At 39.9% G+C, this 144,179-nt stretch overlaps 3 protein-coding genes and 3 long non-coding RNA genes across 7 annotated transcripts; 3 read left to right on the plus strand and 3 right to left on the minus strand.

Moving 5' to 3' along the window:
- The first annotated feature begins 20,229 nt into the window (after nucleotides 1–20,229).
- Nucleotides 20,230–78,747, plus strand: LOC145444494 (microfibril-associated glycoprotein 4-like). The gene is made up of 10 exons (XM_080322487.1): nucleotides 20,230–20,494; nucleotides 22,311–22,439; nucleotides 32,536–32,601; nucleotides 36,076–36,141; nucleotides 64,677–64,730; nucleotides 67,111–67,185; nucleotides 67,273–67,421; nucleotides 67,600–67,696; nucleotides 67,814–67,913; nucleotides 78,064–78,747. Exons 1-10 carry the CDS (start codon nucleotides 20,353–20,355, stop codon nucleotides 78,386–78,388), a joined length of 1,203 nt encoding a protein of 400 aa, XP_080178613.1. The 5' UTR covers nucleotides 20,230–20,352; the 3' UTR covers nucleotides 78,389–78,747.
- Nucleotides 38,100–44,139, minus strand: LOC145444508 (uncharacterized). Its single transcript, XR_013916701.1, has 4 exons — nucleotides 43,797–44,139; nucleotides 43,243–43,343; nucleotides 42,951–43,050; nucleotides 38,100–38,524 (listed from the first exon to the last, which is right to left on the minus strand). It is a non-coding gene; the product is annotated as an uncharacterized LOC145444508 (long non-coding RNA).
- On the minus strand, nucleotides 52,929–60,661 carry LOC145444492 (uncharacterized). 2 transcript variants are annotated; one of them, XM_080322484.1, is made up of 4 exons: nucleotides 58,634–60,661; nucleotides 58,525–58,560; nucleotides 57,484–57,518; nucleotides 52,929–57,420 (listed from the first exon to the last, which is right to left on the minus strand). In XM_080322484.1, the coding sequence occupies exon 4, from the start codon at nucleotides 56,786–56,788 to the stop codon at nucleotides 55,313–55,315; it is 1,476 nt and encodes a 491-aa protein (XP_080178610.1). In that variant the 5' UTR covers nucleotides 56,789–57,420; nucleotides 57,484–57,518; nucleotides 58,525–58,560; nucleotides 58,634–60,661; the 3' UTR covers nucleotides 52,929–55,312. The 2 variants fall into 2 exon arrangements, with proteins under 2 accessions (XP_080178610.1, XP_080178611.1); XM_080322485.1 differs by having other exon boundaries at nucleotides 57,480–57,518.
- Nucleotides 78,748–97,181: 18,434 nt separating the features above from the next.
- On the plus strand, nucleotides 97,182–99,574 carry LOC145445176 (uncharacterized). The gene is made up of 2 exons (XR_013916911.1): nucleotides 97,182–97,868; nucleotides 98,702–99,574. It is a non-coding gene; the product is annotated as an uncharacterized LOC145445176 (long non-coding RNA).
- Nucleotides 99,575–113,502: 13,928 nt separating this feature from the next.
- On the minus strand, nucleotides 113,503–118,811 carry LOC145444499 (uncharacterized). Its single transcript, XM_080322492.1, has 6 exons — nucleotides 118,262–118,811; nucleotides 116,426–116,562; nucleotides 114,544–114,617; nucleotides 114,415–114,483; nucleotides 114,207–114,287; nucleotides 113,503–113,711 (listed from the first exon to the last, which is right to left on the minus strand). The coding sequence occupies exons 1-6, from the start codon at nucleotides 118,406–118,408 to the stop codon at nucleotides 113,584–113,586; spliced, it is 636 nt and encodes a 211-aa protein (XP_080178618.1). The 5' UTR covers nucleotides 118,409–118,811; the 3' UTR covers nucleotides 113,503–113,583.
- Nucleotides 118,812–135,269: 16,458 nt separating this feature from the next.
- Nucleotides 135,270–136,636, plus strand: LOC145445132 (uncharacterized). Its single transcript, XR_013916895.1, has 2 exons — nucleotides 135,270–135,443; nucleotides 136,337–136,636. It is a non-coding gene; the product is annotated as an uncharacterized LOC145445132 (long non-coding RNA).
- The last annotated feature ends 7,543 nt before the right edge of the window (nucleotides 136,637–144,179 follow it).

Below are 144,179 nucleotides of genomic sequence, written 5' to 3' on the forward strand. Positions count from 1 at the left end.
CATTGCAGTACAGACTGTGGCCCGATACGGTGAACTTACCGCTATAGGAAACATATTCACACACGATCACTGATGTGTGGGCAATTAGGCATCGACAAGATGGAAATTTATGGATAAACCGCATGTACCAGGCAGACTTGGACAACTAGAAAACGTTCCCTTTTTCCAGATTAGATTTTTTTTTTCGAATTAAAGAAGAATTAAAATTATAGCTACAGTTTGAAATTAGATTAAAATTATAATTCTAGCTAACAAATTAGATTAGAATTAGCATTACTGAATCGCGAAAAGTTAAATCAAACTCCGTTAATATCAAATCATAGTTCATCTTATGAGCATGAGAATAGCAAATGTCTGTACACTGTACAGTAGGGTTGTTCAATAAAAACTTTTTTTTCCAAATCTCACTCGCTTAGTGTTTATATTATCAGGTTGTCTAAGAAGACGATGCTCACCAAATTTGACTCAATTCCAACCAGTAAAGGCCGTGCAATCTTGAATTGAAATTTTTAATTTATTAGGAAAAAAATGAAAAATATTTCAAATTTTCCTGTCAACCTCATGAAATTGTTGGGTTGTCTTCAAAGACGATGCAAAACAAATTTGACTATATTCCAACTAGTAGAAGCAGAGCTATTTGAGTTTTTCGTTGATAATTCCCATTGAATTGGGGATTATCAACGAAAAACTCAAATGGCTCTGCTTCTTCTAGTTGGAATCCCCATTGGATTGGGGATTATCAAAGAAAAACTCAAATAGCTCTGCTTCTACTTTCAATTCAAGATTGCACTGCCTTTACTGGTCGGAATTGAGTCAAATTTGGTGTGCAACGTTTTCGTAGACAACCTGATAATTTAGTCACTAAGCGAGTGAGATTTGGAAAAAAGTTTTTTCTTGAACAACCCTACTGTAGAATAGGTGTGGACAAAAATTACTTTTTCAAATTCTACCGGCTACATGATAAAATTGTTAGGTTACCTAATTGACGCCTGCACACCAAATTTGGTTCGATTCCAACCAGTAGCCTCATTGCTACAGGAGAAGAAAGTTTTTTGTTTATTGTATGAAAATGAATAAAAAAAGACTTGAAATTTTCTGTTCACCCCATTAAATTGTTAGGTTGTCTATAGAAACAATGCTCAACCGATTTGGCTCAATTCCAACCAGTGGAAGCGGTTGGATTTGAATAAAATAGCATGTACGGGGACCGATTCTTTAATCATTTATTACAATTGTGGCCACCCTAAATACTATTTTATTCAATTCCAAATTTTTCGACATCAATAACTCCGCTTCGGCTGGTTTGAATTGAACCAAATTTGGTGGGCATCGTTTCTATAGACAACCTAACAATTTCCTGGGTAAACAGAAAATTTTGAATTTTTTTCACTCATTTTTAAATAATAAATAAAAAACTTCCTTCTGCAGCAATGCGGCTTCTGGTTGGAATTGAACCATATTTGGTGTGTAGCCTTCGATTCGCTAATCTAATAATTTTATCAAGTAGCCAGTAGAATTTGAGAATAAAATCATTTTAACACCCTTATTGTACAGCAAGCTTGGCTGTTTCGCACTATACAGTTCTGCTGTAGCATTGCCAGGAAAACCAGACATTAAATTAGAAATGAAACTACGCTATAGAAAGATTTCATACATTCGATTAGAATTAGAATTAGAGCATAGAAACATTTCACAACTTACAATGGCCTCAATTAGTATATTTAGAGAGAGAGATATGGTATTCTTTTTCGCCTGCACCATCGAGATGCTTTTTGACGACGGACATGCGATACGGCCTTTGTAGTAAGGTCACTAATCTGCACCCCCGTTTATTTTCTCCTCCATGCTATCCGTGATTGCTGAGCGCCCAGCAGGATAGCCGCGAATACCAGTTTTTGAGTCTTTGGTCTGACCCGGCCGGGGATTGAACACGCGACCTACCGATCGAGAAGCCGGACGCACAACCATTACACTATCTCGCTAGAATATCTAGTTGTCCAAGTCTGGCAACACCGCCTATATCAGGATAACTGAATATATTTTTGAAGATTCTTTCTGTTAGTAGTGTCATATGCTATTAGTAACTTTACAATAATCGCGAACATTCATATCGCAATTTTAAAAACAGAAACTTCCGAAAAACTGCTTTCCATACTTGACTATTCTTCCGAGATTTTGTATTCTACTTCCACTTGACGTAGTTTTGACTTGTATTGGTTACTGTTGCATCTACTTGTAATCGAGTATAAATTGACGGCAGCATTTCTACATCGACTTGAGTAGCAACGCTAGTAACTTTGACCATCTCTGCTTTGGTTTACTTCATATATGCGACTACGAAAGTTGACATCAGGTGTCGTTAACAAAGTTGTAATACCTGCTGGCTTGATAACAATTCTTTCAGTTTTCCCAGCATAGTCCCAAGATTGGTTAATTCCTCTAATGTAATTTTGCTCTTGCTGCATGCGGTCTCTAAAATTTAGAGAAAATCAGATGTAGGACTTTGATATGAATTTAATATTGATTCAAAACACGTTTGAAACGTTTCCTCCTCAGGCAATATTGACTTTCAGAATGGATTCAAAGGGACCACAGATCAGGATTGTACTGACTCGAGTCATGAATTGACTCGAGTCACGATTTTCTGATGACTCGACTTGACTCGAGTCATTTTCTCATAATATGGAAATGACTCGACTTGAGTCAATCAGTGTATTGACTCGACTTGGACTTGAGTCATTGCGCATGACTCGAACCTAGTCATATGACTCAAGATTCAGACGGCCAAGACCTACATTTCTTTGGAATTTTGGAGAATAGTAAAGTAACCTCACTATTTAGATTACGCCTATTGGTACTGGTACTTAAAATTTCGACCAGTGAGGGAAATTAGTATATTTATAAATGCGCACCATTCGATATCACCAAACAGAGTTATAAAAAGTGGATTGAACAAGATTTCAACTGGAAGCTGATCAGTCAACACAATGACTTGGACTCGGATTCGAGTCATAATACCATGACTCAGTGGTCAAAGAAAAATGACTCGACCTGACTCGAGTCAAAACTATATTAGTGAGATTGACTTCTGACTCGGAGCCTCGTGACTTGGTTACAACCCCGCCACAGATACATGTCTAACTGTGTCTTGATTTGAAAACGTTGACTTGTCTTATACTTCGAAATTAGCAAATTATCTGGATGATAATAATTACCTTGTAATATAAGCTGTTTGATAACGATCCTTTACTGTTTCGCATCATACGCTTCTACCGTTAAATGCGACGTCGATTTGGTTGAAATTCCCCGATATTTTGCTTGTATAGCAGCATCCTAAAATTGAAAAAATAACCACGAGGCATACGGTAAACATTCAGTTGATAATTTGGGTTGGATTCGAAACGCCCAAGACATCCAAAATGTGTACTGATGTTGTAGCCTTGACTTGCTTTAATGCTTGTTAATAAGCAAGTTAAAATACAATTTTGCAACTCTCCTACGCAGTGGTGGCTTTTGGGGTGGGCGAGGTGGGCGGTCGCCCGGGGCCCCCCTGGTCGAAGGGCCCCCCTTTTTGGAATATGCACTTTTTTTCAAGGATAATAGCGAATAAACATGAAAATCCGTGTACCAAGCAAAAATATGATTCCGTACAGATGTGTCAATCATCATAAAATCTCTGCATTTGTTAGAAAAGTCCCGTATCCCGATAATCATCACGTCTCTACATGCGGTACAGCGGTAAATTTACTTCGTTTTGATGTAGTCTATCCTTGCACGCATGCAATAATAGACATGGCCGAATGTAGCACCTGGGCAAACCTTGCCAGGGTGAGAGATAGATAATATTAACAAAGCGAAAGGGGGGTCTGGGCGGCGGAGCCCCCCAGAAGTTACGGTTGGATACTTGAAGGGGCCCTCCCGGTAAGTCTCGCCAAGCCCCCCCCCCCCCGTTCGTAGGGCCACCACTGCTCCTACGCATAGTATATTACTCACCAACAACATATTTGATTTCACATTCACAGAGTAAGAGTCTGCTACTAATAGCAATCAGTCCTTGAATCTAACAAAAAGCAGATTTGTGCATGTCATGTCATTTGTGTATGTCATATCATGAGTCAAGAAGTGCATATATTATGATTTGTTTATATTGATCAAAAGGACAGTTTGATCAACTTTGGCAAGGCTATGTTTGCCTCTTCATATTGGTCAAAACATTGAAGACCCAGCTAATCCGTGCATTGTTGCACACCCAGTTGACCGCAGTAGTGCGCATTGCTACTCAAGCAATAGATGTAAATTTCTACTCAATGACAAGCATATTAAGTGACTATGTCAAATCCATGTCAAGCTGCTTCAAATTAAAATAAATATATGAACAGAACTCAAAGAAGTAGTTTCAAAAGAAGTAGTCTAGTTGATGGGCCACATACTCTTAGCAGATAGTCTGAGGGGGGCACTGCAAAATATTTTCAATACTAAGGCAAGCCTGTTCCTAGTCAAGTCTCTCATATTCATAGTGATAGCAATATAGCATCGTCATATTTTCACCCATGTCATAATATCATTAACATTTACTGGCCCCAATTTACGGGGATCGAAAGCTTTCATCATCAAATGTCGATTGCTCACCTCAGATACCATTGCTTCATATTCTTCAGCCCTTTGCTGTTTGTATGTTACACTTGTTTTCTCATAAGCAGAAATCGATAATTTCATTCTTCAAGAGCCCCAAATTTGCGATCCATGCCCATGCAAGTCTGAAGTAGAATAGATAATATGTTTACCTTCCTGCCATAACATAAAATAACATATAATGTGTATATAGCTCAGTGATAATGACAGGGTGATAGGCTGATAACATAACTCTGCATAGTCAGTGGTAGGCTACCTTTACACTTAAACAGGTCGTGATGTGCTTTGGTAATCATAATACTTACCTATATAACGACAGTCGATTTTTTTTCAATGCACTTACAAACGATGTTGATCAAGCCCAAATTACCGTAGTTTATAATCAAAGCTGATGCTGCACCTGTCAACAGTATCTCCATTAGAGCCATTGAGCTACTGTGTCTTGGATATTGGTATCGGTACTGGTGATACAACAATGTATGTGAATTCAATGTATCGTCACTACCGGTACGTTTAAAATTCCAGCTTGCTACATATAATTCTGTTCAGTACAGCTGCAACACTGAGTAACAGGAATCGGATCTGTACCGGAAACGCAACGGATCAAATGTTCTCTACTACTATAGTACCGATACGAAATGTAACTCACCATTCAGATATTTTCAATCTCGAATGAGGCTTTCTTCACAGATTCACGACAACTAATACGGTCAGTCGATAGCCAGTCTGGTCTCGTAAGCGCGGAAATACGGCATATAACGAAACATTTTACATAGCTGTAGCGAAACATAGCAGCAGCTGTTCTGGTGACGACGGTTTGTATGTTCCATTATGATGTCACAATTGACTAACTGATGCAATAACTATATTGAAGTTAAGGATCTCCGGAATATTTGTATGTATACTAGGGCTCTTCAAAAATGACTTTTTTTCTCAAATCGTACTGGCTACTTTGATAAAATTGTTAGGTTACCTAATTTAAGCCTACACACAAAATTTGGTTCAATTCCAGCCATTAACCGCTTTGCTACAGGAGAAGAAAGTTTCTATTTCTTATATAAAAATAAATAATAAAAAATTTCAAAATTTTCTGTTTACCCCATGAAAGTGTGAGGCTGTCTATAGAAACGATGCTCACCAAATTTGGTTCAATTCCAACCAGTGGAAGGGGAGTTATTGCTGTCGAAAAATTTGGATGTGAATAAAATAGTATTTACGGTGAGCACAACTATAATAAATAAACAAAGAATCGGTCACCGTAAATACTATTTTATTCAAATCCAAATTTCTGGACGGCAATAACTCCGCTTTTATTGGTTGGAATTGAAGCAAATTTGGTGAGCATCGTTTCTATAGACAGCCTAACACTTTCATGGGGTAAACAGAAAATTTTCAAATTTTTTATTATCTATTTTTATATAATAAATAGAAACTTTCTTCTCCTGTAGAAAAGCGGTTACTGGCTGGAATTGAACCAAATTTTGTGTGTAGGCTTAAATTAGGTAACTAAACAATTTTATCAAGTAGCCAGTACGATTTGAGAAAAAAAGTCATTTTTGAAGAGCCCTAATGTATACTATAATTGATTTATCAGAAATGTGGATTTGATAGCTGTGAAGCTGCAGATTACATCATAATAAGCTTAAAAAAGTCTTGCAGTACTAGATTCATCTTCATAGATCGAATCATTGATACGATCCGAAAGCTGTATGCGAATTGTCGTTGTCGGTTAGGCTTAGTGTGCAATTCATAAAGCTACCAAATAGTGAATAACACAACAATATAGATATGAAAATAACCAGGAAACTTTGCCCCAATTTAGTCCCTCTTTCGCCCACTTCAATGATTGTTCCGTGACGTAACCTCGTGTCCCATTTTAATTTGAATTCTTGCTACGCCCATATTGCGTACTGCTCACGTAAGTTAGTGGCTAAAATTTGACTCCTTCTAGTATTCCCAGCTTTAAATACCCGTAACCTGCATTATACTGTGGTTATACACTAATGCCGTGCGGCATAGGCCCGATATATTTTGTACATAGATATAGCCTACGTACATTCGTACAACTGTGCATTAGACGTGGCATGGAAGAAATTATAAACCAATATCGTGGCAACTTCATAATGTGTCGTATTTTTGCCACACACTTGAGATATATCGGTCATACTATAGTAGCCAGGGTGAAATTTCAGCCAAAGTACGAATACCGCAGTGCACGATAAATGTGAATTACAATATGATATTGTGGACTTAGTAATTATTCATTCATGTCGATGTAGCACACCACGAACTAATACAACGAATGCTTATTTGTCACTGAAGCTGAAGCTATATGCGTAGGCGAAGTAAGTAGATAAGTAGATAAGTAGTCAGGTCAAGTGCGAACATGAATCGTGTTGAATCTTTGCTCCGTACGCCGTTTAGCCAGCTGCCTTTAGAGCAAAAATTAGAGGTAAATGCAATGTCGCAGCTCAATGAAAGTTATCGCGTATCAGTCGGCAAGCACAATGAGCCTGTAGATAAGAATAGGCATGTTCTCTCTCGGGTGATTGATGCCATTAAATTTATTCGAGTTCATGAATTGCCCCTTCGAGGCCACGATGAGAAGGAATGCTCTCTCAATAGGGGGGTATTTTTGGATCTAATTAAATACACGGCTTCCATTGATAGCATTTTGCGCGAACATCTCGACACCGCGACAGTAGCTAAGGGTACCTCAAAGACTATTCAAAATGATGTGCTTGATTCGATATATCACATCTATCTACAGCATTTGTTTACCGAGATTGTTGACGCTGAATTTCTATCTATTCAGTCTGACGAAACAACTGACATTACGTGTTTGTCACAACTAGTCGTGATTTTTCGGTTCACGAAATTTGGTATGCCAGTCGAACGATTCCACAGCTTTGTGGCTGTTGACGATCGCACTGCTGTCGGAATTTCTTACGTATTAAAAAAACATTACAGCCCTATTCAGTTGAGTCGAAACTTATTGCGCAAACCTACGACGGCGCAGCAGTCATGAGCGGATCGCGACATAGCGTACAAGTTTTAATGAAAGAAGTTTACCCGCATGCGCATTTTTTGCATTGCTACGCGCATCAGCTCAATCTTCCATGGATAACAGCTGGCTTTTTATAATGTTTTACGTTTATGGGCGCCACCGCTTTGATTGCCTATCCCCTGGTCGTAACGCATCAGGATCGTGTACCAAACACTTTCGGACGAGGGCAAATCGATTTGACTCGCTTTCGGGACGAGAATCCATATATAAATCGGGTCGGAGGCGCTGCAGCACTTTACAGAATTGCTGAGCATGGAACGATTAAAACACCACAAGGTGTCATGCGAATGCTCTTTGTAGGTAGTTGGTCTGTGTATTTTTGGTATAGTCTTACTCGGCGCTTGCGTAATCTCTACCACGAAATCATAACGCATGCTACTAAGGATAACCTGATGATTGATTCGTGGCATGGGAACGATTCTTAGTTCGCGTACATTTTGTAAAATAATCATTTGAATAAAAAACAATGAATAAAACATTTGTTACCGCACTTCAAGTCACGCCACCGGCAAACCTCTCGCGGCACCTACGTTAAAAATCATTGTTTACGGGAAATTCATGTGGCCATCATGAACGTTGAAAAACGCTACTGTGACGTCATATTGATAACAAGTCGCTTGCGGCCCTTGCCCCACCACCCGATATTGTCACGAGCCGCCACTGGTATAGGGTGTGAATTACGAAAACACACCATTTTCGTTTACAGTGCACAGAAGCTATTACACGATCTGCATGGAAACGCGTTTGGCTTCCAAGTATAGACACCTCTATACGCGTCTGTATTTGTTAGTGACGATCGCGATTGGACTCTTCCATGCGACGGTTTATCACATCGACAACGAGGTAGTGGGCAGACTTTGTTGTCAAGCCAATCTTATGAAATTAACATCAGCCTGAAGTTTGAACGAGATCTCAGCAGGCAAGTTATGTGGCAACAGAGGTAATGGTTGATAATTCAAAATCTCACACGGATTCAGAGAAAGTCCTTGTTCCTGCCTGCAATAAAATTGTAAAAAAAGAAGAATTGAAAACTAACCCCATGTCAAATTATAGCATTCGTAGACGTATTTGTGAAATGTCCGCAGAGATAAAAGAAAACTTAATTTCTTCTTTGAAGCAGCGAAAAGCCTACTTGAGTACACCGAAAAGGCAGAAGTATACTTCGTCAGTGACTAGTGACCACCTATATAAGACTGTGGTTGCTGCTATACGCATTCTGGTAGTTTGCTTTTGCCGTAAGCAAAAAGAGTTCAGAACCACTGTGCTAGTGTGCCGCGAACTCTTTTTCATTTTCAAAGTGTGCCGCGAGGTCAAAAAGGTTGGGAACCACTGTATTAGTCTATTGGTACGCCATAAAACTGGTGCGAAGGCGGTCGACTAGTAGCCTACCTCGTACTAAAAGTAGGAGATGGAGAATGTCTGTAAAGTAGAATAGGCCAGTGCTTATCAAGCGGATGTATCGCGCAAGCGAAAGTATACCATACTTTTTTAATGGTTTACCACTCAGACAGGGTGCGATAATAAAGGTGCTGTTCCTCTGCCCAGACGCAATGACAAAATCTTAAACTTTCCCTGTTTCATTATAGATAACTAGCCTTCGTAACTAGGCTACGTAGACAACAAACCTGAATAGTGTTTTGGACACAATGATGAAAGCTGATTTTTTTCTCACAAACTGAATCACCGACAGTTAGCCTACCCCAGATATTTCTAACAGAGCATCAATATGGCGATGTCTTGTGTATTTGCCATGTTTGCGCATTAACCCTTATCAGCAGAGGGATTTTAGGTAAAATAATCGGCACACACGCTGACAAATTGTCAACCTGGCATTTTCTAGTGTTTCTCACTGCAAAGACGCTACTCTCATAGTGAATCTGTTATTTTAAGGAATTTTATATGGATAAAACCTTAAGACACGATCATTGATACTAATTCGGAGGACTGTTTTAGCTTGAGCAAGTCAAAAATCTACGAAAAATGCCAAAATTATTCATGTTTTCTTCCACTTACGGATGATGATTCCGGAACATGTAATTGACGCACCTACGGGGGTCGTTCACTTTCGGACCAAACTCAGTACAGCCTTAGGGAGAAAAAGGGTTTTTGGTCCGAAAGTGAACGAGCCCCGTCCTGGTCCGGGTTCGTCATATTCCGATTTTAGAATCAGGTTGCGTGAGTCGCAGAATACCACTTTTCAAATGTTAATCACCTTAATAGCTCTCAGAGACATGGAGAGATACCTCAAATATGTTACTGGCGGTACTCAGCCTGAATATTGCTCTCAGAACCACATTCACCGCAGCAGAATCCATCACCTCAAAGATTCTCCGTGTGCCCTCATCAAAGAGTTACCGGCACAATAACAAGCACAAAGAGTATGTATCTATGCAATCCTAACATATTACATAAAATACCGCTAATTGCCTGTGTTTTGTATGATTTGATTTTCTCTTGTCACTTTGTTATCACTACCGGAGTACCTTGAGGTAGCGGGTTGTGTGGTTCCGTTCACACCGCATTGTCGCCTATATGAAATATCTCATCAAAGAGAATATGGCCTATACATTTGAAACTACCGTTTCGCAATCTAGCAATTACCTATCAAATCCTAATCTAGCAGACCAAGGCGTCTGTCCTAGGGTTGCCATACGTCCGGAATTTCCCGGACATGTCCGGAATTTCACTGAAAAATCTGCGTCCGGGAGGAATTTCTACAATAGGCCTAAATGTCCGGAATTTTGAAGGCTTGAAGCACGCTCAAAAGTTTTTCGTAAATCAATATAAGCAATACTACTTTCAAGCAGATTTATGCTATTCAAAATTGTTCTTCGCGCCGCGCGTGAGTTAATGCAACGTTTAATGATATTAGCAGTGGCGGCTCGTGACAATATCGGGTGGTGGGGCAGGGGCTGCAAACGACTTTTTATCAAGATGACGTCACAATGGCGTTTTCCAACGTAAACAAGTAACTTAATGATGGTACGGTAACATGAATTTCCAGGCAACAGTGATTTTAACGTATGTGCCACGAGAGGTCCGCTGGTGAGCTGTGACTTGAAGTGTGGTAACTGCGTAAACGGCGTACGGAACAAAGATTCAACACGGTTCATGTTCGCATTAGACCTGACTAATTATCTGCAGAAATGGAAATGACTATAACTCGAGAGATAGGGTAAGCCTAATTGGAAATGTCAACGAATTCGGACAGATACGCAATTGTTATCTCATAGATTGGGCCTGTCCTATTGAATCCAAAACATCATTGTAAAGGACTAAGAATAGCAGCCTCGGAAATTTGGTCTCGGTACAGCATAAGAGATTTTGGCCTTGAAACTGGAGACTGTAACACGACACATACGTTTTTATTATTGTCTTATAGGTCTGCTGCGAAATCGCCTTTGAAAAATATATTACCGAATAAATACGTGGATGAAAGCCTTAAACTTGGTACACTGTTACATGACATTATCGAGAAGTGGCCTCATGGCCCTTTTCGGTATGGTACACTGTCAAAATTAATGCGAACAGACCAACACCGAATTTTGCGTAAAATTTACTGAGGAATAGGCTGATCAAGTGACGAGGGGTTGTACGCAAATGGCTTGAAGACCACAATTTCACGGTGAAATTGACATTGGAGAATATACGATCAAAGTAAATATTTGAATGCAAACTGAGAATGATATCATCATCTCACTTAACGTTACCGCAGATACACCGGCTTTTGCGTGAAATCCGCAATGTGTTGTAGGCTAAAGTGTCAGATCGGAGCACATCTTTACCATACTCGACCTTGATAACGAAATTACTGCCCTAATCATTGAGTGTCAACCTTGAGACTTGGCACAGCGTTCGATACTAAAATCAAGACATACCGTGCAAAAGCTTATGACGGATCTAGGTAAGGAGCATCGTTAAAATCAATAGAGACCAATACCGGCTTTGCGTGTAATCTGTTAGCGATAAATGACGAGTCAGCTCTCACTCGAATTAGGAAACGAAATTACCACTAACACAGTTCAGTGACAAACTTAAAACTTGGTACAGCGTTAGATACTAACATTAAGACTTACCGTGCCAAATGTCATAACCGATCTCAGTATTGAACACCGTCAAAACCAATGGATACCAATACCGGCTTTTGAGTAAAATCTGTTTGCGATACATGACGGATCAGCACACACTCAACTTCGGAAACGGAATTACTACCCTAAACTTTAAGTAGAAACCCTGAAACTTGGGGCAGTGTTAAATACCACCATCACGACATGACATAACAAGTTTCAAGAGTTTTCATGGTGTGAAACCCCATTAAAATCGACCTATACCAACAAAGGTTGACTAAACGCATATGACGGTAACAGAGTTCAGCTATAGATACGATTGTTACATCACACCTTAAGGGCACAGAGCTATCGTGCCCCGGTTGCTCGGTAATTTTATGAATAGGAGAGAGTAAATCACCGTTTCTTTATTATGCGCGGTTTTGAGAGAATAGAAAGTGAAAGCTTGTTATGAGCGCTACCGGGGCATGCCCCGGCTAGGCATTCGCAAAGCGAAAACACAGAAGAGAATTTGATTTTCGCATAGACTTCGCTATATATGGGCATTTACAAGCGAAAGGACAAGAAGTATACGATTTTCGCTGTGATTTCGGTTTATATAGATAGGTGTGCGTCTATAAATGGTAAAGAATTGTTATTGAACAGAATTTTAGGTGGGGCAATGCCCCAGTTGCCCTATAGGACGAGCCGCCACTGGATATTAGTATGGGCATCACGCACCACCCTCACCAAATATGCAATCAAAATAAATATAAATAACCATCATTTACTGAAATAAGTCGGATTGTAATCGCAATTATAAGCTAGCGGTATATTCCTAGAGTTGTTTAAGGCCGATTGGATGCTTCAATCACAGACAGTGGTTCCAAATCTTGGGGTCGCGATGATGTTGGATGTAATCAGCTTCCTAGGACCTGAGTAAGTTTTGGCAAGCTGGTTTTTTTAGTATCAGCTTATGGGGTTTTGAGCTTTGCCACGGTACATTTTCAAGTAGGGAATGAGATCGCGACCATAAAAGGTTGGAAATCACCGGATGTGCCACCTGCTGGTGCATTTTATAGTAGCCTAATATATGGAAGAATCAATATTATTGACAGAATTCATAAATAAAATTTTACCGCCAAATGCATATAGTAAGGGCCAAACAAGTTACATCGACTACCCTATGATGGGCCCAAGATCAGTGCTTTTTCGGGCGGAATGGGGAGGGGAAAATGTTGTTTCGGGCCTGATTAAACACATAAACAGATAGCCGTACCGACCTCACAAGCAGGGCTGCCAAACACAATCCTGACAGGCCAGACACGGCCCGCCAGATGATTTCAACCGGCCCGTGGAGGAATCTATTGCAGACACTACTAAGTAGCAATCACCGGAGCTCACTTTACAGATGGCCCAATTCATGACCAATGTTCCACTCCATTCCTGTATAGTGTATACAGTCGATGGGCAATGCTTTGCTAGTGTGACGTCATATTGACGGTCAATGTTTTATACCTCATTTTAAAATCCGCTAGTGCGCGCTAAAGAGTGTCCGGAATTTGCTTCACAAAAATATGGTAACCCTAGTCTGTCCTAATCTGGACTCTGACTTTTTTGTGGGTTGGACCTGTTTTAGCAGACAACCGTTCGAACTTTCTGGACAAAAGACATCAAATATATTTTTCGCTTCTTGGAAGTAGTATTGGTATATTTCTCCTTCAATTCCCAGTATAGTATCGTTCTAATTAGTTTCAGTTCTTTTTTTTTCTGGAGATCATGCATGATGAAGTATAAAAGCATGTGTTGTAATGCCTCCCTTTTTCGAAAATATTGCTGCGCTCTATGTAATTTTTACGATCTGATATATGTTCTATTAACGTATACTAATCGCCGGAAGTGTTAACACAGTATCAGTACAACATCTCCGTATTGCTCTTCGACTAAACTACGAGCCTTATAATATGGGAGAGGGTGCCAGGCCATGGTTTGTTCTAAGACGGCATGTTCGAGTATACAAAGGATTAGTGTCGCATTTCGATATCAACACTATCATTCGCATCACATGATGCGGACGAATGGTTATGCTGTCGAAAACTGATACCTCCTGGGATGCATCAATATGAATTTGGCTCTCTGCACCTTTCTGCTCAATTTGCATCTTTTGAAAGTCCACGCGAACGAATTACGACAGTTTTCAAACTACTTACTCACTTGAGTCGATTTAAAGTCAGTCAATTCTACTCCTACTTCAAGTAGTATTAGGTTGCCTTGAAAATAAGTACTTCTACTCGTACTTGAGTAGATTTTTGCGTCGCTACTTCTCCTTCTACGTGAGTAGCTTTTTTGACTATCTTGACCACCTCTGCCACTGTCCTATCCGGTAGGGTGAAAATCGGAGATATTTTCGTTTACATCAATGGTTTTAAACCTGTGATACAATCAGGCTACCACCAGTGGTGCACGACAACATTTATTTTGGTGCGCAGTAAATGTATTTCTTCTGAAGTAAAATTACACTTCTCACAAATTGTTGAAGTTTTGTTTTTTAATGAAAGGAATCGAATACATATAGTGTATTAATTTATGCGACAATCAACACAGTTTCACCCCCCCCCCCCTAGCATGGGCACATTCGTGACGAAATTTCTGTTATCTGTTTCATTTGAAGCTCTTCTACATTAAGATCATAAAGCTGCAAAAGCCTATTCTTTGTTGCCTTTACATTCTTGTAATATTTCATTGATGTTATTTCGTTCTTGGTTATTGATAACCGAATTTAGGGATGGTGTGAACCTCTGAAAGGCTCAGGTTCGTGTGAACGCGAACCTTTTAGAAATGTTCCAAGTGAGCTCGAACGTGAACCTCGTGACGTCACGTGAAGTCATACTGCTGACTCCAACCCTACATTTCAGTGAATGGATAGCCTAAATTAATGTACAGCGACGACTGGGGCAGCATAATGCCACAATGCTGATTGCTCAAGTACATATTGATGTTTAAGACGTCGCCAAATGTATCAACTGGCGCAATCAAATGATTTAATATTCCCATAAAATCAATAATATTTGTCGCTTTGCAAACAATTTCGACGAGGACTTGCAAGGGAATATAAGCTTACGCCATAACGGTCTAGGTCAGACCGGACAATGTATTTAATGTCTGAGTATGACTTAGATATTGAGCAGAGGGTAAAACGGGTTTCTATACTTGTTATCGATATTACCCCATTATCAAGTTATACAGCAGTAGCCAACACCCTAATCTCACAGATTTTGTTTTAATGATACAATAAACTTGTAAAATCAAGATTGACTCCATAAGCCTGCTAGATTTTTTACATCAGACAACGATATGAACTTCATTGATTGGTTGAAGAAGCATGTTTCGCTTACTACCTACTTGTAGTGTATTTCGCGTTCCGTGATTGCGGGTCAAGCTAACATCAGAGAATCACTAAATAATCGAGCAAACTTTTGTAACAAAGCAAGTCAAATTGTAGAGATTCTCAAATTGCATGCTCGTTTAGTGTTGTTTTTATATGCTACCATCAGCCAGGGTTGTAATGACTCAAGTCACGATTTTTTGATGACTCGACATGACTCGAGTCATTTCATAAAAATACGAAGATGACATGACTCGACTCGAATCAATTTGTGTATTGACCCGACATGAACTCGAGTCATTGCGCATGACTGGGACCAAGTCATAAGACTCGAGACGAAGACGGCCAAGACTGACGTTTCATTGTAATTTCGAACAATAGTAAAGTAACCGCACCAATATTGGGATTTCTGCTATTGGTACTGGTACTTCAAAATGCCACCAGAAACTGCTAAAAGTGAGGAAAGTTAACATAATATAAATGCGAACCATTCGATATCACCAAGTGGAATATAATAAAAAGTGGGTTCAACAAGACTTTAACCGGGAACTGAGCAGTCAACACAATGAGTTGGACTCGGACTCGGAGCCGACCCTTTGCTAGCTGACATGGACTCGGACTTGACTCGGTGGTGAATTGAAAATGACTCGACTTGACACGAGTCAAAAAGTGAGATGGACTTGTGTCTTCGAGTCTTGTGACTTGGTTACAACTAGGGCTGGGCACAGTGATTCGAGTACTCGAATCTGAATCGAGTATTAATTTTAATGATTCGAGCGAAATACGATTTTTTGAGTACTGGAAATATAGGCTCCTTGCCACAGAAAGTTAATTTATCGACGTGAATTATAGTTTCGATACTAATTTTCACTGTTGAAGCCTTGAAACCTTGATTAGCCGTATCGTATCATACGAAACATATAGTACTAAGTACAAACGTTACTGGAGGTAGCGCATTTCCGAAGTCATGGCCTTGCCACAACATTGTCACCAAGTGCAATGAAATCGTGATGGTCGAAAAAATACCAAATTATTTTTAATGTGATGGATAACAGGCATTATACACTTAGTGGTCGCATCAAAGGTACATGTTTGAACTTTGACATATCCATTCTTTTGTGACGTCATAATGAGTAACACTCGATTACTCGACTCGACTCGAAGCATATTTCGTGATGCAGAATCGAATCACTCAGGTACTCGATTTTGCCCAGCCCTAGTTACAACCCTACTGCCAGAGCCATTGACATAGTGTCCCGCAGTTGAATCCAAATCTGTTATAATGAAGTAAAAATTGTAATATATGAAAAAGGTTCACATGGCAGAACCTATCAAGGTTCGTTTGTGAACGTGAAACTCTAAATTTCTGAGGTTCACTTACAAAACTCGAACGGGAACTTAACGTTCACATCATCCCTACCGAATATGTACTCGTTAACGTTTGTTATGTATCGTTACTAGGACTGGGCAAAATCGAGTAGCTGAGTGATTCGATTCTGAATCACGTATTATGCTTCGAGTCGAGTCGAGCATTCGAGTATCACTCATTATGACGTCACAACAAAATGTAGCAAAGTGGAAATGTTGTGGGAGGATCATGAATTCGGAAATGTTTTTCCAGTGACGGTCGTAGCTTTGTACTATATGGTTCGTATGCTGCGATACGGCCAATCAAGATTTCAAGGCTTCCATAGTGGAAAATAGTATCGAAACCATAATTTTCGTCGATAAAATAACTTTCAATAGCGAGGAGCGTGCAATTTCAGTACTCGAAAAAATCGTATTTTGCTACTCGACTCGAATCATTAAAATAATTACTCGATTCAGATTCGAGTAGTCGAATCATTGTGCCCAAGCCTAATCGTTACCGTCGTATCTTGCCTGTCTACCAACTGTTTGTTTTTGTTATTTTTGTGTCACACAGAAAACAAAAACAGTTTCTACATTTCGAATTACATTCACCGTATTACTAACGCGTTCGCTACTGATGAAGTCACTCGAAAATTCATTTGCGTATAAATTACCAATACGAAGTTATTGTTTTGTGTAGTACATAGTTGAGTTTTCCGTTAGTTTGATCGTAAGCAACAAAATCATTGAATCTCAAGGTTGAAACAAAAACGTTGAACACTGGATTAGAGTTTACGGTGGTTTGAGATATCACCATGATTGCTCGTAAATCCCGCAAGGTCGCACGTGATACAACCCTTGTCAGACATGGCAACAAGGAAGTACAAGATATCTTTGTAGTAGTAAATTTACAATTAATCATATGATGACTGGTTAGCTCCTTACATATGGACGTATAGGTACCTGTTGGCTCAAGGAAACGTGACTCTTGAGACATTTGATGAAACGAGCCGTTGGTATACCGTGTCATATACGCAATTTCGTGTACCAGATTCGTGGGAGTAAATAGACTTAACGTATGATGTTGTTGTTATCATACATTATATTATACCTTTGTGACGCATTCAAATAAGCATGTTTTATGTGTTCGTATTGTAGCTCAATTATAGTCGTGGGTTTGGAGTTCGTTATATATGACGGTGTGAAATCCAAATAAGATCAGTTTTCAGGGGAATGTTTGCTGCTCATTGGTGGCGTGATCTATTGAGGGTAGAGTAACATCGCTGGAATCTCGTACAAAATGTATAATCTTTTTCGGCAACGAATTCAACAATTATGGCAGGAATTGCCTTCATTTACGCATCATTTTCATGAAACAGAGCATAGCTTACGTTTTTTGCGCCAGAGATAAGTATCGCATTTAGAAAGTGACCGTTCACATGTTTTCTTTTAGAAGCAAGAATTAGCAACAATGAGTATGAAACTTATCAATAAAGTTCGAGAGCAGGTTACACATTATAATAGTGAGTAACTGAACGAGCACATCATTAACTGGCCGGAAAAATAATTTCAGCTCCTTTAAAACTTCGTCTAAAACCTCCGATGACAAATAGAGCATATGTATATTTCGTGCTTTAGTAATTTCGGCGCCATTCACTTGAACGTATAACTTACTTAAATGATCAAGCCTGAGCTAAGTCGTAAAATGTAGACATGGAATGGCATTTCAACTAATTCAAATATTTTTGAATAATTTTTGAAGCCCCATCATCTTTGCGTTTTGAGCGCATTCTTAATTCTGTAGCGGCAGAAAATGTCATATTTTCTCACATGGTATGATTACAAACTCTACGAATCATTTGATATTTATGAAAACCTCTATCTCAGGAAGGGGCAGTATACGGCCCGCAGAGAGATTTACCTTGTTAGTATAATTCTACTCTGTTTTGGTTCTCCACGCTTTAAACTTAAAGCTAACATTAAATACGATATATTCCTTGTATAGGTGGATAAATACGCTACCAGTGTATATATTGACTAATCAGGCCCTTCATTTCCTATATACGGCCCTCTGATCGGAGGAGTTGCCCGCCCCTGCTCCATATGTATGTGCTTATTTACTGTAATGTAACTATCATCTCATACAACACGAAATATTTATCGGTGAATATCGATGGTTTCCATAGGATCGTGAGCATTGCGCGATTCACATTCGCTGTCAGATTAAAAGTAGTTGAGGATTCATCGGGTAAAGCCGCGCGATAACTCAGAACGCAATTTTACGTAGAGGGAATTTTGTGCGGCGGTGGACGCGTAATTAGTAGGGGTTGGCGGCCGTCGAAATGAAAATTGAATTTACGAATTCCTCCCGAATTTTTGAGTCAACGTTGATATTTTCTTAGCGCTGCGCGCGATTCAATGCAACTTTCTAATAACCGCAGTACAGATGTGAACAGCAGAGAAAACTATACGCTCCATGTAGAAATTCCAACTTGGAATCGAGTCTTTTTTACGAAATAAATTTGTTTCTGGTGCGTTTGGGCGATTTCAATATCCTTCCACCATACCGACTATCCTGATGATCCTGACAAAGTGACTACTTACAATTGGCCCACCCGAAAATATCATCATTTTTAACTTGCCCTAAATGTTCGAAAATACACCCTTGATCTACACTACCGGGAAATCTGATCCCATGGGCCAAGAAGAGAGAAAAATTGATAGGAATATGCGTCTGACTATTGCTACATTAATATCGAGCAGGGTGTAAAACTCGTTTCTATTTCTACCGAATTATCCCATAAACAAGTTGTACAATCGCCAACACCCCAATCGCACGGAGTTGGATTTTATGATCAATCATCAATCAAGTTTGATCCCGTAAGGCTACTAGTTCACTTACATTAGACAACGATGTAGCCTATTCTTTACATCGATTTCATTGGTTGGTTGAAATAACATCATTCGTTGACTACCTTTCATGTAGTGTATTTCGTTCTTGATGTTGCATGATTGCGGGTCAAGCTCACAGCAGAATATCATTGAATATTTACAAACGGAAAGCTGAATATTTCGAGCAGAATTTTGTTAAACGCATGTGAAAAGATCGGCTAGGTGCACGCTCGTGTAGTGTAGATTTTGATGCTGCCAGCGCGATGCATAGAGTGGTCCGATGTTGAAATGGAAATAATTTAAACCAAATATGTTATTATGACGTGAAAACTGTAATATATGAGAGAGGTTCCCAGTGCAGAACTTACCAAGGTTGGTTTGTTAACGCGAACCTCTAAATTTCTGAGGTCCACACACAGAATGCAAACGTGATCCTCACGTTCACAACATCCCTAGAAACTACTAATAATAAACACGAAATTCCTTCGTGAATCTGAAAAATTTTCGCGCCGTGCGCGACCATCAAGAATTCGATATTTCAGTCATAACATGACCATACTCGCGATTTCGGTGCGTATAGTAAGCCGATATGTATAAATAGATTAGCCAGGATCCCACCTAAACAGGACATGGACAATTTAAAATGAGTAGTTGGCGTCCAGTTTGTTCATTACGAACTAGGACCTGGAATGCAGCCGTAGGCTACATGATGAATCGAAATGCGGCCCTGAATAGTTTGCCAACCCCTGGTTTAGGTATACTACACCCAGCTTTGGCCACATCTGTAGATATTTGGAAAGAGGGGATAGACGGGACTATGATTTTGCAACAAACATTTACAGCAAGCGCATGATAACTTCGTTTGATCAAATTGCCAAAATTCTTCCAGAGAATAATTGGAAATCATCCGTACTTTTTATTCGTGCTTATAATACCACCTAGCAATCCTTCGCGAGCCTTAAACTTACTGCGGTGCCGAAATGCAATCTCGGCAAGAAAGTGAAGGCGTATACATGAACGAGAAGGATGATGTAGTGTTCCAATCCAAACCCATGCCGCCGGAGACGCAATCATCGAATTCGGGAAAACACCAGCTGACGACTTCAACACAGAATGACCGAGGTATATTCACTAGGGAACTATACTCTAGCTACATAGATCATAACCAACACGACTAGGATTGCTTTTAAAACAGAAGTAAGTTTGAGACAAACAAGATTAAATTATGGCTCTTATTCAAAATGTGTTTCTATTGTTTTTTTTGTGTGTATTTTCTTAATCCTGACGTCGCAAATCTTTGATTGTAGTGACAGTGCGGATTGGCATTGACAATTGAAAATATAAGGCAAATGTGGCTCCTTCGACCAAAATATCTTTAACCAGGACTAGATCGTCATTCAGCATTTTTACGGTCGGCGGTCTTCTTCATCAGAACACCCGTCCGTAGCAATGATCTATATCTGCATGTGATAACTGTTGAACCAACGACGATTTCGAGGGTTACATCTACCCCACATCGACCGTACACGCCGACTATATTGGGTGCAAATCGTCTGTATGCTCATACTAGATGTTTCCTCGAAGTTAATCATGCAATTATGGCACAAATAGACAGCGTTTGAGGAAAAAATGTAAAAGGCATTTGTTCAAAACACTGTTTAAACATGTTTTAAACAAAGTGACTGAAGACACCGTTCATTTTAAATACAACCCCAAATACGACCGACACCCAATAAAATACATGTCACCGACAAACGAGGCAGCAGGTGTCATGGCCGCAAAAGATACTTCGATACAGAACCTAAATAGCACTTTATCCGGACACGTAAACAGTACAGTGAGAGACGTCTGTTTCAACGTTGGGAGTCTTTAAACCTAGATTTATCGTGTCGCAGCATACAAGGTACGAGTACAAAGCTACTGTTAGTGGAGCATTATCACATGGCCGAACACCAGTTTGAATTATCTTTATTGCGATACAGAACTAGCCTTCTATAGTAGGCCTATTTATGGTATTGCAAAGAAAGGTACACGCGCAAACTTCCACACCGTTATCGATACTCGAACACTCGATTCGAAGCCAAATACACTATTCAGAATCGATGACTCAGGAACTCGATTTTGCCCAGTCCTATACAGGACAGCGCGACATCATAAATTATAGGTATGTTTCATACAATATTAATTGTTTACTTCGCAGGACAAGTTACGATTATATTCAGAAAATGCTGCTGATTAATTGGATGGAACACCTATATCACAGGGGTCGGGAACCGTTTTCATCGAAAGAGCGAAGTTTGCCCTATATTTACATTGTATTTTTTTAGATCTTACTCCCACGTAAGCAGTCGTGGTATTTTGTCGAAGAGCCATAACTTAACTCCAAAAGGGCCTTATATGACTCGCGAGCCATGGGTTCCCGACCTCTGCTGTATATCGTCGGCAGGGATGAGCATATTGGTCATGCCATTGAAACCATGTCGAATATCTATTGCAACAAGAATAGGCCGACAGCGTATTAAGTTTTGCGACGATCAATTTCTGCGAGTGTTTTGAATAATCTGCCGTCTATTACTGTACCATAGTGATGATTAACAGATGACACGGCGATTTCAGTTCTAGTTTTCGAGCCTAACGAACAATGCGATTGCGCATTTTTTTAATGTTCTAAGAAAATATATCGTTAGAAATAAACAAATTATGTTGATGCGGTGTAATTGACTTTAATAGCGTTTCGAATAAAATGTACCTATTTTAATTTCATCCATATTTTCATGACGTCAATAGGGTAGCCTATATATTATAGTACTCGATACTGGATCGAATCATTCGGTCTTACTCGAGAGTATTTCCAGTACCTATACTGATGATACAAAAATCAAAATAATTACTAAAGTTCTTCAATGAGAAAAGCATAGGGAATATCTTTTTGTTGCAGATGTCGCCAGGAAAAAATACAAATTCAATGTGATAATCTCAATGGTGGTCGCTTTCGTCTTTATCGCAACGTTGGCTTTGTTTGGGGTGCAAGCAAACTGGGCCTCCGTGAACAACAATCAGAATATCGGTATGTTGTCGTCCAGAAATTAAAATATATGAATGGAAATGTTGGTACTGATTATATTGCTTCGTTTCGGAATAGCGCTGGCCTGCCTGGATGCAAAAGCTTCATCACATGCAAGACTACTGCATCCGATTGTTGCGTATAATCAACTAAGTGTGCTTATGGGAAAAAGGGTTCTATAATAGATAAGTTCCAGGCAATCCTCGAATTGGTGAATCGAAGAAAATTCCAATTCCCTACATTACACTGTAAAAAATCTGGTAGATTTACTGGGAAATCTCTGTAAATTTTACAACGAATTACCAGTCGCAGCCAATAACTGAACGTAGCTTGTAATTATACATTTTGATATGTAATATTACCTTAATTTAGCTGTGAAGTCAAGTTACCAGAATTTCATCGCAAAATTACTGACAGTTACTTGTTACTGCAGTTTACCAGGCTATTGGCAAAATTGATTAGCTTCAAAATCGCTGCGGCCAATGTATATGGGGAACTGAATGTTACTGATATATCATTCTCGTGGTGATTTGACCTGATTCAACCTCGTTTGCGAAACTGGGGTCTGTCATACGGAAATTGGTGGCCCTAGTACCAATTTCAGTATAGTACATAGTAGGGTACAAGAAACAACTGGCAATCGTAGCTAATGTGGTTTTACACCATGGCCACTATATTATATTATAAGGCTATGGCTATACGGCCGGTCTCGCTGGTTACATTCGTTGTCACGGATAGAACTGATAAGTTAGAAAATCAGTTTAGGATGTATAATATTGTTTGGGAAACTAGAAATATCAGCACCGCATGCGCAGTTGATCATTTGTTAATGGTGGACAAGGCGACCTGTATGGGTTACATTAGGTTACCGTTACGCGTTACTGGGTTTCTGAGATTCGTTGTAAACAACCAACGCACAACTGTGACATCACAAGCAGCGTCTGGTTAAGTAAGTACAGTAAGTAGTGAACAACACTTGGAATAAATATCAATTTATACGAGATTAGATGAAAAAGAAAGGGAATATATGTAATAATAAATGTTTCTGTATGGAAAACACGACCTAGATCAAACATTATAACGTGGCCAGTAAATATTATTGGTGGCATATGTGAGCGGATGAATATATCACTTATTTCGAAATCGCCTGAGTGTCGTCTGGCCAGCAGAGATGAGCATGGATTAGGATTAGGTTTTGAAAAAACAGGATTTGTGATATTTTGTCGGATTTGGATTGGATTTGGATTAGACATTTTTTTCGGAACGGATTAGGATTTGGATTGGATTTTCCTATTTTCTGGGAGATTGAAATGTCGTGTGGCGAATGGCGACAAACTTTATTCAGATCAGTTATTAATGTACTTATGGTTACTAAGTTATCTGGAATCAAGTGAATCGTTGGTTGTGAAAGAAAATTTTCGAATCCCTCCATTGCATAAATTAGTATTTTTTCTGAATTTCCAGTTAGAATCGGATTAGGATTGGACATGGACTTGAATATGAAAAAGTTATGGATCATGATTTGGATTTGAAGGTTCGGATTTGGATTGGATTAGGACATAGAAATTTCAAATCCGCTCATCTCTGCTGGCCAGTGGCCGTTATTGAGATTTGAGCGAAGGGTGGAGCGAAGCTTATTGTGCTTGAAGAAAGTGGACACGATCGTTGAAGATTGCTAGGAATGCTGAATGGGGTACGCATCGTTAAAGGTACAGTACTACATAGCATTTGTTACCGTGAATATCTATGACTGTGCACACCACCGGGATGACTTTGATTTCATGATTGAAATATTTCATTCGCCGCATTTTCTGTTCTATTTTGGGATATTAGTCGACTTATATAGTGACCTGTGCCACCACATACTCCGCCGCGGAGGAGTTGAAACTGTTGGTTTCTTACTGTCATTTTCGGGCCATACCATAGAGATGTTTTCATTCACTGCTGGATTTGTTTGGCACACACGCCACCTCAAATGAGGAACCTTTTGCTTCAATACATTAGATAAAGTATGTCTTGAATCTCTGCTATATCATGTAAAATGCGGAGCCGTCATCACACAAGGTACCAGTACCGGTACTTCGAAACATGTTATATATATTTTTGTTTGCCCATTTGTCTTAGTATATTTAATGTCATGTCTAGGTTAGCAACTTTGCTTAATATAGCGACTTATGCATGAATTCTTTTCAGTGGAACTGCTTGTTACACAGAAGGAATGAGGACGAGAAAAAGAAATAACTGGAAGTCTGGCCGGTGGTGGAATTAATTCACCTTTTCTTGAGACCACTCGTGTTACTGCATGTCTCCTAAAGAAGAATTAGACCTCCAGCAGCAATACTTTTCCATCGATAACCATTTCATCGTGAATCATGAATGAATATACAGTTTGTACCAATGTCGTTTTGGGAGTGTGAAGAAACTTTTCCGATGTTTCAGCATCGCGTTGCTTTGCGATAGGTATGGATGTACGCGAATTTACAAGCTGGTATGTAGTCCTGATTTACACGGACAGCATGTAGGTAGGTAGGCGGTAAAATTACAGTCTCGGTCGTAAATGTACAGGAGAACATGTAGCTTGGATATACCGCGGGAGACTGTAACATTACAGTCTGGTGTGTTAAGTCAGATTACCTGACGAATGTAAGTAAAATTTACGTTGACTAACGGTAATGTTATAATACCACGAAATGTCTGGCTACAGTGCTTCCAAACATTTCGCGGTAAATCGAGGTTTTTATTTTTAACAGTGTAGCTGATCGTCCCTTGGGGCCACCCGGGCATTGGCTGATATATAATTCCTCTCTACAACAATATTACCAATAATTTATCATTTATACATGCAGATCAATGAGCATAATGAAATGACGGCTACAATTGCGATATTTCTACACTGTAAAAAAATAACCTCGATTTACCGCGAAATGTTTGGAAGCCCGGTTGCCAGACATTTCGTGATAATGTAGCAAAGCCGTTAGTCAAATGTAAATTTAACTTACACTCGTCCGGTAATCTCACTTTACACGCCAGCCTGTAGCGTTACAGTCACCTCCGGTATATCCAATCTACATGTTCTCATGTACATTTGCAACCGAGACTGTAATGTTGCCGCCTACCTATATACATTATACATGCTGTCCGTGTAAATCAGGATTACATACCAAACCTATCACAAAGCAACGCGATGCTAAAATATCGCAAAACTTTCTTCACACTTCCAAAACGACATTGGAACAAATTGTATATTCATTCATGATTCACGATGAAATGGTTATCGATGGAATGGCATTGCTGCGGGAGGTCTAATTCTTCTTTAGGAGACTTGCAGTAACACGAGTGGCCTCAAGAAAACGTGAGTTAATGCCACTGCCGGCCGAACTTCCAATTGTTTCTTTTTCTCGTCCTCATTCCTTCTGTGTAGCTAGTATCTTGCAGTTCCAATAAAAAGAATCCATGCGTTAGTCGCTATATTAAGCAAAGTTCCTCTCCTGGACAATAGTGGACATGACATTATAAAGACCAAGACAAATAGGCTAACAAAATATAACATGTTTTCAAGTACCGGTACTGGCACATTTTGTGATGACGGCTCCGCCTTTTACATGATATAGGAGACATTCATGAATTACTTTATTTATATATTGAAGCAAAAGGTTTTTCATTTGAGGTGGCATGTGTAGCAAACAAATCCAGCAGTGGATGAAAACATCTCTATGCTATGGCCCGAAAATGACATTAAAAAGCAGACAGTTTCAACTCCTCCGCGGCGGAGTATGTGGTCGGACTGGTCACTATACAAGTCGACTAATATCCCAACACACAACAGAGAATGCGGCGAATGAAATATTTCAATCATGAAATCAAAGTCATCAAAGGCTGGTATGCAGAGTCGGATATTCACGGTAACAAATACTATGTAGTACTGTACCTTTGACGATGCGTATCCCATTCAGCATTCCTAGGAATCTTCAACGACCATGTCCACTTTCTCCAAGCACAACAAGCTTCGCTCCACCCTTTGCTTAAATCTCACGACTGACCAGACGACACTCGAACGATTTCGAAATAAGTGATATCCATCCGCTGACATATGCCACCAATAAGATTTACTGGTTACGTTATGATGTTTGAACTAGGTCGTTTTTCCATACAGAAACATTTATCATCACATGTAGTCCCTTTTTTCATCTAATTTAGGGTTGCCATACGTCCGGAATTTCCCGGACATGTCCGGAATTTCACTGAAAAATCTGCGTCCGGGAGGAATTTCTAAAATATGCCTAAATGTCCGGAATTTTGAAGGCTTCAAACAGGCTCAATTTTTTTTTCGTAAATCAACATAAACAGTATTATTTTCAAGCAGATTTACGCTATTCAAAATTGTTCTTCGCGCTGCGCGCGAGTTAATGCAACGTATGATGATATTAATATGGGCACCTGGTGCTGGTACTACTCTCGTCGAAAATGCAATCAAAATAAAAACCATCACTTACTGAAACAAGTCTGATTGTAACCGTAATTATAAGATATAACGGTATATTCCTAAACTTGGTTAGGTCGACTGGATGCTTCGGTCAGAGACAGGGGTTCCAAATCTTGCGGTCGTTCGCCTTAATCTGGGGATCGCGATGATGTTGGACGTAATTGACTTCCTAGGCCGTTAGATAAGTTTGGGCAAGCTGGATTTTTTTAGTAATCCGCTTATCAAGTCTTGAGCTTTGTCACGGAACATTTTCAAATGGGAAATGAGGTCGCGACCATAAAATCCTGGAAATCACCAGATGTGCAACCTGTTGGTGCATTTTACAATGGCCTAATATATGGAAGAATCAATATTATTGACAGAATTCATTCATAAAATTGAACAGCCAAATGCATATAGTAAGTGCCCAACAAGTAACATCGACTACCCTATGGTGGCCCCAAGATCAGTGGCTTTTTTTGGGTGGAAGGGGGGAGGGGAGAAAAAATGTTCTTTCGGACCTGATTAAAACACTTAGACAGATAACCGCACCAACCGCAGGGCTCTCAAACACAATCCTGACAGGCCAGACACGGCCCGCCAGATGATATCATTCTGCCCGTAGAGGAATGTATTTTAGACCCTAGCAAGTAGCAATCACCAGATCTCACATTACAGATGGCCCAATTCATGACCTATGTTCCACTCCATTCCTGTATAGTGTATACCGTCGATGGGCAATGGTTTGCTATTGTGACGTCATATTGACGGTCAATGTAATACACCTCATTTTAAAATCCGCTAGTGGGCGCTTAAGAGCGTCCGGAATTTGCTTCACAAAAATATGGTAACCCTAATTGGTTTAATTGATATTTATTCCATATGTGGTTCACTACTTACTGTACTTACTTAACCAGACGCTGCTTGTGATGTCACAGTTGTGCGTTGGTTGTTTACTACGAATCTCAGAAAAAGCAGTAACCTAATGTAACCTATTCAGGTCGCCTTGTCCGCCATCAACAAATGGTCAGCTGAGCATGCGGTGCTGATATTTCTAGTTTCCAGAACAATATTATACATCCTACACTAATCTTTTAACTTATCAGACTTATCCGCGACAACGAATGTAACCAGCGAGACCGGCCTTATGATAAAATATAATGGCTATGATGAACCACACTATACTTAAATTGTTACTAGGGCCAACAATTTACGTATGACAGACCCCAGTCTCGCGAACGAGGTTGAATCAGGTCAAATCACCTCTATAATGATATATCAGTAGGGCCATTTAAAGTCATATTTTTTCTATGCATGAATAAGTCGTGAAATCAATTTTAACGCGAAAACCATGTCCCTTATATGGTAGGCTTACCATATTTTTGAAATCTAAAAAGAGGACACTTTTTCAGAAATTTGCAACTTGCAAAACCGGAGTAGAATTCTCAAAAAACGGTGAATTTTTTCCACTTTGTGATCGGTTGACTGAAAAAAAAATCATCTCTCCTGCTCAGAACTCAAAATACCGTTTTTCTCTCCACTTTGCCAGGTGGATGACTAAAAAAAGGTCATCTTTTCGACCAAGATAAAATCACCGTTTTTCACTCCGAAACACCCGCCGGAGCGTCATTTCTGTGCTAATTTGCGGCATATCACTCGCAATTTGCTCTAAATCTGACCTAAATTTTCAAAAAAGAGGACAAAATCTCAAAAAAGAGAACAAAAGGGCGTCCTCCGAGGACATTTTCAAAAAAGTCAGAAAAGAGGACAAATCCTCTAAGAGGACGTATGGTAAGCCTGTTATATGGGGTATATTAAGAAAGTTATAAAGTCATATAAAGTCCTATTTTCCTGGTTAAGTCATATTTGAGTTATAAAGTCATATTGTTGTATACTTTAAATGAAAAGTGTCAATTTAAGCGGTGAAGCAATTAAGCACCAAGAAAGTAAGGCAATTTTTGATTGAACGAAGGCAAGCTGTAAAGTTAGCCTACATAACATTGCAGTCACAGACCTATGAGGTTACACATTGCATTATGAGGTCATACAATGCACTGTGTTGCTGCACTATCTGTTTTACTTCTGTGCAGTTCAGTCAGTATCAGTAGACAGGCAGGCTAAACAGCTCATTCTTGGTCAACTAATATACTAATACATTTGGATTTGAATAAAATAGTATAATAAATAATTGAAGAATTGGTCACCGAAATATGCCTCCACTACAACAATATTTCAAACTTGATACTGAAAATGGAAAGTTTTACGTACACCATCAGAGAGGTTAATGCCATTGATTTCAGAAAAGATCCGCTTGAGCTCAAACATTACATTAAGAAGCGTTTGGACAAAAACGATGTGAAATAAATTATGGATTTAAAAAGGCAAGACATTTCACCAGCGCTGTATGCAAAAATGCAGAAGTGTCAACCCACATCAGCGTCTGTGGCGGGCTCATTTTCCTTACTAAAGTCATTTTTACGCCCAAATTGTCACTTTAAAGACTCCAACATTCCACACTACATGAAACTGTACTACACTACAACAGTGGTTTAAAATAAACATGGATGCATATTACTGTTATGTTGTGTATGTTTTACTCGTCAGTTCCATGAGTGACCTTGGTTACTTGAAAAAATACACTATTTTCACATAAAGTCATATAAAGTCATGTTTTCCATAAAATAAAGTCATATAATTGATTTTTTAAGGTCATATAAGAATGGCCCTATACATCAGTAACATTCAGTTCCACGTACACATTGGCTGCAGCGATTTTGAAGCTAAGCAATTTTGTCAATAGCCTGGTAAAATGCAGTAACGAGTAACTCTGAGTGATTTTGCAAAGAAATTCTGGTAACTTACTTTACAGCTAAATTAAGGTGATATTACATATCAAAATGTAAAATTACAAGCTACGCACAGTAATTGGCTGCGACCAGTCATTCGTTGCAAGATTTACAGAGATTTCTCAGTAAATCCATCAGATTTTCTACGGTGTATGTTTTCGCCTGTAAATGCATAGCTGCTAGCGTTTATACCTCGTTTTTTTCCTAGTAGCTTCACTAGCCATTCACTATAGCATCCTAACAAAGTCGTTCACAAAAAAGGAAGCAGCAAGCTGGTTCGTTTTTTCTATTTGTCTTACACGTTGAGATTATAAAGTAAGCACATGTTGCCAGTTTGTATTTGACCTAGTTCGTTTTTTTTTTGTTATACCTCTGATATAGCAGTTTTATCTGTATCTGAACTCCGTAATGTAATAATCAGCGATCTCCTACAATGTTCAGATCCAGAATCGAGCATTATTCGGGATGGTTAGAGCTGAGTAGTGGGAGAAGATTTTTCCACTGTTAACGGGAAGCGTAGTTCGTAGTTACAGGTGGCGACTGTGTACTAAGGCCTTGCGGCCCCTCGTCGTCATCCTGGTCCGTACCGGATTTTCACTGGTGTGACAAATAAATGATTCATTGATTGATTGAGCTCCGATACTATTTTCAATCGTGGAATCCACGAAGCCGCGATTGGTCATATCTAGTGTTGCATTAAAAACAAAAATTAATTTGAAACAAATATGGTCCTTTTTAAGATATTGTTATTTATTGTTTTGTTTTTGTTAACTATTACGTCACCGATCTTTAATTGCGACGTCATAGTGGACCGACAATTGCAATTGAAAATACAGGGCAAATACGGCTCCTTTGACGGCAAAATCCTTGCTATCCCTGTCTTGAACGGATCAAAAATACCCTTAACCAGGACTATCACTATGCAGTGTTCTGTAGTGAGCGGTCATCATCATCAATACATCCATTTTGTACTAATAATTTATAGCTACATGCAATGACTACTGAACCAGTGACGTGCGGTGACGTTCATGGCTGGTGAGGCACGCCCCCCCCCCCACACACACAGAGAAGAACAACACGCACGTAAAGAGACTTGAAATGTGAATAACAAAAGCAGCAGGTATAGAGAGCATTTTCTTTGCACACTGGTAGCCATTGCAATTTCACATTCTATAATACATGTAGGACCGGTCGCTATTGTGCCAAATGGACATGTTTAGACAATAATTACTATCTTTTCAAGTAGGCCTTCCGGTATAAATTATTCGAAGATCACGAAAAAAGCATCCTCAGGTACAAATTTTATTCAGTAAAAAACACTAGGTTTGCTGAATTTCGAAAGAAAATACACTAGGTCAAGTCAAAACACACTAGGACTAGATCTAGTGTCTAGGAGTGGCACCACTACCACAAACAACAACGCAGGCTTTGTAAGTATGGCTATCACAATCAAAATCACATACCACAATTAACGGTTAAAGGGATTGCAGTCGAACACAGCATAAAGGACATAGACAACGACAATAGATCCTATATGCAAATAGCTATCACATATCAAAATTTAGCGTAGCTATGGGTGCAAAATACATAACAGCTACATAATAAGTAAGGGAATGTATTGGCTTCGCATTACGCATTGGCCGTCGCTTCAATCTTATAATTCCTACAAGACTGTTTGATTTCGAAATCTGTAGCGCGTTTCACTCGGTTTCGATTGTCCAATTGTTAGCGAATAGTGCATGAACCAAATTCGTTTGTGCCTCACCTAGCCATTGTTTCTCTACGATGGCATTGTCTGTAATAAAGGCGAAGGTCACCTTTCTTGTCGATTTTTGGAGGTTCTGATGCTCTGACAGTGTTAATATTTATATTTTCAAAATCAGTGTGACTATAGCATTTCATTGATTCCAGTTATTAAGAATTCCGAGCTATTTATGATGAATTGCATTTTTGCAGGCGAGGCACGACCCGCCCGTGCCTCACCTGTGCCTCACCTCTCCTTTCGCCCTGTATTTTCGAATAATAATGATGCAAATTGATGATGTTTGGTGAAAAATTGTTCCAATTTAGTTATTTATGAACATCGATGTGTAACATCAATATAATCATCGACTCATGGAGGGGTTTCATAATTTTCACTTACTCATCCAGACGACAGGTGAGGCAGTGCCTCACCTGCTTCATTGGACCGCACGTCACTGTACTGAACTGACGACGAGTTCGAGGGTTCCAACCACTCCATATCGTAAACGTCGTGTATATTGGGTGCGAATCGTCCGTAGACTAATACTACATGTTTTTTCGAACGTATTTGCACACATATGTCAAAACTATACTACTTTTGCAAAAAAATAATCTTGTATTTTATACAATGGCATTTTCTAAAAACTGTTCAGAACAATAAAAAAAACATTTGTTTGAAATTCAATCCTATTCATATCCCAGTCATACCATACGAAACGGGTAGTACGAAGCTATGCACATAAGTTGTTCGGAGTCTAGATCAGCTACAGTTAGAAGAATCCGACTATTGTACACAGAGAACCATGTAGAAATGGAAAAAACTCATGATTCTTAGTTCTAAAGATAAACGTATCAGTTTTAAGTTATTTTTATTATGAACAAGTAATTTCAGTGGTGCTTCGATTTTTTTTGTAGCCATTGTGCATTCTGAAATCGATATTTCGAGTAACTCAGTATCCTTTTATACTTCGTATTATTCTTTATTGGATGCTTAAATTTAACAACCTGCAAATCTTTTTCCCTTGTCTTCGCAATTTCGTACCTCTAGAGTTGAAGGAAAATACCGAAAGTGCAATGAGGACATCGGAGAAAACTCACCTGGATATGATTCAAGGTATTATTGGGTAAATTGGTACCGTTTTCTAAAGAGAGCCGTGCTCTGTTGGCTTCACAGCTGCATGAAAAAAAATCATCGACAATGACATACGCACGCATATATAAATTGTACATATTTAACAATTATGTACCCAAAGAAAACTAATCCACTTCATATAGAGCAGGGGTGGGCAATTGTTTTTCCAAACGGGCCAAATGAGAAGCAAAAAATAGTTTTGCGCGCCGAGCGAAACGTTTAAACCAGTATTTCGCAAGCTTTTTGAGCTAACGCCCCCAGGAAAACGAATAAAGTGCCAGCGCCCTTTCACGGTCACCAATGACCCCAGGGAGGCGATGGCGCCCACTTTGGGAACCATGGACTGGTTTAAACTAATTTGAGGCGTCATTTTATAATAACCTCTCAATTCGTCATAATCTCTAAATTGAGAGAAACAAATTACAATGTTAACACCAGCTGCTGAGTGGATGTGTTGCTATCAGGTAAGGAGAACATTTGGCCCGCGACTGCGGGTTGGCCACCACTGATATCGGCACAGCCATTCGATGGTTTTCAGAGCCGGAGCCGGAACTGGAGCCGGAGCAGTGGTAATAATGCGGCCCCGGAGCTTGAACCGGAGCAGTAGTGATAATACGGCTCCAGAGCTGGAGCCGGAGCTAATGTATGATAGAAGAAAGCTCCGGAACCGGAGATGAAGTAATTCAACATATACGGCTGCTCCAAAGCCCTGCTGGCAAGATTTTTTTATTGAGAAACCACAATGTATTTGGGATATCAGAAAGCTTGGTCGCTCATCCCGAGAAGATTGTAGCTTAGTAAAGTAGCCTTGTTATTTTGCCAGCGAAGCCTTACGATATTCGCCTTATCTCAGTCACTGCGGCCCGTTTGCGTGTTTTTCTGTCGCATTGCCGACAGAAATGCACTCTTAAACAGTGGCGGTCCAGTATACTGGACAGCCGGTCGCAAAGGGTTAAACGCTGATTCCTTTGTTACCACAAACTAGATACACAGATTCACACCCGCAAGTAACTATTTAATGCTCCAATTGACATTGTCGGCCTTCAGTCCCGATCTTTTTTGACATACCTGTTCATCATTCAAGGGTGATGATGACTGCTATTCGCGTGTACTAATTGCTTTGTCTCACAAATTAGGAATTTTGGAACATATCTTGGTGCATCGAGTTTGTAATTCGTCATTTACATTCAACACAATGGGTTTGTGTCACTAAGTAGCTCAAATCGCTTGTATATTGTTTACATATTATAAAGGTATCAAGGGCTGCATTGCCGCAATTCCGGAAAACGTTGACAAAGCCTTATTTGAGTAAGAATTGCGCTCAACAATGAATTCCAATTCTCAGGCAACAGGGATGTAACCAAGTCAAAAGGTTCAGAGTCACAAGTCACTCTCATTTTATTAGTCTTCACCCGAGTCATATCGAATCATTTTCTAGTAACCACCGAGTCACGTCCTAGTCAAAGTCCTAGAGCAGAGAGTCTAGTCCCATGGTGTAATGACTCGAGTCTGAGTCCAAGTCACGGTTTTGACTGTCTAGTTACGGTTTTGTTTGCTTGTTTATTTGTTAGTGGTATTCATGGCGTTTGTCGACTCCTATGGTCATTTACACCAGGCCGATATTCCTTACTTTTATTCCGCAGCTGCCGACTTGTAGCACATCCCACTTCTAGGCTTTTATAAGACACCGCCGACGTGGATGTGATGACGAGGAGGAGCCTAGATAAACCTCAACCACTTGGGTTGGAATTGTGGAGTCGACCTCGGGCGGAATCGAACCCGCAACCCATTGGCGCTGCATTTGTGGATTATACCACTACACTATCTAGCCACCAGTTTCTAGTTGAAGTCTAGTTGCAGACCCACTTATCACAACTCTGCTTGTTGATACCGAATTCTTCGCATTCCTAATGTGCTAATTTTCCTCACTTTTAACAATTTCCGTCGCATTTTAAAGTACCAGTACTAATAGACGGAATACCAATAGTGTGATAACTTTACTGATCTTCGAGATTACAATGAAATGTCGGTATCGGCTGTTTCAGTCTCAAGACATATGACTTGGTCCGAGTCGAACGCAATGACTGGAGTACAGGTTGAGTCATTTAAAAAAAAAAACTCAGTCTGAGTCATTTTCCGTAATTCGAGAAAATGACTCGAGTTAAGTCGAGTCACCAAAAATCGTAACTTGACGTATTACAACATTGTCAGGCATACACAATACCACACTGTCCAATTCCACTCTCCGATCAGCTATCTGTGGGTTTCTTGTGATGGTACGCAAAAACAGAATTCGATACACACATGGCGTCTATGTTCACAAGGATTGCTGTATTTGACTGATTGTCACCGATTCAAATGAGTGTGAAACCACAAATAGGTACCCGAAAGTTCCGTATTCGTGATATACCTAATCTGCTGAACACACTTATTTTCCTCCAATGGATTTAAACTGTTAATCTGCAGTACCCCTTTGGAGTTGTCAGTAAGCTCTTATGGGCATAAGTACATTTTTTCGAAAGGCACAAGTGATTCTTTATTCATTCATGGCGTCATGTTGCTAATCCAAACCCCATATTTCCGTGAAGTAATATACTAGCATACACAATATCTAGCGACGACTCAGGCCACAAAAGATGTTATATTGACTGTAATATATGAAGAGGCTCACAGTTCAGAACCTACCAAACCTCGTTTGCGAACGCGAACCACCAAACTTCTGAGGTTCATACACAAAACGCGAACCTGACGTTCACGCCATCCTTCGTGCCGGGCATACATAGCATACCGTAGTTCGACCCCCCAATAATTACATCAATATTTCCGTTAACCGATGATCCAAAGGTATTCCAAATGTGAACAGCTATCTCTTACGGTTTAAGCGCACTATTTAATTTTAACTCATACTGCCTATTCGTTACACATTAATAATAGTAAGACCTTGATAGCTTTCACACTCTATTTAACGTCCACTTGCGAGTGTAACTAATTAAGTTATATTCACTCGCAAGTGGACGTTAAATAGAGTGTGAAAGCTATCAAGGTCTTACGTTTATATATATCGTCTGCTATCGGCGCAACAAAGTATTATTAATAGTGAAATTAACTTTCATTCGAATAACTGTGACTAACGGTGTTGTTTCGTTATTAATAAACCTCCAAGTGATATTGCTATTGAAAACCTGCGTTAGTGACCAGTATGATGTTTTTTACTTATAGGCCCACTTCAGGCTGTACGCGGCTATACAGGATAAGGATGACCTTATATGTCGTTTAAAGTAATATTACTATTGACGCTGTCCATTTCAGTGTCTCTTCAGATAGCTCTAATTCCCTCTGAACTCGATATTTTGTACAATTCAGTATTTTTGTAGTCTTTGTGTTCTAATTCATCGGAAGCTGGAATCCAAATACCAGAAAAGCTATACCCTTGACTTCGATAATTCGTACCTTTAGAGTTGAAGGAAAAGATCGAAAGTGCAATGAGGACATCGGAGAACAATCATCTGGATATGATACAAGGTATCCATGAGTAACTTGGTACCGCTATTTAAAGAAAGCCATATATATGTTCCGTTTGCTTCGCCGATTACTGTAAGACGATAAAAATTTATGACGTACATTAACACATTATTACATTTTATACATACACTCTAAATTCGAATGCGTGCAGAGGAACGCAAATTTACACGCCAAATCCAGTTTTTTTTAACTACCACACAACGTGCTGGAGCCGATGTGTGCCTGGCTATCCTGTGTTTAGTGGTGGAGTGTTCATGCTGACTTGCGCAGAGCTCGAAATTAATACCAGCCATCCATGAACTTTTACTCAGCTTAGGCTCAAAAAAGATTTATTGCAACGAAAGATGAATACAGAACATTCATTTGCAGACGAAAATGTGTGAATTTCTAGCTTGCACAATTGAAAAATTTAAGCTTTTCCAAATAGAAATAAGAACTACAGCTACAAAGTTGTCATAAATTAGATTCTAATTAGAGCAAAGAAACGTTTCACTAATTGGTGTAGAATTAGAATTATTAGAATTATAGCAACACAGTTGTTTTCGTAAATTAGATTCTAATTAGAGAAAAGAAGCATTTCACAAATTGGTGTAGCAATAGAATTATAGCGACACAGTTGCAACCACAAACCACATTTGAATCAGAGCAAAGAAACAATTACAATCCTAGCGACACGGTTGTTTTCACAAATTAGTTTCTAATTAGAGCAAAGAAACATTTCACAAATTGGTATGGAATTAGAATTATAGCGACACAGTTGCAACCACAGATTACATCTGAATCAAAGCAAAGAAACATTTCACAAATTGGGATAGAATTAGAATCATAGCGACAGAGTTGTCATCACAGATTAGATTCTAATTGGAGCAAAAACATTTCAAAAATTGGAGTAGAATTACAATCATAGCAACACAGTTGTTTTCATAAATTAAATTCTAAGTAGTGCAAAAAACATTTCCCAAATTGGAGTATAAGTAAAGTCATAGCGAGACAGTTGTTTTCACAAATTAGATTCAAATTAGAGCAAAGAAACATTTCACAAATTGGGGTAGAATTACAATCATAGCAACACAGTTGTTTTCATAAATTAAATTCTAAGTAGTGCAAAAAACATTTCCCAAATTGGAGTATAAGTAAAGTCATAGCGAGACAGTTGTTATCACAAATTAGATTCTAATTAGTGCAAAAAACATTTCATAAATTGGAGTAGAGTTAGAATCATAGCGACACAATTGTTATCACAAATTAGATTCTAATTAGAGCAAATAACATTTCAAAAATAAGAGTAGATTTGCAATCATAGCAACACAGTTGTTTTCACAAATTAGACTCTAATTAACGCAAAAATATTTCCCAAATTGGAGTAGAATTAGAATCATAGCGACACAGTTGTTTTCACAAATTAGATTCTAATTAGATCAAAAAAACATTTCCCAAATTGGAGTAGAATTATAATTACGGTATAGCGACACAGTTTTTATCACAAATTAGATTCGAATCAGAGCAAAGTAACATTTGAAAAATTGAAGTAGAATCAGAATAATTACTGCAGTATATTTTCTGAATTAGACTAGAATCCAATTAGAGGTAGTTTTTATTTCAAATTAGAGTAGAATTAGAAATATAGCTATACGGTAGTTGTTTTCTAAATTAGATTCGATTGAGAGCAAAGAAACATTCCACAAATTAGCGTAGCATCAGAATTTATAGCTACACAGCTTTTTCCAAATTAGAGTAGAAACAGATTTGTAGCTTTTTTTTCGAAATTAGAGTGGAATCAGAATTATAGTAACAGTTTTTTTCAAAATATAGAGTAGAATTAGAACTATAGCTACACTGTTTTTTCCAAATTAGAGTACAATTAGAATTATAGGTTCGGTTGTTTCCACAAATTAGATTCGAATGAGAGAGACGAAGCACTTCACGAATTAAAGTAGAATTGTAATTATAGCTAGTTTTTTTTCCAAAATTAGAGTATCATCAGAATTTTAGCTACACATTTTTTTCACTCTAATTAGACAACTAGACTAGTACTAGAATTGTATAGTTGTCCAAGTCAGCAAATGAAATCAAAATCATTACTGGGATTTCTGAAATCTGCTCATAAAACAGAAAAGCTTGTTTGATTGAAACCCAAATTTTTGTCTTCAATCAGGACATACTGTAAAATTGAGAGTATCTGGAAAACTTTTGGATATGTGGGGTCACAAACATAATAGAGAAGATCCAGCACCATCTCAAATGGTGTCGCTTTATTGTGAGACGATCCCTTTATGCGGAAGCCATTCGCCACGATCCATGACTGCAGGTCACCATTTTAATGGTGCGCTAGTACGAGATGTCGAGGACTCAGCTTTGTGGCCGTTAATTGGACTGAATGGGCCTGGAATTGAAAGAAATATGTTAAGTAAAATTATATTGCCAATAATCCATGTGTGAATTGAAAGCACAAGACTTAGATTATGTAGAAATGCCTTTATGGGACTTCTGCATAATGAATAAAAATAGAGCTGAATAGGTCAATATAGGTTTTTGTCAATATGGCTTAACATTAGGGTTGTTCAAAATTTGGAAAATGTTTGGAATTCTGCGTGTCCATCGCTTATTCTTCAGATTTTTGTTAAAAAACAATAATGGGCTTGAAAGAAGCTCCCAGGAAAGCCGCTAACATTTGTCTAAATGCGTTTGAAAGTCGTTGTTGAAGAGTGGGCAATCACGAAACCACGGTTCTTGATTGGGTAATCGGCTGAGCTTCACTGATTACTGCAACAGTTGACTCGGATTCGGGAGCTTCGCTTTACTAAATTGAAAGTCTGTTTTGCTGAGGTAGAGTCTGTTAGTAGCGGTTGTGGTTCTGTACAAGCGCGTTGTTTGTTGATGAGTCATTAGTAGTACTGTAACACGTGTTCTTTGAATGCTTCACAGTCGATAGCAGTAGTTTATGCTTTGGAGCAACAATAGTGCAGTCATGGTAGAGGCAAAACGGCGAAAGATTGCACACATGCCGCAGCGAAGAACAAGATCCAAATCTGAGCAGTACTTGGTCGGATATACTTGCGATTACATCTGTGGCTCGAGATTACCTACTATACGAGAAGAAATGCGTTACTTGCTGCATCTGAAAGAGCATTGTCCTCAGTCAACCCCTACTCATGAACTATGTACTGTGGTGGTGGATGATGTAATGACAGTGTGGAAAATGGCGAGAATTGCGACAATGCAGAAATCACATGTGGTGCGATCACTTCAAAACCTGCACGAAAGATGGCGTGATCTGAAGAAGAATCCGAAACAGGAAAGTGATCCCAAGGGTAAGAGGAGAAAATTCACTGATGATTTGGACAAGCTGTGGGATATTGGAAGTAGAGATGCCATAACAACAATAAAAAATGACATTTATCTATCACATGAAAGAAAGCTTGAAGACATTGCATTTTATGAAGATCAACGGCAATCTCGCCAGTCAATAATGTTGGGAAGAGACAAAATTCTGGCTAAAGACCTCAAAAAGAAAACAGCAGCCATTGCAGATCAAACTGTTGAAAACGTTTCACACGACTCAAGTTGTGACTATGTTGTTTTAGCATCATCGTCATCTTTAAAAGAGGGTGACAGTTTCAGTTCAAGTTCTGACTATGATGCTGATGTTGGACTTGGCACCTCGACCCAATCCATTAAACTGATGGCACCTAAAAATATTATGAAAAATACGCATGTTTCCCAAGCTCTGGATCGATTGCAAGTAACTGACAACGATGCAACGATGCTGATGGGAGCATTTATTAAGGCTTGTGGAGGAGATATAGCCATGTTCTCCCTGTCAAGATCTTCAACGAAGAGAGCCAGGGAAACAAATCGCCTGGAAATATCTCAGGACATTTTGGAAAAATTTGCCGAAAATAGACCACAGCATGTTGCCATTCATTGGGATGGAAAGCTCATGAGGATAGATTAGGAAATCGATATGAAGCTTTGTCAATTGTTCTATCTTGTCAACCTCAATACTCGGAAGGAAAACTACTTGGAATTCAGAAGATACAAAATGCGGCAGGTCAGACACAAGCTGAAACTACTTTCGACATAATTAAAAAGTGGGATATACAAGATGCTGTAACAGCTTTGGTTTTTGACACCACAGCAAGCAACAGCGGCTGGAAGAAGGGTGCAGCGAAGATCCTTGAGGACCTTCAAGGAAAGAAGGTTTTTTACCATGCGTGTCGGCACCATGTGTATGAGCTAGTAGTCAAAGACGTCTGGAAATGTTTATTTGGAAAAGCAACAACCGGACCAGAGAACACATGGTTTGCCCACCTTAAGAAGAGCTGGAGCAGTCTTGACAGAAAACAGCAATTCAAGACTCTGACTATTCCTATATGCTTTAAAGAACGAGCAGCAATGACAGTTGAGAACTTCAAGCTACTACACGCCAGAAAAGATTTCTTCACACGGGATGACTACAAACAATGTGCGACTAATGCTCTTGCTCTTCTCGGTGCAGATGGAGATACACATCATCACAAACCTGGTGCAACACACCATGCAAGGTGGATGGGCACAATTCTGTATGCTCAGAAGATGTTCATGTGGGCTGATCAGTTACATTACAAATCTGAAGAAGTGGAACTGCTGCATCGCTTCAAATTATTTTTAGTTCTCTTCTATATCCCTGCCTGGGTTGCTTCCAGCATCAGTCGTGATGCAGCCGGTAATGACTTGAGATTCATCCAGGACATGTTGAGTTACAAGGAACATGATGAACAAGTTTCCAAAGCTGCTTCACAAAAGCTTTTAAAGCATGACTGGTATGTCGTGGAGGAAACCGCTGTATATGCCTTGTTTTCGCCGAGTGAAAGCAATGAAACCCGGGAAAATATGGCAAAGACGCTCCTACAGGTAGAGCGAACTTCAAGTTTCAGGAGAGGCCCGCCCTCGTTGAATGCAACTGTACGCATCAACAAGGACACTACTTTGTCTGATTTTATTGGGCCACAGTCGTGGTACATATTTGATGTTTTTGAATGCTCTGGGGCGTGGCTAGCTCAACCGGTTGATGTTTGGCACTTATCAGATTCCTACACCAGAATGAGCTCCTACATCAGTTCTGTCAAAGTCGTTAATGATGCCGCAGAACGAGGTGTAAAGCTAAGCACAGACTATGCTGCAATCTTGACTGACAATGAACAACAAAGAGACAGTCTGCTTCAAGCTGTGGAACAGCATAGGAAGACAGTTGGAGACAGCAGGAAGTCAACTCTAATCAAAAGCCTGTAATCTGCAACTTGTGCCTGACAATGCAACACTGATCTGCAACGTAATTTTTTATTGTCTTTTGTAAATAGTGCTTTTCGCCTTCATTCAATTGTGAATAAAAAGTGTAATATGCGTTTGTTTATGGGTGAGACGTCGACCAGTCATAACAAGTACTACTGAGATGTTGACTCCTGGTGGTAAATTTTTGAGTTTCACTCACTGTCAGTAACTTTTGGAAAGGTAGCAATATGCATGCATCTAGTTTATTCGTATCTCAACTAGCGAGAGCCCCTGTGCAATACATAACACTTTCTGCAGGTAGATATTAACTTAGGCGGTTGCGATGTTGTACTATGGACTCTTGGTGACAACATTAACAAAGGCAATATATCATGTCTGTAATGCCACCAACAGAAACGACTGCACAACAGCACGCAAAAATCGTTACCAGCAGTGTTCACAAAGTCGGTCTTTCAGCCAATCATTAGCTTATTATTACCGGCTTCAACCAATCAGGATTAATGGCTTCTCTTTGCCCGCCCACTTCATCGATTCCCCGCCCACTCGCCGACGGCTACTTTCAAACGCATTTAGACAAATGTTAGCGGCTCTCCTGCGAGCTTCTTTCAAGCCCATTATTGTTTTTTAACAATAATCTACAGAATAAGCGATGGACACGCAGAATTCCAAACATTTTCCAAATTTTGAACAACCCTAAGCTTAACTCATGGAAACAAGTGATAGCAAATTCTGTCGTCACGATATGCTGTCTAGTCGTTGACATGTATGGGTTTTTTCCACATAATCATAAGTTTACTAACCTTTAATGATCCATTCAGATTTGATCAGTATACCATCATGCAGGTTCCTTTTGGAACGGCACAAGTATTATGTTCACATTCACTGATTCTATGCACTATATCCATGGTAGCCATCCTCATGGTCTCGAAGTCAGGAAAACCAAAAATTACATTAGCAGCAGAAATGATTTTCCATTGTTTGGGACAAAAACGAATTTGCACCAGCTCATTCTAACTTAGATTTAGCCTTATCAAAAAGAATGATGTAATTGAAAAGCATTTAATAAACATTTATTTTTGGAGGCCTTTTTCAGTTCGAGTGTTTATTGCACCGTCATAACGTAAACAGCGTCAATCAAAACATAGGCCTACCATATTTTCAGCACCCAAAAACAATTGTGCCACATTTTGGCGGCACACATCTGAGCTCAACAGACCCTGAATTGGAACATATGTTTGTGGCGCAACTTGGAAATTAACAGACCCCCGAATTAGAACCAACTCAACATGCGCGCATGTTAAGCCATAAACTTTTCAAACTAGCTGTACTTTTGTGACGGTCTGTTAAGTTCGAACTTGTGCCAGATAGTGGCATGCAAAACGTCCAAGGTGTTACGGAAGACGACGAACAATGTTTGCCGAAAAATCAGGACAAGAGTCGAAATCAGTACAAATCTGACAAATCAGGACGTTATGGTACTTCTATGTTCATTGTTCACACAGTTCCAGATTAAGCAAGCAGCAAATCCTACAACTCACCTGATAAAGCGTTATCGCCCTCAAATCCTGTTGTGATTCTCTTTTCAGTTACTGCATTTCATAACTCCATCAGGAGTATAACCGCAGCGGGTTCTTTTCCCTACAAATAAATATTATAATAAATATAAATAATGTAGAAGATTTGGTTGAAGGACATTCCACTTATTGCATTCCGGTTGATATGAAGGCAAGAGTTCTGACACAGCAATATTTAATATATAAAATTGCAACAAAAATAAACAGGATTATCCCAATTAATAAATTCATTCTAGAATAGTTAAATAATACTAACCTCTTCATCTGTCTCTAGCTCTACTCCAAATATTTCGTCATGAGTAGTAAGTATTTCGCTTCGACACTCCTCGGAATGAACATTTGAAACCCCGCTCTGATCTATTACAAAGGCAAAGTGTTACTATAAAAGCAGCTATGTAGTGAGCTAAGCATGCACATTGCACACACACTTCTATGTGTTATATAGAGGGAACTTGATATGAATATAATAAGATTTATTTCACTGGATAATATTAACAATAATTATTATAATAGGTTCATGAATGAAATGTCATGTTTTCAACCAATGAAAATATCATGTAATTGGAAAAACAAGTGAGTCAACTGCAAAGCAAGATCTATATAACTTGGTCAAGAATTCTAGTTGTAAACCCATATTGCATCAAGTTAGAGGATTAACAGACATTCTGAAACTCAGTTTCGATGCTACTGCAAGTTGATCTAAAAGGCAATCTACCAATATTTCTCACACTGCTGCTTGCTGTAAGAACCCTCTTGACAACATACCGGTAATCATAACATATCGCATGTTGATATTCTTGAACGAATTACCTTCAATTATTAAAGCAATGTGTTCTCTCGTAATGCCGTACGCAATCAACATCTTCTTCGTTCCTTCCGCTATGATGAGATTAGCGACACGTTCATCCACATTTACAAAGTCACTGTACTGCGACCTGTCGCTCCATTTAAATTTGACCCTTTGATCCTGACTGAGTTCCCGCCGTTACCGAGAGATGTGAAGCGTGAATGAGAGAGAGAGAGAGAGAGAGAGAGATAGCAATAGAGAAATATAGAGATGTTTATTCAGTCAACAGTCAAAAGCAGAATGCACTGATAATAGCCAGGTAACACTAACGATTACTAAACAACGTACTTTAAAATTACATGGTGATGACAATGATTGATTGATAGATTTCTTCATTGCTATACTGCTGATCTATCAATGATCAATAATGGGGAAACGCAATATAATGGAAGTCATTGTCAAGTCAGACAATCATGTGGTTGTAACAATGATATAGATAATTGGGTTGAAATTATCAATTTCTTCTGCCAGTTTGGTAGGTAAATAAAATGAGAAGAGAAACGTTCACAAAACCTAGTAAATGCAAGAAAGCGACAAACTAAAATAATGGAGCGACATTGATGAAACAGCAGTCCACTTCATGGCTCCTGAGCAATGTGCCTTTTTAGGTACGCATGTGTGCAATTGATTTGAGCTGACACGGTCTCTGCTCACATAAATTATAAGTTGCGCACAAAAAATCCGAAGAGATGACCTTTTTTTAGTGGTTACGCACTGTTGTCCAAGGGACCGCGCAGTGAATAGGTGAGCGCTTGCTGCAGACTCGTCAAAATTAGAGGTAACATTGCTTCTGAGCTATATGTAAACGGGGCTAAAAGCACGCATTACTTACACGAGAGTCGTTATTACCGTTCAACATCTATTATAGAAATCCTGCATCATTTGAGAATCTATATCTTGCAGTTTAATTCCTCCCCTGCAAATAACCCAGCGGGAGCAAACGGACCCCAGGGTCATTGGATTTACCGATGACGTCATGATCGGCACAAGAGTGTACCGTACCTTACCCTGGATGATCTAGTCATTTACCAGTGACATTACGATAAGTTTCTGCAACGTTTCCAGCGTCAACCTCACAATCCCTCTCAATCTTACTGATCTCACAACTCGTGCGGCGACTTACCGGACTATTAAAATGTATACGTAAACTCTTTCATAGTGATCAAAGCCGGCGACAGATGATAAGATGAGAGCAGAAGCACATATTTCGTAACTTTATCTGATGAAGTGTGGACTTGCACATATTATGACACCACTTCGGCGAAAGATTGGGGTCGACTTTATGTGTTTGTCCCATATTGCATCTTTGAATGCACAATTTTGTGTCTAAATCGATGCTTTCGATTTAGAGTGTACTTCACATATATGTATCCTAAGAAGACTAATCTACTCCAGTTAGAGACACGACAGCATAAGCTTATTGCATAAATTCGACATTCCTAAATATCCTTATTAAGTTGAACACTGATTCGAAATAGGACATAATATCGGCTATGGAAATAATATCATGTGCTAATTGAACTACTACTGCAACAGCAAGAAATCAAGAACTTGGCAATTACTAGAAGGGAGGTACTAAATATCATTGAAATTCCTTCGTGATTAACATGCCAATTCCCTCCTATCAATCGGAATCATCAGAATTGATGACGTCAAATGATCTATCACCATAGCTATCAACATATAAAGTAGGTATCTGATTCTCACAGACAGCCTGAGTGTATACTATCCGTTATTGCCAATTTGCAGTCACGGCAATCGCAGAACGTTCTATTTTAATGTGGCCGCTGGCTCGATTACGCGATTCGGAAAGGCGTCATCGTTGCCCTGGCCTGGGTACCGGGACACGCTGATATCGGTGATAATGAGTTGGCCTATAAATTGGCTTGTCGAGTTGCCAGGACCGCATCCGGACCGTCAGAAGATTTCATCCGGATTGCGAAGCCATTCTAAGTAGATTGAAAAAGACTAATATTATCCAGCATATTTGTCACAAATGTTGATTTGTTTTGAAGAAAATATCGTTAAATCTTCCCTCAAGACAGCAAATGTCGAGTATGTTCATAGGCCACATTATAATCACCTGACTACGGTGTTGTGGTATCACACTTGCTCCCACTATAAGAACAAATCGTTGATACTGACACTCAATTTCGAAAAGGCAAAAAAGTACACAATGAGTTGAGTTTTGTTGAAAATATGCCAAGAGTAGTTATTCACAGAAGCGAAAACGATAATACCGGACCTAGTATAGTAGATCGCTCGTGATTCGTAATGGGCTCTTATGGGTGCACCCGACCGGTGCCGCGAAAACTCGTCCTCAACCGGTGACCCTTTCAGACCCCCCTTCCACCCGACCGGTGCCTTATGAGTATAGGGATCTCTCGACCGGTGCCTCGAAACTCGTCTTGAACCGGTGACCCTTTTCGGTATAGGGATAACTCAACCGGTGTTAGTATAGCCATCTCTCGATCGGTAACCCGTTTCGGTATAGGAATCACTCCACCGGTGCCTCGAAACTCGTCTTGAACCGGTGACCCTTTTCGGTATATGCATCTCTCGACCGGTGTTGAATATGTATCAAGTAAATAGTCATGTGAATGAATCTTTGTTAATGTGTATATCGTGAAAACTCGTGGTCGTGACTCGCCTTTTTTACTATAGGTGGTGACGGTGATTCGCCTGCCGTGTATTCTTACGGGCTCTGTGGTGACTCGCCATGTGTTCTTATGGGTGCGGTCGCATGCGGCTATTGCGTCTTATGGCGGGGGTGGCGAGCGGCTATTGCGTCTTATGGGTGCGGTCGCATGCGGCTATTGTGTCTTATGGGTGCGGTCGTGAATCGCCCTTTCGGTATAGGCATCTCTCGCACGTCGTACTTTCGCATGTCGTGCTTTCGCGTATAGGTTGTGTTGGTGATTCGCCATGTGTTCTTATGGGCGTGGCGGTGATTCGTACTTTCGAGTATATGCATCTCTCGCGTGGTGTTGAATATGTACGAGTCACCAACAATAACCGCACAAACGGAAACGTGGTTTGTTGTGAGGATTACGCAGCGTGCGTGCGACCTATATTTCGAATCACCTGCGCGCTGAATTGTTTCCCATGCAGCTGTGTGCTACTATCGATTATTACACTATTCCATTCAGTGCGAAATAGTTTGATCGTAAATTATTATATATGATGTCGTAGTTTAGTCGTGTCAAATGACCGATCGTGTTCTAAGTCTTTCCTCGCTATTGATTGCTAGTTGAATAATACTTTCAGATCGGATTATTCACACCTTCCGCTGTTTCGCGCCTACAGAATAGTCTGCTGTTCACAACCACAACAAGAATCACAAGTATACACATTTATACTTTCATTTATTACTCTGAAATCAAACTCTTCACAAAAGCACGCACAATCGTATCATTCACTTTTTTATCATCGCCAAAATTATCCAAGTATTCCTTGGCTGAAAATCCTTGAGCTCTTTTTATCAAGAATGCTATAGCATGATCTCCACACACATCTGGAGTTTTACTCTGTAACTGTTTCCCAGTCACGGAAAATTCATCCGGCTCCAGGAATTGGAATATCTGAGGTTTTAGTGGTCCGAAACCTTGTGAATCATGAAAATGAGTTTCCTCATCTCTGTATATAGACACCCAGTGAGATCCAGGCAAACTCGATTCGTCGTAATTAATGGTGATAGCGAATTTCCCGTTAGTTGGTTTTTTTGGTAACTGGTCTACTGGATAAGTTCCTAGATATAGACTTTGTGTGTCAGGGTGGTTGTAGAGAATATCATTGATCTCAGACGTATTCATATTTCGACGACTTGTCTTTTTTGATTCAACTGTAGAAGATGTTGAAACTCCTTCAAACATAACAAGGTTACGGAGGTTGGTAAAGGCTTCGATGAAGTCAAAACCAGATGCACAGTTCCTGTCTTATGAAGTTGATAACATCCCAAACTATTATCAGGCGTCAAATCAAACACAAAAAGAGTGTACCCATTGACATAATCTTTGCGAGAAATATTTAAAGGTGCCTCGGATTCCCAGCGACCCGTTTGAGAGAATAGTGTCATATAACCTTCGAGTCCGCCATGTTTATCAAAATCGAAATGAAATTCGCGTTCGTTAATTTGACGTCCATCCACACTTAAAAAAAGATTTTGAACATCAAAGTGTTTAAAGTTGAATGGGTTTTTGGTCCGAACACCGTTAAATGTCGTGGTCTCGACTAAACCAATTACGATCTTCTTTGGCATGGTGCCGCTAACTAACTCTCTATCAATTTTCGACAAGCCCGCCGCGAATGTATGAGTTGACATTTGCAAACGTATCCAGGGATACTTGGCAGTATTCTTCTGTAGTACAGACTTGTGTGCTAAGCTTACACTTTCAGCGATCTTCATCTGTTTGACATACACTTCCATTTCGAGTAAAACAATTTGCACATCCTCCACATCACCAAGCAGACAGAAATTATCTTCGTTACGTGTAAATTTCAATTTCATGTCGACATTATTCAACATACATCTACACAGTACAAAAAGACCCATTCGAATTTTTCCGATCAACTCTAGCGGGGTGCTGTTTTTGGTAAGGTCTTTTCGTTTAACATATCCAGTATTCGCTGCACCGAGAACATCCATAGAACCAGCGACATCTTTATAAAAACCTTGTCCTTGCACAAAACTCTCCGATGCACCGTGAGTATCATTCAACAACCGAGAGATATAAGCTTTATAGGCATGACAATTATCCGAATTTGTGATAACCTCATTTGAAATAGTTACATCGATTTGTTTGAAAAGAGAATCCATCATGTTATTGACAAGACCCACTTGCGTATCGTTTGCTAAATCAGCTCCATTGCGTTTAGTGAGCTTCAAACGTAATCTCAAGAATGTGTTTTGTAGATCCATATATCGATCCGTCCTTGGTAATTGTACTTCCATGACATTACCTAAACTATGGGGTTTGACGACGACATAGTGCGACTCCTCAATACTGGTTTGTGTGTGGGGTATACTAAACATGTTTAATCCGGAGTTGTGACATTCTATGGAACCCACATGCATCAACATAGTTCTTAGTCGAATATATCCTGTTGTTTACGACGACGTTTGGATGAAGTGTTCTTTGACTTTGTTTTTTTTTCCTTTTTATAGCCTTGGGGGTTAAAATTTTATCAATCACTCGACCGCCCGCTTGTTTACTTCTCTTGACAACACTAGACTTGATCGAGTTACCCCGTAATAGATCTCTCGCTATTTCACCTCCAGTCCGTAACAATTGAGCGCCGGCGTATTTCGCAATAGGTGTCACTAAACGACCAAGTGATTTAAACAAACTCCCGATGCCGGACCCGGCTTGAACCCCACCACTGAAATATCCATAAGCATCACCTGTCTGGTTATAATGACGATGGACAGAATGATGGTCACACGTGAAAACAACTTTCATAATCGCTTCCTAATGTTAAATGTAGCTTGCAATGAACGACTTATTATATTTATAGGTTCCCCAAACTCATCCCTGAGGTAAAGACATACAGAATCTACAACATATTTTGAAACAGGGAAATAATACGGATTTGTCGCTATCCAATTATGCGTGACATCGCCATGTGTCCGCGGTATAACTCGTATTAAATGCGCAAACGTATCTCCAAGTAAGTGAGAGTGAATAATATCGCAATACACAAACAAATATTGCCCAATCGCCGGTTCGGTTAAAGTGAAATCGATCTCCATAAGGGCTAATTCACAATATCTCGTCGGGATGTTGTTGATGGTGAGTAGTCTGTGTTCAAAATCAACACCAAGCATAGAGGTGGTTAACGTCACTATTTTCATCGTGCGTGGAGTGTCAATGTGGTCTCTATATCATGTACTAACTGACCGTATTGGTCCCTGATGGTGATTTTTATATCGCGGATGTGGTTTATCGATACTGGGAAGTAAAACGGTTTTTCATATACAACTTCTTGTCTCATACACGTCTCGTTATTTATTTGGATCACACGAAGCAATTGACTCATGTAATCACCCACCGGATGATGTCGTAGTACATTGATATACACAAAAAGATATCTGAGGTGGGGTTGAGTTGGTTTAGGTTTGATCGACGTGACATTACATACTGGTGTCGACACTTCATCAACTACACTGAAATAATTTGTGAATATATCCGTAAGGTGGAGGTAAGGTGAGTGTGATATGTTTCGGGTAACGAATTCGGAAAAGTTCATCGTTGATTCTTTCGGTGAAACAGTGTTTGAAACTGTCAGATAATATTCTTCGCATCAACTCGAGGTTGTTTGCATAATTCCCAAGTGGTGTTAGGTACGCTTCTACTATTCGATCTTTTTCATTATGTAACTCCCAGAGTGCTTGATCACGATTGATTATAACTCGATCAAGAGATTCACTGACAAAACTCATATCCATCAACGCGAGCTCATTACAAATAATTTCATTCGGTAACACCTTGGGTGCCAGACAACGTGATGTAACTCATATTGAATCAACAGCTCTACGACGGAAGCGCAGGGTCACTGTCACTGGTGCTTTTCGAAATTTAATAGGGTTGCCAGCTGCATCACGTAGATAAATTCGTATCGTTCTAAAATTGTTTCTCGCTAAAGCGAAGAAGTATGGTTTTGGGAATATGTTGATTTGGTTTTCATTCGGTTTAGCGGTTACAGTAACCACCCGTAAAAGTTGTTGCAGCTTGTTACCGTGTGGTCTTGGTTGTGTCAGATCGCAATACACATAAACCTTATCAATCCGTTCCAACTTTATCGCAGGTGTAAATATAAATTCTACCACTCCGCGGCGACGAGATACAACGCGTCTAAATGTTATTGTGTCCAACACAGAACCAAGCGGTATCAGTCCGTAACGCTCGGGTGAATCATGCGTGGTATGGGGTATATGTTTGGCGCTAGAGTCTGCGGTATCGGTATTTATGGATGCAGCTCGCTTGTGTCTTTTTTTACTCGTGACTAATCTTCTGAATGTGATTCTAAAGTCACCGAATCCTTGTAAAATGAAAATGTCCCCCATGTAATATTTCTCGTACGATTCTAACATTTCACCGATGCTGTAATACGAGCCTTCGGGAATATAATACCGTTCGGTGTATCCATTCGCATCGATAAATCCAAAACCGATACTTTTCGCTGCCACTTCAATTCGCGGCTGAAAATCATGGGGGAAGGTCAGCTCACATAATCCTAGCTCATGGCGATTCATTTCTAATTCTTTGTAAAGTTCCGTTTGAAAATCTGTGCTAGTATTCGGAAATTTATCCAAACTCGCATTCGAAGGTAGAGTCAACAACATTTTATTGTTTCTTTCAACATATACGGTGAGGTGATGGATTCGGTAATAAATACCCAAATGAAAAAGACAGTAGCGTTAAATATATTTCACGATCCACCCCAACAGAAATTTGATATAATGAAAACACGATTACACACACTAACATACAAATCTGTACAATAAACACAATCTGGTTTTTCAGACTGTTCGAGACTTGACCCATGCGAGATGAGACGGAATCAGAATCCATAGTTTGGTTGAACAACATTTTCGGTGTCTATTTATACAAATCCGAAACCCAGGAATTAAATTTAGATGGATAACCCAGCCATTGAACAAGACATTGTGTTTTCTTTCCTTTCTTGCGATACCTACCCAGGTAAAATTACCATTTTCCCCGGAGGTCAGCCGGTACCTGAGTAAAAATACCATTGACCTTTGGGGATTTATCGTTTACTCGGAGTAACAAACCTTTTTAACTTGGAAATATATTTTTTCTCTGGGTAACAAACCTTTTTCACTTGGAAATATATTTTTTCTCTAGGTAACAAACCTTTTTCGCTTGGAAATATCTTTTTTTCTCTGGGTAACAAACCTTTTTCACTTGGAAATATCTTTTTTCCTCGGGTAACAAACCTTTTTCGCTTGGAAATATATTTTTTCGCTGAGTAACAAACCCTTTTCGTTTAGAAATATATTTTTCTCTGAGCAACGATACCGTTTCACTTGGAAATCTATTTTTTCCCTGAGTAACAATACCATTTTCGTTTTGAAAACTAACCGCCACCCCGGGTCAATTTGATATTTTTGTATATTGTTACAACGAACAGTGACAAAATATACACCAACAACGACTCCGATACATTTGTGTAATCACATATTCACTTGTTCTGGTGCATCCCATCAAAATCGGCAGTTAGGCACACACACACACAATAACAATGCGCTATTTCGATATGACTGCGATGTCTCGGTTCGTGCTTTAGATTTTCCAGAATCAATCCGTCTAAAGTTGTAATCCTGCGACTTTGTTAACTGATTGATACACGGATAACAATCTTCGGAAAATGTAGGAACGCATGCTACCCATCGTGCGCGCGATTCTCGGTTACTTGTGATTAGTTTCCTTGCTCACACTATACAGATTATACATACACGCGAATGGTTGGATCAATTCCATCATTTGTTGTTTCTTGAAAACTCGATAAAGTGCACGTGTTGATATATCAACAAGGTTGGGAATATCCACTGTTGTAGTCATCTTGTTCTAGTGGAATATATAATCCCAGTAGAGTTCGATTTAACAATTTTCCGCGGGTCATGAAATCTTCATCTGTTCCTCGTAATTTCGTCAGTGGGAGTTGTAGTGTTACGAACGCTTTATTCAAGTCGTCAAGCAGCTGATCCCAATCTGTAAAATAATAAATCACATAAGAGGATTCATAACACGAGAGGATTCATAGCGCTTTAAAATCTAACAGTGTTACTATAACAACTATAGACCTCACCCTTGGAACACTCTTTTAAAACTTTATGTTGTCTCGAAACGCGTTGTTCGTATAATTCACGCGATATCTCACGATTCAAATACAGCTCCACGAAGTGTACATGATCGCGGCGTTGTACAAGTGTCTTTTCGTGTAACCGAGTCAGGCCTGCTTGTTCCGGAACAGATATTATGTAATCACTAGCCATCTGTAAAAACAAGACACAGATATCAAGAAATATTGTTACTAAAGTGTTTTAGTTACAAGTTGACATTGCGAAAACACCCACAGATTGTAAACAAAGTTTCATCTAAAACTATCAGTGTTCACCGCAGATTATGTTCACAATGACCAAGGGAATCATGTTTGCAAAAATCATCGGATAGAGCATCGCTACTTTCAGAGTCAGAACGAGGTCGTTTCAAACTGTTTGCGATTCGATGTTGATCAAGGAAAAATCGGAATTTTCGATGTCGCTTGCGGGTTCTCAAGTAGGCTTGTCTCTCTTCGTGACCGAAAAGCGGTATCCAAGAACAATTTTTTCCCAAGACCACATAATTTGTAAGCTTTGCTCTGTTGAATAGGGTGTGGTTATCACTCGGCGTCTTTCGATCAGGAAATTGAAGTTGAAGTAGTGCTTCTATGCAGACACTTCGGACACGGATCCATTTCTCGTCTAGTTCCTGCCGGCGCGCCTTGGATCGATCGGGTATCGTGCGGTCTTGTGAGTTGTCGTCGGTACCGTGAATCGAGAGCTGTGTTAATTCCTGCTCCAGTTCAAGCGTCTCTTTGTGCAAACTATTTAAATCCAATTCTGACATTACTGACTCAATATATGAAATAGCGTTATCCATCTGGAAAACAAATGACACATCAACACATAAAAAATACAAATAAATCAAAATCAAGCACACAGAATACAATAACACACAATTACACATTCAGCGGTAGGGTCGACACACCATCCTCGAGCACTCGCCGTTTGGCGTAGAAATAGGATAATGTTTTACGCTGTTGTTTGTACGTATAGACACCCCTATCTCTGCACCGAAACCCCTCGTTCACTCCCCCCCCCGTAGCTTCCTTAGATGTCAAGACACCCAGAAAAGTTTCGAAATCGACTTGGTTGGATTTCTGGAGGCCTTTGGAAGCTAATTTTTTCTTTGGTCCATCACAAAAGGAATTTTTTGATTGGAGACCGCAGAAAGATGTACCAACTTCATACTCCACTTTCATCAAACCCGGTTGACGAAGGTAATACGCATACGTGTCTTTGCAACACTGTCTTGAGCGATCAAAAGAAACCGGGTCAGTCAAAAACTCACTTCGGTGCTCGTCACAAAAATAGCGTGGAAACCAGTTCTCGTATTCCACATAAAATTCATCTCTTTTCTCGGGGATAAGGATATCGTCGAATGAGGCTGAATGCGAAAGATAGAGGGAGTCTGTGTCAATCATTAATAGCATGAAGCACTCGTCACGGAAATATTTACACAAGCAATCATAACAAAACGACAGCATCTTGAGCTTAGCGTTGTTATAAACCCAGAACCCCACCTGAATACAGTTACCCCACTTGATCGTTTTAGGTCTCTTCGTTATTTCAAATAGATCAGCGTGCAATTCGTCATATTTCACAAAGAAACGATCCTTCACGTTGGCGTCCAATTCGCTTTTATCGCAGAAGGAGGTTCGTTTGAATTTACGAGGGTTCATCAAGACCCGGCCATAGCTGATATTTCCGGCTAATTTTTGTGTCAGGGCAATAATCTCCAGGTTAGGGTCGCGGTCCCCAGCGCGTCGACAGTCTGAGACATTTTTCGCGAAGGTGTCAAAACATGTCTTTTTCGTGAATTCGACCGCCTCATGAATTTTTGATATAATCAACCCGTGCTCTACATACCACTTGATCAAGTCAGAGGTCAACAAGATTTTCTTACCCCAGTATGAAGCAACTAACATGCGCGTGGGTTTGGTGAGTAATTTACGATCAATGGCGAACTGTTTCATGTGACCTGCCAAATGCTCGCGAGACACCATCGTATTTTGAATATCGGACATAGTTCAACAAACTTCCTTTGTAAATGTTTTGGCGTAAAAATATCGACTGATAAACATCCAAAGAATGTACCAGTCATCACCATCTCCATCAATTTATGTGTGGTGACAGACTTGGTTCGAGTCAATTGTGGTTGAATACCATTAAGATATCGCACAATATCAGGATTTTCCTGTTTCTCTGTGCGCCAGTCGCATTCCCATTTACATATGACTTGATAATTGAGGCTTTTGTAATAATCATGAACACGTTTAGTTCGTTCTCGACGCTCCAAGTCATCACAGCTAAATCTGCACTGATGTGCATGAAAATGACATCCAAGAAAAGACAAGATTACCCCTTGACCAGCTGAATTACGATAGAACCCATCAGCAGGATAATTACGAGCTCCTACGCGGATTTCAGGTCCATTAAAAGCATGGTGGACATGTACATTGGGAATGTGCGAATACCAGTTTAACCATTGAGCTGCTGTCTCCCCCCATTTCGGTGCGGTATTTACAGGTTTGAATTTAGTACACTCAGCATCGAGTGGTTGCCAATGTACCGGGAAACCGGTTGGACTAGGTTCACTCAAAGCAAAAAGGTATAACGAATTTCTGTCCAGCCCTGTTACATGTTGGGTAATCTGAGCGTTTTCCTTATAAAAAATTCTTTGATTCGAGTTTCACCCTGTTTTTGGTATCGATGGAAAATGACCGACGGTCCGCCCACTAAATTGTCTCTGAATAGCGAAACCAGATCTTGGTGTTTATAATTGAACAAGGTGAAATCACGCTGAATGCTATTGAAAAGATGCCTCGATACAACCCCGGGTAGGGAGACAGCTTCTTTGAATATATCCACACTGAATTGACTTTTGAAAGATTGAAATTGTTTTTCTAACCCCTCGATCAAGTAATGAGTGTCGATTGCGTTGTACCATTTGAGATAATCACGTAAAGTGGTCATTTTGTTATCGTTCCAAACCTTCAAACAGTTTTCATATTCAGCTGTGGATATATTACGACCTTTTAGCGAGCTGTAAAAGTCGCTGTGGCTAGGTAGACTCGTATAATCGAGCTTTTCCAAACTAGTCAGAAACTCATACGGAAAATGGCCTTTAGCGGCGCTACATTTGAAGGCTTTCAAATAAGCATCATACGAGAACCCAGGTGCCAAGTAATTCACAATATCCAAAAATTTGAGTTTGTTGGTTGTCAAAGAGAGGAAGTTGTTACCGCGCTTCAATACACTCAGATTTTCATCAACGAGTAAACCCATCAAGTACTCTTTGAGACAGTTCAAGTCATACCGACCGCCATTGAACGATAAAACAGGGATTTGTTTTAAATATCGCATAAACTCCTCTTGCAAACGTTCAAGAGGTAATTTTCTCTCGGAGGGGTCGAGTGCTTTCATTTCGGTAATTTTAGATCCGAGCATGTCCAAGTAGTGTTGATATTCCATCTGTAACAATCTGAATGACTCACTTTGAATATCGTGAAAATGATCAATCATTTCCGCACACAAGTCGTTTGGGTCGCCGTTCGAGACAATTACATACGGTTCCAAGAACCCTTCCACATTAGAAGAGATACTAACAGAAATGGGGATATGTTTGCACTCCCATGAAGTTTTGGAGGAATCTGGGATATCAAACTTTTCAAACATGCTCTCTATATCGAACGCGATACGATATTTGAAATAACGAAGCTGGTGGGGAACGAACACCCCCTCTAGATCAAGTTTTTCAAATATGTTCAGAGGAGGTGTATACACACCAACGGGAAACACTTCAACAGGTTCTGTTGTACATTTATGTCTGGTCAATTCATACTGCAAATTGAAAAACCTGTCACAAACATCACATTGATAACTCTCCGCGTAACGGAATATATCAGTAATTAGACAGAAATGGCTGTTTTCTAAATATAAATACACAGGTTTCGCTTCAAACGTACTACGACGGAGCGCGACAGCTTTACCCTCAGTTTTTGTGTACACAAATATGGCCACATTAAACAAGACCTCGATATCGTCCAGCATATCAAGAGTCACACCAGATTCTACATTTACACGATACACCGAAGTGAACTGTTGAGCCATTGCCTTTGTATCTTTACCTAGTGAGTGACCAATACAGCGGAAAGCACACAGATTGTCTCTGTACCGATTTCGATTTTTTTTGATCGGTAAATGTCAAGATACATTTCGATTTTGTAAGCCATATCGGGAGTTTAATACCAGCGCAACCAATCAACATGCCATCAGTAGGATATACATAAAACTGGACATTAGTCAGACAGACCGGCAGTGACTTTGTGTTTGGTCGAGAATTTCGTAATAAATCTAGTGCGGTTTCCAAGCGAATAGATTAAACAAATTCATCGAATTTAGCTAGTGTTGAAATTGCCGCTAGTGTTTCTAATACACTATCAACATTCGCCGATGCATGAAAATAGCGAAATATATAGAGTCTCGACGTGGTACAAAATAAATGCATACGCGAAATTGACTTTGAAACGAGTCGACTCTGAGAAAAATATAGCTTGTATATCGCGGAAAACATCCGCTAGCTCCCGATCGATGACTCGAATATTATACACGTGGTTAGTCTTGTTCACTACATACGATTTTATCGCTTGTCAGTTCTGTGTTAAAATTTCCTGACGTTCGTCACCGATCTCTGGTGGCAATTCATCTTCTTCACGGCTACGGTGTCTTCTACGACGACTCATCTGTAACATTGTATTCGATTTTAATTTCACACTCCCGCTAATTAACGAGATAGTAATACCTACTTATCTTTTTCTTTGAAATCTTGATTACTTTTCACCTGGTAAACAAAGAAACAACCCTCCTTAACCCTTACGAGGTGGGCGTATCATATTTGATATGGCATGTCTCCGACATCGATTTCTCCATGTTGACACGCCCTAGACATCGGGTTATACGTTTTTTGAAAAGCTGAGACTTTTCCGATGTATTTGGTACCTTACTCAAAAATTTTGGTTTGTAAAAATAAACAAAAAATTAAAAATTAAATAAAATATGGTTATCACCTAAAACTTCCGGGTATTTTCCGAGTGGGAAATATTGTCGGAAAATCTGCCAGAACATCAGAAGTCAACATGTACGGTTTTCTGTGTAAATTTTCACCGTTTCAAACATCAAAACGTTTTCTGGAAAGTTTTCTGAGGGGGATTTGTAAATTTTGGTCACACTTCAGTGATTTTCAAGTTCTAGGTCAAGTTCAAGTGCAAATGCAGTCGGCATATGAGTCATACTATGCCTGCAAGGTTGGATATGACAAAAGAAAGCATATTGCGTTGTTTTATGCCATAAACCGGACTGTAGGGGCCGATTGAGTCTTGATCATTAACTTGACCTTGATGACCACTCACTGACCACGCCCATTTGTAAATTTTATACGTATTTTCCATTTTTCGATATCTGACGAACCGCGCGGTTTACAACCATGGTTGACGGCTTGTTTGAAACCAGGCAACAGTGGCTACGCACTGAAGCATCACATTCCTCTCTCTGACGCCATCCTGAGGGTCAGGCTTGAAAATTGAGAGAGGGAGAGAGATTTTTTTTGGGGAAAAGCTTGTTTATTTAAACTTATTACAAAACCTCAGACATGTCATGGGGTGTCGATCAAGGGTGGAATCGGTAGAGGGCTATACTCCGCCCACTTGTAAACCGGAACGGCCCAGATTCAAGACCTGGTGGGGTCACGGTGAGAATTTGAAAATTGAAGGTCAATTTTGCAAAATATGGCCCCACCTCGTGAGGGTTAAATTATATTCACCACATTGTGGTTGTAAAACAAAGCTTACCGATGCAGTATGATCCGTGATTGTACTTGACTGTATCTGTTTCGACGAAACAAAAAAAACATCAGGTTAGCACAAACTTTAGTTTTGAATTAGATTAGTGTATACTTACACGTGTATTGACAATATATCCACGAGCGCAGATTTCGCCTCGTCTCACCACAACGATCAGGTGGAGAAGACCGATTTGACTGCTTCAGGATTAATCTAGTGTTCACGATTTCAGATCGTTTGTAAGCCTATTATCTGTAATTTCAAACACAAACACATGAACATTTACATGCAAACAATACACTGAATCACAAATCATATTTCAAGGTATTTCTAATTGGTGAGAGTTGGTTCAGGTATTGTTCAGTTGCATCGTTCAATTGATTCTGAATCTGTTCAAAATCACTGCGTTCAATAGCCGATGCCAATAGTTTTTTTATTTCAACAAGGATTTTCCGGATGGAAGGCTTCTTCTTTTCCGTAAGGGAATCAACGAAACCTAGAATCAGCCCTAGGTGTGGTCTGATCACATCAAGAGTCTTGAGATGATCTCGAATTTTGTTGGCAGTGTACAGACATATTTTCTCTTCCTGTCGTCTCGCCCTCGATCGTTTTCTATCCCCACCGCCTTTTACGAGTTTTTGTTTCAATTTAGAGAGGTGATTCTTTTTACAAGGAGGTGGACTGGTTTGTGGCGAGGTCGCGGGTGCATCTCGCTTTCTAGAGTTTGATGGTTTCTCGGTCGGGGTCTGTGGTTTTGGTAGATCAGAAAATAGCCTTCGAGAGGTCGTCGGTTTTTCACTCGTTGCCGCAGATCGAATTCTAGATTTTGGAAAAGGCTTACGAGGAGTTGGTTGTTTCTCGATCGGTAACACAACTGAAGTTGTCGGCTCATCCTGAAGGGCTAAGTTCGAAGCCGAGGTTGTCGGTTTGTCAACTGCGACTCCTGATTCCAGCCATGCCTGTAGTGTGATGTCACGGTGAGGTGGTTGGTTTTCAACTGTGGAATCACACTCAACGACCTCTATCGTTGGAGCAAGGAGGTCTTCGGGTAGGAGACCTTTCAAAATACCCGCGTCCTCTTCAAATCACTGCTCAAAAGAATTCAATTCATACCCGAGGTTATTAAATCTGTTCAACTGAGTCTGAGCCATGATCAACACTAAATCGAGGTATACTGATTGCCGGTTGATGTTCGGAATAAGCAAGTAAGATTTACCAGCTGAATGACCACCTATTTATTCAAAAAACGACTTCCTTTTTCGCGCCATACACCACCTTCTTCCTTTTCGGCGTCGTGTTACTCTGTTTATTATAACAACCTTATTTCCAAATTCCAAAATGTATGATCACTTAATCACCGGGAATTATTTTTTACAGTTTTTGCAATAACCACCCAATATGGACTCAACTCATACCCGAATGATTATAGAAAATTACCTGCGTCACCATCACAATCTACATGTACCCGCTTTGGGAGAAATAGAACAGTTGGTTCACGACATCGTTGATGTATACATATCGGATCAAATTGCTGAGAGCATCGAAAAATGTGATTTCACGTCGCTAAACAACTCGATTCTGGGATACGGCGTGGACTAGAATGGTGTTATGTGTATTATAGCGGTCACCGCTATGAAAAGTGATGTTCATACTATCACGGCGTACACAGATTCGACATCGAAATTCTTGAATACACACTTTATCTCGCTGACAAATGATTGGGTATGGTGAATTTCAAACTACACAATCATAAACTATCACTGCGATTCCATTTTACAGAATTCCGCCAAGGATTATTTCAGACCGAGCTTGTTCAGACGATTTATCCGACTTCTAAACCGAGCAACTACCCGTTTGTGGTCACAGATTAACCAGTTAACTCGAATGCTAGAGCTACAAGAATGATATGTATATGTGTCTACTGTTTCTCAATACACAGTGTTTGATGCATATTTTGGTGTCGCCCCTGAATACTGAATACTGAATATAGACCACACTTTTCGTGTCGCTGCTGAATACTGAATACTGCTGAATGTAATAGCACTAACTGGACTAGTGTAATAATCGATACGATAGTGACACACGACTGCAAGGGAAACGATTCAGCGCACAGGTCATTCGAAATATAGGTCGCGCACGCTCGATATCCTCTTGCACAACAGACCGCGTTTCCGGCTGCACGGTTATTGTTGGTTTTCGAATCACCGTCTACTCTGGCTGTGTGGTCAATTAATTACCAAAATATTAACATGCGAGTAATTCCAAGATTTAGCAAACTATTTCGCACGCGCTTTTCGTGTCGCAGCTGAATATAATTAATGACTATAACATATTACCATGTCTAGGCGCTTGAGATAAAACCACTTTAATCCCGGATGTGGGATTTGCAATCTATTTTTTACACTTTTTGAGGTGTTAATTTACGAGTGCGGTTATTTGTTGGTCGCTTTTCGTGTCGCTGCTGAATACTGAATACTCCTGCATGTAATAGTACTGACTGGATTAGTGTAATAACGATACGATAGTGCGCGCTCGAAATCCTCTTGCACAACAGGACGCGTTTCCGAAACGGATGTATTTAGTGGGTCACAAATATCAAAACGTGGTCGCGAACACCTGTTTTTCAAAATCGCACATTGCACTGCGGTTTAGTGAATTTCCTGTTTAGCGATACTCGTGACTATTCACTTGATACATATTCAACACCGTGTGAGAGATTCCTATATCCCAAAGTACGATATGCCGTCGCACCCATAAGAAACAATGACACATCACCAGAGATCCCGTAAGAACACATGACAGACACATTATCCTCGTTAGCATGTCGCCGCACGTATACCTAAAAGCCTTAGCATGCCACCCCCGGTTTTCACGTTAGCATGCCGCCACCGCCTATACCCGAAAGTACGAATCATCGCCACACCCATAAGAACACATGGCGAATCACCAACACAACCTATACGCGAAAGCACGACATGCGAATGTACGACGTGCGAGAGATGCCTATACCGAAAGGACGATTCACAGACGCACCCATAAGACACAATAGCCGCATGCGACCGCACCCATAAGACGCAATAGCCGCTCGCCACCCCCGCCATAAGACGCAATAGCCGCATGCGACCGCACCCATAAGAACACATGGTGAGTCACCACAGATCCCGTAAGAATACATGACAGGTGAATCACCGTCACCACCTATAGTAAAAAAAGGCGAGTCACGACCACGAATTTTCACGATATACACATTAACAAAGATTCATTCACATGACTATTTACTTGATAAATATTCAACACCGATCGAGAGATGCATATACCGAAAAGGGTCACCGGTTCAAGACGAGTTTTCGCGGCACCGGTCGAGTGATCCCTATACCGAAAAGGGTTACCGGTCGAGAGATGGCTATACTAGCACCGGTTGAGTGATCCCTATACCGAAAAGGGTCACCGGTTCAAGACGAGTTTCGAGGCACCGGTCGAGTGATCCCTATACTCATAAGGCACCGGTCGGGTGGAAGGGGGGTCTGAAAGGGTCACCGGTTCAGGACGAGTTTTCGCGGCACCGGTCGGGTGCACCCATAAGAGCCCATTACGAATCACGAGCGATCTACTATACTACTTATGTGCAGTTTACATGGATAATATATTATTTGCACAAAAATATATTTCAAATATCAGTGCATGGTCGCGGTGCTGTACCATTTTTGACTCAAAAGGTCCCCGGAATCTAGTGAAACCTAAGTCAAGATTTAATAAGAATATAACAATTCCAAAGTCAGCGTATTCCTCACAACGCATACACAAGGCTAACACCAGATTACAATTAAAGCAAATGGATCAGAGAAATAAGTGAACTTATTTCGTCATTGCCGCTACTGTTTTAGCAGCGGTTCATAAGCGTATTCAATCCGCCAATTATCATCATCAATTCCATTGTTCGCGAATAAAGGTGCTGCTACTTGCAAGAATAAAACCCCTATGATTTGTGATACAATTGTAATATACTATTGTCTATATCAGAGGTGGGCATCGCGGGCCGCATTCAACAATTTGAATCCATTCGCGGGCCGCACTACATAAAATTGGGATACTAAGCCAAAATTCAATATTTTTATTCGATTATATAGTGACCGACAACATGGAAATAATATAGCCAAACATTGATTTGATGATAACGTACACGCTTCAAAAATATTGACAAGAATTTATATGCTGATCTTCCTCATTGTCGAAATTGGGGATGAAAGTCGATTGTTCCGAATTCTTAGAACTGGTTGTAAATTTGAGTCCGTCTGTGAGCAGCGAGTTGTTCATAGATTTGCTTATTGTACCTATGGTTTGAACCCAGGACACACAATGCTGACAGCATCATATGTTCATAACCATGTTTCCTTTAAATACGCTTCTAAAATGGATGAATATCATAAATATAAATACTTCTGAAACATGTAAACATGTAACAAAACATGTAAATTCTGAATGATCCTGCCAACAATAACATATGAAGAGCTTCTTGGAGGTACAGAACTTCAATATGCAATTGAATAGTATATTCATATTGAAATAAACCCTAATATTTTCGGCTGACACTCGTCAGGGGTAATCGTCAGCAACTAGTAGAGAATTGGAAAGAACATTGGATATCAACAATCGTATCACAAAATACGACGTCACCAGCATGAAATTTCAAACGAGAGAGCGTTCAATGTACTATTTTCAGGTGGTACACGAACTCCTTTTGTTGACGGAGTTTGTGTTTGTGTATTTTGATAAAAGTCGACTATAAATACTTCTACACTTACAAAGAACGAATCTATCTAACAATCTTGCGAATCGGTTTATCGAAGTACAGCACAAAAAGTATTAAACATACCCGTGTTGACAATCTATAATCACATTTGTGGTCCGAATCAAGTCATTTACGATTCACTTCTGTGATGTTAAGCAATTGGAAGCTTTCAAAATATATAAGTCGCAAGGTTGGGCCATCGCGTCATCACCTAAATTTTAAAAAAATACTATGGTAAGAATATAGATTATAATTATCACGTGGAAATATATTGAGAAAAAGTTTACTGAAGTAGTTACAGTGATTTGATTTATTTTCGCATTTTATCAATGTTTTTATAACGTTTATTGCAGCTTTGGCGGGCCGCACAAAACGTTGTTGCGGGCCGCATGCGGCCTGCGGACGGTAGTTTGCCCACCATTGGTCTGTACATATGCTTGACAATAAAATATTCGAGATAAAAGCAAAGGGTGCGGTCCGCGAGCATTCGAAAGACCTAAAAATGGCGCCTGACGTAATTTTAGTTTGACACCCCTGTTGTAGAGCGACATGGAACGCCGAATATCAACGCAATGAACGGGGAGCGAACTATCGAAATTCCATAGATCATTGACGGATGGCAACATTCCGTCGGTGTATCGACATATAGGCATTACGAATGAATAATATGTCGGAATCGTTCAGGCAATGGCCTCCTAAAAGCGTACTTATACAAAATTGGATGTAGCGAGACTGATCTATACGACGATTGCTCAATACCTGAAACAGTCGAGCATTTTTTGCTGCACTGCCAGCGATATGCTTTTCATAGAATCTTGTCATTCGACAGGACGCGTGAGCTCAAATTCGCTGGAACACTCTAAAATTTGCTGATCGTTCACGAAATGTTATCCAATGTTGCAGAGCTCGTTCTATCCTGTCTTACATATTTGTAAATCGGTTCTCCCACATACAAATCGGTTCCTGCCGACATAATGTCCAAATAGCTGCGCACCCAGAGTGATGAATGCTCGAAACTACTTTTGTCAAAAATATGGTTTACCGCCTGTACATTCTAGTCCGCGACGCACCTGGCCATACAGGCGAAAAACTGCACTCCCCTTTTCATCGATATTTATAATATTATTATTGAAATGGAGAAGTATCTGCTATAGAAAATTTGAAAGATGAATCCTAAGTTCTCTATGCAATGTGAAGAGATACTGTCATCAGCACTCTCAAAATGAGACAACGTGACGAATCACGTGAAAGTTTTGAAGCCGGAAATCGCAGTAGGCTATGGGGATGGGGGGATGGACTCTGTCCTAGCGTCGCTACGACAACATGTATTCGATTCATATTTCTTTTGTGACCGATTATCTTTTCAATTCAGACATCAGACATCAGTTACAAAACATGACAAGGTCATCAGAGAGATATCATAGCGGTAAGACGGAAATCATTATTTTCTTCAACGGGTTGCATAATCCATCGCATGAAACTTTTGAACTTTCTGTGCCGACGACGATGACAGGTCATCAGTAATCGTTGAACAGGCATCCACATGCAGAATTGATCGAAATGGTAGAAGTAATGCCGTAAACTTCTACTCAAAAAGTCAGCAGAATATCGGAAGGTGTACACGTTGGAATTGACAGGGTGCAACCTCACGACTGATGCGTAATGTCTATTAAAATGACACTATGATTTGAAACAATCTTCGATGATATTTACAGTTCAGTGACTATTTTGCTCAGTTTCTATAACAATTTCACTCATAAAAGCGATAGAGATATATCACAAAACCACTTTCAAAAGAAAAAGAAAGAAATGGCAGTTTTGTCCGGAGTATTTTACGTAAAAGTTGAAATATAGTCTAAGTCAGTAGTTCTCAACCGGGGGTCCACGGACCCCTAGAGGTCGGCGAAGCATTTTCAGGGGGTCCGCGAAAACTTTTATTTTGCAAAATTATTGATAACCTCATCATCATCATAACAACCGAATAATCACCAAATTTTTTTTATTTCTTCAAATTATGGTTATCTCGAGGCAACATATTTTCATAACTGCTAGAACTTCAGGACTCACATCGGCAGAATGGCCGTCTAAGGTGAAATATATCCCACTGTGCAAACTAATTTGAATTGTCCAATTGCCAATGGCCTACTTATATAAACATATTGCTGTTTAGAGATTGTTGGGTTTGCGGAAATTGAAAAAAAAAGTAGTAGCCTAGTAGTAAAGTCAAGCGTGGTTACTTCGAAATGTTTGCAAAATCCATTACCACCTGTGACATACATAACCACCATTCCAAAATAACTTCAAGATGAGCTGCTACATATAAAAGACTAGGCCGCTGGACGGTATACGTTCACTAAAATACTTTGGAAGCGCTCCGTGTTAATATTGCATTAGCTACCGCCTATCTTTAAGGAAATGGATTTTCGGCTCTAGTTCATATCAAATCGAAAATGCCAATTTTCAAGACACGATCACGTATTTCAAGAAATGCAGCAACAGAATTCGCTTTTGAACAGTAAAATTCCGCCATATTTCGAAATAAATAGTATGATGTTATTTTCAGTGTTGGGATGACTCGAGTCATGACTTGACTCGAGTCAGACTCGAGTCACCTTTTTCGTATGACTTGACTTGACTCGAGTCACTTTGCTAAAATGACTTGACTTGACTTGACTCGGCGTATCAGAAAAGCGGATTGACTCGTGACTCGAAGCAAAATTCACGAGTCAATTTCAAGTCATCAAGCAATCGATGTCGATAAAATCACTCAATCATGCATATGTTTGGATTGTTCGCGAAACGCAGGTGTAACCTGTCAAAGCGACCAATCATTCAATGATCGTGCGTTTTACTGAAACTCCATTGTTCTCTCACAAATAAATTGACCACAAATGAAGTGATCAAAGCATACAGCTTACGCTGTCGTAAACTAGTATGATAGAGTAATTCAATAGCAAAATGTATAATTCTGTTCTCTGTTCTTATACCTTAGCTAAACCTCTTGTTTCGTTGAAATTGAATTCGAATATAGTTAATATAGTCATCAACCATTGGCGCAGACTCGAATAGTATCATATCGATTTGTAAATTGGTAATGCATTGCATCCTATTAATTCGTTTCTATAGTCTCTATTTTGGCTGGTAACTAAATTGAGGCTATGTAATTACTTCCGTGGTTTAGCATTTCTATGTAAATGTGAACGATACAGCGCCTTCTTGCTTATATATTTAACTCTATATACGTTCAACGGTTCAGAATCAATGACCACGCAATCTGTATTTTAGACAGCTAGCAAAATGCAATAACGCAATCATGCCTCATACTTCGAAAAGGCAACCTGACTTGAATTGCGACTTGACTCGTGACTTGACTTGACTTGACTCGACTTGACTCGAGTCACCTCCAAAAATCGAGTGACTTGACTTGACTCGAGTCACCTTCGAAAATCGATTGACTTGACTTGACTCGAGTCAAAATCTGCGATGACTCGAAATGACTCATGACTCGAAGGTAGTGACTTGATCCCAACACTGGTTATTTTCAAGAAAATACATTTTGTTGCTGTTTATCACTAGCCTACAGTTAACATTTGCACCAGACGGATTACGGTTGCACGATAATTAAGCTAAATTTGAACTGAAACTTTGGAGGGTCCGCGGGGTTTCGTGGCGGTCCGAAAGGGGTCTGCTTCAAATGAAAACGCTTCCACATACTCAAAATGAACTCCACTGCATACACCGCACCTAAAGAATGTGTTACTCTCAATTATTATATTATTATCAAATTTTATTTCATATTACATCAGCGCTCATGCGAAATATCTCCGACTTAGCAAACGTTGACGACCGTCAGTCAAGAGAGATTGGAATTTTACATACAGGTACCAGAAACGCCTTATATATTTTATAAATTGAAATCCACATTAAAACTCTTAGAGTAAGCGCTTTTTCTTCATGACACGGTTCAGAACAAGAGAGAAAAAAAGTAGAATGCAGCAAAATCGATAGATACGCCTTCAAATCCGGCAACGAAAGCAGAGGGGTGTTTGAAATCTATGTTTCCAGACAAAAAGTCGATGTTTACTGTGATCACAGTATAGGTGCCGGTGGATGGACAGTGAGTACATATTGCTAGAAAGGCACCGTGCAATTAATTTCATAACTTTACAAATACACATTAACCGTGTTAATGTGACCGACCACGAATGTCCGACAAAATTGAAGTTTGTTATATAGTCACAGTGATGACTTTTATAATTTCCGACACGATATACCACACCCTCTGCTATTTTTAGGTATTTCAAAGGCGCATGGACGGGAGCGTCGACTTCTTTCGAAATCGTTCCGAATACGTCAACGGATTTGGAAGTATTACTGGAGAATTTTGGATAGGTAAAGAATAAATTTTTTTCCGGTTGCCTAATTCAAGATTTCGGTGGTTGGGATCGAAGTCTCGAAGACTCCGATTCAATATACGTTCTTGCGGTAAAGTGTTGACTACTATTTTAGGATTGATTCCTTTGTACAATATATTGCAAACTGCCGAGACATTCCAATTGCGAATAGACTTGGAGGATTGGGATGGAGGCAAGAGGTTTGCGGAGTATTCGTAAGTATTTACATGTATTTTCACTCACTGGTTATCTCTGCTCATGCGTTCGGTCAGGTCGTTTTCAAATTACATATGCTAGCTCTAGAGGTATTCATTACCTAGTTATTTCTACTTTTGGGGAGTAGTATGCTAGGTTGTGTATTTTTTTAGTCAACACTGATAATATAAGGTGAAAGCGGGTACTTCGGTTGTCAAATCGGAAAAATGAACTTTTTCTCGTCAAAACTGATATTTAGCTATGTAAATTTAAAAACAAACCATCTACTCGTCCACTATGGTAACTCTTGCAGCATGCGAAAAGTGTCCCTCTTTGCAGATCTCAAAATATGATGACCCTAAGGTTTTTTGTACTAGAACTTCTCCAGACTTGGACAAAGTGCGGCTCGCGACGCGATTCTGACTGGACCTAGAAAACAAGACTGGAATTTATAACATAAAACCTACTTTCGAATACTACTGCGTGAACTGAACCGGAAATAACACTATGTCTGCTGTTTCAGTCATGGTTTTCGGTCCGTTTCCCATGCCTTATGCCTAAAAAACATATTCTAGCTACTTTTTTCTGTAACTCATCCCTCGCATCTGTTTGCATGTTGAGATGGAAGGAAATCGGCTGAAAATGGGGGGTTCCCCTAATATTTGAGTGTCGCAATTTTACTTATCCTACTAAAATGCCATATATGTCAGGTCAGAGTTTAAGCAGGTGTTGTGGTTTGGGGTGATGCAAAATCTAACAGTAGATATTTTTTCCAACTTCAGTACACCATTTTCATTTTGCACTATGCCTTGGACATCCTCAAACTTACCGAAAACTGAGCATCATTTTGCACTCGTCAGGGGTAATCGGCAGCAACTAGTAGATAATTGGTAAGAACATTGTATATCAACAATCGTATCACAAAATATGACGTCACCAGCATGAAATCTCGAATGTGAGAGCGTTCAATGTACTATATTTAGGTGGTACACGAACTCCTTTTGTTGACAGAGTTTTGGTTGGTGTATTTTGATAAAGATCGATTCGAAGGCACACAAATGGAAGTGTTAACGGCCCCTCACAACGACGCTAAATCTGTCGTCTCGATAATTAGTCGCACAAATCGGATTATCTAGCACAGGGGTCGGCAACCTTTTGCTAGTCGCGGGCCAAACTTCGGGTGTGCAACCTTTTGGCGGGCCGGATTTTTTCTTAGTACTATATTTTACGCTCACTTCGGTATATTATCCTACATTGCTGCAATCTCAATCATACCAATCCGAAGACACATGTATTTACACTTCAACGACACATAATAATTGCGACAATTGACGCAGCTTGCTTTGTGAAAGATTTTCAACTTCTGGTAACAAGTCAGATGGAACAAGAATCAGACCCTTTTCAAAATGGACGTCCGAAATACGTGATCTTAGCTTGCTCTTCGTGAATTTCATTGTTCAAAACTATTGTTCACATGCGTACGTGCTTCCAAAAATCGATGCAATTTCATTTGCATTGCTGGTCAAGCTGGGATAAAGACCAATTTCAAGAACGTACTCTTTGTCAAAGTCATGCAGCGATATGCTCTTTGTATGAAATTTGTCATTCAATTCAACTGCATCGCATTTCAGAAAGGCCCATTTGAAATTTTCAGGCAATGGTATTGGCGACCACATTAAACAGAGTACTGAATAGTCAGAATTCATTTTGTAGAGAAGGAATGTCGGAAAAGCGGGTGAATATTCAGTAGTTAAATTTCGTATCACAGTTACAAATGTAATGTTGGTACTAGGTTTTCTCTCCTCCAGTATAGGAAAGTGAGCATAATTTTCTTTGTACTGTTGACATTTCCAGAGTCACAGATTTGTTTTGAATGCGCCTCAACATCTCATGTATGTGGTTGTTTTCCCCCTGAAGTTCAATTTGTTCAGATGTGACGTTAAATGTACCAGGAAAGCAAGATGAGATACCCATTTTCGATTACAAGATTACGAGTCGGCGATATTTGTATTTTCGAGGAAAGTTGCTATTTCATTTTTCAGTTCATACACTCGTGTAAGCATAGCTGCTCGACTCAATGAGCGAACATGACAGATATAGGCCTACATGACATCGCCATATTGATTCTCTGCTTCTAGTAATATCTGGCGTAACTGATTCAGTTGATGAGACAAAAATCATATTAACAGTTTTCACCATTGTGGCTAAAACACTATTCAGGTTTTTTGTCTTGGCACACAATGCCTTCTGGAAAATCAAACCATAGACAGGCTAACTAACATACGGAGGCTAGTTATCTATAATTGAATAGTTTGAGATTCCGTCATTGCGTCTGCGATGCTCCAAGCGTTTTTGAAGCAAAGGAAGAACACCTTTATTGTCACACCCCGTTAGAGTGATTAGCCCTTTAAAAAAGCATGGAACACCTTCGGTTGCGAGATACACCCGATTGATAAGCACTGATCCAGTCTAGTCTATCTCCATCTCCTACTTCAACCACCTTCGTTTTATGGCGTAACAATAGACTAATACGATGTAGGCTACTATTATATCATATCAATGCCGCATTTTTTTCATGCAGCGCTGCACTGCAGATTGAAACTCATTATGAAGCGGCGGGCCGTACTCTTGTGATAACTAATTATTATGTGGCGGGCCGGACGATTTCGCGTGGCGGGCCGGATTTGGCCCGCGGGCCGTAGGTTGCCGACCCTTGATCTAGCAGATGTTTGCCGATGGCAGAATTATTAGCCTTTGATCGGTGCTGATGACGTGATATTTTGTGATACGATTGTTGATATACAATGTTCTTTCCAATTCTCTACTAGTTGCTGACGATTACCCCTGACAAGTGTCAGCCGAAATTATTCGGTTTAATTTCAATATGAATATACTATTCAATTGAACATCATAGTTGCACTAGAACGCACTTTACTCCATGCCATTGCTGTATACAGCATTAAAATTCTGATGCGGGGTTTTAACACTGGTACAGTACTCGGTAACATCAAGCCATACAGCTGCATTCAATACTGTATTTAACTGTGCGATTATTATTCAACTGAAACTGCGGTAAGAGCAATATGAGCGTGGGCGCATATCTCGACCTGATCAATACAAATCCGACTTGTAACGAATAGCCAATGATTTGACTTTCGATATTGGTGCACTCGTTACCAATCCATCTGGCGTCGATCAAGTTTATCGAAACATAATATTTTCCGGTTGAAACGAATGGAATAAAATCTGAATTGGTGCCACGGAGAATCTGATGTTTCATTAATATTGCAACTTAATTAAACACTGTGCCATGCGCATTGAGCCTTTACCGTAACGAATTAAACTATGCACATATACAAGTCACATTTCGCGTTAATTCGAGAATACTAGAGTATAGGCTATCAATTAGACATCAAGAATGAATACAGGAAACAGATGATTAAAAATTGGAAATCGGGTATCAAATCAGTAATTTGTCTCCAACATAAAATACCATGGGGTTCTGACATCGCATTGAGTAGCTCGCACCGCGACAATTGTTTGCTGAGTTTAACGGCATATTGGGTTATTCTGGCATCCCCTATTTACACTCAAAAATCTTTACTGCAGTGAATGACGATGATGCGCAGTAATGAATTCCAATTCGCATGCATAGTTGCATACACAATACCACTGTCCAATTTCGCGTCGCGATTAAAAAACTATCACGAAAGAACGAGTGGGCTATTTGCTCATCCGATTCATAGCAAGGATGAGATGGAATTTCTCGGCGCGTGTTCGTCATATCGACATGTACAACGAAACCACGTTTTTGTCCTCTGTTCCATTTCGCGTAATACATAGTGGTCATTGTTTTCGAAACGTACAATTGATCAACAAAGTTGTGCTGATGATGAAATTACGGGTATGCCGAATACCCACAGTATTCACAGGCATATTCAGCATAACAAGGTTCGGCGCTCATGCATGAAAATTGAACATTGAACATATGACTGCTGTGCTGTTAAATCCGCAGGAACATGGTTAGTCGGAAAAGGTAGCACCAAAGAGGCGAAGATTCTTAATTTCGCGAAGACCTATGTGAAACCAGCAGATGTGGTTGTTGCATATATATTAGCATCTTATGAAATATAGTCTACGTCGGAGCCGGAGCTACTCCTCAAATAACGGGTTTCAGCTCCGACTCTGACTGGATTATATGTAGAGCTCCGGTTCCGGCTCTAGCTCCGGGTAAAATGCACGGGCCCGGCTCTGGCTCCAAAGCCCTGCTGAAAGCACACCAAAAATTCCAAGTGCGCATGGCTAGTGCAGTAAAATATGAATTGTTTGGTAGACTAAATGAAATGTCGCAGCTCAATGACAGTTACAGCGTATCCGTCTGTAAGCACAATGATCTTGTAGATAAGAATAGGCATGTTCTCTCTCGGGTGATTGATGCCATCAATTTATTGGAGTTTATGAATTGGCCCTTAGAGGGCACTATGAGAAGGAATGCTCTCTCAACAGGGGGGTATTTTTGGATCTCACTAAATACAAGGCTTCCATTGATAGAATTTTGCGCAAACATCTCGACATCGCGACAGTACCCATGGGTACTTCAAAGACTATTCAAAATGATGTGCTTGATTCCATATATCACATCTATTTACAGCAGTTGTATTCCGAGATTGTTGACGCTGAATTTCTATCTATTCAGTCTGACGAAACTACCGACCTTACGTGTATGTCACAGCTCGTCGCAATTTTTCGGTTCACAAAATTGGGTATGCCAGTCGAACGACTTCACAGCTTTGTGGCTGTTGACAAACGCACGGCTGTCGGAATTTCTTCAGTTTAAAAAGAAACATAACAGTACCATACAGTTGATTCAAAACTTATTGCGCGAACCTACGACGGCACAACACTGATGAGCAGATCGCGACATAGCGTACAAGTTTGAATGAAAGAAGTTCATCCGCATGCGCATTTTTTGCATTGCTCCGCGCATCAGCTCAATCTTGTAGTGAAAAAATGTGCTTAGGAATATCTTCTGTCAAGATATTCTTTGCAAATCTATCAGGATTCTCCTCATTCTTCGTTATTTCGCCAAAGCGATCTGATTTATTGCGCGACATATGCAAGCACCGGCTACCTATATGCGTATCAACTCAACACCGTGGAACTTATAATCCAGAGTTGTGCAACGTGTATCCAATAGTATTGTGAAGCTTCTGTAATTCTTCTCCGTGATTGAAAGCTCTCCTGTCTGGAATGATACTTCCAAACGTGAAGCGGGGGAAGCAGGGGGGTGACTTAAACGACTCTTGAAAGATGAACAATTTTTGTTCTTTTTAAAGCTTTTTTGTGACATCTTCATGCACGTCGATACGCTGTACAGCACGGGTGTCAAACTCAAGTTGCGTCGCGGGCCGGATTCAGACCTTCAAATCGCTCGCGGGCCGGACCAGTCATTTTATTCCAAAATGTAACCTCAAAATCCATCTCCGTGTTCTTCGTCCCTTGAATACTTATGCTCAATTATACAGCCCATGGACCATAGGGTACTATTCTATCAACATCTTTATCCGCAAACAATGGAATTGATAAAAGTACCATGATTGGTCGATTGAATAGAGTTCTATAATTTGCTAAAACAGTGACTTTAACGACGATATACGTTGGCATATTGCTATGATGACTTTGTTTCAGTCATAATCTGGTAATAAGGTGAGGAATACACGAGGTTTAACTGCAAACTCAAACGTTGAAATTTGGGTCATTATTATTGTATCACGATCCATGTTTTTTTTGGGAGGTGAGGAACTGTTAATTAACTGGCGAAAAGGGACTGCGATCGCAGATATTTTTTCTGTATTTTTCTGTAACAATTATGTGCTGGATGTAGCCTGCATATACCGGTTTCTAACTGGCGTTTTCACTTCTGTGAATAACTACCTTTAGGCTCATTTATTCCGCAAAACTCTGAGCTCAGTGTGCACTGTGCACTTTATCCTTGCTCAGAATTAGGTGTCAATTACAGAGACTTGTAGCGGACGGTCATTACAGTGAAACCGTAACACCACTATCGGATGGTTATAATGGGGCCATTGAACATAATCAAAATTTTCTGTCTTGAGGTATTATTTAAGGAAAATAATCTCAGCATTTGTCAGAAATGTGCTGGATAATGCAGCCATTTTTCAGAATCGCTTCGCGGGCCGGATGAAATCGTCTGGCGGGCCGGATGCAGCCCGCGGGCCGTATGTTTGACACCCCTGTTGTATACTATTGCACATTTTATTGAGGCAATTCCGCATATCTGGGAGAATGTGCACTTCGCCGGTGACAATGCGCTTTTTCGCCGTGGGATAAGTGTACAACACCTGCTTGCTGCCGCTTACGAATGCTGCGATATACTGATGTCCAAAATCCAACATCGTCTGAATAACGATCAGTTGCTTACTTTCGCCCTGTTAAATCCGAGAAATTTCCCCGCCTACAAAATTCATTTTCCTTCTGGACCACTGCGCAGCGTGCCTCGTTATTGCCCGATTATCCACATCACTCGGTTGGAGAGCGAGTTGACTTGTTTGTATTTCAATACATCTTTCTCAGAAGTTAAAACCACTAGTGAACTTTCAAAAGTTCCTAGTTGAAAATTCGCTTTCGATCAACTTTGCTACAGTAACTAGCTTTCTGAATATCATTTTGACCACCCCGATTTCATCCGCGGAATCCAAGCGCAGTTTCAGCACATTGAAACGCATCGAGACCTTTTTCAGAAACAGGATGGGTCAAGATAGGCTCAATGTGTTGGCTGTGCTCTAGATTCACAGCGATGTAATTCTGGGTGTTCCAGATTTCAATAAACTCGTTATTGAACATTTTGCTACTAATAAATCACGCCGCGCACAATACTTATACAAGCAATAAAGTATGTGCGGGTGGACGGACGACTGTACATCATGTTCTTTCCGAATAATTTCAATTAAGTGAGCCCACCGGGTTACTCAACCTTGTCTATGGCTAGAGAAAAGTTAGTAGTTTGCATCCTTGTTTACTCGAGGCACACTGACAGCTAATTTACCGATATATTTTGTTACCTGACTATGAAAAAAAGAAGCGAAAAATTCATCAGAATAAAATTATTTATTCATGAAATCGTTTAATGCGACAAGTGCTCGCATTTAAATTAACACAATGCTTAGATTCATGCGTGAAATGATGGTAGGCAGATTCGTAATTCATCATCAATGGATAACAACTGGCTTTTTATAATGTTTTACGTTTATGGGATCCACCGCTTTGGTTGCCTATCACCTGGTCGTAACGCACCAGAATCGTGTACCAAACACTTTTGGACGGGCTTAGAAAAACTAGTGCAATCGATTTGCCTCGCTTTCGGGACGTGAGCGTACAAATCGGCTCGGAGCCGCTACAACACTTTACAGAATTGCCGAGCATGGTACAATTAAAAAGCCACAAAGTGTCATGCGAATGCTCTTTGTGGGTAGGTACTCTGTGTATGTGTATGTAGTCTTACTCTGCACTCGAGTAATCTCTACCACGAAATCATAACGCATGCTACTAAGGATGCCCTGATAATTGATTCGTGGCATAGGGACGATTCTTAGTTCGCGTACATTTTGTAAAATAATAATTTGAATAAAAAAATTAATAAAACATTTGTTACCATACTTCAAGTCACGGCACCGGCAAAAACCTCTCGACGCAACTACATTAAAAATCACTGTTTACGGGAAATTCATATGACCATCATAAAGTTACTTTTTGACGTAGAAAAACGCCACTGTGACGTCATGTTGATAAAAAGTTGCTTGGAGCTCTTGCCCCACCATCCGATATTGTCACCAGTCGCCACTTTTATTACGAGCATTGATTGAATTGTTTTACGAATTAGGGAATTGGAAACGTAACAGGTAACAATTTGAAGCACAGACCTTGCAATTCGTGATGTGACAATGAAAACAAAGAACGTTTGGAAAGAATGCCTTCACTTTTAATTGCTAGGGCGTACTTTGCTACATTAAGTTAATTTTGAATCTGAATTAAGCATGCGAGGTAGCATACGTAAGCTGTTTATTGACAGCTTATTAATGAAGACAGAACAGGATTTAGAGTAAACGCATGTCCGGTGAAGTTTATACAGCATATGGTTTTACTCCACGCAGCAACATTCTAAAAGTAGTTTTTATGTTTTGAATTCCGAGCATATCTTCGCGGGACACTCAGAATCACTCCGAAGGCCGTAATTTGCACACGTCTGGCGTATATAGTCAGTGTCAGCCACATTTTCCATGGATTTCCGTATATTACCATAAAACAGAATATTTTGCGGCTGATTTATTTAACTGGAAACCATTCTTCGCGCCTCGCGAAATGTCATCATTATTCAAGTTGCCCGCGGAATGGTTAGAAAATTTCGTGTGGTCGAAAAGGTTAGCCACCCATGGTATAGATCAGAGGTCTCAAACACGCGGCCCACGAGAACATTTTCGTGCGGCCCGGGACGGCATTATGGAATTTCAAGTATTCGACAATATATTCAGGTATCGCATATCTTTTTTAGATATAAGAACTTGAAGCTCGCCCTAAAAGTACTATAAAACACAGAAATCTTAACAAACTACACTTTCGCGAACTTTTAAAAGCTATCCAGGGGGTAGAAGATCAGCTACTACGTCACATTTCTGGTTCAAGATGATAAAACATGACCAGTTGATGATTCGTGACTGGAAAATGGTCTCCGCGCTGCGCGCGATTTTATGTGAATGGGCTTTCTGATTTTAATATATAGGTACCATCAGAAATTGTGATGAAAATGAAAAGGGACTACGAGAGATCTTATTGAAAGCACGAGGGGTACGAGAGCTAAAGTAAAGAAACAATGCTATTACTATGGTTCAATAAAGATTATATTTAAGTTGTTATTGATATATTCCAATAATTATCGAAGACAATATTTAACGCTGATTTAATTTGACTTTGGAAATGACAGTAACAATAGCCTATACTTATCACGACTATATCAAAACCCAGATTAGACTATACCACTCAAATGCTCTGATATTAGATCAATCTTCAGAAGATTTTAAAATATTCTACATGAATTGTGGCAAGGCGAAGGTCCACTAGCTGCAATATTATAACCTGGCAGTTTGACGATGTCATGATCCATTCTGTCGTATGATATCTATAACTCGGTATTTTAACAAATTTTGCTTGGCACAAAAAAACGATTTTATTCAAATATTTGAAAATGTTATTTCGCTTCCGTGTCGAGCGTGAATAGTACAATAGTAGATTACATTTTCACGTTTGCGGAACGCCTGTCTGCAAGCTTCCGTCAAATAAGGCCTACTTGGAAATTATACATTGGATATCCCTATTATTGATGCTGCGGCCCGCGGCGTCATCAAAACTGGGAAATTGACCCGCAAGTACATTTGAGTTTGAGACCTCTGGTGTAGATAGTGTGGAGGATTGTATCTGAACCCGGTATTAGATTACACTGTTCAAATGCCCCGATATCAGATTCTATGCTATAAATTCTAAAATACTCTACCTATAAGGTAGTGACACGTCAAATTTCCGTTGTCGCTGCAAATCCTGATTTATTCGATCCATTTGTCTTATTGCACGGAGTCCTGTTTCCTAATTTTGACGAACCATGATGATTCATAATAGTGACGGTGGAAAGCAAATCGGTAAAGATTTTCCTGACTTTCCAATTGGACGAATAAATATCTTTGATCTGCACCACTATAATAAATACTATTTTATTCATAATACATATTTTTCGACGGCAATAACTTCGCTTCCACGGGATGGAATTGAACCAAATTTGGTGAATATCGTTTCTATAGACAACCCAACACTTTCATGGGGTGAACAGAAAATTTTCAAATTTTTTGTTATTCATTTTTATATAATAAATAGAAGCTTTCTTCTCCTATAACAATGCGGCTACTGGTTGGAATTGAACAAAATTTGGTGTGTAGGCTTGAATTAGCTAACCTAACAATTTTATCAAGTAGCAAGTACGATATGAGAAAAAAAGTCATTTTTGAAGACCCCTAATGCCCATTGAATGCTAACCGAAATTGGCACAGGGTTCATGCGTTTGACAGCGAACACGAACGTACCTTTACAACTCCTGTCGATTTTTAGGCGATTTGATATTGGTTCACCATCGACCGATTACACTTTAACCGCGTCCGGATACTCAGGAACGGCAGCAGATTCGTTAGCCTATCACAACGGTATGAGATTCTCTACGAAGGATCACGATGTAGACGGAGAATCTAATGTGAACTGCGCAGATCACCACAAGGGTGCATGGTGGTACAAGGCTTGCCACTGGTCAAATTTGAACGGAATCTACCACAAAGTTCAACCGCACCTCTCCAATTCTGATGGCACTAGCTGGGGGTCATGGAGGGGATCATTGTATTCTCTTAAATTCGTTGAAATGAAGATCAGACCTAATACTTGAAGTACCAGTTGCGGATGATCGTACATTTATCGCATGAAAGATACAAATTATCAACATTACTCGGAAGAGAGAACATTCGAACGTGCCTGCACCGATCGCAAATTGACCGAAACTTATCCTTTTCCTTTTTGCAGTTTGTGACAATGTTGGGACGACCTGAGTATTGACCTGACACGAGTCAATTTTTTTGGATGACTGGACTTGACTCGGGGTTTCAAAAAGATATTGACTCGTGACTCGAAGCAACATTGTCGATCAACATGTTCTTGATAATCTGACATGACTAATATGAGACTTATATGTTTACTTTGGCAAACCTCTCGTATGATTTACATCGGAATGATATAGTTATACATTTATATTACTCGTCAACAATTATTACAGGCTTAAATTGTATCATATGGATATGTAGGTGGATTCCCGCATCACATCAATTTGTTTTGGCTTTCTGAGGTGTCATAACACTAGGCAACAATTTTGAACAAAAAGTTGTACAGTACAGTGTCAGTGTTTAAACGCCGCATCAGAATTTTAATGCTGTAGCCTACACAGCAATGACATGGAGTAAAGTGCGTTCTAGTGCAGTGGTTCTCAACCTTTTTCGCCACGCGGACCGGTGAAATTTCAAAAAATGTCTGGCGGACCGGTGAACTTTCAAAATTGAAATGAGGCCCAAATGTAAAGTATGCAACCGTTTTTTGCAATTATATGGTGCTAGAGAGTGACATTCAGAGGGTTTTGATCGTAGTTAATTATATTCATGATGGCATCCATGCGATTTTATGGTAGTGAGTCTGCCGAGTCGAGGTTAAATTGCCTTGTCAGATAAACGTGCTGCCGCCGAGAGTCGTTTACAGTCTCTCGCGCCGAAGGCCGTGGGATTAAGTGACCACGCCAACTCCAATAATATTTTTCTCTGTGATAATATCGAGAGTAGAAGCGTTTCGGAGTCGAACCAAGCATCTTGTCGTGCTACCTTGCTCATGCCCATGGCCACCAGACGAAGGCTACTCTGCCAACTACGCATAAAATGCGTGCCGCAAGAAAACACATTACAGCAGCTATACCGGCCATCCAAAAATCCGGAGCGAAAAAGCACTTCTTCAGCCCACCCACAAAAACGTTGGTCTTGGGACCCCTACAGGGCGATAAGCCAAACTTCCGTGTGATTCGTCCCCAGACCCTACAGTTGGGTGGATATTTCACCTGTACTGGTGATCACATCTATTCTACTCAGTGTAAGCAGAGAGCTTACGTAAATGATCGCGCCAATGGCGAAAATTTTCGATCATTCACAACCGAAGCGGTTTTCTCGCGGTCGAATTTTTGGTCTACCTTTCGGAGTCCCATGTTAACCTAAACTTCATTATGTGTTGGTGTGTCGTGACGCGGTATTGGCTGACGCCGAAATCCCTATAAATCATGCGTATTTCTCGGAGAATGGCACCTAATAAGCAAGACATTTAGGCACACTAATTCGTGCAAAGCGCGAAAAGAAATTGAAAAACGCTGGAAAAAGTTTTAAATAAATACGCTGATTTATGTTCATTGGCGAAATGATTTCGGACCCTTTTCAAGCTCGGCCCCACTCCAATTAAGCGGTTTGGGGTGTCCCAGTTACGGTCCTGTACAAAATGACTGAATCGAAAACCAATGATCAAATTGCGCTATTTAGCGATGAGGAAGCTCGTATATGTTCTGTATTTGTCCCTCGCATGTCGTAAAATGAAACGTCTTGAACTGTTTGAATGAAATGAAATGCATGTCGTAAAATGAAACGTCTTCAACTGTCAAATCGAACATGTTTCCAGCCCTAATGTTACCTCACAAAGTTATGAATCAGTTTAGAATTTGATGTTTTATTTATTTTATCAATGGACCATCCTTCAACATTGCATCTTGAAATTAAAGTATTAAATTGTAATTTACCTGTCGGACCGGCAGGAATGTCGTCGCGGACCGGCACCGGTCCACGGACCGGCGGTTGAGAACCACTGTTCTAGTGCAACTATGATGTTATCGACGATTGACAAGTATTCATTATGACGTCACAGGCAAGCACAGCGGTACCTATGTCTTCCTTGCTGTATACGATGTTACTGACGAATGACAGACTCCAGATTACTATAGATAACTAACCTACGGGCAGATAAGTAATCTCTATAGACCAGGGGTGGCCATCCTTTTCAGTTCAAGGGTCACATGCAATTGACGAACGAGTGCGCTGTCCACTATCCGTGCCAAGCGCGTAAAATTTTCACTATTTATAAATGAACTTGGTCAATAATATTATTACTTGAGTATCTCGCGGGTCTACTGTATACCGCCCGATGGGCTCAGTTTGCAAGGACAGGACTATTCAGCATCTGGAAGTATCGATATCGAAGGTTTCCGCAAATATGTGACAATCATTTCGTGCCTACAGTTCATCTTCGACGATCTTTCCGCGAGCGCAAACGCGAAAAGACTTCCTCTCGTGATTGCGAATATAGTTAGACTCAATCGGCTAAATTGTGTGTTTTTTCATTTTCAGGAGGCGTTAGGCTACCAAGCAAGAAATCGTGTGAAAATTAAACACGCTAGGCGTGAAAAAAAAATTTACTACGATATTAGTTTATTGTAATGTACGACGATTTACTTGAAATATGACTGGACCCTGGATCTGCCAAAGCGTCCGAACTGATATATTATAGTCATCAACATCCCATGTGTCGCGGCCAGAATACCATATTTTCGGTTAGCATTGCAAGTTCACAATCTGAGCAATTCAGATTCGATAAAATAAGAGGATTTCGATAATATAATAGGAAATTATCTCGCGGGCCACTCAAAACCTTCTCATGGGCCACATATGGCCCGCAGGCTGGCCACCCCTGTTATAGACTTACGCATTCGACAGTTTTCAGAGCCGGAGCCAGAGAAGTGGTAATAATGCGGCACCGTAGCTGAAGCCGGAGCTAATGTATGATAGAAGAAAGCTCCGGAGCTGGAGCTGGAGCAATCCAACATTTAGGGCTGCTTCAAAGCCCTGGCTACAATGACACGCAACGTGCGGCTCGCTAAATGTTCTTATTCTACGATTTCACCCAGTCTGATGCATTCAAGCTACGTTCAAATGAATAGCTGAAATTACTATAATCACGAAATATGCATATTCTCTATTTACAATGGAAGGTTTTTGACCAGTGCTTCTCAACGGGTGGGTCTCTACGCACCAGTGGATCGTGAAGTTATTTCAGGTGGGTCGGGAAGACGTTTTAAGATACGATCATCCATCCGAATTTGGAGGTCTCTTTTCTACCACGGCAAGTCGAAAATTAACGAAAAATGTAAAACTTTTCTATGTTTTCTTCCACTTAAGGATGATGATTCCGGAACATGTAATTGACGGACCTCCAGGGCTCGCGCCCTTTCGGACCAAACTCACTATACAGCCTTACGGAGAAAATTGGTGTTTGGTCCGAAAGTGCATCAGCCTCGTTCTGTTCCGGTTTCGTCAAATTCCGATTTGAGAATTAGGCAGCGTGATTCGTAAAATACCACTTTTGAAATGATAGTCATCTTTATGACTCTCAGAGAAAAACAGAGATACCTCAAATATGCGACTGGCGGTTCTGAACTTGAATTGTGCTTTCAGAACTACATTAGAATTTATTACCTCAAAAACTTTTCGTGTGCCCTTATCAAAGACTTAACGGCACAATAAGTAGCAGATTGTCTTTTCATCCAGTCTTAAAATATGCAAAATACTGCTAATTGTCTGTATAACGTGTTTTGTATGATTGGATTTTCTCTCGTCACTTTGTTATGACTACCGGGGTACAGGTACAGCTGACTTGGTTTAGCGATCCTTTTTGGTATTGCATTGTTACGTCATATCATGCCAATTTGGTTTTCGTTTGGATCTCTTTCTGTATGCTTCTTACTGTGTCTACTGTCAAGGGTCGCAATCCACGTAAATCAACGAAGTAATTTCTTTCCGAACCAGCACGTTCCATGGTTACAGATCTACCTCAACTTCTTTAACTATAAAGTTTTTGTGTACAGAATTAGGCATCAGTTTAAAGGTGTGTCTGGCGTTATTTGCTTTTTTGTTCCTCTCATGTACTATCGGCAGGAAAATTTCAAGCCGGCGAAAAATTTGAAAGAATCCACTCCAAATTCAAGATTAGCATCAATTCGCGGCTGTTGCGGCAATATATTTCCTCTTCTGAGCGTGCTAGGTATAGGATTTTCATAATGAGTTCAACTGCTTAGAAAATATGATGTTCTGAGTCATATATACTGATAATACAACACCTGTTCAGACAGTGATTCAATGAATGGACATTGGACATGCAACTTTCTGTTTGGTCTTGTGATCACGGCTTTTTTACGACGTAGTGACCTTAACGTCCAAGCTACCATCGTTTCTGATTGTTGACATTTTGTCAACTGATGTAGCGATTAAGGTAAAACGCAAAAATTTGTCGTTATAACCAGTAAACAATTGCAGTAACGCAATCTACTCGTAACCTCTTTGTGTTAGACGTATTTGACTAATTACTGATTATAGATACGCGCTTTCTCGTCTGTTGTGGTTTGCAGTATTCATTTCATTGTAACGCACTGAAAACATAAAAAAAACTGTCGCCAGGAGCAAATATTTTAACGTTAGTCGCGACGGTAAACTGTAAACCAGTTCCATACGTTTTTCTTTTAACCTTGATATTCAATGATTTTTTTGCGAATAATCAATTTCACGATTATATGATCATACTCCAAGGGTCAGATGCATAGATCGCCATCAATGCTTGATCGCAGATCATATTATACAGATCGTTATCGGAGGAATTTCATCAGCTAATTTTGATCCATCTCGCGAGTTGGTCTAAGAGTTGATCAGCGGTAGAAACACAGTCCAAACTTACTCCAGACAATATGTTCGACTAAGAACATAGTCTTAGTCTGTGCATGATGTCCGAGTGTTTACACACTCCGAACATACCACGGATATCCGCCAGACAAGATATCCGAGTGGTAACGCATTCCGAACATAACCAATACATACTCCGGACATGATGTCCTAGTGCAATGGTTCCCAACCTTTTTCATCTCGTGCCTCCCTTGGCCGAAATTTAAGCCAAAATTCCCCCCTTAGGAGAAATGTGCCCGAGGAGTAAAAAAAGGTCATTTTTACCGCGCTAACACCTGTTGACTGAGAGAATAAGACGGGCGATGCCGAGTGGTTGTTTCTAGCAGGGCTGTAACAACACTTTGTAGACCTCCAAAAACAACGGTCTTGGTCCCAATCAAACAAATTCTGGAAGACTTATTGACTCGACAGACCCCCACACTTCCATTTGTGTTTTCGGCTTTCCATGCACCAATCGCTAATAGCCTATAACTGCTGTGAAAAACCAGTAGCCTATGCATAAATTTACTGGTCTCGCGATTTTTTCTCAAGTTTGCGTATGCATTTGGCCAATAATATTGGTACTTTCATATATAGCAGGGTTGACCAGACTCGAGTCTGACTCGAGTCACAATCTTTGTATTGACTCGACTTGGACTCGAGTCATTGTGGATGACTCGAACCAAGCCACATGACTCGAGACTATAAGACAGCCAATACCGACATTTCATTGTAATTTGGAAAAACAGTAAAGTGACCACCCTTGGAATTTCGTCTAATGGTCCTGGTACTTGAAAATGCTACAAGAAACTGCTCAAAGTGAGGAAAATTAGTATATTATAAATCCAAATCATTCAATATCACCAAACATAGTCATATTTTGTGATACGGTTGTTGATATACAATGTTCTTTCCAAATCTCTACTAGTTGCTGGCGATTACCGCTGACGAGTGTCAGCCTAAAATATTCGAGTTCATTTCAATATGAATATAGTATCCAAACAGAGTTAGAAAGTGGGTTTCACAAGACTTCAACTGGAAACTGAGCAGTCAACACAATGACTTTGACTCGGACTCGAGTCATAATACCACGACTCGGACTCGATCCTCTGCTCGGTGACTTGGACTTGACTCAATAGTGAAATGAAAATGACTCGACTTGACTCAAGTCAAACTATGAAAGTGAGATTGACTTGTGACTCGGAGTTTCGTGACTTGGTTACAGCCCTGATATATAACATACACGTGATTCGATTTCCTGTTGGAGCTCATTGAAATTTAGGACACCCATCCCGTTTCGGCAACATTATACCAAGTTTAACATGTCTTTTCTTCGATCGTGGTAGCTGTTCACTAAAAATAAAGCACCGCTAGCGATCTCTTTCACTTGAATCGATGACGTTGGGATATTTTGACACTGTCTAAAAATGTTGACTTGAAAATATAAGATAAATACTTTCACTAGAAGCCTTGTTGTGATAGATTCGGCACGACATTTGCTCGCTTAGGATATATTTGATTGAGAGGCCGTCGCTGACCTAAAAAATTGTCTTGCGAACTGCAGCACGTCTGAGCTAGTTAAAAAAAAACAGGGGGGGATTCGTATGTGAAAAAGAGATTTTAAATAACATTTGAAGATACTTTCAGCAAAAAACAGCCATAACGATCATACGTTTGAATATAACTAGTTGATTACATGACAGTTCGGACATGAACAATTTTGAAAATCCGTTACAATTCCAAAGTGGAATTCCTCCCTAAAAACTGCCGAATTCCCCCCAAGGGGGGAATTCCTCCCCGGTTGGGAACCACTGTCCTAGTGTCAACGCAGTCCGAGCATACTCCAAACATACCTGAGCATGATATCCGAGTGGCAACATAGTCCCAACATACCCCTGAATTACCCGTTCACGATATCCGAGTGGCCACACACATCTCGAACATATCCCGTACACGACCCCGGACATGTCCGAGTGTCAACGCCGACTGAGCATACCAAAGACATGATTTCCGTAGTCCGAACGTTCCCCAGACATACCTGGATATGATGTGCGAGTGCCAACACAGTCCCAACATACCCCAGACATACAACAACCATGATGTCCAAGTGTCTACACAGTCCGCACATACGTCAGTCAATATGTCCGAATGGCAACGCTGTCCAAAACATACCCCTGACACGATGTCCGACCTGCAGCACAGTTTCACAACTTCTCCATCCCCGCCACCCGAAGAACAGTTAACGAATTAACTGACATCCTTTGCGTCAGTTTGCGTCAACGATCTGGAATAATTCGACTCGCCAATGGATCCGCATCACTGAGGGCGATTACGCCATGGTGTCGATCGCGGATCTGAAGATCGACGTTCATGGCTATCAGCGGATCATTTGTGATAGCGATCCATGCAGCCGACCCTGAATGTAAATAAGAAAACACTGGTCAACAAAATGAAGAAAAATGGCGGGAGTCGATTCTGAGATTTCAATGGTTGCTGAATAATATTGATGCATTGCATGAGGTATCACTTTTTGAGAACATAAACATTCGTGGACACTAATCTTTGTTCACCCGAACACCCGGTTTTGGAAAACGTCATAGTAATAAAATTCATCATAGAAAATACGATGTAATGAACGAGGAGAATGTCGAGAAAACCAAGTGTGATCTCTCAACCTGCCATCTCCCCCGCCTAATGCCCGACGTAACGGTGTCTGATCTTGATATTTCTCATTTTAGGCTTCCTATCTGTTTTCATTCTCTTTTTTTAAATTCGTCCTTGATCGGTTCTTTCTCTGGGCCTTATATAACGACGATATAAGCACAATGCCGTAGGGGAGGAGTATCCCAGATAAACCCCGACTATTCGGAATTTGCTACTGCCAAGAATCGAACCGGAGGTTCCACTGTCAATGGCGTTGGAACGCCCACTCACTCACATATAGAAGGATTTGGGAAGATGATAACTACGCAATGTCGTCGTAATGTTCAGGTTTCGCTAAATGTGTTGAGTTATTTATATATAGTCACTACCATCAGAACCTCGGGCCGAGCAATTAAATAGCTGAATTTGAATACCCATTCTTTTTTCCTATCATCATCCTACCAAATCTTGCGCTCATGGTAGCCTACTCATTGCTTTTAACGGTGGAGGTATTTCAACATCTAGGTTCATTTGACACCAAACCGTATCGCTTATTATGATTCCTGAGAGGCCAATTTATATCACCACCCACTTTCGTCCTACACTTGTAGAACATGTTTAACAGGTTGAGAACCACTACATTATACCAGGGTTGTAACCCCAATCACATGGTTCCGAGTCACAAGTTAATCTCACTTTTATAGTTTTGACTCGAGCCACGTCTACTCATTTTAAATTCACCGCCGAGTTAAATCCGAGCCCAAGTCATTGATCGAGTGTGATCGATTGATCGAGTTCGAGTCATAGTGTTGTGACTCGAGTCCGAGTTCAAGTCCTTTCTGATCAATGTTCAGTTTTGAGTTCATTCCGGTTCAACCAATTTCTTCAACTGTACTCGAGTGATAAACTAGTATACACTTATTTATAATATCGTATTTTTCCTCAGTCCTAGTATTTTCTGGTCCTATATCCAAGTACAGTACTGATGGACGAAATCCCAATAATGTGGTGACTTTACTATTCTTTGAAGTTACAAAGAAATGTTTGATTCGGCCGTTCCAGGCTCGAGTCATATGACGAGGTTCGAGTCATGCACAATGACTCGAGCAAAATCCCAGTCTATACAAAAAATTACTCGATTCGAATCATTTTACGCATTAGAAAAAATGAGTCGAATCGAGTGGAGTCTCCAACAAATCCTGACTCGAGTCGGACTTGAGTTATTACAACCCCGCGGTTTACAACCATTGCAAAAATGTGGATGTGACTCGTCATGTTCATGTATGGTGACGTGGCGAGATGGGGCTATTTTTCGACAGTCAATATTGTATATGTGAATCCAAGTATTACCTGACTGGCCAAGATAACTGTGAAAACTCCTAGCCAGCAGCAGCCATATAGCATGTTGAGAAAAGAACATAGCATCTTATCCGTAACATGGGTGGCGAGATAGCGCAGTGGTATAATCCGCGACTGCAACACCAATGGGTGAGGGTTCGGGTCCGACCGAGGTCGACTTCAGAATTACGATACCGAAGTGTTGGAGGTTTACCTAGGCTCCTCCTCGCCACCTCATCCGCGTAAGCGGTGTCTTACAAAAAGCCTAGAGGTGGGCCGTGCTATAAGTCGGCAGTTACGGAAAATAATGAAGAATATCGGCCTGGTGTAAATGACCATAGTAGTCGTCAAACACCATGAATACCACAAAACAAACAAACAAACAAATGGGTACCCTAAGAGCAAAATACCACAACTAGTACTATTAGAACAGTTCAATCGTATATGGAAAGTTCAACAATCTGAAGCAAAGGGGTTTGCTCGGGCTGTGTTTGATTCCGCTTGCCATATATTGTCGAAGAGAACAAAAATATTTCAGTTGCCATTGTCGGTTTATTCTTAACCTTAGGCGCGAAAAACTGTAATCGACTCTCAGCGGTAGCAAATTAATCTGGGCAAGGTAATTTAATCATGCTTCAGCGGACTACTACCGCACGATTAAATGAATACCAACATGAACATATTAAATCACGAACAAAACCCTCTAAATGTGACTTTCTGGAAGGCTACCATACTTGCAAAACATGGCTGTATACTTAAAATTTTGTGTTGGTTTGAATTTTCGATGGTCCACGGTTTCGCGTAATATTTTTGGAAACTTTACCAGTCCGCAAGGTCCTGGTAATATTTCCGTTTCTTGTAATTACAGCTCAAGGACATGTTTTTGGCCAAACTTCGCAGTTATTGCAGGCCCTTACAATACAAATGGAGAAGTCGTTTTAACGTTGTGATTCCGGAAGTAATCGTGGCCTGTTGCCGTGTTAATTATTCAGATCATTGTTGAACACAATGACTGATCGTTGATTGACGGCCAATTGGCCATATACCACTGTTGCTGGTGAAACGTGTGTGAACTCAATTCGAGAGTCTTATTTCAAAGCTTTACCCATAGTGTCCTATATGACGTGGTCACAAGCAAATCTCACGTCTCAGTGAAATCGGTGTACGTCACACTTTCCATTTTGCTGAAGGCATTTTGAGGCGAATTTGTGACCGGCTTGCCGCGAATCAAATTTAGTAAAACGGCTATCAATCGAAAGCTGCTGCTGTACTGATTACTGATTATTTCGCTCATGGCCCTGGAACCCCCACAATACGCATGTAATTTTTCATTAGCATGGAGAGAGGCATAGTGACGAATCAACGCTGTCTGGCGAAACGAGAACGTAGGTCAGGAGCAACTGAGTGGCGGCGCGACGAAATATATGCATTTTAAACAAAAGCCAATTTAGAACATGCATATTTAAAACAAGGTCCTTGCTTGAACATGTTTATTGCCTTTTTTTGTTTTTTTAGGTCATGACGTCACAAATATTCAATTGTGACGTCATACGGGATTACAAATTGAAAATATGGGGACAATATAGCTCTTTTGACGAAATATCCATACTATGGCTGTTGAACTGACTATTTAAGGGGTTCCAACCCGCCCCGTATCATGTACGTCGACTATATCGGGTGATAATTGTCCGTAGGCTGATACAACATGTCCTTTGATATATCGGGCCTCTTTACCAATGTCCCTATCGAAGAAACCATAGAGATCTGCATCTGCGCCAATGCACTTTATGGTGGTGGGCTTCCATCTCCGCCATCCTCCAAATCTATGTTCGTGAAACCTATGCGAATGGCGACTTGCGATGTTGAATCCAGTTTTAATAACACCATTTACAAACAGACAGATGGTGTTGCGATGGGTTCGCCACTCGGTTCTATTTTGGCTAGCATCTTTGTGGAGTTTCGTGAAAAGAGATTGTTGGATAGTACCGATCGGCAATTGATGTACTATCGATATGTTGATGACACCTTTGTCATGTTTAATAATGTTTCTTGCCAAATTAAATGACCTTCACCATTCTTTGAAGTTTACTGTGGAAAAAGAGAATTATAATTCCGTGCCTTTTTGGATGTCTTTGTTGAGAAGATGAACAATAATTTCGTCTACCATAAGGCTACATTCAGTCGTCAGTATCTTTCATGGGATTCGCTTTGCCCTACGAAACGTAAAATCAATTTGATAAGGAACCTGGTACACAGTGCCCTGATGATTAGCTGTAATGACAAATTGGATTTTGAAATAAATACCATCAAATCTCTTTTCCCTGCCAATGGCTATCCAGAGCATATTGTCAAAGGACCTATTGAACGTAAATACAGGATTTCCATAAAAATAAGCAGTTTGGACCGAGAAGGTGCCCAGTTTATTTGCATATCCCGTGGATAGGCATTGATTGTAACAGGTTTGAAAAACAGATCAAGTCCTCCGTGAGTCGTTGTTTTCCACAAGTGGAACCCCGCGTCATATTTACTACGAAATCTTTACTACCAGCAACGCGTAAGGATGTGCTTTCTGCGATTGATCGGAGTAAAATAATTTACCAATATAGCCTACGTGTGGATGCGAAATGCAGTATGTGGGTCGCAAATCTCAGCGCTTGCAACAAAGAATTCGTCAACACGTCGCACGTCCAATTAGGAATTCGCAGGGTGATGGCATGTCTTCTTCATCACCACAGTCCCTTGTTACCATGCGTGATTATGACCAAGTGACAGCATGAAATTCTGTCATCGGACAGCACCTGTTGAAACACCCAGAATGTGCAAATCATTACAATAACAATCATCAGTTTTCCATAGTTTCTCGTGATTTTTCTCTTTTTCATTTAAAAGTCCTAGAATCAGCCATTGTAAAGCGGCCAAAGTTGATCCTCTGTCGCTAGAAGGGACATCTCTATAACACGCTGGCAATCTTCCATTAGCGCTGTTTTGTCATTCGGCGGTTTTACAGCTGATTTTGTGTGTGCTGTCCGTAACCGTGCGTTGTTCATTGCCGTTCGCGACTCTGTGTAGGCTACTTGTCATTATACGTCACAACGAAATTCTTTCTATATTTCGAACTTGATTAACCTCATTTACTGGCGTTCGCTCCTGTCGAAAAGCTTCGAGTGGAATAAATTTGGCAACATGAACGTATTGTTTGCTTCAATTATTTGTAAAGTATTTACACAATTATGGCATAATTTAACAACATAAAAAAATTAAAAGCCCTTTGTTTAAAACACTGTTTAAAACCAATTTTAAACAAACTGTTTTAAACAACCATTTCTTTTAAATGCCACCCTACAGTGAAATCTTGTAATGATAGAGAGTAAAATTAACGCGGATTTCGTGGGATGCCCCTCCCCGTCGGTAGCGGTGAGTAGAACCTTGCCTCTCACGCGTGATTCCTATTTGGTTTGCATTCAATATAGCGTAGCGGTATATTATTGTCCTTTTTACTTCCACTCCAGTTCCCATCAATCTTCGTCACCAATCTTCAATATTTGTGCAATGCAAAAAATTTGAGTCTTAAACGTATCCGCTTGAGTAAGTTTTGTAATTAAGCAAAATCCATGAGTACGTCGTTTCTGCGAGAGCCATGATGGTATTTCATCGCATAAGTGCAGTGTGCATGCGGATGAAAGTTCAAGCGGTGGGATTCAAATTTTTGGCGGTTATACGACAGAGTGACTGCTACAAAACACCCTTGACAATAACCAGTTATGCAAATGGGAAAGATCAGGGACATCGCACAATCGAAATAGTTCAAACCTAGTCATATGTTTCGATATGACAAATCAATATGAGAACGGTAAGTCAACCGGCTTCAACTGGATTTGGATAGTTTTGAAATGCCACTTCTGGCGGCGCATTGGTGGTTCAGTGGTAGAATTCTCGCCTCCCACGCTGGAGGCTCGGGTTGGATTCCCGGCAAATGCAGTTCTAGTGCAGATCGATGTGTAGTTGAGTTTTCACAACCCCATTCACAATATAATGTGCAGATCGTTACATAATATCTTTTACAAATTAAACAAGGCGAGAAGCTAACAAATTGTTTCATAAACTGACCGATCCCAATTAGGTTATATTTTCTTTCTGTAGGCACAGATTTGGTTTGCCTATTCCGTTAAAATTCGACTCCATGGCCCCCAAGGCCGTTCACACTTAGGCTCTAAATTATTTAAATTACGCAAATCCGAAAATTTTGTGTTGAGCATCGGTGTAAGAGGAAATGCTAGTTTTCCAAAACCCTTCATCATTAAAACCGCCTATCTTCAACAGAAACTTATACCGCTGAATCTCTTCATGTACTACCAGTGTCCTACCCAGTATAATTATATTACCAATGTAATCACCAATAACATTTTAGGTAACAGGGTGAAGAAACGTCTCATAAATGCCCTTACTATATCGATAAGTAACCCACGGATAGTTGTGCAGCACATAATTGAGCGATCGCGCACCAGATCCGACCAGAAATCGTTATAGTGAACGACGCAATCATTGCTATGGTCATTGAAGTACTCCGCTCCAATTGTTCGATACCATGCCAATTTTCAGAATTTTGAGGTTGTTGCATTGCGCTGGCCATATAATAAATTATATATTTGGATTCAGTGCGGCAGGAGAGAATCGGAGAAGCCAGCCTGTGAGTATAAAATCACTGACAAACACGTATTTCCTTCCGAGTCATATTTTAGAAATGCGACGCTGTATACTTGCTACAATGTGGTAGGCTACATATAACAGTAGACTATCATTCATCTGTATAATATACGGCAAACGTTTTCAGCAGCTCCATCTATCATTTTGTAGTGCTAACGTGAACAGTAGCTATAGTGACCATAAATCATAACAGAAGATATATCGATATATGCAGGCATTCTATACGGTGATTTAATAATTGGTGATGTCATATTATACATTGGTGATATCATGATGTACCTCTGTCAGGAGTTAGTAAGGTTGCGTTAAGTTGAGGCGGAGCATCATGTTAAGATCATATGCTTAGCTGGGATGAAAATTTAGGGTTGCCGGTCGGAAAACGTGTGGGGGAGAATTTTTTATGACCATAACTTGACGTCCCTGAACCATTGTGACGTAGTTGGATATTTTAGCCCTTCTCGGTGCTTTCGCAAAATATGTTATCGTGGTTGTTCATTTGCGCCCCTGGCTCACCCAAACCAGCCGCCATTCTTAGTAGAAAGTACGTGATGTTAGTGGTATTCGTGATGGTTTCCGACTTTGCGCACTTTTATTTTTGTGCCCTGGAGTCGATCTTTATTAAACATACGCCAAACTAGTTTGTGCCAGCAGAACGAGTTTGTGTACCATCTAAAGCAGAGGTCTCAAACTCAAATGTGCTCGCGGGACAGTTTTCCAGTTTTGACGACGCCGCGGGCCGCAGCATTTATAGGGGTATTCTATGTATTTCTAAGTAGGCCATATTTGGCGGGAATTGTTCTATTGAAAGTGAGCCGATCCAGCAGACTGACAGTAAACAGACATCGTCAAAATGTGATTTACTCTGGTATCAATTTAGGCCTGGCACGAAAAGAATCATCACATTGATAACTATTTGAATATAATTGTTGTTGTACTTGATATATATTAATTATAAGATATAGACATTATATGGGCGGACAAATGTATGATGCCATCATTAAAGCTATCGGGTTATAATTTTGCAGCAACTATGAATATTTTTGAATTTACCAGATTGATAAAACAGACCGATCTGATAACAAAACATTTTTAAGTTGAGCATTGTAATTCCAATCCAGGATCCAGGTAAACTTCCGATAAGTAGGCTATTAATCTCATGGCCAAATATCTTCAATTATAGGAGCATAAAAAAATATTAATATAATATAAATATATTAATGAATATGTCCTAGTGATTGAAATGTCGGAACGCCGAACGGCCCATTGTTGTTACATCGTTGGAGCGTACCACTACGTTACTCGATGCCTTTAAGTGGCCTTAATAACATGGTTTAGCGACCAAAGGTGTAACTAGCAGATTGCCAATGGTTGCCATAACTACTTGCTTAGTTAGAGAAATACCAAGCTGTGACCTTCTGATCTATTACTATTCCCCTGGTACGCGATTAGTTTGTTGCGTCCATGGTTCTAACAAATTCACGGCATTCCGAGTCCACTCGAGTCATTTTCATTTTGCCATCGAGTTAGCCCGAGTCTGACTAATTCTAAGAAAGGTCGCGTCCAAGTCTAACTCACAAATGTCGGTCTTGAATCGTCTAAGGGTCAGGTTTTGTCATCATGAATTGGAAATGTGGCGAAATAGTGAATCTTCCACTGCATGGTAGCGTTTGCAATTGATGTGATAGTCAAGTTTGATAATATGGTTCCGGCTTTCGGATCAATTTAAGAGGGAATTTTCACTTTATAACCTGAAAAGATATATGTGACACTTATATATTGTCAAATTAATAAAAATCTAAAATGTCGTCGCGGGCCGCACAAAATGCTCTGGCGGGCCGCATACGGCCCGCGTGTTTGAGACCTCTCATCTAAAGTTAGTAGATTGATCTTAATCGATCTATTCGCCTTGACTATTCGAAATTACATGCCGGTGATGTCATATTTGGTGATATGATTGTTGATATACTGTACAGTGTTGATGCCAATTCTCTTGATAGATACTGATGATTACCCCTGATGAGTGTCGGACGAAAATATTATATGCTTTCAATATGAATTTTGGTAACTGACGAGAAGACCTGACGATATCGAACATTCATCACTGGGTAGATAGCTAGGCTATAGGCCTATACATGTGGTACCTAACTGTTCAGTCGTTGGTTGAGTCAGGTATAGTAGGTATAGCCATATGACATGAATATCTCCTGCGTTGTATTATGTGAACATATAATTGAGGGAAGCTCCCGGACATATCTGGAATTTCATTGTTCAAACTGCGTCCGGGAGGAAATTCTAAAATATGCCTGAATGTCCGGAATTCTGAAAGCTTGAAATAGGATCAAATTTATGTCAAAAATCAACATAACGATATTAATTTTGGTCAGATTTATGCCACATGAAATTTTTCTTCGCGATTTATAGTGTCACATTCATTAATTTTATTATGTTGACCAACGCCCTCGCAAAAATGCAATCTGAAATCAATCAAAATAACCCTCATTAACTGAAATAAGTCTATTTGTAATCGCAATTATAGGAGAATGATATATTCATAGATTCGGTTAGGGCAATTTAGATGATTTAGTTACAAATAGTAGTTCTAAACCTTGGTGTAGTTTGCGTTTATTCTGGGGTTCGCGAAGATCTTAAACGCAATCAGCTTCCAAAATAGGCCGTGAGTAAATCTGGGCATAGGTGCTGATTGTGCTGACCGTTTTTTACTAATCAGTAGGGCAAGTTTTTGCAACTTTTGCAACTTTTTTTACAGCCTCCGACAGCTTCCTATATACTCAGAATCTATGTACTTTGATGTTTTAAGCTGTTTCGAGGGATTTTATAGTGCAACTTTTTGCAACTTTTCTCTATTTGTTATACCATTTTTTACTGAAACTGTTATCAAATATTGCGTCAAAATGTAAAGGAGTGATTAAAAACGTGCTATAAACTATTTCTAGTACGATTCTATTCTCTTTGATTTGCATAAGAAAGAGCTATATGATGGGTTAGCTGCATCTCACTGTGGTATCTATGAAACAATGGCTTGCAAGCAAGAAGTTTAACTACCCCTGCCAAGCACGACCGTATCCGAACAATATGTAAATATTTTATTTCTGTCGTTTAAATTTGAGATGGTTTCCCATTTCACGAACGCCCATGCGAGATCGCCGAAATTACGTTTTCACTGGGTCAATTCTTCTGGCTATTATTGATTTTGTTATAGTAGTCAAGAGTCAGTTTTTCCGCAACGCCTTGGGACAAGTTTGGTGGGTTCGGGTTGTGTTATTTGTCTTGTTTTAGGGGGGGGGGCTATGTCTATGCTGTTTGTCTTTTCTGGAAAAAATTATTCCCACATTGCGTAACTTTCTTGCTGTGTAACCCAGAAAATTTAATTTATGGCGGTCTCGTCAGAATGTATGTGAAATGGCAAAGTAACAAATTTGACAGCTCTGCAGGAACTGGGTTATTCAACGGAACCTTTTCAGTCTCTCATACCCTATACTAATCCAAGACAAATTATAAATACAACTTTTCCTGCAACTTTTCTCAAAATTAATTGCAACTTTCTCGCGATTGTATTGCAACAAAACCTTGCCCTACTAATTAGATAGATAGATAGATAGATAGATAGTCTTTTATTCGTCACATCAATAAATAAAGAAGTATACGAAACAAATATTGCAGTATAGACTGGGAGACGACGAGGGGCCGTTAGGCCTTCAGAGTCAGTCGCCACCCGTCTGGAGTGTTTGATGCGTGTAACATATATATTAAATCACACACATATACGTAGAGTCAACATTCAGTAAATATACGACTAACGACACGATATTAAGCTTTAATAAAAGTGTAATAAAGGATAACATTAGAACAAGCATTGCATAAAAGAAAAGAATCAACAGTACGTTTGGAGTAGATAATTTTTATATATTTTTTTAAACTGCCATGGTGGTATTGGTATCAGCTCTGCAGGGAGATCATTCCAAGTTTTCGCACCGACAAAATGTAAACTATTGCGGGAGGAAGATCGTGACAGGAGAGGCAGCGAAATAGAATTTCTCGATACCTGTCTAGTTTCATACCCATGAGTTTTCGCAAAAGTTGTAAAATGCGAATTAAAGTATGACCTGTTTGTGTGGAAGATGGTGTGCATCATCTTTGCCGTCTCGTACTGAATTAGGTCGGCAACTCTAAGTATACCATGACTTCGATATTCCGGGAGAATTCGTTGCCTGGGAGGCAATTTACTAATGACACGAAGAGCCTGGTTCTGGAGAGATTTGATTTTTGAAAGGTTTGTTACATTTGTATGTCCCCAAATATTTATTGCATATTGAAGCTGAGATTGAAAAATAGCAAAATACACTGCGCACAGTACTTTTTGTGGCATTAGATATTTCAATCGTTGTAGCATGCCCGTAGCCCTTGACAATTTCGAGGTGACTGAGTCGATCTGAGGTTTCCATGACAATTTCGAATCGACAAGAATTCCAAGATAGCGAACGTGATCAGCTGGGTTAATGACAGTTTGATCGATTCTTACAGAAAATGGATTGGTTTTTAGCGAATTGGAATTATTAAATAAGAGAAGTTGGGTTTTACTGGGGTTGATGGAAAGTTGATTACTTCTCATCCAATTACAGATCTTTGTCATTTCATTAGATGTCAATTCTTGCAAGGTCTGCAAGGATGTTGAGGATGCTGAGAAACAGGCATCATCAGCGAATAGTACGGTTTTCAGAGAGGAGACCTTGCTAACATCATTGATATATATAAGAAATAATAAAGGCCCCAATACAGACCCCTGAGGGACGCCACAAGTTATAGTTGATGGAGCGGAGATAGTACTATCGACATACACACATTGTCGGCGGTTTTTCAAGTAGTCAGATATAAGTTTCGAGGCAATACCACGTATGCCAAACTGAACAAGTTTTCTAATCAGTATCTGGTGGTTAACAGAGTCAAATGCTTTGCTGATATCTAAAAAAACACAGCATGATGGTTTTTTGTTATCAAGTGACTTGAAGTGTCTGGATGTCATGTCGGCTAGGGCCTGCGTAGTGCTTCTATTGGCTAAAAAACCGAATTGCTCATCGGATAATAGAGAATTTTTCATAACAAAGTCAATGATTCTACGGTAGAGTAGTCTTTCAAATGTAATGGCAATTGAGTTCAAAACTGAAATTGGTCTGTAGTTTCCAATTTCAAGCCTGTCATTCTTTTTGTAAACTGGTACAACCTTGGCTTGTTTGAGATGGTCTGGAAATATTCCATGATTGATTGAAAAGTTGAAAAATGTGCATAGATGTCTGGCAATAGCAGGTGCGATGAATTTGAGCAGTTTTGCCGGGATCGTATCAACGCCAGAGGATTTGCCGTTTTTAAGCGAGTGTATACTACACATCATTTCTGACTCATTGCAATCTTCTAAAAAGATAGAGTTGGGACAGGAGAAGGTATAGGAACTTTGTGTCGTTGGATTTACAATATGAGATGGGAGTTGTGCAGCTAGTACGGAACCAATTGAAGTGAAGTAATTATTAAAGCAGTTGGATATCTTGGTGGGGTCAGAGGTCAAACTACCGTCACTGAGACGAATCTGAGTTGGATAGGTTGCTGAAGTATTGCCCCTATTTATTATACCATTTATTGCCTTCCAGGCAGATTTTGGGTCACCCTTGAACCGTGTGAAGAGGGACATGTAGTATGTTTGCTTCGCTTTAGTGATAGTTCGTGAAAGGTTGTTTGCATATGATTTATAGACTATTTTGTCTTCAGGGCTCCCCTTTAGGAATAATGTACGATACATCTTATTCTTTATACGAATGGATCGGAGGATAGATGGAATTAACCATGGCTTACGTTTCAATTTACGCTGTTTGCGAGATAAACCTGTCAATGGTGAGTATACATTAACTATTTCTAATATTGAATTGACAAACATGTTGAATCGCTGATTAAAATTCAATTCCGTCAGAGGTATTGGTTCATACTTTTCAAAATAGTCCCAGACGTGATTGCTTATCAAATTGCCGACTGGGCCAAAGAACATTTTCAAGTTAAAAATGGAGTCGCGACCGTAAGAGGTTGGAAAAGACCGGATGTGCAAATAACAGGTGCGAACCTGCATCTAGGCTTATAAATAGTCTCATCCGTGTGACATCACATGGCTTTACGATGTACAATGACGTTCTCTGCATTTTCGAAGACATCACCCTTCAACAGCTCCACCGCTATGATCATGTGGGCGGAAAGAGGATCAAAAATTTTCGTAATATCAGGATGAATCAATATTATAGACAGCCTTCATTCACAATATTTAACGACCAGATGTACATAGAAACCAAATGCATATAGTAAGCCTCCCAGAAGTTGTATCGATTACCGTATGGTGTGATAAAGATGGGTGTTTATTTGGGCGGGAGGAAGCTGAAGAAATGTTGTATCGGTCCTGGTTACAACACACAACCACACACTCCGGCTCCTGATCCGGATCGTGATCACCTCTGGTCGATAGGCAAAGCTTTGCTAGTGTGACGTCATATTGAGAGACAATGTATCATATTTCATCTTAATATCCGCTAGTGGACGCTAAAGAGTGTGCGGAATTTCATCACCGAGATATGGCAACCCTAATATATTTACGTAGCCTACATCCCGTAAAATTGAAAATTATTGATATTGAATGTGGAGCAAATCTTTGTTAGTTTTATCATTCCGCATGTATGTTATAGACAGAGCATCTTATTTTGAATCACCGGTAACGCAACCCCGAATATGACCCAAAGTAAGGACTTCGATGACGCCAACGCACCACCTCGATACAAGAATGAAGCTGCCAGAACGGTGCTGACTCCACAAGCATTACCTGGAGCAATGTCATATCAGCCACAACCTCGTTATCAGCCTACACCCACTCGCACCCTGCAACGGTCGGGTATCCAGCCAGCATACACAGAATCCCCTTATGTCCACCAGAGTTGGATCAATTGTAATTTGTAATTGAGCTGAATGTAATTTTTTACATTTTTCAATGTAATTGTAATGTAATTGTAATTGAAGCATTTTTATTTTGTGTAATTGTAATTGTAATTGTAATTTGACAAAAATTTTGCTCAATTACAATTTCAATTACATTAAATTGCTATTGAGACCTGACAAGCACAACATAAAATAATTGACTTATAATGCATTCTCTTTAAATGTCGACAAGGAATTTGGTGGATCCATTCGCGTAAGCCCTTGACTGCGCCCTTGCGGGCGAAGTTTTTTATTTTTACCTCGGCTGCCATTGTATACAATTATTAGATTACTAATCAATGGCTGGATTCGCAACACGTGACTCACGATTGAATAGGCCGAGAAGCGAACTGCTGAGCCGGCTAAAAGCAGCAGAATTGATAGTCCCATAGCTGGCGATCCAAGCGTCGAAATTTGATATGTATGGTCCTAAGTGAAAGCTAGTGTCGCACTGATTCCGCAATAAAAGTATATTTCCAGGCAATGGTACCATCCCAAAATAGTCGTGAAAGTCTGGGAATCGGCATTGTTCTGAACAATCGCTGGGCGTAATTGGTCATTGTTGTGGTCATGCTGCTGCGGCGCTCTCACTTTTCAGAACAGTCGGCCTTAAACGGCTATTTTGGAGCAGTTACATTGCCCTGACGAGATTTTAATTTGTATTTTCGGAATTAGTGCATCAATAGCTTACGATAAAGACCAGATGCATAAAATTTGGACGCTTGGATCGCCAGTTCTAGGACTACAAAGTTTGCTGCTTTTATCCGGCTCTGCAGTACGTTTGTCGGTGAATTCATCCGTGACTCACATCTTGTGCATCCATCCGATGCTGCATCGTTACTCCGTCTGGCCAACTAACCAGACCACTGGATATTATATAACGTCTTATCTGACAAAGCACGGTTTTGTTTTTACTCCTCATCTTAATTCCTACGTCCCTCGATAAAAATAATACTATTTCTTTAATTATATACTATATACGCAAATCCAACACGTGCATATATTATAATACTTTTTTCAACGACATACTGCATACTGGAATATTTCGAAAACGTTATTTATTTTTATTAATTAACGGGTATTTGCGTATCATGAATGAAACATGAATACTTGAATTGTTGTTAATTACGACGCTACGGTTGTCAAGGAGCACGGTTGAATTTATGATTATTCAATTACATGTTCAACAGCAGCAATTGTAATTGTTATTGTAATGTAATTGAAGCATGCAAGGAGTAATTGTAATTGTAATTGTAATTTGATATTTTTAGCATGAAGTAATTGTAATTGTAATGTAATTGAAACATGCATGAAAGTAATTGTAATTGTAATTGTAATTGAACTGAAATAATGTAATTGATCCAACTCTGATGTCCACACAGTCATCGAATGCCAGCCTGTCTCTGTGCGGAGTCAGCCAGTGACTCTTACAAAAGTGCAAGTTAATACGGCAGTGAGTATCAGAGTTGGATCAATTGTAATTTGTAATTGAGCCGAATGTAATTAATTACATTTTTTCATGTAATTGTAATTGTAATTGTAATTTGATATTTTTATCATTGAGTAATTTTAATTGTAATGTAATTGAAACATGCAAGGAAGTAATTGTAATTGTAATTGTAATTGAATTAAAATATTGTAATTGATCCAACTCTGGTGAGTATGGTGGTTTCGATGTGCGTCGATTTTTAATTCTCAGTGAATAAAAATTTTATGCATCTCTTTACTTATGCCGCTAACAGTGGCGGCTCGTGACAATATCGGATGGTGGGGCAAGGGCTGCGAGCGACATTTATCAACATGACGTCACAATGGCGTCTTCCAACGTAAAAAAGTAACTTCATGATGGTCACATGAATTTCCCGACAACAGTGATTTTAACGTAGGTGCCGCGAGAGGTTTGCCGGTGAGCCGTGACTTGAGTGTGGTAACAAATGTTTTATTCATTTTTTTTAATCAAAGGATTATTTTACTAAATGTACGTGAACTAAGACTCGTCCCTATGCCACGAATCAATTATCAGGTCATCCTTAGTAGCATGCGTTATGATTTCATGGTAGAGTTAAGAATTACGCAAATCGATAGGCCCTAATTCTTCTAAGCCCGTCCGAAAGTGTTTCGTACACGATCCTGGTGTGTTACGACCAATGAGCTGGTGGTTACGACCAGGTGATAGGCAACCAAAGCGGAGGCACCCGGCGTACGATTGGATCAATGAACTGGACAATTTCTAGACCACTAATTTTCGCTCTAAAGGCAACTGCGTAAACTACGTACGGAGCAAAGATTCAATACGATTCATGTTCACACTTGACTTGACCTGACTAATTCCAATGACTAGAACTCGAGAGATTGCGTAAGCCTAACTGGAAAGGTCAACGAGTTCAGACACATACGCAATTGTTATCTCATAGATTGGGCCTGTCATATTGAATCCAGAACACAGACTTGGACAACTAGATAATTCTAGTTGTCTAATTTCACTAAATTAGAGCGAAATGTCAGTAATCTAATTCTAATCTAATTTGCAAAAGCTGAAAATTTTCTAGTTGTCCAAGTATATGCTTGGATAACTAGATAATTCTAGTTGTCTAATTTCACTAAATTAGAGCGATATGCCAGTAATCTAATTCTAATCTAATTTGGAAAAGCTGAAAATTTTCTAGTTGTCCAAGTCTGCCAGAACATCAATTTGAACGGTCTTTGAAAAACGAAGGACAGCAGCCTCGGAACTTCAGTCTCGGAACAACATGGAACATTTCGGCCTTGAAACTGGAGACTGTGACACAACACATACGGCTTACTGTCTATAAGTCTGCTGCGAAATCGCCGTTGGAAAATATATTAATCAATAAATACATGAATGAAAGCTGTAAACTTAGTACACTGTTACATGAAATCATCGAGAAGTAGCATACGCAATCTCATGACCAATTTCGGCATGGTACACTGTCAAAATCAATACAAACAGACGAACACCGAACTTTGAGTAAAATAGATCGAGGAATAGGCTGATCGAATGATCAGCTGTTAGTCGATATCGAAAATGAAATAGCTATCGCATTTGACAGGGGATTGTAAGCAAATGGTTTGAAGGCCACAATTTCACAGGGAAGTGGACATTGGCGAACATAAAGTAATGTGAATATTTGAATGCAAACCGAGAATCTTAGTTAGCTGTTTCATGCGATCGTCGAGGTATACCATTGGAAATATCATCACCGATCTCGTTATGGAACGCAGACTAAATTAGCACAGACCGACACCGGCTTTTGCGTGAGATCCGCAATGATATAGGTAAGCTAAGTATCAGATCAGCGCGCATCTCTGCTATACTCGACCTCGAAAACGAAATAACTGCCTCAATCATTGAGTGTCAACTTTGAGACTTGGCACCGCGTTCGATACTAAAATCAAGACATACCGTGCTAAAGCTTATGACAGATCTAGGTATGGAACATCGTTAAAATCAATAGAGACCAATAACGGCTTTTGCGTAAATCTGTTAGCGATAAATGAAGAGTCAGCTCTCACTCGACTTTGGAAACGAAATTACCACCCACATAGTTCAGTGGCAAACTTAAAACTTGTTACAGCGGTCGATACTAACATTAAGACTTACCGTGCCAAATGTCATGACCGATCGCGGTAAGGAACATCGTCAAAATCAATGGAGACCAATACCGGCTTTTGAGTAAAATCTGTTTGCTGTACATCATGGATCAGCACACACTGAACTTCGGAAACGAAATTACTACCCTTATCTTTAAGTAGCTAGCCTGAAACTTGGAGCAGTGTTAAATACTACCTTCACGACATATCATACCAAGTTTCAAGAATTATCATGGTGCGAAACACCGTCAAAATCGACCTATACCAGCAAAGGTCGACTCAACGCATATTACGGTAACCGAGTTCAGATATAGACACGATTGTTACATCACACCTTAGGGGCAACCAGGCATATTTGCCCCACTTGCTCGGCAATTTTACGAATAGGAGAGACTAAATCACCGTTTGTTTATCGTGCGCGGCTTTGAGAGAATAGATAGTGAAAGCTTGTTATGAGCGCTAACGGGGCAAGCCTCGGCTGGGCATTCACAAAGCGAAAACACAGAAGAGAATTCGATTTTCGCAGAGACTTCGCTATGTATGGGCATTTGCAAGCGAGAGCACAAGAAGAACGCGGGTTTCGCTGTGATCTCGGTATATATTGATGGCTGTGCGTCTATAAATGGTTAATAATTGTTATTGAACAGAATTTTAGGTGGGGCAATGCCCCAGTTGCCCTATAGGACGAGCCGCCACTGGCCGCTAATGATTACAATACAGAATACAGTATATAGTGTCAATAGGATGTCATTGTTCTAGGCAACATGAATTTGGACAATTGTTTTATGAATTTACAGTGTTTGTACACACGCTGAGGAAGTCTAATCCAAACAAATAGGGGCAAACTTGCAAACCACGAGGAAAGAAACAACACTTGTTAAATTTTGGGAAGGTACACTACAGGGTTAAAGCTCAGCAATAGATCTCTCGAATTGAGTTTACATAAACGTTTCACCAGCAACAATGGTACATGGCCAATTGGCCTTAATTCAATGATAAATCATTCTGTTCAACAATGATCACGATTATTCCCGGGCTCACAAGGGTAAATTTGAATCTTCCATTTGTATTGTGAAGGCCAGCACTAACTGCAAAGTTTATTTAAAAAAATGTCGTTGAGCGGTAATTGCAAGAAAAGAAAGTATAAACAGATCCTCGCGGTCCGGAGAATTTTCAAAAAAATATTGGGCGAACCCGTGGACCATCAAACATTTCAATCAACCCAAAAGTTAAAGCGTAATGCCATTTTTCTCAAGTATGGTAGCTTACCAGAGAGTGACATTCAGCGGGTTTGTTCGTAATCCAATGTTTATGATTGTATTCATGTAATCTTGCGGTAGTGGTCTGCTGAAGCAATGTCAAATTGGCTTGCCAAGATTAACATGCTACCGCCGAGAGTCGATTACAGTCTGTCGCGACGAAGGTCGTGAACAAACTGATAATGCCAACTAAAATAATATTCTTCTTTTCGACAATATATGGCAAGCAGGCAAGTTGTGTCAATGTATATATCGTATTGAAACATTAGCTGCGGAATCAAACACAGCCCGAGCAAACCCATTTGCTTCAGATTGTTGAACTTTTCATATACGACTGAACTGTAATAGTAATATTTGTGCTATTTTGTTCCCAGGATCCCCATGTTCCGGATAAGATGTTATGTTCTTTGCTAAACATGCTATGCGGCTGCTGCTGGCTAGGAGTTCCCGCAGTTATCTTAGCCAGTCAGGTAATACTTGATAAAAAATAGCCCCATCTCGCCACGAAACCATACATGAACATGACGAGTCACATCCAGATTTTTGCAATGATTGTAAACTGCGGGGTTGTAATGACTCGAATCACGATTTGTTGGAGACTCGAGTCATTTTTCTACTGCGTAAAATGACTCGACTCGATTCAATTTTTGTATTGACTCAACTTGTGGTCGGATCATTGTGCATAAATCGAACCAAGTCATTTGACTCGAGACTAGAACGGCCGAATCAGTCATTTCATTGTCACTTTGAAGAATAGTAATGTCACCACATTATTGGTATTCCGTCTATCAGTCCTGATTCTGGGAAATATGGACAGAAACTGAGGAAAATCGCGATATCATTAATGCGAGCCAATCTGTATTACTCGGGCAGTATTGAAAAAAGTGGGCCGAACCGTATTAAACTGAACATTGAACACAAAGGACTTGGACTCGGACTCGAGTCACAACACTATGACTCGAACTCGACCCTCTGCTCAAGGACTTGAACTCGGATTTGACACGTCGGTGAATTGAGAATGACTCGACTTGACTCGAGTCGAAACTATAAAAGTGAGATTGATTTGTGACTCGGAACCTTGTGACTTGGTTACAACCCTGGTAAACCGATGGTGCGCGCACTACAAATGGTACATTGCTGAGTGCGCTATAGCTTTCTGCCACACTCCCCAAATTACTGTGAAGTCAAGGATTTATGCTAAATGACACTTTTTTCTTCCATGATGTATTAAACGATGGATAACCAATACACCGTACAATACAAGCTTACAATTCCGACGTGGGTATATAATAGGGATATTTAAAAAAAATTCTCTCAAATTGTACTGGCTACTTGACAAAATTGTTAGGTTACATAATTTAAGCCTGCACACCAATTTTGGTTCAATTCCAGCAGCGAGAAGCCGCATTGCTACAGGATAAAAAAGTTTCTATTTATTTTATAAAAATGACTACCAAAAAAAATTTCAAAATTTTTTGTTCACCCAATGAAAGTGTTAGGTTGTCTATAGAAACGATGTTCACTAAATTTGGCTCAATTCCAACCAGTGGGAGCCTAGTCATTGACGTCGAAAAATTTGGATTTGAATAAAATAGTATTTACGGTTGGCACACCTATAATAAATAATTAAAGATTTTGCCACCGTAAATACTATTTTATTGATAATCCAAATTTTTCGACGGCAATAACTTCGCTTCCACTGGTTGGAATGCAACCAAATCGTTTCTATAGCCAACCTAACACTTTCACGGGGTGAACAGAAAATTTTGAAAAAAATCTTTTTTGAACACCCCTATTATACAACTCTCAACGAAAACAGTGTGAATTCACACCCAAAAGGGGCGATGCGCAAACAGAACCTGACTCAGAATCATATCGCGGTTATGAATTCAAGGTACTTACGTGAATTGAGTGTAGATTCACACCCGTTTATCGCGCCATGCGCGATTTTCCTCCAGCTCATGGTATTTACTCTGTCTATTGTCCGAATTTCATATTCGATAATTGTCTCATCAATAGCCATAACCTTCAATGCCATCAAACCATCCGTTGGACATGCGTACTCTACTGACTGACCCACAAGTAATTTGATATGTGGTTGAATATGTTAGATCGACGCGAGTAACGTTGTAAAACCTATTTAATCCTATCATGTGCACATGTGTAGCTTTATATTTCTCATGTATATTATGAACGTTCTGTAGCGTTTAACTTGTTTCTGTCCGTGGCGCAAAAAGCCTTCAGTTGCGATAAGCGCCACTTATTCCATTGCGTTTTTATCTGTAATAATAATAATGATGATAATCCGTGGGTATTGCTAGCATACTGATTTCTCTCTTTATTATTTCGAGATATCACGATAAGGGGGGCGTGAGATTTTTCACTATCAAAAAGGGCGGCGTGTCTAAAAAAGTTTAAGAACTACTGTTCTTGCGGAATCTTGGTCTTGGACCCGAAATAGGTTGAAAGAATAACTTATGGAGAGCTTAGCCCCCCAGACCCCCTTAAGGGTATGCGTTTTTACAGCTATACTTGTAAAGCGGGAGTTGTTATGCTCGTTAGTATTTCAGTTTCATTCGCAGAATCGCTCGAAGCGGGAAAAATTTCATGGTTGAATCAGCAATTGCATATATATTGCTATAAAGTTTTTTATCCTGTCTCTGCCCACGTAATCAGATATACTGGTAGCACTGAGTTAGGCGTTGCCTTCGAAAATTTAGGGTCCGTAAATAATTATTAAACATATTCGGGTGGGCTCGTTGGTGTAATGCAGTGGTTCTTCACCTTTCCTCCTCCAGCGCCCCCTTTCAAAAATTATCGTGCTCCAGCGCCCCCCACCTGATATTGTAAGGACTGTAATAAAGACAATGGGTAAGAGGGAGGGTCGTAACAGCACTTCATCAGCCCCCTAAAAAACTATTGTGTTTCGCACCCATAGCGTGATAAACCAAACTTCTGAGGGCCTCGTCCCCAAGAACCCCGCCACGTGATTTCGATGGTCAGCAAGGTTTGTGTGGCGTGGTCGCCCTAGGCGCCACAATTTTCTATAGTGAATGAATAGGTGGTAATTGCATATATATGTCGCTATAAACTTTTTATCCTCTGAGCCCACGTAATCAGATTTACCAGTAGCGCTGAGTGAGCTGTTGTATTGGAAAATGAAGGCCATGTAATTATGAGTATTCTTCCGTGGGGGAGTCGTCATAACATAATGTGTAATTTATGTTCATTTACCGAAATAATTTAGGGCACCCTACGAGCTCACCGATTGGGGGTTTGGGTTGCAGGAGTATCGGTCCTGGTGACAGGTGAAAGTCCAGTCGGTCGTTTCGGGACTTTGGTATTCGTAATATTTCGCGCTTATATCGCGCTCGAGGACCATTCGACTATAATAAACCATATAATAATGTGTGTGTGTGTGTGGTATACTCAGCGTCAAATCAAGGTTGTTATAACAACAATCGCGCACGGTCTCATACCCTGTGGTTCGAACCATCGCGAATTCACCTCTGCGATTGGCAATACGGGGGAATTATTGGTATTGGATTTTGTCTTAGTGCTTTGTGTAACTACAAGTAAGTCAACTGAGAATGGGATGCATATATCTGCTCACTCTGAATTTAGTACTGTACCTAGTTATTAATTTTAACATGAATGTATTCCAAACAAAGCAACTCATATTATATATTATAACGTTCATGTGAGGTTGTGAACCACAACACTAAATAGTATCATCATGTTAAGTTAATCATTTTGTGCACAAAGCTTCAAAACTAATTTTATATACAAGGGGGCTCTCACTATCAAAAGTGATATACAGTGCTTCTTCGATTTTCAGACGCTGTGCGCTGCGGGATATAGTACCTAATTCGAAACATTTTCTTGTAAATAACCCTAGCAAGCGTGACGGCAGTGTTTTAACGGGAAATTGGCGATATAAAAGTACGCGCGATTCGTTTTACATGAATTATAATAACCCACTACATTTATGAAAACATATATAGCAAACATCGTCGCGCAGCGCGACCAAAAATTCGGGATTTGAGATGTTCTGTTTAATGTTAATTTGCTCTGAATACTCTTTGAGGATATGTCATACTACCGCATCATCTTTCTCATCAGTTTTCTTCAGCGCCCCCCATATCGCCCCCCTGAGCCTAGCGCCCTCATATCGCCCCCTTAGCGTTACCGCCCCCTTAGCGTTACCGCCCCCTTAGCGTTACCGCCCCCTTCAAAATCGCCAGCGCCCCTTGGGGGGCGCTGGAGGCAAGGTTAAGAACCACTGTTGTAATGGGACAATCAAACTTCTATGTATCTATATGGAAGTTTTCGGTCAGCATAAGTGCAGTCTTTTTCGGCAAAGGTTTTCTCGCTGCCGATCGTTCTGGTCAGTTCTGGGAGTCCCATGTTACATGGCCTGAAGCTTCATATGTCTTGATGTGGTAACTGCCGACGCCGAAATGCCAATTTCTATAAACCATGCGTATTGTTTCTTGGTGGAGGGGTATACCCAATAATGAAGAGATATGGCGACATCAAATCACGCACGGCACGAAAAAAATTTGAGTGAAGTTGCATAAATTTTCAAATAAAATTATGTATAATTTATGGTGATTCACGAAATAATGTAAGACCCCCTTCCGATCTCGCTCCCCCATCGGGGGGGGGGGGTAAGGGTGCGGAAGGTACTGTCCTACACACCCTCGTTGCACTTTCCTCTATATCATAATTTATAATACTTTCATTGCATTATATCACATCGATATGTTTTAGGCCAACAGTTTGCGGACCAGCCATCCACATAAAGCACTTGCAAAAGCGAGAGCAGCCCGGACACTGAACATCGCCGGCTTAGTGATTGACTTTGTCGTAGCTATGATTTTTCTCGTTATCTGGAGTAAAAGCAGCTATTTTCATACCGGTTGAGGACGTCCCAAATAGCGAGATCGATCCCCACGGTAACATTTGGATTGCTTGAGGATTTTGCATTCTTCAAGCTTCTCTTCGAGGAATGTTTTATTGCAATTGTAAAATATTCAATGCCTATGTAATATGATGGGTCTAGTCTAGTATATCCGCTCGATAATGTTCACGCTCAGAGCATATATCAACAAACCCTAGTTTAAAATGTTGTTTCATTGTAACTTCTTTGCTATCTCACCAGATATCGTTTTGCAATACTCTGTCCTTTCATCAAATACTTCAAAGTTTGAAAATATCCTACCAGCGTGGACGTTAGACGGAACGATAGGAACAATTTCTATTCGAAATAAATAAAATAAAACTTCGATATTATTCGGATATTTTTGAACAGAGCATATTTGTCAAGGCGATTTACGTCGATCATTTTCGCAATATGTGTGAATAAATACTTTTTGCTACAGTTGGGAAATGAATTTTGATAAATATATAGCTACCTTTCCAGATTGACAACATGTGTTTCATAGAAATACCTGACGAATAGTGCTTGGAATAGTCCACATTTATATGCTTGAACTACGCAGCAACATGATCTATACATCTTTTCATACCGTTGGCATAGGTTGTGTGTATGCTGATACCTATACGAACTATGAATGCTTAACACTTGAAACCGGAAATATCAGCACAGTACTTGCAGCTAGCTTTTACAATGGTTAACCTCAACATTGTATGTAGCCCAGAAGTGTCAAGCACAATCCATCGGCTGTCCGGGCTGGAACAATAAATTCTAGATCGAACATTGCTACTGCGGTCATTGACCAGTCATGCAAATTTGCAGGGTGTAAACTAGAATATCTCTTCCTTTTTCGAGTTTGATATGTTTGGGAATATCAACTTGAATATATTAATATTTCTAATTGGTTTTAGTAGTATTAAAATGCTAATGCTCAAGCTTATAGTTGAAAGAGTTGAGTAGAGATTGGCAAAAAAAATGGCAAAACAAATGGCCTCGCACACTGACTGATTACGATTCGGTCCTCGTATTTAGAACTCTAAACCAACATCCATACCGTGCCTTCCGTACGATTCCATTAAAATATAATAATTCATTCTCCTTCTCTACTCCTAATTGCTCTTTACCTCATTATCCTATTTAAAGCGCACATTACTTGCATTATGGTCGCTGTCGACCACAGCCAAACTCAATTAACATCAGTTATTATTCAATGCAGGGTGGCCGTTGACCGTTTGCTATTTATTACATGTCGATCCAAACCTGTGTGAGCTCCCCTTAAGTTTCCTCTGTTATTATTTGCAAGCGCTAATGTGGTCTTCTTTTCGTTTGCACTAACCAATAACTATCTCTCTGCATATCCCATACCTATTTCTGAAGATTAAGACAGGAAAAATAATTCTAGTTATTCTATGACGAGGTATAGGCAATGTATTGCGATTGGTGATGATAACAATCGATCATATATTTATATTATTTCTGTTTCCATGTTCGCTTAATTCTAGGGCTGGGCATAATGATTCGAGTACCCGAATCTGAATCGTGCATTCATTCTATTGATTCGAGTCGAGTAATAAAATACCATTTTTTCGAGTACTGAAATTATGCGATTCTAGCCACTGAAAGTTAATTTATCAGCGAGAATTAGAGTTTCAATACTACTCTTCACTGTTAAAGCCTTGAAACCTTCATTGGCGGTATCGTAGCATACGAAACATGGAGCACAAATCTACGAACGATTATCCCACAGCATTGTCAATATAAGTGGAACGAAATCGGTATGGTCGAAAAAATACCAAAATATCTTTATTGTGATGGCATTATATTCTTCGTAGTGGCATACACGGTGCATATTTGAACTTTTATTTGAACGTATGACATTCTGTTATGACGTCATATTGAGTGGTACTCGATTACTCGACTCGAAGCATAAAACTTGATTCAGAATCGAATCACTCAGGTACTTGATTTTGCCCAGCCCTACTTAATTCTTCCATTGTTTTATGGTAGCTTACCATATTTTGGAAATCTGAAAAGAGGACACTTTGTCAGAATGTTCGGACTTGCAAAATCCGGAGGAGAAATCTCGAAATATGGGAAATTTTTCCCACAAAAAAGAAAGGTCAAGTTTCTCGCTCGGCGCCCAAAATACAATTCTTCCGTCACATTGTCAGGTGGTTGACTAAAAAAGAAGAAATCAACTTTCACCAAGCTCCCGAAATACCCGACGGAGCGTCACTTCGGCGCTGATTTACGGTATATCAGTCGAATTATGCTATAAACATTACTTACATTCTCAAAAAAGAAGACACAAGGGCGTCCTCCGAGGACACTTTCAAAAAAGGCAAGAAAGAGGACACATCCTCTTAAAAGAGGACGCATGGTAATTCTATTTTTATTAGGGTTTGTTTGTTTGTTTGTTTGGAGGTATTCATGGTGTTTGTCGACTACTATGGTCATTTACACCAGGCCAATATTCTTCCTTTTGATTCCGTAAGTGCCGACTTATAGCACGGCCATGGCCCATTGGTGTTGCAGCCGCGGATTATACCACTGCGCTATCTCGCCACTTTTTATGAGGTTGTTATCAAACACTCATGCCTTGCGTGTCTCCTCGTTAGTATAGTGATGAGTATCCGCGCCTGTCACGTGGGACACCGGGGTTCGATTCCCCGATGGCAAACAACTTTTTCCAAACATCAAATTCCAGGTGCAAGTGGGTGACAAAATAACCACACGACTTTCTCGCGTGCCATTGCGTTTAACCCAATATAAACTATTACGAATGGCAATCAAAGCGGCCGAGAAGATGGGTAAGTGACCGTCACGGGTATAACAAAGCTGGAACATGCGTCTCCGTTCTCAACGAACCAACTTGACCCACATCCTAAGGCGGTTTTCGAGCCACCCGTATAAGTTCTAGCGCACCCCGAATATTGCTTTTACACTATGGATTTTGTAAAATAAAAGCTACTTTTATCAAACCGCCGAACACTTTTACACTGGAATCTGTAAATCTGGATATTGTGAAGTAGACAGAAAACTATACTTCTACTGGTCTATACTAAGTACTTTTACACTATAGATTTTGTTGAATAAAAATGTAGTTTTGATCATTCGCCACTTTTAAGAGTATAGTTCCCCAAAAAAAAACAAGTGACATAGGACAGACATAGGGAAAATTAATCGAAAAATTCAGGAAGTCTGAGTTTTAAAAAATTAGTCATCACCTTGAGCTCGAGAGGTTGCCAAGTAATTCGTGTTTTCGACATAACAGGCAAGCCTGAATTGCTCAAATTTAGATGTCGTACAAATGCTGAAATTCCTAATCTACTCGTTGTAATTGACTGAAATTTGGAGCGCGGCGTTTTGTAGACACCTTAACATTTTCTATACCTATAAATATAGTGCAATTTATGATAAGAGCACTCCCCGACACAGGTTTCTGTGGCTACAGACCGCATTTTAATCTTTAGATTCACAATCAATATTTCGCTACTGCGATTCGCACGCCCTTCGCGAGTATACAAATCATACTTAATTTGGATAGTGATGAGCTGGTTCAGTTGAGATTACCCACTAACTGAGCGACTTAGGAGCTGAAAATAGGGTATAGCCTAATTTGTTTTCAACAACTAAATTTTGGCTTTTGATTAGGACTTATCTGAAAACGGTCGGACGCTCATTCAACATTCGATATATCCACTAAAACAAATGATAATGAAATCCTTATCAGTTATCACCCGATTTCGTCGTTTCGATTTTCATTGAGTCGAGCTGTAGTCACTTCGCCTGTTAGTTGAAACATGTGTATAATTATTATTTCTGTTTATGCTTGTATTAGGTCAGTGGTTCTCAAACTGGGGTGGGGGTCGTGACAGCATCTGAAGGGGGCGCGAATTCACATTTAAGTCGCGATTTACCTGTTTACTCTGTTTATTTTCAAATTTCATATTTAATAACTATCTCATCAATACCCATAACCTTTACGGCCACCAAACTATCCACTGGGATGGCTAGAATTCTGATTTATCTCTTTAATATTTTATGATATCACGATAAGGGTGGCACGGAATTTTTCACTACCAAAAAGGGAGGCATGCTTAAAAAAGTTTGAGATCCACTGTATTAGATTGAGAACGCCGAGTGAACAAAGCCGTAGAACTCTACGCGGGATCTACTGGTGATCGTCGTGATATGTTACCCAAAGAGCCCTAGTATATATTCTGGGCAAGGCCACTTTTAATATGGCGGGAAATTAAAAATGTAGATTCAGCATTCGGCGTGGAATGAATCGATGAAATTGTGACGTCACTAAGGGCTGCATTAAATTGATAAACCCACAAAAGACCCCCAAAAAGTAAGTGAAGAATAAAAGCAAATATGCCTCAGGTGGATAAACTGATAACACATTACACATAGTGGTATAGTTGACACTGGTTCCTTGCTATCAAATCGTTCATTTTCGAATGATCTACTTTTTCTAGCTACACTCTCTTTCACTCTCCAGCTGGGTTTGTCTTGAATAAGTGCAAAAGGAAATAGAAAGTCGCGCGTGACGTTGTTACCCATTCCGTTTTGGGGCCTTTTTCAGAATTATATATATCTATATCGGGCGAATATTTGATAAATCATCCACTCAGCGAGCTTGTAAACAATAGACTTTTGAAAGAAAGGGTGAGCGGTCCTTGTCAGACTGAGACGGTGATAACAGGCAGTTTTTATTATGCAGGAATCTCAATCAACTGACAATATGCAATGTGCAATGCAATGTGGATAAAGTTCATTTTCACATATTTTCACATTTCCCGAGTTGCAACGGTGCAGATATGCCGTACTTCATAAGGTCGTTGTGGATGTAGACGATCGAGTCTGGAGTCAGCACTTTAGTTTTTGTGAATATCCACACTTTCCAAGCTGGAAAAGTAATAAGGTATTATAGCGATAACGATAAAAGATATATATGAGTGAGATGGACCATATATGAAACTTGCGCTCGTTAAATTACATGGACATGAACAAATAAGTCTATATTAGTGTGATCAGATATTTCTTAGTAACTTTGATCAATATGAATCTGTGTTGATGCGATATTTTTTACACTATATTTACGGTGTATCTTATAATTGACCTCCATACGACAAGTGACCAAATATTCAGTAGAGTGGCAGACAATTGGCCAATGCACCACTTCCGTGCTAATTTCACGTAGACCCTATATCATTATCCCTGATGTTAGCATGCAATACAGGCATAAAACGGAAGAAAGAAAATATAACGTGTACGCAACGGAATCATCGAAAATTAATATCAACTGTTGTGAAATCTGGGATAAGAATAAGCGTTTATTTCGATCCAAATATATAATAGCAGTAAATAATTTAGTCGAGAAATGAACGTCTAAAAGGTTACTTCCGTCGCTGCACCAAACGTCGGCCTGGTAATGTTCGAAGTCACCTATGGAAGAGGTGATAGCCATCTCCACATCTTTGGCTGAAAATAGAATGTCACATGCGTAACTTCAGAATGTCATATAATGTATCGGATATCAGGCGAATTAAAACATCATTATCAATTAATCATTTTTCATCAATCAAAAATATCAATCGTATAACGGTACCTCCAGCAGCGACTTTCGTGTTTCTTTGGCTATATGATGGTCCCCCTTTCAGAGCAATGTCTTCATTCGCTGGAAAAGTATAACGTTTATGCATCAGAGCGCACTATCATATCGGTTTGTAATCATTACCTTCAATCCTTGCCTGCTGAACATAACCATCTTTCGTGTATTTCGCGTGAATATTAAATTTCACACGTGAGCCACTGAAACAAAATAACTTTAACACCTGATGAAGGAGCGGCGCTCCGAAAGCTCGTGTAATAAATATAATTATTACTTTGTAAGTGGACGTTAAATAAGGCGTGAAAGCAACCAAGATCTTATTATTATCTCTATATCGTCTGCTATCGGTTCAACGAATTATTAAAATAACTTTAGAAATACATCAACGTACCTATAAGATATACATTAATGAGTGAGTGTAATGTTAATATCCGACACAGACGACCAGGGCATAAAGGTGCACCCCATGAGATACGGTGTCGATTGATAGCAAAAGTAGGGGAGATGTGGTACCGGTGGATCAAAAATTGGAAAATGATCGCTGGCCCCAAAATGTTCAACCGAAAACAGCAGGTCTTTTGCTGGCTCAGCACTTTGATACAAGCTCTACCTATCGCGCACATATACATGAATATCCGTCTTTTCAAAAAATATTTATGGACGTTCAAAATTTGTTGCTCGAACGTGTCATCGGTCCCCACCCGGTGGGTCCAATGGCACACGACCCGGGGACATATGACACATATCCCCCAAATACCTCAGATGTGACAACTTTTCTTGCTCAGTATTATAATCTAAGCTACAGTAAGCCAAAGAAGAATGTTTGATCGCAACCGTCAAGAAATAGAATGAATATTAACTCAAATGTTGTCATAAAATCACGTTTCGATTTAGGCTCGAACTTATAAATTTGAGGGTACATACATATTGCCCGAAAATCGACAGTGTGACTTCCAAACACCTCGTTACAGCGATAAAACATCATATGCAATTATTACATAAAGATTTTCTGTACGTAGGCATGTTTCATTTGTTTTATGATTAGTATGCTTGATTATTTTGCTTGATTTGGCTATTGTATCATCGGTCCCCACCTTACGAATTTTATACATGAATCGAAAAAAATTCCACTCAAGAAAAGTACTGAAAAAATTAATAGGTGCCATTATATAGCCTGATACAAGCCCTGCACTTCACAATAAAAAATGATTGCTGGTTTGTTCGCGTTGAAGGTTACAAAGAAAAATGTATATGTCGATATAAATTTACTTTACACCCCCCAAAACAAAAAACATCTGTGAGAGACCCCATAGCTCGCGCACGTCGAATTTTTTGTATGTGAGCAAAGATTTTGCTAGCAAGCAATTATAGACAAGTTCACGGAGTGTAATCATGGAATTATCATAGAGAATTTTCAAAGTATTTTCGATCCCAGTGATCCATCGGTACCACATCTCCCCTACAATGAATGTCGTCAGATTAGGATCAAAAACAGCGCAATGGGCATATTATGCCTGACTTGGAAAAAGATGAAACTGACTATAGATGAGAATACTACTGACCCTAACCATCAAATTGCAAATGTTGATTCTGAGACTAGTACATGCTCCTACACCGACCTATTTAAACGGGTTGCAAGTCGTTTTCACTGTGTGCCACAGCCATTGAGCTCGTGTTGCAGTCCATTGAGAGTAACCCATATGCGGATGTGAGAGATAATCATCATGTTCACTCCCTCTCGTTCTCTCTCTCTCTCTCTCTCTTTCTCGTTCGCTCTTTCGTTCGCTCTCTCTCTCTCTCTCGCTCTCTCTCTGTTTAACTCCTAGCAAGAAGGTGTATTGCATTTGAATTCGCATTGAAATAACGCACGTTACGCACCTCCTTAACAAGTAGACCTACAGCCTATTGGTATAATCGCAACATTTCCTTGCATAATCTATAGGATTGTGGTATTCATAAAGTCCATCACCATTCTACATAGATTGATATATCCCAGGAATTCACTTACTCTTCATAGTAGTATTCCGCCGGCACCATTAAGCCTCCGCTTTTTCGAGTAGCATCTGTATACGAGAGGGACATGCAGGCATGCTGCGAATTCGTTACGTCTACCGACTTCAGTGTCTCGTACCAAGTGCCGCGTAACTGATGAGTGAACGAATGTTAAACGTAAATTGAAAATATCGATAGAGAGTGGACAGGCTAATTGCGACATTGGCACGACTCGGATCGTGAAATGATTCATATGTGGCCTTGCATATTCTTGATATTATGTTAAGCTTCAGGTTACGCCTTGAACATGCATTCAGGATTTGAGGACACGATCTTTGTACGGATTTGAATCTGGTGTAAATTTAATATTAGTTTGAAGCTATGGATTATAAGTTGGACTGATGGACATAGCTTTATAATTTAAATTTGCACGGAAGTTTTGAACAAATATGAGCCAGACATGGATATGAACACTATACGGATACAGAATTAATTTTTGAATATGATATATAGAGCAGAGGTCTCAAACACGTGGCCTGCGGGCCGCATGCAGCCAGCGAGAGCATTTTGTGCGGCCCGCGACGGCATTTTTAAATTTCAAGTATTCAATAATATATTCAAGTGCCATGTATCTTTTTAGATATAAGAACAAAAAGTTCACCTTACGACTACTCTATTAATCACTGTAATCTAAGCAAACTTCACCATCACATCACCTTTACAAGCCGGAGCCGGATCGGAGCCGGACCAGAGAATTGAAAAACCGGATCGGAGTCGGACCAGAGAATTTGTCGATCCGCTCCGCACTAGTTCTTAACCAAGGTCCGTAGACCCCATCGGGGCACGATGCACCACATCAGGGTGCACGAGATGCATTGCGGAATTATGCCTATATGCTCTGGAATATTTTCTTGGCCAATTTATTCAACTGGAAAATAGTCTTCGCGCAACGCGCGATCTTATGTGAATGGGCTTTCTGATTGTAATATAGGTACCATCAAAACCTGTGTTGTACAGGGGTACGAGAAATCTTATTGTAAGCACAAGCGGTATGATCGCTAAAAAGCTGTAGAAGAAGTGTAATGACTATGGCTCAATAATGATTATATTTAAGTTGTTATTGATATGTTCCAATAATAATCGAAGGCAAAATCGAACGCTGATTTAATTAGACTTTGGCAATGACAGTGACAATAGCCGATACTTATCACGATTATATCAAAACCAGGATTAGGCTACACCGCTCAAATGCTCAGATATCAGATCAATCTTCAGTAGATTTGGAAATATTCTACATAAAATTGTGGCATTTAAAAGGTCCACTAGATGCAATATTATAACCCGAGAGTTTTACGATGTCATGATGCATCCTCTCGTATGATGTCTATAGCTCATCAATCAAACAAATTATGCCCAGCACAAAAACAATTTTGGTCAAAAATTTGAAAATGTGATTTTTTTTCGTGTCAATCGTGAATAATACAATAGTCAAATAAATTTCCACGATGTTTGTGGAATGCCTGTCTGCAATGTCCCGTCTAATAAGGCCTTCTTGAGAATTATACATAGAATATCACTATTACTGATGCTGCGGCCCGCTGTGTCATCAAAAACTAGGAAATTGGCCCGCGAGCTCATTTGAGTTTGAGACCTCTGATATAGAGTCTAGAAAAAATAGTTTAGAAGAAATACTCAACCACTCGTAAGAACTCCTACAATCCAGTATTATATAGAATATACATCAATTTCATACATCTGAATTCAATCACTAAAATGTTTACTTTTTATTCTAAGATAATTGGTCGCGATCTACGGTTATAAAAATCACTCCATAAATAGTCAACAGGCTTACCTGACTCCAGACGGGGCGATAATTCGGTTTGGGAAGCGGTGCTTCGGAGTTACAAGCAGTGCTCGAGACGGCTCGGCTGCCGGAAACAAACAAAATAATGAACAAGAAAGGCATTCTGTACCTATTGAGAACTGAAGAGGAATTCATAGCGTCAAAGTCGTTATTTGTCTGCACTCTGCAGCCCTTTCGATTACTTTGTCGCAAAGAATTTCAATGTTCATCGTCTTTGTCAAAGTCAACAAATGTACCCTCCCCAAATTTATAATAACAAATAAATTTGAAGAACTTCTTGGAGGTATATATAGACCTTCAATTTCTATTGAATTGTATATTCCATTAAACGGATATAGTCGTAATAAGAATAGTCTTTACGTGACTTGGGCTAATTATCACTTTATCCGAGCACTCCGCCATAGACCCCAACGCAAATACTAAAAAAAGGAAAATATTGACCTCAAACATTGTCGTATACTCGTATGTCGGTTCGATGATTTCGGTTACCAAGCGCAATTGCGGTTCCTTTAAATCCGCCTCCGACATCGAAGACGATGACAGCCTTCTACTAATATATGCCCATTATAAGACACTCTGGTGGTTTTGCTGTGCCATAAATGCAGGACAAACCATGATTGATATAGGATGACAGATTTGGTAGAAACGATCACATTCTTTATAGATTTCGTTTACTCAACAGAAAAAGTCTATATCATTTTACCGATTGCTTTTCACCACTATTCCACTGACCGATATAACATTAGTATCGAGACAGTGTCTAACATAAACTCTAACTCTCTAACATATTATCGCTGAGGAGTTGTCCTAATGAAAACTTGCTTTACGGGTCACACTGTGGGACGTACAGTTTTGACACCACACCAAAATATATGTTAATCAATCGGACAGTAATGATGTTCGCAACTTAGCAATCAATCCTATCTGACTTCCTTGCTTCTACTGGACCAAACAGTAGTCTGGGTGTTATATATATATTACGCTACTGCTGATCTCGATGTTGACACAACAGGAAGTAAGATACTACATAACCATGTTTCAGAATCGCTGGTAAATTGAACATATGTTTAGAATTGTATTATATACATATATTGTTACGGGTAAAAGTAGAGGCCCAGAATTTCCCTCTCTTTGTTCACTCAAGGTTTGATAGAATATATTTTGCTGCAATAATGTGCTGGTTTCATGGCTTATTTGCATGTCGTATTCTATGTTCTATGTTCATCGTTCATTTTCAATGTTCATGTAGTTCGCGATGCTACGAATATTGATTAACGAATTCGTCATCGCTTCGGAATGCTTCGGTGTCCGGAAATTACTGCGGAAAACAACACTTCACAAGACGCGAAAACATTGTTTATAACAACACAAAACAAGTAACATTCTGTGATATACAGCACGTTGTTTTGGTACTGTAAACAAAGGGCAGAGCGGTGTACTTCACATTCATGGAATCGAAGAAGGATTAAAACCAGTCGTACCGAAATGCGCTTCATGTTTGACGTTATATTTCACCCACTGATTACAAACACGGAGGGCAATTCCTGTTAACTATTATGACTGTGTTAATTAATTATTTTGACTGTATATGATCTATTACAGTGGTTCTCAACCAGGGGTCCGCGAAGCATTTTCAGCGGGGGGCTGCGAAGCCTCAAATAAGTTGATAACCTTGATTACCGTTGTTTCATAGATTTTGCTCTGGGGCCATTCCATACACAGACAACCAATGTTCACATCACTACCTCTTCAAATCTTTTGAAATTCGATACACGCACAGATGAGCTAATTCCAAATAGGATGAACTTTATTTTATGAAAATTGGACCTCGGGGTCAAAAGTCACGGCACTTTGTCAATTTTCTGCTCATTTCGGGCTTGCTGATCTCAGGTTTTCTTAATTAAATATTCAAGAAGGTGTAGCTAGATGTTCGACGACAGCTGAGATACGGCACTTGGATTTATCTGAAGCTTGTCTGATCGTCCATATTTCCAAGTCAAATTTATTACCCTGTAGGGTAGGGTCAAAGGTTAAATTGGGGGGAAATATAAAATCAGTCAGGTGTTACAGGATTTAGTCTGCGGATTGCTCAAAAACATATTTTGATATTTTGCAAAAATCGATCTAAAATGAAAGTTTGCTTCAAGGAGAATTCGTTCATCATAGCTGTTTGATTTTGGTTTTTAGATTGTAAAGTGATGAAATTGCAGTTTCAAGAGCACACTTCAGTTATACACGGAAATGCAGTACTAGTAAGGCGTGTTCGGACATCGAGTCCGGGATGTGTGCGGATATCATGTCTGGGGTGTGTTCAGACTGTGTTGCCATTCGGACATCCTGTCTGGGATGAGTTCGGACTGTTTTGCCCCTCGGACACAGTGTCTGGGGGTGTTTGGGACATCATGTCTTAGGTGGGTTTGGACAGTTTTTCAACTCAAACATCTTGCCTAGGGTGTGTTCGTGATGTGTTGCCATTCGGACATCGTGTCTAGGGTGTGTTCGGACATCATGTCTGGGGTCTTAGGACTGTGCTGCCTATCGGACATCTTGTCTGGGGGGTGTTCGGGCATCATGCCTGGGGTGAGTTCGGACTGTGATACGCCGAGTCCAATCAAGTAAAGTCCTTTTAGCAAAGTGACTCGAGTGAAGTCAAGTCATACGAAAACGGTGACTCGAGTCTGACTCGAGTCAAGTCATGACTCGAGTCATCCCAGCACTGATTGCAGCTTCATTTCTTTATGCAGTACATGGACATCATATGATGTATCACTCACTCTGTTTCCACAAGATACAACAGCACGGACTCTCAATGCCACTTGCAACATATGTATGAATTTGTATAATCACCATACTGGTCGAGGCTCGGTTGTACGCTACAGGTACTGTGCTGTGCTATGCTATGCTAATTTCTTATGATGTGACACTAGCCAAGATTGAACAATGAACATTCTTAACGACACATTCAAATTCACTATAAATATTAGAAACAGCTGGCCTCTATACAGCGAGTTATCTGAATGAAGTAACGCCAACCGAATACGTTCCTGGCCAATGTATATTGTCGCAGCACTTTACCGTATGCACTACAAAATTGCTATTATTTTACATCAATAATAATGGGGCACAATCGACACCACCTTCGTTATACCATTTAGTGAATTGTGCATTCGTTAATATACAAATTATACATCTATATTAATTTCCCATTCGATCAGACGGCATTGGTAGTACTTTAACAACTAGAAAATTGTCAGCTTTTTCGAATTATATTAGAATTAGAATTAGGGCTGCGCGGTTTTTTTTGCAGATTAGATTAGAATTAGAATTATAGCCACACAGTTTTTCCTAAGTAGACTAGAACTACAATTAGAATTACTGAATTCGCAAAAATTTGGAAATTGAATGAAATTGTAAAATAGAAATAAACACAGCAAAATCTAGTTCAGTTAATAATGAATCACAATACATTTCCATAAGCACGAGAATGGTTACCGTTTTTACACCACGCTTGGATTGGTTTCCCCTATTGGCCTACCAGGGGTCACCAACACGCGGGCCAGATGCGGCCGGCGGTCTGATTTTGGATTTTCGAAGAACGCGAAGTAAAGCCTTTTTGAATTCTGAAATTGATTTCAGTTTCAAAATATTATTGTTATTGTTTCAAAATAAGCTATTCGCCTGCAGTCAACATCATTGTTCTTCTGTTACTGAAATGGCTTTGGCGATGCCAACACCATTCCATCGATGGATGAAAAATTAAACATATTTCCTTGACGTGCAATGGTCCAGGCACTGCCAACCACGAGAGACTTAGAAAACGGCTTGGGGCTTTCCAACAAGATCAATCTTTAGGATGAGATAGCCTTTCACCTAGTAGCACGTCGGACCAGCCCCAACATCGATTCAATGTAATCGCTGAAAAGCATTGACCTGTACCGTGCGCAGATAACTCCAATTAAAATGAAGTTTATGATCATGATATTTCTTGTTGTATTTGTGCTTATTTAACAAAATATTAGGCCTATTTCTTTTGTGGTAACCATCGCTCATGCTAGTGAGCACGTGGTTGTACAACGGTAGAGTTTTAAAAACGTGGTGGCTCAATCGTGTGGCCTATTTTATCTTGATATTTCATTATTTGGACCCGCGGCCGCTACGAAATTTTATAAGTGGCCCTCGACCCGTTTGAAGTTGACGACCCCTACACCATACAGTTTTCCTGCACGGCGGAAAACGAGTTTTCGAGCAGCAGCCTTAAGATGAGGAAAGCGATCTCCTATGCTCTAGTAATTTCAAACATCAAGTCTATTTTCTGACGATCTGCCGCGAAATATCTTTCCGATTCATCTTCCAAAATATATTTTATTTGCTTAGGTCTGAATCTTAAGCAATGATCCCCTTTTTCCTGATGTAGTAGCGTGAAGTTATGAAATTAATCAATTAGATTATATCTAAAATTAGATTTTAGAAACATTTAACAAATTAAATTATTATTAGAATTAGAGCATATGAACATTTCAAACATTATATTATAATTAGAATTAGAGCTTTAAACATTTCGAAAATTAGATAAAAATTAGATTACTGGTATTTCGCTCTAATTTAGTGAAATTAGACGAGTAGAAATATCTAGTTGTCCAGGTCTGATTGGCACAGCAGGGTAACGGTAGTGTACAACAGAGGCTCGACGGTGTGGTGATTATGCATCCGTTGCAAGTGACTTTGAGAGTCCGTGCTGCTATATCATGTGTAAGCAAACCGAGTGTCGCAGCATATGTTCACCATATACTCCATAAAGAAATCGAGCTACAATATGGGGATGTCGCGCCAGAAATTTCATGCGTTAAGAAACAGGTTTGTTTTTGGGGTATTCATGGTGTTTGTCGACTACTATGGTCATTTACACCAGGCCGATATTCTTCTTATTTTTCCGTAACCGCCGACTTATAGCACGGCCCACCTCTAGACTTGTTGTAAGACAACGCTGAGGCTGGTGAGGTAGTGAGGAGGAGCCTAGGTAAACCTCCAACACTTAGACATCGGAACAGGTTAACGATGACGCGCAGTCGTGTCAGTTGGGCTTATTTAAAATTCATTTAATTGCAGCTCCATTACAATGGCTTTCTGAGAAAACGGGTGCGGCCAAAATTTTATTTTTATCGGCACTTCAATTTGAGACATAATTTCTAGGGCGCAGTGCCCCTTTAAGTGCTTCTCACAGCCACATTTTCTACATCCACTTGAAGTATAGGTTTGGAAACTTTACAACATGATCCCACGCGCCCAAACTTCAAAAATTGCAAAAATTAGTTTATCTTTGATTTAACGTTTAGATGTTTCTTGGACCCCTGAAAATGCTTCGTGGACCTCCGGTTGAGAGCCACTGATATTCTGATATTGTCTGAAGACCAGGGGTCCGGAATCGATATAGATCCATGTATGGCTGGTGTGTTGATATCATATGTCTATGTTATAGGCCTACATCTTTTTGGCATCTAATTTGCATCATCATTCGAAACCTATAACGATTAGTTTGATATTATATTCAAATATATATTATCGATTACGATATCTTGGAAATGCCTCAATCGTCGTAGTCGATTGTCATTACAAATCACGGTTATCCGTGTATGATCCCCGATAGCGTATCCATATCCTACAATTCAGGAATGACGAATAAATGCGTTAATTAGTTCATTCGTTTTATGCCCATACAACATACATGCACATGCACAAACAACACTGTCTTTTCTTTTATTGCCTCACCACTACGGATCTAGTTCGAAGAGCTCCGAGAGATAATGCGATTGGCGTGTTGACTGGTAACGTGGATACGACTCAAACTCTTCCGGTTTCAAACTTGGAATCCATGCCACGGCGGGAAGTAGGCCTACTGTGAATATCAAAATGAATCCAACCATGCCGTCAGCCGCGGCCATCGACGCTGCAACTAAATTAATATAGGTTCAGTACGCTGAGTCAAGGATAATGTCGCCTATTCAAGGTTAAAAAATGTGTGGGATGTATACATCACTATAACTATATATGTTAGCCTACATAATCGAGTATCAGAGAGATTCAATTTCGAATCGAGTTTTAGGCTTTGATTCAAGTCGAGTAATCGACTATAACTCGTTTATACGCCAAAAGAGTATCTATAGTATGGAAAGTTCTTGTGCCACAACAAAAAGATTACCGGTTCCACACAGCATATATATTGAATTAGTGTCAGTGCTGTGGATTGATCACGACTTGACAGAAATGTCATTACCACTAACTTGTGTAATCCGTACTATGTTTTTGGATGCTGGGATACGGCATAGTAGGGTTTCATTGATTCCAACTTCAACGTTAGGAAAGGCATCAAATCTATATCCCTCCTGGTATAATATAACCTTATGTGCAAATGGGGCGTATTATTTCACTAGTCCAAAAAATCCTCTCTCTGTACACTGGACTCGAATCGGGACAATGGGAGAGTTCCACTTTATTTCGACGACTAGCGGCGATAAAGAAAACTCAATCTCGGTGACTTAAACTGTAGGTAGTTTTCGATACTGGTATGGTGACGGGTTGTTATGTACCCCATTGTGCAAGAATCAATTAGAAGCAAAGGTTAGCAAGAGAATCAACACTGATTACGAAAAAGAGCTATGGATCTGCAGATCTCAATTCAGCCCACAGGATTATAATTAGGGTTTCATTTAAAACAAAAATCCATTTATAACAAACATAAGGCCCTTGTTTAGAACTTTTTTTTTCAGCAATGACGTCACCAATATTTGATTGTGGCGTCACAATGTATTGACATTTACAATTGAAAATATAGGGTAAATATAGCTACTTTGACGAAATGTCGGTACTGTTGCTGTTGAACCTACTATTTTGAGGGTTCCAACCAGCCCATATCGATATACCTCGGCTATATATCGGGTGGTAATTGTCCGTAGGCTCATGCAACATGTATTTTGGGGACATAGTTACACAATTATGTCATCATTTTATAGCTTAGAAACACAATTATTTTGAGGTCTTTGTATAAAACACTGCTTAAAACAGGGTCGGCCAACCTTTTTAGCCAAAGGGCCACATTCTATTGACGAAATATTGCGTGGGTCACTTACCGCGCGAGGCGCGAAATTTTTTTGAAGTTCATAGGTCAATAATATTGTCATTTTAATATATTGCGAGCCAGTCGTATATCGCTAGGCTACGTTTGCGAGGACTGGGCTATTCGGCGCATGGACATATCGAGATCGAAAGCTGCGACCAACATGCGTCAATCTTTCCGTGCCTAGGTTTCATAGTCAACGATCTTGCTGCGAGCGCAAAGGCAAGGTCGCATATGTTGAACGACACTTTGTCCCGTGATCGCGAATATAGTTAGACGCAATCTGATACATAAGGCGTTCTTCCATTTTCACAAATAGGGCAACAATATTAAAAACAAGGAATTGAGTGACAAGATGTTGCGCTAAGCTTGCAGAAAATTTTTACTTTTGATAAATCCATCGCAAATTATTCTGCTTTATTGTAGTGTACGAAGATATACCAATATGTGACTGGCTGATGGATCTCTCAATGTGTCGTAACTGATATTTTAGTCATCACAAATCGAGTGTTGCTGCCAAACTAATCAAATTTTTGGTTGGCCTTGCCAGTTCACAATCTGTGCATTCCATTTTTGATATTCGAAATTTCGGAAATAACCTCGCGGGCCACCCAAAACCTTCTCGCGGGCCACATGTCGCCCGGGGGCCACGGGTTGGTCGGCCCTGGTTTAAAACATGTTTTAAACAAAGTGTTCTAAAACACCATTTGTTTCAAATGCAACTCTTTCAGGCAAATCACATCAATTTTTGCGTTATCAATGAAATTAAAAGAAATTTATTGTATCTTTTTTGTGGGAATTAAGGTCTTACAACATCTAAAAAATATGTTTTTTGAATTACAGTGCAACTGGTGAGACTTGAAAGAGATGCTTCCTATATCTGATTTTCAATTCATGAAAGGAGAGTTTGCGGAAGAGTCGTCTCAGTCAAAAACTGTTGGATCATAGAAGCTGCTTTAGAGAATCAATGATGTCAGATAATGAAGCAAGCGATCACACACGGATGCATGAAAACATCCTACAACCAGTCAACATTGATGTAGCAGATATTCCCATGAATAAAACCAAGTGATCTTAAGGCGCCAAGTGCAACATTTTCATTGTACAAAAATCGTTACACATGCGACGAGCATCGGTTGCTCGCCACCCGTACTCGTCATATTGATATTGATTAGAGTGAAAAGCCGGTTTCCGTACTTGCAACTCAAAAACAAGTTATACCGTAGCCGGCATCCCATTCGGACTGACTTTTTTAATAATATAATAAACGCATCAAATCAACGTAGATCTTGTACGCTTGCTAGCCTTTTGCATTAGACAACGATCCATCATTTATATCAATTTAGTTGATATCAATAATTTATTGGTTGACTGAGTATAAGTACAATTCTTTGACCAGATATAGAGCTACATATCGTTCTTGATGTTCTGTGATTGTGGGCCAAGCTCACAGCCAGAGAGTAACTAAATATTCACAAATGGAAAGCTGGATATTACAAGCAATCTTTTCTAACAACTCGAAAAATATATTTTAATGGGTACGGAGCACTCTGGTTTAGTGTTGAGCATGTGTCATGCTTCCAGTGCCAATCAGAGAGTGGTCCGACGTTGAAATGGAATTATTATTATTATTATTATTACAACAACAGTGGTGCTTATAGCCTGATTAAGGCTTTGTGCTCCACGACATGATAATTCAACGGTTCAATGCATTTCTTCTGGTCTTTTTACTTTTTTGTTTCTTGCACTCTCTCACGCACGCTTCAGCAGTTCATCGGTTCTGTTGCTGCCGAGTTATAGCTCGACTCACTGTAGCTGGGCTTTTTAAGTCACTGCTTAGCAGTGAGGTCGGCGATGAGGAGCCCATAGAACCTCCGACGCATAGTCCGAACCGGGATTCGAACCACTGCCATTGGTGTCGTGACGCTGGCGCTTAACCAACTGCGCCACCCGCTTCCCTGAAATGGAATTAATTTCAACCAAACATGATATAATGAGGTGACAAATTGTAATATACGAAAAAAGGTTTACAGAGTTACTGTAAACCCACGAAAGTTTTGTGAACGATAACCTCCGAATTCCTGAGTTTCACATACCGAACGCGTACGTGAATCTCACGTTCGCACCATCCTTACTACATAGAATGTACTATCCTTTGTTTGGAACTTCCCGTTGGCGTTTATAGTAAGCCTGAATCTTGAATAGTCCGACTGAAATCGCTTCAATGCAATTTCTGGCTAATTGAACGAAGTAACTAAACTACATAACAGTAACTCGGACTCCTATAATGTCAGCCTACTATCAAAGAATCAACTTCATTAAAATGGGCTTACCTTTTATGAGACGGACTTTCAGCATTCCCGTGGCCACTTACTGGCCACGGAATATCTCGTGGCCGGCCACAGATATTCCGTGGCCGGCCATGAAAAGTGCTATTCTGTCGCCGGCCATGGTGATTTTCATGGACGACCATCAAATTTCAGTATGGCCGGCCATGAAATTTCCATGGCCGGCCATGTCCAACTCATTCTCATGGCCGGCTGCAATATATCAAGTTAGTATCGATGATAAGTACTGTATGTGGCCCAATCGTGGTCAAATGCATGATCAATTATGTTCTATTATGGGCGTACAGTAAATAAAACTAGGTGAGAGCGAGAGTTTAGCTCAGTTTATATGCATTTTCACCCATAATACCAGAAGAATAGCGATACAATGAAACGATAGGAAGAAGATGAAACGATCTGAAATAGTCTCCATATATCGATTAGAAACACGAAAAATGATGTAAAGAATGCATTAAAAAGGGGGATATCCGCTAAATGAAACAGGAAATAATGGTATAGAAAGCTAGAAGCAATGAAGATATTATCAAAACTGATAACTGGTAAGTGTTGATTTGTATCATTTTTATAGAAATAGACCTAAATATTCGACTGACACTCGTCACAGCTAATCGTATGCAACTGCATAGAATTGGAAAAACAATGTATAACAGATATCTGTCAGAAAATCTCTATAAGTTCCCCAAAAGCTGTGATATCCACATGACATTCTGTGGCCGGCCACAGAACAGATTAGAGCTCGCTGTGGCGGGTGCTTCCCCCGTTCTGATACTGATTTTCAACCGTAAGATGTGCAATGTGCAGTTTGTGCATTTTGCAGTTGCAATCGATTGTATAGTTAGTTTTATTTTGTAAATATGCAAACCTACGATTAAACAATATGATGATGATAATGTCCTTCATTTTTCAACCATGTTTATCGTTTATGATGAGTCTGCGATGCGAATAATTAATACATATATATTTGATCATGCAGTTTAAGGATGTTTGTAGGGGCAGTTTAAAATCTTTCGTGGATTGCCCTGATGAATAATACAATACTGTACTGGGAATTTGTCTTAATTCACTGCCAATTTTCGATGTACGCATAAGTAGACTCGACTATATACCTCCTTGAATGCATAATCTGTTCCATCGAGATACTGGATCGGTCGATATGCGGTCATTTTACCTGTTTTCTTGTTTTCCATACTAAATACCGTATTGAAAGTACCCAAACGAAACAATTACGGAATCAAAGAACCAAGAATATGTGGAAAATACTATTTCAAGTTCCAGAAAAGCTGTGAAATCCACGTAACATTCTGTGGCCGGCCACAGAGCAGCTCGTAGCTCGCTGTGGCCGGTGCTTCCCCCGGTCTGACATGTCTTCCCAACGCTATAGGACATGTAATAGTTGCAAACAATTCCATAGTTTGTTCAGGGTTGTAACCAAGTCACAAGGCTCCGAGTCACGAGTCAATCTCACTTTTATAGTTTTGACTCGAGTCAAGTCGAGTCATTTCAATTCACCACCGAGTCAAGTCCGAGTCCAAGTCATCAAGCAGAGGGTCGAGTCCGAGTCATGGAATTATGACTCGAGTCCGAGTCCAAGTCATTGCGTAGTCTGCTCAGTTTCCAGTTAAAGTCTTGGTAAACTCACTTTTTATAGCTCTGTTTGATGATATCGAATGTTTCGCATTTTTAGCAGTTTCTGGTCGCACATTCAAGTACCAGTACCAACAGACGAAATCCCAATGGTGTGTTGGCTTCGGAATTACAATGAAATGTCGGTATTGGCCGTCTGAGTCTCGAGTCAATGACTTGGTTCGAGTCATGCGCATTTCCGTATTTTGAAAAAATTACTCGAGTCAAGTCGAGTCATCAGAAAATCGTGACTCGAGTCGGACTCGAGTCGAGTCATGACTCGAGTCATTACAACCCTGAGTTTGTTATCTTTCGTATTGCTCAATAGCCCTGAATTGGATAATGCCAGGCTGATACAATCCTTCCTTTCTCCCAGCAAACACAAAACCGTAAAAGGATCATCCGGGATCATCTCGATTAGGTTCTGATTTTCTAAGTCTCGAGGTAATGTCTAAAATACGTAGTAGGATGGTCTTGTGGTTATATTCAATCAGAATAAATTCATACTCGGTGTTGTTCCAACCAGGGTTGTAATGACTCGAGTCATTTTCTCAAAATGCGGACATGACTCGACTCGACTCGAGTCAATCTGTGTATTGACTCGACTTGGACTCGAGTCATTGCGCATGACTCGAAGCAAGTCATTGACTCGGGATTCAGACGGCCAAGACCGACATTTCATTGTAATTTCGAAGCCAACACACTATTGGTATTTCGTTTGTTGGTACTGGTGCTTGAAAATGCGACCAGAAACTGCTAAAAGTGAGGAAAATTGATATATTATAAATGCGAACCATTCAATATCACCAAACAGAGTTAAAAAAAGTGGGTTTAGGAGGACTTTAACTGGAAACTGAGCAATCAACACAATGACTTGGACTCGGACTCGAGTCATAATACCATGACTCGGACTCGATCCTGTGTTCGCTGACTTGAACTCGGACTTGACTCGGTGGGAATTGAAAATGACTCGACTTGACTCGAGTCAAAAATATAAAAGTGAGATTGACTTGTGACTCGGAGCCTTGTGACTTGGTTACAACCCTGGTTCCATCTCATGCATTAGGCTTCGTTATATCCGGTAGTTAACCTAATAATGCAAATTTTCTATCTCTCGCTGGTATGACTAAAATACGTAGAAAGGATGACTTTGTCGGTACATTCAATCACGATGAATTCCTATCCGGTTTTGTTCGATCTCATGCGGTAGCTTCGTTCTATCCATTAGAAAACAATGTTCTCCCTTCGTTTTATTGCGTGAGGATGTCACCGGTGTTGTATATTCGTGTTGTTGTTGTTGTTGTATAAGTTTAATATTGGTGCTCGACTTCTAATGGTCTTTTGCACCAGATCTATGATGAGAGTATCAGGTATCCCTTATGTCTTTATAACTCTCGACCGGTTAGTAGGGCATATTCTATCAGAGTGCCCATGGTAAGAGGATTGACCAGTAATGTTTCCAAGCGGAATTCGTGTTGTTGCTCTAAGGTCGAACAGTTTTGTTTTCTTCTGATATATATGATCTTCATTATATATATATTCGCTCTTTCGGTAATCTCGCATGTTCAACGAGTATGGCTAATAGTTTTATTCAGAGAATAACTAAATAAGTGAGATGTTGTACGTTTAGGAATATGATTATCGATGCGTGACTTCTAGAATATTTCGGCGATTCAAATTTTACGTCATCGCGCCGGACAAAGATTTGACGCGCAACAGGTCGCAGCCAGGCATAGTTCGCTCTTTCTGTATGGTAAATGCCGTAAATATATAGGAATTGTGACTGACTGAGGTAGCGGGTTAAAGGTATATACGCAGTAACATATAGCTTATGGGGTATTTCGAATTGCCTGTAGTATATGACGCCTAGAGCTGTTTGACTTTCTGCAAACAGGTGTAGACAACTATAGAAAAGTTTCAGCTTTTCCAGGCTAGAATTAGAGCTAAACCGTTTTTTCCGAATTAGATTACAATTATGTTGCTGGCATTTCGCTCTAATTTAGTGAAATTAGACCACTATAATTATCTAGTTGTCCAAGTCGCTTCAAACATCTGAATTACCGGTACCTATACCTACGGTATATCATAATATTTATGCTTGAATTTTCTAGGTATATAAGTCATATGGATACATACCTGTAGAACACTGATACGTGATTTTATAAAAGTTGGTGCAAGAATGGACATTTTCAACTTGATGTTGATTAATGGAGCAAAATTTGATATTTGAGTGCAATTGTACCTCGAATCCAGTGACAAGATTATTAATCGTGGAAACCAAACGCAGCTTGTTTATGTTGGCCCAGAGAATTTGGCTAGCCAGACCATATTGATAGAATATGGTCACAGTAAGATAATATTTTGGGCTAATTTACATGAACTTTCCAACATTTGATTTGATATGTCCGCTAAAACAGCTGTTATTCTGCTTTCGAATAAGACCTAAATTGCTGATTTCAATGGTAACTGTGTTTGTCAAAGGCTGTAAAGGTAATTTCTTTTCCATGTTAGATGTTTGTTTGTTTGTTTGTGGTGTTCATGGTGGTGGTTCGACTACACTGGTCATTTTACACCAGGCCGGTTCTTATTATTATCATTCCGTATCTGCCCGATTACCAGTAAACTCGGCACTTAGTGAATTCGTCCGCACAAACTCGGCACTTGGTGAATTCGGCCGTGGTAGATCTCGTAGCGGTACCGGTCACCATGATTGGAATGACTGGAATGTTTGCCGGTGAACTTGGCACTTTGAGTGGTTGTCAATGTTGTACGGGGGTCAGGGCATGCTTAGATCACACAGTCACGGCGTGATTAGATCACAGATTGCGTAATCGCGGGAAATAACGCGACGCTCTTCACTTGGTGAACTCGGCCCTTGGAGGAATTGGCACTAGAACACCTTCGCATTAGAAATGCATTTAATATGAATGAACAGTATCAAAAAGGAAATTTAAACGTGTCGTGGCTCGCGGTAGATCTCGAAATCTTGGGATCCTTCAACCCTGTTATTGAGACACCCTAACCCCAGAGTGGAATCGTCTCTCCAAAGGCAAAAAATAATTTATTTTGACGTGATCATGCGAAACATTTGTTGACGATGAACACTGGCTTGTCGTGATCGATAAACGAAGAAGTGCCGCTTGATCTTCCACAGTTTCGATCTCACATACAACGCCAAGATCCATCTTCTCAAAACTTACACGACACAGGCCCGTCACTCACGCCATCTATTCCAAGCAGACCGCGCGTGGTCGGTATATGAGCGCTGCGTTATTTGCCGCGGCTACGCAATCCGTGATCTAATCACGCCGTGACTGCGTGATCTACGGATGCCCTGACCTCCTTACAAGATTGACGAATCACTTGATAATACTATTATTAGTTTAATAATTCATATTAATAGCTGTTGATACACTTCATTACAAAATTTCCCGAGGGCCGAATTCACCAAGTGCCGAGTTCATCGGCAACCATCTGCCCACTTATAGCACGGCCGACTCCTAGGCTTTTTAAGACATGGCTATGCGGATCAGATGGCGAGGAGGGGCCTAGATAAACGGCCAACACTTCGGTAGGAATTATGGAGTCGACGTGTCAGGCTCGAACCCGCAATTCGTTGGTGTTTAGCTATAATGGAGGGTACACCACTACGTTACCTCGCCATACCTTGTAAAATGGGACCGTAGCATTTGGCATTTCGTGTGGCAATTGACTTTTGTGTGGAAAATTGTGTTCGTTTTAGAACTTATCCGAAACTTTTATTCCGCCATAGATTGTATATGATAAAACGAAGCCACTCACCACAAAGGAGGAATTAAAGAAGTTTGATGACATATTGAATGAAAGCAAAAGCCTTTGCAAGAGATGTGGTATGTTGAATCTGTCTTGTTATTTTCAAATGCTTGCCGATAGCAGACGGTATATATAAACGTAAGATGTGGAAGCTATCAAGGTGTTATGTTTATTATTTTTAGAAATTCAGTCAGTCAAAGTGGACGATCGTATTGCTTGGATTATATTTAGGCTTATTTTAGCATCTTTGAGACGCAACTCTGAACGTGGACGGTCATGAACAGTCAACTAATTCTGTTCCTATATTGACATATCAGACATTTGCACTCGTACCGTTGGCGGCGACAATATTGGTCAGTCAGCAAAAAGCATCATGAAGAAGGTTGCCAGTCTGGTGAAATTATAGCAGAGTCGGAAAGAATGGGAAATACGCTTTCATCAACCTCCATTTGAACAAGATCACATATAGTAAGAGACATTCATGATATGCTGCAAATGTCACTGTGTTCTTTGTCTTGTCACCACACTCATGTAACTATTGAGGCTTCATGCCAGGGTTGTAACCAAGTCACAAGGCTCCGAGTCGCAAGTCAATCTCACTTTTATAGTTTTGACTCGAGTCATTTTCAATTCACCACCGAGTCAAGTCCGAGTCCAAGTCAGCGAGCAGAGGGCCGAGTCCGAGTTATGGTATTATGACTCGAGCCAGAGTCATTGTGTTAGCTGCTCAGTTTCCAATTTAAGTCTTGTTAAACCAACTTTTTATATATTTTTTGTGATATCGAGTGGGTCGCATTTATAATATACGAATTTTCCTTACTTTTAGCAGTTTCTGGCCGCATTTTCAAATACCAGTATCAATAGACGAAATCCCAATAGCGATTTGCTGTACTATTCTTTGAAATAATCATGAAATGTCGGTCTTGGCCGTCTGAGTCTCAAGTCATGCGCAATGAGTCTAGTCATTTCAGTACTTTCAGAAGATGACCTGAGTCAAGTCGAGTCAACAGAAAATCCTGACTCGAGTCTTACAACCCTGCTTCATGCAATGAGCAATTACTTTGAAGATAAATAGTAATTAAATAACTGGTTGGTGGTACAAAATTTTAATACTGCTTTCAAAAGTACCTTCATGATAAACGTTATTGAAACCCGAAGAACTTTTCGCATGCCTATTAAAGAGCTACCGGCACGATAAAGGAAGCAAAACAGAGTTGAATTCAAAACCAGATGGAGAATTATGACGCATTAATGTCGAATTTAGAAATAACATCAATGGAGCCAGAACACAGCAACAATGCAGTGCATAACAACGGTTGCCTAAAACAGTATGACAGCGTGACACAATTCTTTAATTATTTATTATAGTGGTGCCCACCGTAAATACTATTTTATTAAAATCCGAATTTTTCGATGGCAATAACTCCGCTTCCACTTGTTTGAATCGAACCAAATTTGATGAACATCGTTTCTATACATAACCTAACACTTTCATGGGGTGAACAGAAAATTTTCAAATTTTTTCTATTTATTTTTATATAATAAATAGAAACTTTCTTTTCCTGTAGCAATGCGGCTACTGGTTGGAATTGAACCAAATTTGGTGTGTAGGCTTGAATTAGGTAACCTAACAATTTTATCAAGTAGCCATAACGATTTGAGAAAAAAAGTCATTTTTTAAGAGCCCTAATGTCCATGTCAGAAACGTTTTAGGGTAGGCCTACTCACATGTCTCGCAGCGTTCTCTACATAATTGTCAATTGCGATACAAACTGTTCGCTTGTATTGGTAAAGCCATCCAACTTCGAATTGTAAAATGTTGGGAGTCTTGATGTTAAATTTTTGAAAGGTGCACTTTGAGAAGATTTCGGAATCTGTCAAATTATACAAAAAAATTTAGCAAATTCTTTGACATATTTCATCCATTTGGGACTCGATCAACGTAAAAGAATTGGTAATTATTTTAAACAATATATTGTATTTGTAGTTGAAGTATAGTAATAATTCTTATGGTTACCGCACTTGTAACGATTCACGGCCATAACTGGAATAATTAGAATGATGTAACTTTCAAATTGTCATGCATTTTGCAACAACATTGTTCTCAATTTTCAAGGTGCTGGCCATTGGAGGAAGAATCACCCTTAAGCCGGGAATTCACGATCCGTAAACGCGGCCGACTGTTTCTCTTCTCAAGAGGAAGGAAGAGAAAAAGGGAGCAGAAATAGCAAGAGTGTGACAAGTCGCGTCCATTCGCTTTAATGCGTATTTCCATCCGCGAAGTGCGAAGTAGTAGGTGAGAAAACTAATGGGCGCTTGGTTAGCACTTTATAAGATTGACTCCAGCGCTGTATTTGCTAAATGTTGCAGTGAAATAGGAGTGGTGTCATTTGGTATCAATATTGACTATTAAAAGACCATTTGTTAGTGGTCATGGATTTGTTCGGCCAGTATGCAGTAATTTCTGATGGTCACTTCCCGGGCTTCTGTTCTCTAACCCCTCGTGATTGTTATTCTGCTTCGAGTAAGACTGTCGATTCTAATGTTTTATCGTATCATTTGTCGAAGGTTTCGCTTGCTTTTTTTACTACGTTTTGCTCTCTGCTAAGTCAATTACTGGCTGAGTATCACTACAGCCTAAGAAACTGCACTAATTCTCATTTTAATGTCTTGCTGGTTATCTTGCTGTCAATTCTAATAATTTGTTAATGTCTATACCAGTGCCGCCACTCAAATGCTTTGTTCTCTGTACACAATATTGTTAGGTCTTCAGCTTTCCAGGCAGAGTATCATTCCACTTTCTAGACTTGAGTATGTATCTCTCCAACTAGCTGCCAAATAACTGATTCATTTGGATTGTTGAATTGATCATTTTTGACAGAATGTGAAGAAATTTTAGTCAAAAATTCTTTTTGTGTTAGTGGCTGTTTTCAAAGATTGCTGAAGTAGTCATCGTTGATCTTGATAATCAAGTAGAAGTGGCGATTGAAGTCAGTTCTCTAGTCATATAATAATAAAAAATATAATAATAAAAACTTGAAAACTTGAGTGGAAATAGTCCTGAATCAAATCCATTTTAGTAAGTATGGGTGAAAAAAATGTAGGAGTCATTCGTTACTCGCTACCTCTGCCATTTTCGCAGTACGAATGTCTTAGCTAATAATCGTCATTTTCATTTTATTTCTACAGGGTGTTGAAAAGAAAACGCCAGAGGGATTATCATCACCAGACGATGAAACCTTCTGATTACTGACTGTTCTCATAGTTTCATACATTGCTACTTGGCCCTATAAGTAATTTCGTTCGTTTCATTTTTTACACCGGCAATATTTACTTGCCAATTCGTTTTGAATTAAATTACCGCAAATGTGATTAATATGTAGTAGATAATGTGGTGTGTGTGTGTGTACGCAGCCGTGATCAGGTTATGCCCAGTGGTAGAAAACAGGTTATTATATCAGGATGTTCTTTTAATGTAGGATCTACATTCTACTCACAATGTTTAAAGGCTGTAGCATCTGCATAATATTTACATTATTGAAGGACATGGAAAAGACATTGAATTGAGTCGACACAAAATCCCCCTTTCTACGACCTGCCGAGATCTAATATCTACTATATCGGGCTCGGCTTTCTACATCTTTTGTTTGTACTGTGTTTACTGGGGGTCTATGATGAGTCCGCGATACACGGTTATATACATATTTGATTATCGTACTGCGTATCGTAAAATGTGGGGCTTTGTTCCCAGAAATTTGATTTTGGTCACGTTTCAGATCATATATAATTTGTATGTATAATGTATATTGTATATCCAACTAGGTGCCGTTCTTCCAGGTCGAAGCAAATATTGTACGAATGAGATGCATGTCGCAGTCACTAACGATGCCGTGTATGCCACAGGATAGTTTGATTACTTGGGTGCAAGGATCGTTTTGTATCGCATATCGCTGTTAGATCAAGCTGCTGACCGATGTGGTGGGCATAGGACGTACATGTGCCCAGGGTTGTAACCAAGTCACATGGTTCCGAGTCACGAGTCAATCTTACTTTTGTGGTTTTGACTCGAGTCAAGTCGAGTCATTTTCAATTGATCACCGACTCGAGTCCGAGTCCAAGTCACTGTTTAAAGGGTCAAGTCCGAGTCATACTGTTATGACTCGGGTCGAGTCCAAATCACAGTATTGAAGTCGTGTTCAGCTCATGCTTTCAATCCTGCTTGGGTGATATCGAATTCCTAGCTTGCCAAACATGCTCATTTTGTCCCTATTAGAGTTTTGGGACGTGTTTATTTAGGCAGTTAACGGACAGGTCCTGGCCTCATTTACCGATGCTACATATAACTTCACTGAGTTAGAGCGTAAAATCAAATATCTGTCTTGTCACTCTGATACATCACCAATTCAAGCATTCAGTTTTTATGATAAGCACATCGACGATAGCTCATAAATTGCTGATAGAGAACCAACGAGTTCACGCCAAGATACCAGCTGATAGAGAATCAACAGATGCATGTTTATGTAGAGGTATTTACACCAAACCAGCATGCTGTAAAAGCGTGCATGCAGCTGTGTGCATTGTGCAGTGACAAAAAACAGATACCTTTTGTTATTACTTAAGGTTTTCCCAATTGCATTACAGACCAGGCCTACATCGCAGTTACAGCATGGGAGAAATAATTGTACAATGGGGCTGTTCAAAAACATTTTTCAAGTTTTCCGGCTACTTCTTAAAATTGTTAGATTGCCTAAAAAATCGAATTTGGCTCGATTCCAACTAGTATAAAGCAATGCTATGAAAGAAAATTTTAGATTAATTACAAATAGAGATTTTCGAATTTTACCGGCTATCTCATGATATTGTTACATTGTGTAAAAATATGATCCACCACCTCTACTGAATACACGTTCCACATCGTGCACTAGATGCAGGAATTGATAAGCATTTTGAACCGCACTGAAGAGCATAGGCTACTCATTAGGGTTGTCCAAAATTTGGAAAATCTTAAAAAGTCTCCGTGATTGTGTCTCATTCTATAGATTATTGATAAAAAACAACAATTAGCCTGAAAGAAGCTTACAGGAAAGCCGTTAAGATTTCGGTCAAAGCGTTTGAAAGTAACTGCTCAAGAATGGGCGTGCCTCTGACCATAGAACGGCGAGAAGACTAGTAATCAAATAACCACGGCTCTTGATTGGCTAATCGGCTATGCTTCAATGACCACGGCAGCAGCAGCTTGCTGATCAGGTGTTCAAGAAGTCTGCTACCGGCGGGGATTCTGAGTGCGCATTGTTAGTAGTTTGGCAGGTGATGATTTAAGATTAATTCAGGACATGTTGAGGTACGAAATACATGATGAACAAACAACACCTGCTTCACAGAAGCTTTTACAGCATGTTGCTTCATTGTGAAAGAAACGGCTGGAGCCTACATGTCGTGTTTTCATCGAGAGAAAGCAAAGGCGTTTATGCAAGTGTTGAGCGAATTCACCGTTTCAGTACGGATCCACCATCAGTGAATAAAAATATATAAAGCTTAACAATGACACTATACTTTGTGTGATCTTATTGGATCTAAGTTGTAGTATATAGTGAAGTATTGAAGGTTCTAGAGATCGACTGAATCGGCCGTTATGCTTGGCAGTTATACTTACAGCAAATGGAATTCACTTATAAGAGTTGTCTAAGTCCTTAATGATACTGCAGAAAAGAGGTTTAAGGTAAGCACAGGTTATGCTGGATATGATATCCAAACTATGCTGGATACTATATGCAGCATAGTCTGTGCTTTGCTTTACACCTCTTTTCTGCGGGATCAATAAGGACTTTGACATACCATATCCAGCACAGCCTGTGCGAGTGTGCGTACATTACCACCTCTTTTCTGCGTTATCATTAAGGACTTTAACAACGCCTACAAGTGCATTCAATTTGTTGTAAGCATCTGATAAGGGCCAAGCATAACCGGCTGATTCCGCCGATCCCTAGAGCATTCAAAACGTCACCTATATACTACAGCTTCAGCCCAATAAGATCACACAAAGTATAGTGTCATTGTTAAGCTTTATATATTTGTATTCACTGATGGTGGATCCGTACTGAAACAGTGAATTCGCTAACACTTGCATAAGCGCCTTTGCTTTCTGTCGATGAAAACACGACATGTAGGCTTCAGCCGTTTCCTTCACAATGAAGCAGTCATGCTGTAAAAGCTTCTGTGAGGCAGGTGTTGTTTGTTCATCATGTATTTCGTACCTCAACATGTCCTGAATTAATCTTAAATCATCACCTGCCAAACTACTAACAATGCGCACTCAGAATCCCCGCCGGTAGCAGATTTCTTGAACACCTGATCAGCAAGCTGCTGCTGCCGTGGTCATTGAAGCATAGCCGATTAGCCAATCAAGAGCCGTGGTTATTTGATTACTAGTCTTCTCGCCGTTCTATGGTCAGTGGCACGCCCATTCTTGAGCAGCTACTTTCAAACGCTTTGACCGAAATCTTAACGGCTTTCCTGTAAACTTCTTTCAGGCTAATTGTCGTTTTTTATCAATAATCTATAGAATGAGACACAATCACGGAGACTTTTTGAGATTTTCCAAATTTTGGACAACCCTACTACTCATTCTTTCGAGTCACCCAAAAATGCAAAGAATCATCGCTTTCAAATCTACACATCTATCATCATCAAATCTACACACGTGTATCAGTCTCTTCCAAGTACTTGACTATCTGAGTCATTGCGTTGGCTCTAATTGAACTTTGCTTCGATTGTTTGCTTGTATAATTGAAATGTCTTAAATACTTTGATTGCGGAGGAACTAGTACCTTGATTATTTTGTACCTTGGCTGGTGATCCTGTATGAATGAGTGTCAGCCTCAGTTATCATCAACTCCAGCAAAACGCTTTGAAATAAAATTTTTCAAGGCTTCCACTAATGCGCGCAAGTAATTGACAGTGATAGTGTGCCTAATTGCATGGTTGTAGAGTGAGAGGGAGAGCAGGGTTGGTAGTTTGTACTACCCTGATTGGCATTGGGACGCAACAATGCTGTCCGGCGAAACGAGAGAGTAGCTCAAGAGCAATAGAGCCAAACTGCATGATTGCGTCCCAATGCAGATCTCCATAACAATCAAAAATTCGAGGCTGGTTGTGGGGGTTCCAGGGCCACGAGCGGAATAACATTTATATTTTCGTAATCAGTGCAGAGTCAGCTTTCGATTGATACTCGTTTTACCATAGTCAATGTTCGCCAAGCATGTCAAAAATGACCTTCAAATTGCCTGTAGCCAAATCGAAATTGTGACATGAATCAATTTCTGAGACGTGAGAATTGGTTGTGTCGACACCATATAGGTATAGATAACTCACCTACGTAGGCTAGTTATCTATAATATAGGACACATGGTGTCGACACAAGCAAATCGCACGGTTCAATGAAATTGTATCACGTCACAGTTTCCATTTGGCTACATGCAATTTGACGGTGATTTTTGACCGACTTGCCGAGCATTAAATTTGATGAATCGGGTATCAATCGAAAGCTGACGCTGTACTGATTACGAAAATATAAATTTTATTCCACTCATGGCCCTGGAACCCCCAAAATCTGCCCCAAATTATTCATTGTCGAGTAGATTGGCAGTGTGACGCAACAATGATGTCTGGCGAAACGAAAGACTAGCTCAAGAGCAAGGATGCGGCCGAGCGGTGAGAGTGGGATCAGCTGACGTCGCGGCAATAGCAATGTGCAACCGCGCCACAGAGAAACGCTGCGCTGTTGATACTTTTTCTATGCGTTTCGGTACAAGCGCGCACACACCAGCCTTTCCTTGACTTGTAAGGGTAGAACTGAGTCCACAGAATGTATTAGGGCCCTACCAATTTTCGTGCAATATCCTTCAGCTGATAGAGATATGTAGGCTACGTCTAAGTAGTCTACATTGGATACGTCAGATTATTATGATATCGATTGCCTTAGCCCGCTTGTTGCGTAGGGCTCCGGAGATGCGTGGCGCTGTTCATACTTTTTCTATGCGCTTCGCTAAAAGCGAGCACAAACCAGCCTTTCCTTGACTTGTAATGGTGGAACTGGGTCCACAGAATGTATTTGGTCCCTAACAATTTTCGCGCAATCCTTCAGCTGTTAGAGATATTTCTAGGAAGAAAAATATACTTTCAAGTAATAAGATTCACTCAAGACAGCAAATTCAGATAATGTAAATATATCATATTGTAGTAATACAACTACAGTGTTGAGTTTTCACTCTAGTCCCCATAAGCACCACGTCGGTGGCCTTGCCAAATTCCGAGAAGGCGAAAAAGTGCAAACTCTGTTGGGCCGAATGGACAATGGACATTCAGTTATTCACAGATGCGAAAAAATACTGCAAATCCGTTTTACGTAAGTTACATTAGGAATATATATACAGGCTACAGAATGAATATAATTCAAATATCTGTGATACCATTGTATTACTTTTTACGCAAAAGGTCCCCGGCATTCAAAAAAACTATTTGGTGATTGAAAAATGCTAAAGCAAATTCCAACGTCAACGTTTATAGTGATATCAGATATATTCCATTGAAAAACAAAGGTATGAATTTGATGGTAACATTTTGGAATCATTTGGCAGGTATGGCCCGCAAGCTTTCTAGTAACGGATTGAATCCGGACAGCGATACCAGTTTAATTCGACACTCCTGCTGTTAAACTTTATTCAACAATCAACAATTTACCTGCTGCATTCGCGGACCAAGTCCTACCCATACGGATCAAATAAAAGCTTGTAATGTATGCTCATGCTCAATGCTCCTTGCTCACACTTAACCATAAAAGCGACTATAGAAAGTATCGACACCCGCCATCAACAGCGCGACGTGTCTCTGGAACCCTACGCAACAAGCGGGCTAAGGCAATCGATATCATAATAATCTGACATATCCAATGTAGACTACTTAGACGTAGCCTACATATCTTTATCAGCTGATGGATATTGCGCGAAAATTGGTAGGGCCCTAATACATTCTGTGGACCCAGTTCTACCCTTACAAGTCAAGGAAAGGCTGGTGTGTGCTCGCTTGTACCGAAACGCATGGAAAACGTATCAACAGCGCAGCGTTTCTCTATGGCGCGTTTGCACATCGCTATTGCCGTGACGTCAGCTGATCCCACTCTCGCCGCTCGGCCGCATCCTTGCTCTTGAGCTAGTCTCTCGTTTCGCCAGACAGCATTGTTGCGTCACACTGCCAATCTACTCGTCAATGAATAATTGGGGGCTGATGGTGGGGGTTCCAGGGCTGCGAGCGGAATAAAATTTATATTTTCGTAATCAGTGCAGAGTCAGCTTTCGATTGATACCAGTGATGAGCATCGGACGGACTCGGATAGCATTCGGACCGGATATTAGACGATTTTGTGGCAGTCGGATAGGACTCGGATATTATCACAAATATTTTTTCGGATATTGTCGGATAGTTGTAACTTTTGATAGGATATTTCCGGATAGTTGTAACCAGATGTGAGATTTGATTACAGGCCTATAGAAAGAAGTCATCAATTCAATAACCAAATACAGACAGCTGACACCTTGCGATATGGCTGGTAACAGTCTAAAAATGTTTGTCAAGAGTCCAAGATAACATAGATCAACTATTGCCACTACCATTCTAACCATTCAAGAGTAGACAATACTATAAGATCAGCCATGTTATCAGATTTATTAGCTAAAACACATCAAGCATACCATACTTGCCAATCTAACGATTTATAACAGGGCCGGCCAACCCGTGGCCCGCGGGCCACATGTGGCCCGCGAGAAGGTTTTGAGTGGCCCGCGAGGTAATTTCCGAAATTTTTAATATCATCAAAAATGGATTGCACAGATTTTGAGCTTGCAAGGCCAACCAAAAATTTGATTAGTCTGGCCGCAATACTTGAGATGTGATGACAAAAATATCACTTCCGACGCATTGACGGATCCATCAGCCATTCACATATTGGTACATCTTCGTACACTACAATAAAGCAGAATAATTTGCAATAGATTTATCAAAGGTAAAAATTTTCTACAAGCTTAGCGCAATATGTTGTCACTCGATTTCTTGTTTTTAATATTGCTGCCCTTTTGTGAAAATGGAAGAACACCTAATGTATCAGATTGAATCTAACTATATTCGCGATTACGAGACACAGTGTCGTTCATCATATGCGACCTTTCGTTTGCGCTCGCAGTAAGACCGCACACCGTGTAACCTAGGCACGAAATGATTGACGCATGTTGGTCACAGCTTTCGATATCAATATGTCCATGCGCCGAATAGCCCAGTCCTCGCAAACTTAGCCAAGCGATATACAGCAGGCCCGCAATATAGTCAAGTGACAATATTGACCTATGAACTTCAAAAAAATTTCGCGCTTCGCGCGGATAGTGGCCCGCGCAGAAGTTCGTCAATCGAATGTGGCCCTTTGGCCGAAAAGGTTGGCCAGCCCTGATTTATAATATGTGAACTGATAAACGATGGTATGATTGGACATGAGCTCGCCTGACATGGTCATCACCAGTACGGTATGCTCGCAGAGCAGTGTCTGAATTTCGCAAAATTGAAGGTATAGTTTCAACATCAGTCACAGAACTGCGTTTGCTTCCCGCCTTCACATGTAGTTTTGAGCCCATTGCTGATGAATGTCACAATAGGGCATGCAATTTCTAGAATCTTCAAAGTTGTTGTTGTGGCAGTCTTCTGTAGATTAATATACCGGTAAGTCAAATCCCTCTTTGCGTACTTGTAGCATGAATGATTTTCATGCTGCCACAGTAGTTGTATGATACCCTTTCGATCAACACTATACCGCGGTGCTTGTGCTACGGCACAATCTTTAGCTACCATGAGTCTTCCATCAGTTCATGATCATAACAGAATATATCCTGATGACGTTTAACAATGTAATAACTCCGTTCCGTGAGAAGGTATTCCCAGTGTGGACTTGGACTTCTCGTCAGCTTAGCACGTCGAGTTAACAGCTATTCAC

This window comes from Botryllus schlosseri, chromosome 8, assembly GCF_051294905.1.
Source record: "Botryllus schlosseri isolate E-star chromosome 8, Bs_hap1, whole genome shotgun sequence".
In the NCBI taxonomy this organism is placed as follows: Eukaryota; Metazoa; Chordata; class Ascidiacea; order Stolidobranchia; family Styelidae; genus Botryllus; species Botryllus schlosseri.

Bases quoted from the DNA above. Each gene is read 5' to 3' on its own strand.
- LOC145444494 (XM_080322487.1), top strand. From the start codon at position 20,353: ATGCAATCTCGGCAAGAAAGTGAAGGCGTATACATGAACGAGAAGGAT. The intron at 20,495-22,310 runs GTATATTCACTA...TTTTTGTTGCAG, and splicing joins TTCAACACAGAATGACCGAG to ATGTCGCCAGGAAAAAATAC. The intron at 67,422-67,599 runs GTGAGTACATAT...TGCTATTTTTAG, and splicing joins TAGGTGCCGGTGGATGGACA to GTATTTCAAAGGCGCATGGA.
- LOC145444492 (XM_080322484.1), bottom strand. From the start codon at position 56,788: ATGGCTCAACAGTTCACTTCGGTGTATCGTGTAAATGTAGAATCTGGT.
- LOC145444499 (XM_080322492.1), bottom strand. From the start codon at position 118,408: ATGAATTCCTCTTCAGTTCTCAATAGGTACAGAATGCCTTTCTTGTTC. The intron at 116,563-118,261 runs GTAAGCCTGTTG...TTCACTCATCAG, and splicing joins ATCGCCCCGTCTGGAGTCAG to TTACGCGGCACTTGGTACGA. The intron at 114,618-116,425 runs GTAAGTGAATTC...ATTTTGTTTCAG, and splicing joins GCGGAATACTACTATGAAGA to TGGCTCACGTGTGAAATTTA.